The following is a 132,314-nucleotide window of genomic DNA, read 5'->3' on the forward strand; positions in this document are numbered from 1 at the left end:
CTCCTTCTTTCCCACTTTTTTATTAATTCATTTTATGTTCTTCACCTTTTGTTGCTCCAGATAAGTTTTATCATTTTTTTCTAGCTCCGTAAAATCCTGAAAATTATTCGAATCAATTTCATGTCTTTAAATTTCACTTAGATTACATATATACATGTATATATAGATGTGTGTGTGTGTACATGCCCATGTATATACATAACATATTCCTAGGAAAGACATTAAAATTATCATTTTATTAAATGGTATATCTTTAAACTTACCTAATTTAATAAAACCTTCAACTTAAGATTCACATTTTCTAGTACCAGTCTTCAAATTTTCCAAATCTCATGGTACATTTGATTATTTTTTATGCTTTCTAAAAAGCATTTTAGTTGATCTTGACTGAAATGCAGTAAAAATTCTTCAAGAATGTCAATCATTAAACCAAGCTCTTGCAAGAAATTAGTGCTAGCTAATCTCTTTACCAAACCAGAATAAGGAGAAAAATATATATGTTATGCAAGACATCTATACCATATAGCAGTAATGCTTTATAAACTACCTGCTATCCATCTCAGTCCCAATATTTGACCAATTTTAATAATTTCAAGTTCATTAGCTACAATTTCTAGATCAGTTTGATATTATTAGATTGGTGATGGCTAGAGTAAATTTTATACAGAAATATTTTTGAATAATTAATTTGTTTTATTTCAAATATTGAATCAATTGATAATTGCAATCGATGATTTAAACAGTGCTAAATGATATAATTTAATTCACTTTCAAATATTTATTATTATTAAATTAAATATTAATTATTTAATAATCATTTTAAGTAGACAACTGTGTTTTGAAAATACACTCTGCTGTTGTCGACATAAATTCTTTTAAAGCAACATATAATGTTACCCACACAAGAGTTAATTGAACTGCACACTGGCTTTATTTAACAACTGGCTCTCACAATTCTTGAAAATTTAACAATTCTCTCTTGAGAGACAGTAAGTACTATGTGGCTCCAGCACATCACTGTTTGTAGCCCAGAGATCATTCCTCATTGTATGAAAATCAGTGGAGCACATTTTCTGAAAAGCTCTATGTTTGGGTGCAGAGCAGAGCTAGAATAAGGCAATGAGTATTCTGACAGAAGACACAGCTGGGGCCATAGTTTGAGCAAGGAGAAGAAAGCAGTGCCATAATGGGTGAGCCCGTGTTGGTGTTCTGAAACTCAAGAATACAAGCTGAATCTTGACAAACCTGGAGCCAATAAGAAATGATGGAACCTCAGATAGAGAGAAGAGTATAAATATCTATATAATTTAAGGCACTGTGCTAACCCTGAGAGACAATTGCTATTATCATCTAAATTTTATGGATAAGGAAACTGAGACAAACAGTGACTTAACCAGGGTCACTCAGCTAGTAAGATTTTGAGGTGGGATTTGAACTCAGATCTTCCTGACTCCAGGCCAGCACTCTAACCATTGCACTACCTACTGCTAACTCAGAGGAATCAATGAGGCCAAGCAAAGATGGAGAAAAATTGACTCTTTCCCCACCTCATCTGCCCCTCCCACCCCACCACTACATACATACATACACGAGATGATTTTCTCACAACTCAAATGTCAGTTTTCTAGGGAAATTGTGCACTTTTTTATTGTACTGCTTTATTTTTCCCCATTATTTACCTGTATGAAATACATCAATTATTTTATTTAAAGTTTTTCTCTGGTTTAAACTAGAATGCATACTGAAACAGAAGCTTGAGATACATTCACATACTTATGATCACCAAAGTGTCACCCCTAAATCAGAGGTAGCAAGAGGTTCTAGAGTTTAGCGGAACTTGTGCTACATTTGTGGGTTTGTCTGGGATCAATTATGATTATTGAAGAATATTTATGAATGTTGTTAGGTCAAGCTAAGGTTGCTACCTGCATTAGTATTGCTAGATGACGTTTAAATTTATTGTGGTTTTTTTTCCATCCTCAAAATCTAGGCTGCAATTTGGCAGCATTCCCCCCACCCGGGCAAGATTTATTATAAATCAGACAGAAATTTTGAACAAAATAACCAAAATATTTTTTTGAAAGAATAGCAATAGAAATAATAAGGGGGAAAACAAGCTGTAGAATCTCTCTCATCCCACATCCCTGCCTGAAACGCAAGTGAAAAGCTCAGATAGAATGCCATTGCTTCTGACAGGTGCATACAGCTTCCTGGGAAATGAACTTCTAGGAATCTGTCCTAATGAATGGCTTTCATGGTCCCCAAGTATCATCAGAAATGAAGTGAGGGCTTTTTCATATTGGTGCTGCTCATTACATTCTATCTGATTCTTGTTCTCATTTGTGATTTCTTGGTGTTCAAACAGAATAGGAATAATATATTTTTTGTTTTACTTCAGAAAAATGTTAAGGTTATTGTTAGAACTTTAGTTCTTTCTCAGAACAGTGGTCCGGAGCCTGCACATCAATTTTATTTTCAATAAGGCTGTCTAAACCTTTTGAAATTGTCTCAAATCAAGGTCACCCAAACCTGGTACAATCTATCATTTACTAAATGGATCGAGGAATTATACTAGATTTCTGTCAGGATGCTTCCAGTTTAGAAAGCTCAGCAATTGTTTTGTTTGTTTTTGTGGGAGGTAGGGTTGTGTTCCCAAACTTGAGTCCAAGCAGATTCCAGACAAACCTGGAACCAGAAAGATAAATGATGGCACCTCAGAGTTAGGGAAGAGAATAAGCATTTATATAGTAACAGGCACTACGCTCACCTTGAGAGGTAGGAACAAGAGGAGGGCTTTTCCTTTGTTTAAGCTGAACCTAAATTGCCCTTTGAAGAAAATTCTACAGACAATGATCATTTCCTCTTCTTCTGATGTGATTAAAAGGACTAAAAGCGATAGGTTCTACCTTACCCCATCTGGCTCTGCTTAGGAGTCAATGAGGTGGGGAATGACCTGATACTATGCCATTGGTTAGGTATGCTCCAGGGAAGTTCCTTGAGGTACTTAGGAAATGAAGAGATTTATGAAGGCAGGAAATGAATCAAGCAAATTGGTTTATTTAGCACATACTTATGACCAGAAAGAAACAACCCAGTCATGGACTGACATGCCTTCCTCAGGTGAAAAGTGGCCCCAGAAGTTGGCTGTTGTTTTTTTTTTTGGGAGGGAGGGATATAGGGGGAACTTATACAACTGAAACCTGAGGCTCAAAGTCCATTTGCATGGGACTCCCCTCATTGGTGGAGATTACTTGATGCTCCATGCCTGCATGAGGGATGGAATTGTCAGAACTTGAGGGAGATGAGAGATCTTGATCATCTGGCTTCCAACTTCAACAAAGAAGACACAAGGTTCACAGGTTCCTGAAGAAAGAGAAAGACTTTGACTCCATTATGTCCCTTCTCCCTACCTTGCTATACCAGAGACTTTGGGGATTTTCCCCTTAGGCAAGATCTGGGATTCTCTCTCAGTTAAGCTATCTCACTCATAGTAAGAGAGTTCATTCACTCAATATTGTCATCTGGGTACCTTCTCTGACTTCTGTTTTACTATTGACTTGGTTAAATGGGTTTTTTACTATTTAAATGAATGCTACTTACTAATGGTGTTCTTTATGGAACCAACATTAGGTGAGAAGGGAGTCGAGCCTTAGATAAACAACTTGAGAAACTTCTTTGATCAGGAGCTTATCTTGACTCTACTGGGCCATCGCCAATTACCTTGACTACTGTCTTGTCACTGGACTCCAATGACTATGGAGGAGAAAGTGAGGCTAATGACTTTGCACAGCTCTTGCTCACTTCAATCCAATTTACATGCAGGTCAAGACATCAGCCTCATGATGTCATTTGTCCTCTTCAAGAAGGGAGGACAAACCATCTTTGAGTAGTGCTAACTGCCCTCTGGGGACTCAACTGGCCAGTTCAAGTTGGGCAAAACTACTATCATCATCATTTCTTCTTCTTCTTCTTCTTCTTTTCCTCCTCCTCCTCCTCCTCTTCCTCCTCCTCCTTCTTCTTCCTCTTATACATGGGTGCTCTGTCCAGAGAAATATAATTTTTGGTCACTTATATTTTATAAGATATCTTGAGTTGAGACTTGAGTTGTGTTGGAAACTAGATTTTTTTTACTTTACTATTTATTTTACCACTATTATTTTCTGGAACAATTGTACAGTTTTTTATTTATAAAATATTGCTCTGAAAAAAAAAAACAGGCTTTGAAAAAGCCTATTGTGATTCAAATGGAACTACTAGACTATACCTTTAAACCCAAATCACTTTGACTCATTGAACATCCAATAAAAAAGTCCCAGCCCAAGCCTCTCTTGCTCACTGTTGGGGTTTTGATGGCTCAGAGTGATCATAAACAGCAATTATTTTCTGTTCTGGACAGAAACTTTGAAGTTCTTCACCTCCCAGATTGATTCTTTTGTGATGGCAAGCCAGGCCATCCTCTGACTCCATTTTTACCTAGCCCTTAGCCATTGAAAGGGCATTGTTTCAATCAAACTGAGACCTGGGAAAGGTTGTTGCTTATCCTTCATTCTCGAAGAGAATCATGACATCAGGGAGGTGATGTCATGACATACAAGTGAATTGGATTTAAGTGAGGCAGGGCTGTGCAAAGTCATCAGCCTCACTTTCTCTGGAGCCATCTGGGTCCAGTGGCCAGATAAAGATCAGGACAACTGGAGATTGTCCGGGATGCAATGGGGACCTTGGCCTTTTCAAGCGGAGATCTTTAATAGGTCTCAGTTTGACTGAGGCGAGGCTCATTTAGTGATTAAGGCCAAGAATGGCCTTAATTACCTAGTCAAAAAAATAAATAAATAAAATAAAAATTGATCTGGGAGGGGAAGACCCTCAGGGTTTCTGTCCAAAACAGAAACAATTGCTATTTACATTCATTCTGAGCCAGTTGGGGCCCAAACAATGCCCAAATAGGACCTTAGTTTAAAAAGACCAAAGTCACCTACTGCATCCTGTGACATCCCCAGTTGTCTTACCTTTTGCCTTGCCACTAGATTCCAATGACTTTAGAGGAGAGAGTGAGGCTGATGAGTTTACACAGCTCTGGCTCACTTTAATCCAATTCACACACAAGTCAAGACATCAGGCTCATGACATCATTGGTCCTCTTTAGGAACAAAGGACAAACAATAACAACATCTTGACTCTAAAAATGATTTCTTTTAGACTAATGATATTTGGGTGTGGAGTGAGGAGAATAGCCTCAACCTCCTACAATCCTCCTGGCAGGAATCAAAGATTCCCTTGGAGAAGGGTGGGCAGTGATGGCTCTAAAGGTATCTATGCACACCTCTGACCCACATCTAGGCAGACCCATGTGGACAAACGTAACCTCCATGAGCAACAAAACACACCCATATCCCCTTACATAAGGGCTAGAATGGGATCCAGCTGGTCCCTGCTTTCCCTGAACCTCAGTCTTAAACATGGTCAGAATCTAATACCAAATCAGGCCCACTGAGGCAGGGGTGGAGTGGTAACATTGGTCAATGATAAGGGGGTGAGAGGTTCACATACGTTATTTAAGCAACTCTAAGGTGGTAAGGAAAGAGCCCATCAGTAAAGGTATTTGAGGCTTGAGCTATTAGGGACACCCTGCAGGATGCCAGACAGAAGGTGGGACAGAAGGCACTACAATCACATTAGTTTTTTGCTAACATTCGAGAAGTCTTGCACTTTTTATGTCGCTATATTTTGGACTTAAAGCCTTTATTGAAGAATTGGTACTCCATTCACTAAAGAAATATTCCTATAAAGAATAGCAAAGTGGGCTAGTGGATGGAGTCAACCTTAGAGGCAAGAACACCTAGCTTGAAGTACCTCTTCTGAAATTCATTTAATAAATAAAAATATATTAAGCACTTACTAGGAGCCAGGCAATGTGCTAAGAAGTGGGATGCAAAAAGGTGAAAGGCAGTCCCTGCCTTCAAGAAGCTGGCTATGTAATCATAGGCTAGCTACTTTACCTCTCAGTTCCCCTGGGCAATTCTGAGTCTGACTGGAGGATCTGTATTGGTAGAGGCCATTTCTTCCCCAGGAGTTCCCAGGACCAGTGAAATCACAGGTCAAGACCCCTTGGCCTCCCCCCAAAAAGGAAAGAACTATGCCTATAAATGTTTCTTGAGAGAAAGGACTAAGAATATAATGACTTTTCAATAAGTACATGAATTCAATAAGTACTTACTGTGCTTACTCAAACACAGAGTCCACTAGCACCATAATAGGGGCTAAGAAAGATGCAAAAAATCGATATACTAGTCTCTTCACACTGATCTCTACTGGCTTGGAACTTACTATTTAGGCAAGAATGGGAAGAATATGCAAATACACATAGAAAATAACTTCAATAGTTTGACTGTTCAGTGCTCTCTCACCCATGTAGGTCTTCCTGTATATGATGGTGATCACAGCCCATCCACACCTTATCATTCAGGGTAATTCTTACGAGTAAATCCTCCACAGAGATCCCATCAAATGTGCTGGGGGCTTTCTCTTGACAGTTTGTGGATAACCACAGAGTGACAGATGTAAATGACCCCCTTTCCTTTTCTTGTGGTAAATCTCTCTGATGGTGCAAAAGAGAACAACAAAAGGAAAGGTAGAAAATGCTACAAGAAGTCAGAATAAGGATCTTCATTTCTGACTGAGGGAATTAGGGAAGGCTTCAAGGAAGAGGTGCCTCAAGCCAAGTCTTAAAGGATGGCTGGGATTTTCTTAGATGAGGATGAAGGGGAGGGGAAAGGCTGCAGGAGTGGAAGAAGAGGGACTCTAAGGCATGGAAGGCAAGATATAAGAGGCAAGTTGTGATAGACTACAAGGTAGGGAATAGAGTAAAATTATATATATGGGTCCTGCTAGATTGTGGAAAACTTCGAATGCTAGCCAAAGGATATGGGCTTTATTTGAGAAGCATCAAGGAACTATTGACGAATAGAAGTTTTGAACAGACACATCAGCATTTTCCTAACAATAATAAAAGCATGGTGTCTGGGTTCAGAATACTTGGGTTCAAATCCTGGACAAATGATTTAACCTAAATTTCCTCTTCAGCAAAATAAAAGACTAAAGTAAGGCCCCTTCCAGCTTTAAATCCATTTTTTGTTGTTGTTAATATATTCTTTGTCATAACACATATTTGATCTACAAAATACAATGCTTCCTTTAGAAAACTGCATGTTAGAGCTGGAATTGGAAATCGTCTAGACTAACCCCCTCATCTTACAGATAGAGAAACTGAAGCTTAAATAGACTCAATGATTTACCCAATGTCACACAGCTAATGAAAATTTCATCCAAAAATTCTGAGACACTTAACACTTAGTCATTAATACAGTAATTGGGTTCTCCAGGGCCAAAGAAAAACTCATTCTTAGGAAGAAAAATAGATTAAATGTAATGATGGCTCGGTCCTTGTATCTCCTCTGATACCTCATCATGGGGTGAAGGTGACACACAAGTCTCAAAGACTATGCCAACAGCAGGCAAGTTCTGGCAGGTCCTCCCAAGCTGGAAAGGCTTCAAGTACCAGTCCAGAGACGGAATGTATATCTGCCCTCAAAATGTCAGGCTAGCAGGGTATGAGAGAAGGCCCATCACCTTAAGGACACATCAGTGGAATCACATGTCCTTTGTTTTAGCTGAGTTCGGAAGGCTTCATACTAATTATTTTACAGTTATTATCCAATGAAATAATATTGTAAAGCATTTAGCATAATGCCTGGCACACAGTAGGTGGTCTGTAAATACTTGATCCCACCTGTTCCCTTCCCTCTGCTTTAGAAGACTGGGAAAGCAGAGGAAGGGGAGGAAGGTATGCGAAAGATTCGAGGGAAGTTCCTTGAAGACTGAAACTTCATTCCTCTATTTTCCCAGCATTTAGCACAATGCCCAGCATAGTCACAAAGTAGGAGCTTAATAAATGCTTGTTGGCTAATTCACTTTGTATTTGTTTCCCCGGATCCTGGCACGCTTTATGCTCAATAAATTGATTTTAAGTTACCATAAATAGGCTGCCTACTGAGGTGGTAAGCTCCCAACACCAGAAGTATAGAAGCGGAGATCAGACGGTGTCTTGTCAGGTATGTTTTGGATGTAAGTCTATGTTCAGGTACAGGTTGGATTAGATGACTTCTTCTATTCTAATAAAAAGCATTAGGATAGCTGGCTGGCAAGGTCAGGACAGACCTGAATTCAAGTGCTGCCTTAGACACTTAATAGCTGTGCAACCCTGGGCAAATCACTTAACCTGTCTCTTTATCTGTAAAATGGGAATAAGCATAGTACATGTAAAGCGCACTGCAAAACTTAAGGCGCTACATGAATGCTATATTATAAATATTAATTATTAAATGGAAGGCACTGAGAAACATACAGGCAAAGAGCTGAGTAACTGAGGATAGGAAGAACAAAGTGAGGAGACACGTGGGATGACTCGAGGCGGGACTCCGGCGACGGGAAGGGGCGGGGTTGAGCCTCTGAACCGAAAAAGACCGGACGCGAAGAAGACAGGAGGCAGGGTACTGAAGCTAGGTGCCCTCCCCCACTCACTGTCTATAAAGACGTGATTCTCTACCCGGCCAACTCCCATTGGCTATTCAAATAAGTGAAGAACCCGTGGACCAATGAGGGGCGGCCACGGCTTGGCGAGCGTTTTCTCGACATCCCTCTCTCGCTGCTATTGCAGCTCTCCTGCTTCCCTCCCCGCCCCTCCTGGGCGGAGGGAGGGGTTCGCCGGGCCGGCGGGGCCACTGAGGAGAGAGCGGGCGGGTAGCTGAGGGAGCGGGCGAGCGGGGTTGCAGCGGCGGCTCTTATTGCAGCGGTGCCCCCGGGGCGCTCCTCAACATGACCGGCCTAGGGTTCGGTAAGCGCTTGGTTGGCGAGTGAGCGGGCGCGCGCCCGCGCGGAGGCGGCCGTTGGGAAAGCGATGGTGAGGCGGCGTGGGGAGGGGGAGAAGCGCTTGCGGGCTGCCGGCTTCATCCTCCGCCCCCCGACCCCCCGCGGCCATTGTGGCGGCCCAACCGGCCAGTGGAGGGGGTGGGCTCCGGTCGGGGAGCGCCCAGGGCTTGGACACGCCGTCGTGGTGGGGAAGGATGGGAAAGAGCAGCGCGTGAGGATGAGCCGGATTGGGGGGAAAGCGGGGGAGGGGGTCTTGATGGGGGTGGGGGTGGCGGCGGTGCGGGGAGTTTGACAATAAAAGTGAAGGACTTTGGGATCGCGGCGTGGTGGGGGAGGGGTCTTAGCTGGCTTGAGTTTGGCGTACTTGGGGCGGGGGACTGAGGGACCCCGGAGCACCCCGGTGAAGAGTAAGAGCCGGGCTTAAGGAAGAAGGATAAACCCTGAAGGCCACTCCTTTGGGGCGGGGTGCTGCTATCTGTGAGCCGCGTGAGTAGGGGTCAGACTGTGGGCGGGAGATGGTGTGTGTGAGGGGCTGCGCTGGGCGTGGGGGAGAGGGGTGGGACCCACTAGTGAAGAACCCTTGTGGAGGAAGTTCTTCCTGTAGGGGAGGAAATGATGCCGGTGGGGGGCGTCAGTTTGGGGTGGGCCGGGAGGCCTTTCCTTGGCAAAACTTTGAGCGTTCTGTGAATTGGGATGGTGGGGGTGGGGAAAGCTTCACAGAGAATGCAATAGAGAAATAGAAGTTACAGATGCCAGATCATCTGCACACAGATTCTAGGTATTTAGATAATTGAGATATTACTGATGTCTTTCATCAGTGACTAGAAGGATGAAAATAAATTTAGAAACAGTATAGATCAGTTTAGAAATTAAGTTGTTTTGTTTTCTTATTTTTTATAGTGATATGTGGGATTTTTTTTGTTTGGAGGCCTTAAGTTAAGATCTAGGAATTAGCCTATTAAGTTCTCTTATATAACCTTTTAATATTCTGAACTTAGACACCAAAAAACTCTCTCTCTCTCTCTCTCTCTCTCTCTCTCTCTCTCTCTCTCTCTCTACATATATATATATATAGATATATATATATATATATATATATATCAGAGCACAAAAACAAGATCGTATATGCAACTGTGATTCTCCTTTCCACTAGCTTTTTAAAAAGTATAATAAATTACACATTACTTGCAAAACTATTTTCTTCTATTTAAAAAAAAATTTCATAAGTAGTCTCCAAACTTTTGGTTACCTAATTTTAAAAAGAGAGAGAGGAAGACACGGAGAAAGGAGGAAAGTTCTTTATAATAGACGTGGTCAAGGAAAAGGAATCCACACAGTGGCCGTGTACAAAAGCGTATGTCTCTTTTAGCATCACCCCTCTTTCAGGAAGTAACATACTTCATCATAGATCCTCTGGGGAGGCGTGGTTGGTCCTTGCACTGATCTGAATCCTTTGATTTTCACAATTGTTTTTCTTTTACAACATTATTTTATTTGTGAAATTTGTTCTTTCGTTTCTGCTCATTTGAACTTTGTATTAGTTCATAATACCTGGGATTCTTTGAAAGTATCTTTTGTCCTTTTTTATGGCACAGTAAATTCGTATATCATGATTTGTTCAGCCACTGATGGACACCCCCTTAGGTTATAGATATTTTTAACCACACCTTCAGAATCAGAAGGTTTGCTTTACTTTATATTTTCCCTGGTGTTTTTTTACCTTGCCTTCTTCTTATTCCTGTTTGTTTTCTTGTGTTTTTACACCAAACTGTGCGTGGGTTGAACTTATCTCCTTTTCAGGTAAAAGTGAGGTTCTTCTGATACTTGCCCCCTCTCTGCCATTTTTATATGTTCTCCAATTTTGAGAAAGAGCAAATTGCAGCCCTTTCTTCCTCTCTACACTAGTGTATTCCTTTTAGTCTTCATTCTCTTGCCCCATTAAAGCCCTCAGAACAGTCCACCCCCAAATACTGTTTTCTTGTTTAGCTTTCTTAATTACTTTGAAAACTTAAGACTGAAGGAACACTTGTTCCCTCCCTTCCCCTCATCATCAAATAGCCTTTTCCAGTTGTTCAATTAAATTTACCATTTGATCTTTTCTAGAGAAGTGATTGAACATCCTCTCTTCCATTAAAGATCCACTGCCCCCCCATAGGATTATATTTAGCTTCACGGGACATATTATTCTTGATTGTAAGCTTTTATCTTTGTAGTACTCTAAGATCTCAATGTGATCTTAAGTGGTTACTCAGCATTTGAACTCAGAGCTAGACTTCCTGTATTTTTTTTTTGACATGGGAGCTCTTGATTTGGGCTGTGGCAGTTCTGGGACTTTGTCATTTGTGTTTTGAGGCTATGATAAATGGTTTCTTTGTATCTTCATTTTACCCTCTGGTTCTAATAGATCTGGGTTATTATCGTTTATGACTTCGTGAAATTCAGTGGCCAAACTTTTTTTTTAATCATTGTTTTCAGGGAGTCTAATGACTTTTCGATTATTAGTTTTCTTTGGTGTAAGATATCTTGCATTTTTTTTTTCAGTCTTGATTTTGTCCTAATGTTTTGGGCTGTGTCATAGAGTCATTGATGTCTATCCTAGTTTTCAGGGAGTACATTGCTTGGGTAGGGTTCACCACATCATTTTCTAAGCTGTTTATTCTCCTTCCATTTCTTTACCCCAGAGCTTTTGTTTCACTTTTTCTAAGTATTTATGTAGTGCTTGTAAAAAATCATTTTTTTCCTTTGAATTTATGCTTGCCATTGTTATAATTATTCTCCTTTTTGTTCATCTTACCATCTTTCCAGTTTTAGTTCCTTGATTTGAGTTTTGAGCCAGGCTCTGACTTTGCCTCTGCTTTATCTCTCCCTAAATCACACATTCTGGGACCCTCTGAATCTTGAGATTCATAGCATTGACTCTAAGGTCATCAGTAGCATCTCAGAACAGAGTGCTAGGGAACTTGGAGACTGGCCACCTGGACTGTTTTGGTTTTAATGCTGCTTCAACTTCAGGGTCTCCAACCTGGGACTTTAAGGCATAAGGGGCAACTGTTGCTACCTCCAGACACAGACCTGCCAGCTACATGTGTTTCTGGTTGCAATGGAAAGCTACTATCTTGTTTATCTGTATTGGTACTGGTCTTGGCTTTACTGGTGGCCTCCTTTCCTGTTCTTTCCTACTCTTATGGTTGACATTTTGTATAGTTCTGCAGCAGAAGAAGCCATTTGCTATAAGTTTTATTATTGGATTCATTATTCAATCTGGTATGAATTTCAGTTTTTGCTAAAGTAGGTGCATGTTACCTGGTCAGTCTCCATTCAGACAGTGATCTTGGCTAGAAGTCCTTGTGTAGTTTCTAATATGTCATACATAACTCAATTAGTGTAAACTCCATTAGTTTTCAAGAATGTAGGGAACCTCATTTGAAAGAGGAATCAGCAAAATACCATCTAACTATTAAAATAGCTGCTCTCCTGAAATGATACCATTAGTGCCATCATTGAATAGAAAGGCTGGGATGTAGAGCACCTTCAAAAGGATAGGCCGTGCACTATATTCCTGAAGGTATGAGTGGTGAAAAGACCTTCGGTTTTCTACCACCTGCTTAAGCCTAGAGATATTCTTTGAGTGGGGGATATGTCACCATGGCTTCTAATCCAAAGAGTAGATGATTAAGCTTACGTCTAGCTTGAAAATAGAACAGGAGTCCAAAGACGTTTATATATAAAGCGCATCTTGCTTTGAGGTATATTTATCTCAGGAGCTTGATATATTTCAGTGATAGTTTGAGAGGAAGCAACTTTAAGCTAGTGCTGAGATAGAGTTAAGAAAAACTGTTCTCAGCCATTGACTTCGTAACCATCAGGCTTTATATACAAATCCTTGGGAAGCAGCCTAGTTAGGATAAGGTTCAAAGATCACAGTACTGTACGAGTGTGTTGGAGAGATGAAAAACAAAGGTTTCGTGAAGAAAATGGCATTTGAGGTGGACTTCAAGAGGATACCTTTATTAGGGAAATAGGAACCACATACTATGACCTTCATCTTTCTTGTTCCGTACCTCAAAACCCCTCCACATCTTTACCTATTCTGTCTTGAAGAAACAGGGGTCAACCCCTCTCCCCGGCCCCTAGATCCCATCTCCAGGAATTTGTCCTGTGGATCATCTCTCTAATGTATCTGTCAACTCTTTCCACCGCCTGTGTACATGGTCAGATTTATTTCATTCTTTAACCTTCAGTTGACACACTGTCCACTCAAGTTATCCTATATATTTCCTTTTCACTGCTAAAGTCATAGAATTATCAACTCTCCTGTTATCTCTCTTTTCTCATTACCTAGTCTTCAGCCCTTACTGGTCTGGCTTCTAGTCCCGTGCTTCTCTACTGAAATGATCTTTTTGATTACTTAATCTGATGGTCTTTTAATCCTCATCCACTCTGACCTCTCTAGAGCTCATATATACTATTGACTTACCCTTTTTGGATGCTTTTCTTTGGTTGTCTTCCTGTCTGGCTATAGACTTTGATGCATGATCATCATCATCCATCTCTTGCCCTCTTAAGTTAAGTGTTTCCTAGGTCATTGTCTTCTCTTAGATAATTCCTATGTATATGACTCTAAAATCTACATGACCATTGCTAATCCTTGTGCTAGATTCCAGCCACAGTTCTTCCACTGACCTATCAGATATCTCTTCTCAGCCTCAAGGTTTCAGAGGCAGAACTCATCTTCTTTCCACCTAAACTCTACTCTCTTAGGAGCTCTTCCCTTTTTCTGTTGAAAAGTACTGTCATTCTTTTGGTCACCTATACTCAAAACGTCGGAATTATCCTTAACTAATCTTCCTCCCTTACAAATCCAGTCTCTGATTATCACGTTGTCAATCTTTTTTCTACCTCCATGACTTCTCTTTTCATCTGCATCAGTTTCCTTCTCTTGATTCCCAAAGTTCCAATTCTCGTCATCATTGGCCTCTACTACTGTAATATCCTGTTTGTCTCCCTGCTTCTAGTCTTTCCTCTCCAGTGTCTTCTGCACAGCCGACAATATTTCTAATACTTGTGTCTTCCCTTGCTCAAAATTTCCTATGTCATCCATGCCCTCTGCCTACAGGATCATATAGAAATGCCTCACCCTAGTGTTTAAAACTAATATCTGGCTCCATTCTCCTTTCCAGGCTTACTTTATACTACTACCTTTCATTTGCTTTGCGTTCCAGTCATACTGGCAAGTTAGCTATTACTCTGACTTCACACAGTCTCTCACATCTATTCATTCTCAGTCCATTCCAATACCTGGAACACATTGCCTCATCTATGTTCAGAATTCTTCAAGTCTCAACCCAGCTGCTGCTTTCTAGGTTGAAGCTTTCCCTGATTTCTCTCCAACCCCCTCCACCAAGTTGTTCAGTGTTTTCTTTAGATTTAATTTTTATTTTTAATTTTTTCGATATTTTACTTGTATGCCACTAATACCCGGCATTGTACCTTAATATTTTTGTTGAGAGAGATGAAAGGAGGGTATTCGGAGTGAAGCTGATTAGAGGAATGGAAGGAGCTAGATAGATAGCAGGGTGTAGGTAGTGTTGTAGTCAGGAAGACATGAGTTCAGATTTGGCCTCAGACACCTAGCCGTGTGAGTCTGGGCTGTGTAAGTCATGTAACCTCTCTCTGTCTGATTTTGCTTATCTGTAAAATGGGGAATAGTAATAGCAACTATATCCCAGAGTTGTAGCGAGGATAAAGTGAGGTGATGTGTAAAGCCCTAGATAATGCTAGCTGTTGTTATTATATTATTATCTTTATTATAATTTTTTATCTTCCCATGTAAATACTCTTTCCATTTGTACCATTCCCTTTCTCACGATAAAGGCAGCATCATGTAATGGAAAGCACAGAATCAGGCAGGGGCCAGAAGACCTGGATTTTTAACTTGGGTTTTCCATTTACTAGTTGAGTGTCACAACCTTTCTTAGCCTTGATTTTCCCCCTTCTTATGTTGTGATGATATGAGGATCAAATGAGATAACGTATGAACACAGACTGTACATTGTTCAACAATTTGCACAAAAGAAAATGGTGTATAGAGTGACCTTAGCTTCTGAATATGTGTGATCTGAAAGGGCTTTGAAGCCAATTGTTTAGCGCTCGAGTTTTTTGCTATAGAGATTTTTATAAATGGTGGTGTGGTGTTAGATCCCCAAGGTAGCTATCAGGAACGCATTTAGCCCATAACATAGCTGTAAAATTTGTTGCCATTTGTAGTGTTTATCCATGAAAATCCCTTGCAGGGTTATTCTAGAAGTAAGCAGGCAAGGGTCTTCTGTATGGAGCCAACACTAGGGGTGGGATGGGGAGTAGAAGATTAATCCCTCCACATCTTTTTGATAGTGTGGTTGTGCTTTTATCCTAGGACTGATAAGCTGTGCCTTATTTCTGGGTGTGAATGGCTTATATTCCTCCAGTGATGATGTGATAGAACTGACTCCTTCCAATTTCAACCGTGAAGTTATTCAGAGTAACAGTTTGTGGCTTATAGAATTCTATGCTCCATGGTAAGTATGTATGTTGTAGTTGTAAGCACTATGATATCAAAGTATTGATACATGCTCAAGTATAAAACTTGAGGAAATTATTAGTATAATAAAAGAAACTTGATATTGGATTATTTGGTTTCTTACCTAAGGAGAAGCTAGTGGAAGATAATTGGGGGAACTCAGTCAAGTACTTAAATGGTTGGAGATATTGGAAAACATTACGGAGAAAAAGTAGTAAAAATGAGTGTTTATTATAGAGAAAGTTGTTTAAAAAATCAACAATTAGAAAATACTTTGATATTGTGATAATACCTACAGAGGTTGAACTGTGTTGCATAAAAATTAATAATGGTAACTGCATTTATTATGTCCAAATGTTTATGGATAAAATAGAATCAAGAATTATTTTTTCAGTTTCTTTAAGCAAATTGTTTACTGAAATACACCTTCTAGCTACTCGTCTTATTCATCTTAATATATAGTTGGTATAAGTTGAAAGTAACTGGGTCTCAAGGTTTTCATTTTATATAAAAATTGATAATTTACCCAAAACAAAGAACCTCTCCAAGGGAAGTAGAAAACATTTAATTAAAAAATTGTCCTCAGCATTGTAGTGGATAGAGAACTAGCCTCAGAGTGAGGAAGACCTGTATTAAAATTCCATTTCTAATATATATTATGTGTCCAAAGGCAAATCACTTAACCTGTCAGTGTCCCCAGGTAATTCTCTAAGTTGGAGACAGCTGCAGATCTCCAATAGGAGGACCTTCCTTATCAAGGAGTGTTCTGTATTAATGAAATCATCAGTCTAGATGAAAAGGGAAAAAAAGCTTGTGCTAACAAATTCTAGTCACATATGTCCATTTAGTATAACACCATACTAGTTGATAATTTAACTTTTTGAGGGATGGGGGTGTACTTTGTAAAGGGGTTTTTTTTGGAATGTTTGTATTATAAAAGAAAATATCAGTGAATTTAAAAGTAAAAATCTCAAGTTTTTAATATTTATCAATGGAAATGTTAAAAATTGCTTTTCGATGAACTTGTGTAATTAAAAATTTGGTAGGATGGAAACTAGGCATCAGTTGAAATAACTCATGCAAAGTGATTTTATTTAATGAATAGCAACATGGTTGATAGTTACATATAATGTGCATGGATTGCCTTTTTGAAGAATGTGTGTTTTAATAAATGACAACATTAAAACTATTTAGCAATATATTATTTGAGAAAGGAACTCAGTATTCAGTGCTACATAAGGAATATTATTGTTTTACACAAATATAGGGAATCTCTATGATTTCATCTTTAAAGGAACTGTTAGTGTAAAAATTTCCTCCATGGAGTCATTTATGATTGTACAAAAGTCTTAGTGCTGGAGGCAAATAGAAGTTAAGAGATTTACCCAGAATCACTAAGCTATTAAGTGTTAGGTTCTGGAGGTGGGATTTGAACAGAGGTCCTGAAATCTGAGCCTAAGACTAGCCACTCTGCCAAGCTGCCTTTATAATACTGTTGTTAAAATGATCTACCATTCTACACACAAAACATATGTTAATAGAGATTTGAGTAACAATATCAAATTAGAGGTTTTGCTATTTACATACATTGAACATTATAACATCTTGATGTGCACACCTGATATAATCTTAACAGGTAGAGGTACTGTGATCCTGTTTAGACAAAGGTGTTTACATAAATAACACATTATTTTATAAAAATCTGGCCCCTGATGTGACTGAGTTTATATGGCAAAAGTATATTATTTGTTAAGTGTCGTACTCCGTGTCCATCAATAAAGTATAACCTTGTATGTCTGGGTCAGTGATTGCAAATAACTAAAAGATTAGGATTGAAGAACACAGGTGATTCCCAGTATATTATACCATGTTCCCGGGCTGGGGTTTGGTTTTTAAATTTATAACTTTTGAAATTATTACTTGTGTTTCAGGTGAACATCCTATATCATTTTTCTGTTTCAAATATTTTTTGACTAATGTAAATTAATTTTTAAAAGTTTAATCCTCTCACTCTCCCCACCCCCCAAAAGCATGCTAGTTGTAAAATACTAGCCTGAGATATATGGAGTTTCAGCTCTGCTGTTCAGATTTCTAGTTCTTTGATGCTTATTCAAACCATTTAGACAGAATTTAGCATTTTTTAATTGAAGTGTTAACCAAAAATTCCTAAAAGTCTATTTTGTTTCTGTGATTATAAGTAGAGATTTAAGTAATCTAATCATTGGCTTGTGGTAACCTTCTACCCTCTCTTCTCTCCCCTTCCCCTCCCCTCAATAAAGGTGTGGTCATTGCCAAAGGTTAGCACCAGAATGGAAGAAAGCAGCAACTGCCTTAAAAGTAAGTTTCAGCCATTCTCAAAGATACCTGAATTTACTCTCTGTGCTTTTGCACTCAAAAATAAGCAGATTTTGTGGGTTTAATCTGATAAGAAACTTTGTAGTAGCTATGAATTTGGTTTTCATAGTTTCACAGTTTGAATATATTGAACTGTCAAGTCCCTGTGGAATCCTTAGGAATTCTATTTTGTTTTCCATTCTGCCTTTGATTATTGTTGATTTATCCCTCATTTCCTCTTATCTTATAATCCACTTAGTATTAATTCTGCCTCAGTCTTTCATCCTTACCCTCCTTTTCTTTCTTGCCTAGTTTTGCTTCTCAATACCTGTGACTTGGACTTTGACAATATTTTCCTAACCATTTGTCTCTCTTTTTCTATTTTAATTATGTGGTCAGTGTAAATTACTATTCTAGTAATCCATTTCATCCTTTATACTCCTATTAAAGTTATCTTCCTAATGTACAAATTGAATAACTACTTTTTGTGCTTCCCCACTGTCTGCAGGATAAAAAAGAAACTCCTTAATCTAACATCATAAACATCAGCCACCTTTTCAGCTTTATTTCATATTACTGCTCTTCGTGTCATGTTCTCTTATCTTCCAGTTAAACTGGAATACTAGCTTTTCCCTGAGTTTTTGTGTTCTTCCATGTTTGTGCTCAGTGTCCCCAATCCCTGAAGCTTATATGCCCCGTACCTTCCTATACTTGTTAAACATTTTTTTCCTGAGGGTTAGGTGCAGGTGCCACCAATTCTATGAAATTAAACTTTCCTTGATCCTTCCCTCAAGTCCCTCACTTGCCATGAGCTCTGTTACACCTTTGTAAGTCAGATGACCTAGTTAGTATCCTGGCTAGGCTACTTCCTAGCTGTTTGTGACTTTGGGCAAAACACTTTTTCTGAGCTCTAGTTTACTGTTTTCTAAAACAGGGGTCATTGTAATGATTATAACATCTTCAGGGTTTTAGTGAGGAAAGTTCTTCCTAAACCTTAAAGAACTGTCATTGTTATATTTATTTTTGTTCATCTTAACCACTGATAAATCATAAACTTCTTGAGTTCAGGTACTATCATGTTTTAATCCAAGCATATGTATCATTGTACCTTGCATATATTGGGTCTTAAGCTTATTTAACTGAATTGAATTGTATGAACTATAGCATCTCCTATGGCTATGTCATTTAGTTATATCAGGGGAAAAAATGAAAAATTAAAATAATTTCTAGATTTACCTCTGTGGACCTGCTTATATGGTTCCCACAGCTCACTTCTGTTATGCCTACTAATCCATTTTTTTACTCCCTTCCTCATTTACTCAATTGCAGAGATTCCTTTTTGATCAATTCTATTTCCACACTCATGGACTTTTCCACTATTTTTTATTCTTTTTTATCCCCAGAATGGTCCTGATGGGCCAGATCTCCAAATGGGCAGGGAATTTTATACTGTGATTTAAAGTAAACTGATGCAGCCAATCAAGTGCAGAGCATTTGTGATTCTTAGAAATTTGACCAGGCAAAACATATTAATGTTGGGAGTTTTTAATGTTACTATATTTAACTTGGAACCGTGATATCATAACTTTTTTTTATTTAAGCAGTTCTGAAATTTATGTGAAAAACATTCAGTTTTGAACAAGATAGTGAAATCATGCTGTTGACTCTGGCCTAGGAAATCCAGAAGGTCTTTGTGAAGTGTGAGTACAAAATTATGTTTATTTGAATTTCAACAGGATATAGTGAGAGTTGGTGCAGTTGATGCAGATAAACATCAGTCCCTAGGTGGACAATATGGAGTCCAAGGATTTCCCACTATTAAGATCTTTGGATCCAACAAAAATAGACCAGAAGATTACCAGGGTAAGAATTTATTTTCCTGTGTCTCCCTTTTTTTGGCTTTGCTTATTTGTTTCAATTTAAACCACATGTTAAATAATTAAATTATTAATTTTTAAATTGTTTAAGTTGTCATTGGAAAATTTGTGGAATTAGATTGCCAGGTGTTTCCCACTTACTTGCTACTTGAGTCTTTCTCAACATGTAAGATGCACATATCCCTCTACTGATGGCCTCTATATGACAATCTTGTTCCTCCCCCTACTGGGGACAGAAGAAATAGCATATGGATAAAAGGACATCTCATTTCAAAGGCTTAGAGAGCTTATCTCAGTCTACACACACAGACAGGTCTAACATATACAGATATACGTTGATTGTTTGCTTTCTGCCAGGAAAACAATGAAGAATTGAAACATTTCCTGCCTTTTAAGAGCTTGTGTTCTACCAAGTAGAAACAGAGGAATAAATGCAAAATATATGCAGGGTAAGGGGTGGTAAAGGGGACTAGTAATTTCCAAGGGGTTACAGACCTTTGGCAGGAGATGGCACTAAATCTTGTCTGTTTTTGGACCTGACCATTATGGGAATTTGTTCAGCTGAATTGTATGTATTTGTCGCAAGGGTTTTGTTTTCAGATTGAAACAACAGTGCTACTTACTAGTACTATGGGTGTGTAAGACCAATAACACCAGCACATAGAAGGGCTTCTAGCACAGATTCTTTGATCTGCTTTTCTAAGGAAAGCAACTTTAAAGGGTTTACAGTCTCACTTTAATTAAACATACATGTATCAGTTACTTAGTTCAGGGGCGGGGGAAAAGTCAACATCCTCAACTTCCGAGAAAACACAAACAAATTACGAGGAGAAATTATAAAAACAGAGCAAAATAACACAAATCAGCAGACGGGCTTCTAGCCGTCTGTCCAAGACATTGCGTACATAGTTACCAGAGAGAGAAGCACCAACATCTGCGTTTTTCAAGGTGGGGGGATCCTTGATGGCTACCCAGAGTCTCCACACCACGCTCTTCCAATGAGTGGGCCCCCAAAAGCAAAATGCCAACCTCAGAGCATATATACCCTATTTAGGGCCCAGGGGCTTAGCATCTACTTAGCAAAAGGGTATGGGAAAGATCTTTAATCACTAGCACCACATCATATATATTGTTTCCAATCAATGACTCTTGATTGAAACAGCGGCAAAGCTCATCAAAGACACTTGATTGCCTTAGTGCTGAAAAGCACTCTTAAAAAAGACAACAAAACAGTCCCACCCTGCTTGCCATTACACAGATTTGTTTTGTTTTTTTTTTTTAAATCTCCAGTGAGGTGAGGTCAAAGAGGGGAAAATTATTGCTTGATTGCTAAAAAAAAAAAAAATGGAATTAAATTTTGAAACTTTCTGTTCATATTCTTTGGCCATGCATTGTTGAAATGGCTCCTTTCTCCTCCCTTGTGACTATTTTGAAAGGATAGGAAGAAAATAGGGAAAGAACAATACTTTTCTTAGCACTTTTGACACTTTAGATGCTTGGTAGGATTATTATTTTCATTAATAATTTTGTTAGAAATAGGACCTGCAGACTACTGAGCCTTAAAGAATTTAGTGTCTTGTAGTTTTTCTACTTAAGAAAAGTTAGATGAAAATATAAAATCAGATAAAATAAAGGGGAAAAACTAATTGGTATTATTGCTGAACAAAGCATTTTGAAAAGGAACTTAGAAAAGTAAGGGATATGTTCAGCGTTAATTAGTTGAAATAACAGTAAGTACTTTATGAGACAAGAAACTTTTGAGTTATAATCCTTGGTCTCCCAATAACTTTAACTGTGACTCTCAACTCCCTCATTTTTAAAATATGAGGAACTTGGAATTGATGTAAGATTTATTATATTTCCTTACAATCACAAAGATTCAGTGAAACTTTTGTCTTATATTTCTCTAATTGTTCTAGTTTTGAGCTAGCTCTGTCTTTGGGTTTTAGTTGGTATTTTTTTGTTTTTAAATCATCAGTTGGGGCAGCTAGGTGGTACAGTGAATAGAGCACTGGACCTGGAGTCAGGAGGACCTGAGTTCAAATCCAGCCTCAGTCAGTTGACACACTTGGTAGCTGTGTGACCTTAGGCAAGTCACTTAACCCCAATTGCTTTGCCTTCTCTCCTCCAAAAAAAAAAAAGAAAGAAAGAATCATCAGTTTCTGAAAGCAAGATTTACATCACAAGTTATGTTGTACATGACTGGTGGATTAGCTGAGCAGGATCCCAAATGCTCTCTGGACCAAATATATGTGAAGATAGTCTATATCCTCCAAAAGTTGAAAGTATTTTTTTAGGTAACATATCCTTTTAGCATACTGCAACATTAGTAATCCAGTCAACATTTCATAACAGTAATGTTATACATTTAATACATTTCTTTAAATCTTGAATTCCTTGGATTCTTGACTATTCCTTTAACATATAGATATTTGTCATTTGTAGATTGTATTTTGATTAACTATATCTTACAGTAATTGACATAAGGGAAATCCTGATTGCACATGCTTTTGCTTTCACTGTTAAAACTACAAAGACTGCTCCCCCCCCCCAAAAAAAAATGAAGCAATGAGTCATTACTGTATTGAATAAGCAGAATGATTTAAAAATAGGAACTGTATGTACTTTTTCTATTAGAAAGCAACTTAGTCAATTTTTGAGTTGTCAGAAAGATACCAGCTTGTTTTTTGTGACACGTGACCATTAACCATTTTATGTTTGTTTTCCTTTTAGGTGGTAGAACTGGTGAAGCTATAGTAGATGCTGCTCTTAATTCTTTACGACAACTGGTAAAAGAACGCCTTGGTGGAAGAAGTGGTGGATATAGTTCTGTAAGGCTTTCTAGTTATTTTTGATAACTTTAAAAATAGTTTTATTGATGCTATGTTGTTTTTACGTTGGTCACTTCCAGATAGTTATGTCCTCCCTCACTAAACCAACCCCTCCCTCATCCCTTGTTAGTTTTCCTGATTACTTGTATTGACGCTGTATTGCATGAGTAATTTTCTAACTCTTGTTAATACTACTCTTTACAAATTTAGCAGTACTACATGTCAACCAAATCAAACAGTATATTAAATATTCCATACCCATAGTCTCCCATCCCTCCATTAGAAGTTAGAGGTGCATTTCCTCATCTCTGACTCTTAAGATCAGTCAAAATAAGTGTTCAGGATTCCAGGTTTTAGCTTCATTTGTTTCCATGCACGTTGCTGTAGTCGTGTTTGTTTTCCTACTCTCTGCATTTTGGATCACTTCATCCAGGTCTTCTGTGTTTCTATAGATTCCTCATTCCTCACTTCTTAGAGAGAAATTATATCCTACTACATTCATACACCAGTTTTTCTAACCAAAGATGGGTAGCCATTTTAAAATTCTTTGGGGGTTTTTAAATTGTCTTTGTTCCAAGAGTATGAGAGTATTGAAGCTTCAGCTCCTAGTATGTATGAAAGAGTATTATGTGTATACATTTCTAAGATAGTTTCTTTAGTGTGGTTACTTTAGAATTAAGTTTTTAATACACTGGATAACCTTTTGTTTTTTATTCATTTTGCACTGGAATTGCAGAAATTAAACCAAAGCTTTCAGGAGTGTGTGAATATTTCTTAAGTTTAGATACAGAATTATATTCATTGCCCTGAATCTTACTCCTAAGTTATAACTAAGGTTTGGATGTATTTTAATTACAGAGTCGAAGTGAAGGTTCAGGCAAGAAGGATGTGATTGAACTGACAGATGACACTTTTGATAAAAATGTGCTTGACAGTGATGATGTTTGGTTGGTGGAGTTTTATGCTCCTTGGTGTGGACACTGCAAAAAGTAAGTTGGACAGTTTTTACCCTCTCTTTGTTTCGTGTTTATTTTTAATCTATTCAGCTAGCTCAGGTCTAAAGTTTCTTACTCAAATAAGTTTAGAACTATAGTGATAGAGAACTCAGTCTATCATCAGATTTTCAAACATAAGCCAGTAAAATGGATGCGAGGTATATAGGGAGTGGCATGGCACATATTTATAGAATATGGAACTTGAAGGAAAAGGAAAACACTTAATGCACTTTTTATTTTGTATGTCTCATATTTTCTTTCATGGGACTTAGAAAAATAGAGTTTATCTGGGGGAGAAAGTAACTTAAAAAGGTCAAGGTCTGCACGATGTGAATTGTATAAAAAGAGAGTATAATATTATTGCTAATAATTGAGAATGAGGTGTGATCTAAGGGTATTTTATTCCTGTAGCTTAGAACCAGAATGGGCAGCTGCAGCCACAGAAGTAAAGGAACAGACAAAAGGAAAGGTGAAGCTAGCTGCTGTAGATGCTACAGTCAATCAGGCATTGTCTTCCCGATATGGGGTAAGTATGTTTTAAATTTTAATGCTGATAACAAAATCATTAAAGACTAAGAGTTAGAAAGGACCTTTAAAACCATGGAATCCAGATCCTTCATTTTAAGGGTGAAGAAACTGAAACCTAAAGATGCATTGTGTTCCCAGCTACTAAGAGGTGGGACTTGAAATCCAAGTCTTCTAACTCAAGTCTAATACTTTAATCATGCATTCACCTTCACTTTCTGTGTAGCATATTTTCAAATGAAAGATGGAAAATATCTACAAAGGTGATTTGTTTTGTTTGTTTTTAAGTAAATCTTCACTGATAATTTTTGTTTTTACATTACTACATTTCTTTCTGTACTAGAACATTAAAAAGGCCTTTCAGCAAGTTAGGTGGAGGCCCCATGTCTAGTTTGTGGGAAGATGTGAACAAGAGTTGAATGGATGGGTTAATTTGTATTGTTGAAAGGGATATTCATGTTGATAAAATCACAAAGTCATTGATATATTGGAATATTCACTTCCATAAACATTCCCCTCATCCAGACTGGGAGATTTTTTTTCCGGTACTATCACCTATCATTTACAGTGTTTTTATACCAGTAATTGGTGCAAAGAAACCTGCCTTTAGTCTACAACACTTCTTGAATTTCAGGACCTCCTCAGCTTCTTTCTATCCTGTCGCTACGCACAGAATTACAGTATCCCCAACTAGTCATCTAGCCATTGCTTGAAGACCAGCATTGAGGGGGAATTTACTGCGACATGAAGAAGCCCATTTGGTTTTGGGATATCTCTAATGGATATCTCTTTTTTTGTATATTTCACCTAATTTACCTCTTTGAAACTTGTACCCATTGTTCTGAGTTCTCTTAGGCCAAGCAGAACAAATCTAATCTCACCTCCAACAGACAGCCCATAAGAAGATATTTGAAGATAAATATATGTCTCCCCTCTAGGCTGTACACCAAGTTCTTCTAGTCTTCGTGTATCATGAATTTGAAGCTATTCACCATCCTGGCTTCCTTCTTGGATGCTATATAGCTTATTAGTGTCCTTTTTATGTGGCCCAGAATTGAACACAGCACTCTATTTGTGATTTGACCAGGGCAGTCTTGTGAAGACTTAGGTCATCTTCCTGGAAGCCATGCCTCTTTAGTTTTGTTTGGCCAACATGGCATACTATTGACTCATTAAGCTTGCTGTCCAACAAACTGCAAGTCTTTTTATGACAAATTGAGGTCTAACCATGCCTTTTCCACCTTCATCGAGATGGCACAATGCATAGAATGCTGTCCTGGACTCAAGGAGATGTGAGTTCGAATATGACATCAGACTTATTAGCACTGTGACCCTGGGCAAATAACTTAACCATTGCCTGCCTCAGTTTCCTAAACTGTAAAATGAGGATAATAAAAGCACCTTCCTCACAGGGTTGTGAGGATCAAATGAGATAATATCTGTAAAATGCTTACCACAGTGCCTGGCACGTAGTAGGCATTTAATAAATGTTTGTTTCCGTCTGTTTAGCTAACTAATAAAAGTTTATACAGCACAGGGCCCACCAAGCACAGATCCCTAGGGCACTCTACCCATGGCCTCCATCCAACTGATATTGAACAATTATCACTACTCTAGCTGTTCATCAGTTCCGGATCTCTATAATTGTTATGTTATTTAGCCCAATTCTCCTCTGTCCTTTCCATAAGAATTTCATGAGACTTTATCAAAGTAAACACAATGGGTAGCCTGCTGTGAGCTCTGTGTTAATTAGCCTTCAGAAGAAGGATATAAGGTTAGTCTGAAATGCCTTCTGACCCACAAGGAGTTGGAAAATAATGAGGAATTAGAAACTGAAAATTCAGCAGTTAAAATAGGTTAATTAGCCATGTCAGATAGTGTGTCAGCTAAGGTTTCTAACATAATCTTTAGTGGTGGCTCAAGGCCTGACCTGACACATGATTGTCTCTAGACCTAAACTTAGCCACAATCCCATTTTTTGATCTTCTTGCCACCTAACACCCAGCTGTACTCCTAGCCAATTTAGAAGCCTTTTAATTGAATGGCAACGTTGTGGTGCCTCACTCATATTGCTACTCTTAATCACTTAGTTAAAAGGTTATCTTCTGCTCATTTTGGAAAAGGAAACAAAGTTCTATAACATAATAGGATTTTAGAGGTAGAAGGAGTCCTAGAGATCATCTAGTCTAACCACTTCATTATATAGATAAAAAAGATTCAGATGGATCAAATGACTTGACCAAAATCACATTATATAAGGCTTTTGTCACCTCTAAAATCAAAGTGATTTTATCCCACAAAAACTCCCAGAATTAAAAAAAGACACCCTTTTTCCTTATGGAACATTGACTGAAAATTGGGTTAATCTCTCTCTTCCTACCTCTTACTCCCTTCTCTTCCCCTGCACTCTCCTCAAATTTTGAACTAAATAAACTTGCTGCCAGAAAGAGTGGTTAAGTCAAATTGTCCTAGCTAGAGTAGGAAAACGTCAAAGAAACAATTAGCTGCTTGGCAGTGGCGGGGGATGGAGTGAACTTGAGTTTCTTAGCATTTCTCTTCTTTTAAATCTTTGTATTTAGGGAGTTAGACACCTTAAATTATCTCTCTTTGACCTGTTTTCCAGGTCATTTGGGTATCAGATATTCTCTTTTTTTCAGTCTTGATTTTGTCCTAATTAATTCATACTGTCTCATGGAGTCATTGATTTCTGTGTCATGTATTCTAGTTTTCAGGGAGTCCTTTACTTGCATCAGACTTATGCTGTTCTCTTCTAAATTATTTATTCTCCTTCCAAGAATGTTTATTTCATTTTTTACCTTTTTGTTTCACTTTTAGGCTTTCATGTAGTCCTTTTAGAAAAACTTTTTTTTTTAAGTCTCTGCTTGCAGTTGTTACAGTTATTCCTCCTTTTGCAGCACTCTCGATTGCAGTAATTTTTTTATACTGGTCAGCATTTTTATTTGATTTACTCTTTTCTTCAACTGTAGTTACTGAATTGGGCTTTAATGCTAGGAGCAGACTCTGCTGCACTTTTGGGTAGGGTGGTGGACCCTGTTCTCAGTATAGCTTCATTCCTGCACTCTACCTCCTGGGGTTAGGTCCCCCCTTCTTCCCCGCCTGCTGCCCCCCGCCCTCCCCCCCACTGGCTTCAAGGTTCAGAGAACCAGATCTTGAGGGTTTTTGGTATCTCCGGACAGAATGCTAAGGAGTTGGGCTTTCCCCATCTAAGCACTGTAGTACCTCATGCTGGTCACTTCTTTCTCTTGCTCTCTGGCACCCATGCTTGGTCCACACTCTACATCAATATATCAAAGCCCAGGAGCTTTCTCAGGGGACCCCTCAGGTCTTAGCTGCCTTCAGACACATAGCCTTAAAGGCTACATTTGTCCCTGGCCCTTGTCTTGATTGTAGATAGCTGCCCTGTTCTAGCCCTAGTCTTGCTAACAGGGGCCCCTTTTCTGTTTCTGGACGGATTATGTGTGTGTGCACGCACATGTGTGCACACACGTGTGCACAGTTCTGGAATGGAAAAAGTCATTGTCATTTCTCATTGGGTTTTCTTGATCATTGTTCAGTTTGCTGTGAACTTCTGTGTTTTGCTGGATTTAGATATCTAGGGGCAGGGCAGTGTGCTTCTCATTCAAACATTCCTCTTTCCCAGAAGTTCAGTGCTTTTCTATTCTTCCCCACTCTCTGCAGTGGGCAGATTTGGGAAGTGACCCAGGAGCCCCAACACTTTCCATACCTATCTATGGCCACTGGCTTAGAAACTCATAGAATTACCAAAGGAAAAGAAGAAAACTGGAGGATCTAGGCTCTAATGACCTTTACCACTGATTAATATATAATGCTAGGGTGAATCACTATTCTTTAGTCAGAAGTGAAAAACTCAAAGATAGATGAAACTTGTTGAGGGTAAGAATAGAATCAAATATTTAAATCTTCCTTATACATATGAAAATTTACTGGGGAAAAATATAGGCTATATAATAATGGTTAAGCAATATTCATATTTTACCTGATTTCATTATATCGTATTGAAATGGCAAGCAGCCTTAGGACTACTATTACTTTCTAGTTCATCTGTACAGTTTGATGTGAAAGTTGATGAAATCGATGGATGGTTCAGCACAATTAATTGCCAGTATTGACATCCCGAAACTTAAAAAAAAAAATCAGTTGAATTTTTATGTAACAGAGACAGCATATAGCAGATACTAATTTGAATTTGCATTTGAAATACATCTGGTACAAATATCCTAGGATTTTGTTTATGTCTGACTTTTTAGCTGAAGGAATGGAATTCTCATGGAGAGAGTCTTTATTAAAGTCCAGGTACCCTTAACATGAGTGTTAAGATTTGTATAGAGAATATTGGTGATTGCAATCAGCTTTGACTTATACTTAGAAATGACTGTGTTTTGTAGACCTGCTTTATCCCATGCTCCCATTTCCCCAACCTGTGCCTGTAGATGCTTTCAACCACATGGATCAGTAGCTAAGTTTTCAGGACTGTTCTGCATTTAGCTTTAATAACACATTGTAAATTTAATTATTCAGTTATTGAAATTATCATATTCAATTATTATTGAAAATTCCAAAGGAAAAAAAGCTTGGTTGAGCTAAAGGAAGTCATACTAAAGAAAAGAACAATTTAAACTGAATCATAGCAGTATGAGACTTCCAATATGGTGTTTACTTTGTGGATTCTTTGATATAGATACAAAATGAAGGTTAAAAACTGGTTCCTTTTTTCTTTTAGTAAGTTACAAAGCAATTTTAGAAATGGTGAAAAGCAGTTAACTTTTGTCTTACTCTAGTTAAAGAATTAATATTCCCCATTTTATTACAGATTGGAGGATTTCCCACAATCAAGATTTTCCAGAAAGGAGAACCACCAATGGATTATAATGGTGGGAGGACAAGATCTGACATAGTTTCCAGAGCTCTAGATTTATTTTCTGATAATGCCCCGCCACCTGAGCTTCTTGAGGTATATCACTTTTTAAAATATTCTACCTCAGTTTATTAATACAGAATATTTTATACCAACTTCCCTGTTTCCATTGAAGACATCACTATATTCTCTCATTGTTCAAGTTTGCAATTTTGTTCTCAATTTGGCACTTTCCTTCCCCTATATTCGTTTTTTTTTTTTTTTTTTTTTTTTTTTTTTTTTTTTTTTTTTTTTTTGCAAATCTTGTCAATCCTATGTACATAACATCTCCCGTATCCATCCCTTCCTCTCAACTCACAAATCTGCTACCCAAGTTCAGGTACATACCACCTCTTCTGAACTGTTGGAGTAGCCTCCTGATTGATCCACACAGCTGCTAAATTGTTGTTTCTCAAGCATTGTTCTGATGCCATTCTCCTGTTCAGAAAACTGCATTGGTTCCTATTTTTCCAAAATGATTCTACATTACGCCGCCTCAAGCATATTATGTATACTGACCAAACTAGCCTGCTTGCTGCTTGCTATGTGTGACATTTTCCAGGCCTGCCTCCATGGGTTTGTACAGATTATCTCCTATATCTAGAATACTTTCCTTCCTGCCTCTGTCTCATGGAATCCTTAGATTCCTTCAAAGTACAGCTGAAGTACCACCTCCTACCTCCGGCATGCACAAGCTGCTTGCAGCACACCAAAGGATTTCCTCTACATTTTTTGCAAGCGGCCCAAAATCCCTTTGGCATGCCACAACCTGTAAGCAGCCCATGGACTGCAGGTTGGACAGGCCTGTCCTACATGAACTTTTTTTTTTTTAATTTACTCCAGTTGTTAGTGTTTCCTCACACGCTTTGAAATTACTTCTTCATTGACTCTGTTTTCTGTTTTTCTATGTACATGTTGTTGCCCATCAATAGAATATCTCCTTACAAGGACTGTTTTGTTTTCCTCCTAGCACAGTGCCTGGTACATAGTAGGCATTCACATGTTTTCTTGGTAAATTAGAATGTTGAAGGAAGTTGCCATACGAAGTACTTTTGGTGCTGAAGTTTGAGGAATTAACTTCCAATCTGCCATGTGGAGAATATGAAACTGAATGAAGTGTATTTGAGTTATTTCTCTTTTTATTCTAAATTGGCTCTTAGCCTTTTTGACAGACAGCAGTGTTCCACTGTTGTTAGGTACACAGTCTTCTTTGAATGCTTCATTTCACTTTTCTGCAAATAATTGATAAGAGCAAGAATGTACCAGAAGATCACAAATACAACATTTTATTGGGTTTTGTATGCACATCATTGTTAGATATATTCCTTAAAGTGGCAAAAGAACTTAACATATAAAAACAAATGATGGGTTGCCTTTTTGAATAATTTTGTGAAATTCAGAATACTGAATTTTTTCTTTTTATTTTCTTGGCTGTTCATCTTTCAGCTTCCTAAATATTAACTGCCAACTTCCATATTATTATTCACAGATTGTTAATGAAGCCGTGGCAAAAAAAACTTGTGAAGACCACCAGCTCTGTGTAGTTGCTGTATTGCCTCATATCCTTGATACTGGTAAGAGGAACAGAAACTCATCCTTCATCAGCTTTTCTTCTAATACTAACATATCCGGTAAATAGCTTTTAAATAGAGGGAGAAAAACTGCTCCCTCTCTAATTCAAATTTTGTCTGTCTAAAACAGGAGCAGCAGGCAGAAATTCTTACTTAGAAGTTCTACTAAAGTTGGCAGAGAAATACAAAAAGAAATTGTGGGGGTAAGTTATTGAGCATTTTATCTTAGCAATCTTCACATTTCAGAAGGTACAGGACTTCTGGACATTGCCTTCCCATTAGATATCTGGAATAGTTAGGATCTCGTTTCTCATAGTGTTTTCCATCTGTCTTTAGAAGTGCGTACTCTATTGGAATATACTGGAACCTTTTCCAGTAAGTATAGGAGTGAAGCAAGGATGTCCACTCTCCCTACCACTAGACGATTAATAGCTTCAGCAAACTTGCAGGCAACAGAATAAATGAGCAAAAAAATAAAAGATGCATGTGCCATTAAATGACCTTAGGATTAAACAGAACATATATAGGATGATTATTAAATGGAAAAGGTGAAGCTGTCCAGTGGACCCAGGTTTTAAGTTAGGAATAGATTAACAAAAAACATAAAGCTATGTGATTTCTCCTCAGTCCCTAACTCCAGGGAGATCGTGGTAGCGGTTGTCATTAGAGTGCTGAGTGACTCTTCTATAGAGATAGAAAACAATTTATCCATCATGTAATAGAGTTTAAATTGAGAGGGAGGTTGATTGGACTTAAGGAAGAATCTCTTGACTAAGTGAAAAGCTGCTAAAAAAGATCATACAATCTACCTTCTTTAGATCTTTGTGGGACTAGACAAGCTTTATGAGTGATCATCATGTTGTGTTGACATGATCTCCAAAGAGGCAGGATTGTATAGTTGGGAAAGCTTTGCGTTTAAAGTCATTAGAAGGTAAGGGTTGAGTCCTAGTTCTGACATTTAGCAGATACATAACTAGCAGCAAATCAGTTAATGAGTTTAAGCTTCAGTTTTTCATTAAAGTGAGCTTAGGAATACTGATACCACATTTCTTGTCAGCATTGAAGAGATATATAAAGGATTTTTGTAATCCTATAACCATCCATTTTTCTTTATACAGTAATAGCTTGTGTTTACATAGTGCTTTAAATTTTGCAAAGTATATTCTTTGTACCCTATACCCTGTGAGATAAGTAATATTATCACTCGTGTGTAGATACAATCCTTTATCTCTTCCTTTCATGGCTGGTCTCGTTTCTTTCTTCTCACTCTCATAGGCACTGCCAACCTTGTTATTCAACTGAAAATTGCTCTCTCCAAATTACCAATGATCTCATAACTGTGAGATCTAAGGGCCTTTTCTCATTCTTCACCCTTGATCTCTCTGCAACCTTGTATACTGTCAGTTACCTGCTCTGTGATAATATATACTCTATAAAGTTTTCATGGTGCTTCTAGGTCCTGGTTCTCCTAACCTATCTGATTGCTCCTGAAATTTTCAGTCTCCTTCGCTGTATCTTCATCCAGGTCACAGCCTCAAGGCTCTATTCTCATCTTCTCTTCTCCCTCTATATACTTGGTGATCTCATCAGCTCCCATGGATTCAATTATCATTTCTGTGCTGGTGATTTTCAGATCAGTTTTTCCAACTGTAACCCCTTTCCTAACCTATGGTTTCTCAGTTCCCGCTAACAGACATCTCACATTGGAAGTCTTACAGATATCTTTAACTGAACATGTCAAAAACTGAACTCATTATCTTTCCCACCCCACCTTCCCCCCTTGCTAGTTTCTCCTATCTTCAGTCCCTAACCCCATTGCCCATCTGCCATTTATCCCTTTCCAAACTCCACCTTGGATTACTCTTATTATTATCTGTTTTCTCCACTTCTTTTTGAATGCTGCTACTGAAGAAAGGCACACAGTCAGGTTAATTGGGTCACCTACAAATTGGTTATCTGTTCTCCTCTGGGCACTCATTGTTGCATGCCAGTCATTTTATTTATCTCTGATGTCGTGCTTTCTGTTCATTGGGCCACCATTTTTCCAGCTACCCAGGTCCAAAATCTTAAGTGTCATTCTTGATTCTTCATTCTCTCTCACCCCTTAGATCTGTCTGGTAAGTTATCAAGTCTTGTTGATTTCATCCTAACATCTGTCACATCTGTCACCTCCTCTCTACCTGTACCACAGCCTGCCTGTCTTAAGTTTTAATCACCTCTTAACTAGACTATGGCATCAGCCTCCTAACTGCTTTTCTTGTATCCAATCTCTTCTCTTTCCAGAATAACCTCTAAAGCTGTCAAATTGCCGTACCTAATGTGCACTTTGTCACTGGATAAAATACAGACTTCACTCTTGGGCACTTAAAACCCTGCACAGTCTGGCTTTAGGTTGTCTTGTATTAGTGTAAATGATATACTATTTATTCCCCTGCAGACAGACACCACACTCCAGACAAACCATCCTACTTGCAGTTCCCCAAATATGACATTATTCCTCACACTTCTGTGGTTTTGCACAGTCAGGCCCACATACCTGCAATGACCTCCCTTCTTGCTTCTGCCTCTTGAAATCCCTTGTTCCCTTCAAGTTAAGTTCAGGTGCCACTTCTTTGAAGAGACCTTTTCTGATTTCCTCAAGTTTGTATTTATTTTATATATCCTATATTCATTTATCTTTGTATATCTAATATTTTATCTCCTCTTTTGTATGCAGAACTGATATTTTGGGGGTGTGGAGAAACGACCAATCTTTTATTCTTGAGTATAATGAGTGCCCTAAGAAATTACAAAAATACTCTCTTCTAGGTGGCTGTGGACGGAAGCTGGAGCTCAGCATGAGCTTGAAACTGCACTGGGAATTGGAGGTTTTGGGTACCCTGCAATGGCAGCTGTCAATACACGGAAGATGAAATTTGCTCTTTTGAAAGGATCTTTCAGTGAGCAAGGAATCAATGAGTTTCTCAGGTAAATGGGGTGGGGCTGGGAGTGTATAGGAGGCTTGAAGTTAAAATAAGCTTTGAGATAAACCGATTTTGTAGGTGACTGAAATAAACTTTTCAACCCACATTTAAATTAGTTGGTGCTTTAATTTGCTGCATTTTTGATGGCCTTTTCCTCTTAAATAATAATAATGATAGTTCTAAAGTGGTAAATATTAGAGGGGTAGCTAGGTGACACAATGGTATAGTCAGGAAGACCTGAGTTCAAATCCAGCCTCAGACACTAGTTGTGTGATGACGTTGGGCAAGTCACTTAGCCTGTTTGCCTCTTTCCGCCACTGTAAAATGGGTATGATAATGGTGCCTACCTCACTGTTGTGAAGCTTATGAGAGAATATTTGTAAATTGCTTAACACAATGTCTGGCACATAGTAGGCATTACATAAATGCTAACTTTTTATTATCATTTATTATTATTATTAATTATCATTAACAATAATTATATATTATTATACATAATAATTTTTATGTGCTTTGTATTGAATCTTTTCATAGTCTCAGACTTTCTGTTCCTGCCTTGACAACAGGTTTTGTTTTGATTTTATTTTTGTTTCTTAAAGATATTTTTAGCCATAAGCAAAGTCATTATGAACCAGGGACCCAGAAGAGCTAGAGCTGGCTAGTCAAGATTCCACTGTACTTGGCTTCGGACTCTAGTTATTTGAATGTGGGTGTGTCTGACCAGGGAATTCGAAGTTCTTCAATTAACATAATGAATCCACTCTAGGAAGTGTTAAAAAGTTTGCTAGCTTTCCTGTCCTTGTTCTCTGCTCATATCCACGCCTTCCGTACTGTACTGGAGTTTGACATCCCTCATTTTGAGAAAAATTCCCATCCCATAACTCCCAGCCTAAAGAGAAGCAGCCTTCCATATGATTCTGCTTCTGCTTCTCAGTTACACCTTCCCTGAGGTAGGGAAAGTAATTGTCTAATTGAATTAAAACTACCATCTCATCTCCCTTTCTGGGTACAAAGATAATTTAAAGTGGTAACAATCAAAGGACTTCACCTAGCAGCTTACTAATATCCATAAGAAATTGGAAGCAAGATTTTTCCAAATTGTGCATAAGCTGAGCATGGTTAATTTAAGAGTTCACTCTATATCTGAATATGTGAAGAAATCTTTTAGAGTATATGGGATGTTTTCAGACAAATATAGTAAAAATAAATATTCCATAAATTTTTTTAAAAGATGAAATTAAAATTTAGATTGAGCATAAGAATAGACATAGATGGTTAAATCATTGGTTTAGTTATCGTTTAGTAACCAAGAGAAGCAGAGTGTGGCCTTGAGGCTAAAATTTACCTCCACCACATATCTGCTGTGTCACCCTAGGCAAGTCACTTAACCTCTCAGTGTTCTAGACACATCTGTAAGTTAGGGAAAAAATGCTGGTCTCTGTTAGTAGAGGTAGTTTCCTCATCTTGGTGTTCCTATCATATCACTTAGTTAAACAATGCATTACAAAAAAGCTTTCTTTTCATAGTGCCTCCCTGGAAGCCTTTAATGTTCAGAAAATAATTGTTGGGAAAGCTGTACAGCCCACCTGGACCCTAGGGTGTAGGGGGGAAAGCATTATAAAAACCTGATGTAAATTTTTATGCTCCTCAGAAACATTTCAGATTTATGACTTCTTATGGGATTAAAATGCCATGAGTTTTGTGTTTTCAGGGAGCCAAGTTAGTGACATATTCTCATATAGTATATATCTAACATGGCTGCTTTAATGTTATTGCTGTATCTAAAATATGGAAGAAGGATATCAGCTTTCATTTTTCTCTCACTTCTAAACTTTTTACAATCTGGATTCCTGCCTCATCACTCAACTGAAATTGGTCTTTCTTAATTTTGATCCTTTTTTGGCTTCTGCCCTCTGCAACATTTCACACTTTTAGCAGCCATATCTTCCTGGGTACTGCTTTCCTGTGGGTTTTCATGATACTGTTCTTTCTTTGTTCTGCTCCTTCTCAATCTCTTTTACAGTGTCATCGTCCATGGTGCTCCCCAAATAACTATAGGCATGCCCCCGGGGCTCTGTCCTGAACGCTCTTCTCTGAGTACTAATGATCTTTCATGATCCCATTCTCATAAATGGGTTTAATTATCATCTATACTGATGAATCCAGATCCTATATTTCCAGCTGTAGTCTCCTCTTAGTTATAGTCCTAAATCATTAACTGCCTATTAGATGTCCCATAGATGTCACAAACTCTATTTTTTTCCCTGAAATTGCAAGAGGATAATAAAGAATAAAGTCTCTTTAAGGTTTTATGTATCTTAGGTCCCATTTAGCGGTCTGAAGTCTATGGACCCCTCGGGATAATGTTTTGAAATATGAAAGAATTGCTTAATTTCAGTTAGAGGTTAACGAAAATAAAGACTTAATTTTCCCCCATCCAGTTTCACAGGCCTACCTTCTTTCTGACCTCCCCCCCATCCCCTAAAAAAACAAATCTTATCCTTGGACCTTTTTGAGAGTCTCTGGATCCAGATTAAAATCACTACTTCTAAAACAGCAGATTTCCAAGTATGGTTAGCAGACACCTGGGACATCCCAAAAAACTCTTCTGGATGTCTTTGAGGTCAAAAGTTTTTCTTAATGATACTAAGATTTTTTTTTCGTCTATTAAATTCCTAAGAGATTTTGCAAAAAATGTGAAACAATGTACTTTTCTCACTTGTGATATGTAATTGGATTTATTAGTATTTTATAAATTGAAAGTTTTTTTTTAAAGTATCAGTTTTCATTTCTAAGCTTATAACTAACCAACATTAAACAAAAGCTTTTTGGGGTCCTCAGTCATTTTTAACAGTTCTAAAAGAGGTCCTAAAACCGAAAGGTTTGATAACTGCTCATTTAGAGCAGCTTTAGTGCTGTAGGAGCCATAGTAGTATTAACTTTTAAATAGAGAGCTCATCTAGGAAAGAAAATTATTGAACTATGAACCTATCTATTGCATAGTTGTGCTTCTATAATAGTGTAATGGAAAGAGCCCTGAATTTTGAGTTAAGAGAACTAGATCCCAATCTCACCTTAACACTTAATTTGCTTTCCTCGCCTGTAAAATGAGGAGATTCTCTGATTTATGACTCTCTTACCTTGTCATATTTTTGCCAGTAAATACAAAAATTTGATTAGAGCTATGGTTATCTTGGTAGAGATGACTTTGGTAATATCTATTCATGCGTGCATCACCCCTTTTCACCAGTTGAACCATCTAATACTCAATACTTCAGAATACTTTTTTGTGGGGAATGATAGATAAATCGCTATAGTCCATGAAAAGAGGAGAGATACAGTTTCTCACGCAGTAGATGCACGATTAATGCCTAGGACAGGAGCGTGTGATAACAAAAAGTAGATACATGAAAGTCAATTCCCAGCAGATTCTTTTATGATTTGGGTTGTATTTAAATCTGGAATCATTCCCCCAAATGACTAGCTTATAGAGATGGAATAATTAAGGCTAAAATTACAATAACCCGTATTTGACTGGATTAAGTTACATTTCAAAAAACCATGTTAAAGAAATTTAAATGGCTGCAAGTGTTGTCATAGTACACAGTGATTAAAGTAAAGTGATTAAAGCTAGCATTTCCCCAATTGATAAATGGTCAAAGGATATGAACAGGCAGTTTTCAGAGGAAGAAATTAAGGATATCTGTAGTCATGTGAAAAAAAATGCTATTGATTAGAGAAATACAAATCAAAACAACTCTTAGGTGCCACATCTTACCTGTCAGATTGGCTAACATGACAAAACAGGAAAATCATAAATGCTGGAGAGAATGTGGGAATATTGGAACAGTAATGCACTGTCAGTGGAGTTGTGAACTCATCCAATCTTTCCTGAGAGCAATTGGAGCTTTGCCCAAAGGGCTATAAAAATGTGCATACCCTTTGATCCAGCAATACCATTTCTAGGGCTATATCCCAAAGAAATCATACAAGTGGGAAAAGGATCCATATATTCAAAAATATTTATAGCAGCTCTTTTTGTGGTGGCAAAGAATCAAGTTGTGGTATATGAATGCAATGAGATACTATTGTGCTATAAGAAATGAGCAGACAGACTTCATAATAATGTGGAAAGATATATATGATCTGATGCTGAGTGAGGGGAGCAGAACTAGGAGGAACTTATACATGATTACATGATACATGATGACTGTGATAGACTTGGCTCTTCTCAGCAGTGCAAGGTTCTAAGACAACTCCAAAAGACTCATGGTGGAAAAAGCGATTCAAATGCAAAGAAAGAATTACAGAGTCTGGAAGCAGGTTAAAGCCAACTATTTGCTCTCTTTTTCTTTGTTTTTGTTTCTGTTTTGTTTCCTCTTTCTCATGGTTTATTCCATTGATTGTAGTTCTTCTTTGCACCTTGACTATTGTGAAAATATGTTTAGTGTGAAGGTATATGTAGAGCCTGTATCAGATTGCATGCCCGGTGGGGTGAGTAGCAGGGAGGAAAGGGAGAAAAAAAAAAAAGCTAGTGCTCTAAGGTTTGAAAAGTGCTTTAATAATAGTTGACATGTATGTAGCATTTACTGTGTGCCAACAATTTTGAAACACTTCAGAACTATGATTAATTCAGGGATAAATCATGAGTCCAGAGTACTGAAGATGGAATTACACCACCTTTATCCTGGACAGAGAAGCAGTGGACAAAGGCAAGGGAAAGGAATAAGCATTTATAATAGTGCCTACTGTAAGCTTCATTTTACAAATGAGAGACCTGAGACAGAGCTTAAGTGACTTGCCCAAGGTCACACAGTAAAGCTTCTGATGCAAAATTTGAACACAGATCTTCCTGACACCATGTTCAGCACTCTACCCACCCGGTGGGCCACCTAGCTGCTATAAAGTTTACAAAATATTATAACAGATACCACAGGAGTAGTTTAGTATGAAGGTTCCAATTTGAAAAAGGAAAATATTGAAATTTTTTTTTTAATTTTTTAAATTTTTTTTAAATTCAGTTAAAATATTTTGGAAGAGATATGTTTGATAACTTTTTAATAGAAGAGAACATTTGAACTTCAGAGGTTCTGGGTTTGGATCTTCACCCTTGTCACAAGTTTCAGTGTCTGTGTCTCGTTTTCCTTGGGTGGAAAAAGAGGTAGCATTGGTTTAGATTCCTAAAGTTGTCTCCTGCTCTAAATTCTGTGAAGTAACCAAATTTGCAGAATACTCAGGGATTGTCCATGCTTTTACTGAGTGTAAGCTGAAATTCTTCTAAGTAGAAAGTTTCTCTTCCTAGTTGCTATGTGGGTAGAGATGACTTTGGTAATATCTATTCATGCAAAATTCCTTCCTTATGAAGATTAGCAACTGTAACAGTCTTAGAAAGTTGCTTCAGGCAGTTGTGTCAAACTCAGGACTTAAGCTCAGACAGGTTCCCTGGCTTTGGGGTCAGCTCTCCATTCACTATACTACATTGCCGTAAGCTATAAAATTGCTAGTCTCTAGATTTACCTTCTAGTTTGTGCATTTCTTGAAATAATTTTCTTCTGACGGTCTTATTTAGATTTGGGAGCTCCAGGATCCTGGCTGTAATGTACTCTTTTACCTTGAACAGGTCGTTTACCCTTTCTGTGCTCCACTCTTAACCCAAATGAGACAACCTTTCTAGTAGCCTTCTAAGTTGTCTTGGGCTAGAAAACTCTTTTCACTCCAGAATTTATTCTGAGGCATTATTTTAAAGGTATTTGGAGGGGAATCTGAGATAGCTAAGTCCCTGCCTTTTCTTCACTCTCTTGGCTTCACTGCCACTGAGTTGTCTTGGTTTTTTTTGAGTTGTCATGTTGTGGCCCCCTAAAGATAAAGATGTAATTGTATTCACTCCTACATGGCTTAGACACCTACATGGCTAGGGGCCAAAGGGCCAGAGCTAAAATTATAGCCAGCTATGATCCTTGCAATTACTTGTCAAAATGAAATAAAGGGTGGATAACCTGAGAAGAGGGAAGAGGCAATGGAAAATTATAGGAGATTACGTAGGATTTAAGGATTTAGGGAGTGGAAGCCAACTGCTCATTCCATGTGCAGAGTATCTTCTTACTGAGCGTCATATTCTTGAAGTACCAAAGTGGTACAAAAATGATGCATTCACTTGACCCAGACACTTGAACAGAACACCCTGCTATCTACTGGTATACCCTACTGCCCCAGCTAATCTGATGCAGGAAAAAGAGTTTGGTTTTTTTTTTTCCATGAAACATGCCACTGCTTAGTAAGCATGCAACATAACTTACTGATTATGCTTTCTGCTGAAGTATGTTCTATATAGCTCTTCAAAAGTAATTGTGTTGACAAAACTAAGTCACAAATCAAGGTTTTGTTGGTAATCAGTTATTTGAGAAATTAACTGCAGCCCCAAGTTTGAGGGTAAAGTCATTCTTTTCAGAACCACCTTGCTCATGAACTAAAATGAGAAGACCAAATACCTGGACATTTTAAGTGAAAAAAGAATAGGATGGTTTTGTATGTGTTACTGGTTTATAATTGCACTTAAACGTAATCGGGGAGATAGGCTTAAAGATTCTTTAAGAATGTTGAAGTTACGTGCTTGGCTCACCAAATATTCAGAGATTCAGAGATGTTTTAAATCATACAATTTTCCATTTATTTGTTTTACAGAGAGCTTTCTGTTGGCCGTGGCTCCACAGCACCAGTAGGTGGTGGTGTTTTCCCTAAAATAAGCACAGTAGCCCCCTGGGATGGCAAAGATGGTGAGGTAAGCATTTATATAGTGCCTACCTACTCTGTGCCAGACACAGAGCACTTTACAAATATTATTTGATTCTCACAACAACCCTGCAAAGCAGATGCTGTTATTAGCCCTATTTCGCAGTTGAGGAAACTGAGGTTAAGGCTGCTTTCTATCACACACTGGGAGACTTATAATTTACTATGATTTTTTGTATATTTGCATTTACCACAGTGATTCTTTGAATTTTTATTATTAGCCCCATCACGCAAGACTTACTTAGCCACTCCGGAATCTTTTGTTTTTTCATGAGAAATACCATTACTCTCGAACAAAGAGGACCTGGTTTCAAATCCTTCCACCTCTCATATTGACAACTGTTTGTCTTAGACAAGTCACCCAAACTTCCTTAATTCCTCAGTTTACTCATCTCTAAACTAAGGAGATTGAACCACATGACCTTTGAGGTTTGCCTTTCCAGCTGAGATTTTATACATTATGATGGAATATTATGGCTTTGGCAACCCATTGTCTCATTTGTTGTATCATTAGTTAATAAGTCACCCCTTTGGAGTTTAAAAGGGATAAAGCATCTTTGAGTTGTGTGGATCAATGTATTGTTTCTCCATGACTGACATATATTTAAGAAACTATGATAGTGGTCAAATTCTTTTAAGTCTTTTTGTTAGTCATTTGTAATATTTAATCTACTGTTAGATTTAAGCAAATTGAGAGGAAGAGGTTTAAGGGGTGAGATTAAAAAGTATGGGGTATAATAGATATTTAATCTGTCTATAAAGGAAGTTGCATCCTTCCATCATCTAGACGTCTGAACTCTTAAGGAATTACTTTGCCAGCTTCAGTAAAATCCCATTTCACTGTTTCACAGCTTCCCATTGAAGATGATATTGACCTCAGTGACGTAGAACTTGACGACTTAGGAAAAGATGAGTTATGAGCTATGACATATACTTCTTGGGAGCGGATTTTTCCAGCAGTGGTGGAACATCCTTTGCAATCAAATGGATATACCAGTGGCCTTTTAAAAAAACTGAAGCAGCATTGTTTGGTCGTTTGAAACACTGTAACAGTGAACTGTTTGCATCTCAAGAAAAACATTGAAAAATTCTATGAATTGTTGTTAACCAGTGAATTTGATTGTATTCTGTCAAATAATATTTTGAAGATAATTTTTTTGTTGCTGTTAAAAAAAATTTTTCCATCCCAACTATGCTGTTTGTAGGTTCTTTAAGGCTGTTACTTTACTAAGTTTTTAACTGTGATTTTTTCATCATTTGAACACAATGCTTTGTTCCAGTTACAGAATAAAAACAAAGTATTTTTGACAGTGCCTATCATGTATGAAAACAAGTCCACATCACACAAAGTTTAATTCAGGGTTTCAGGCATAAGTCCTCACATGAAAATAACCTTTGGGTTTCTTTCCTCCCTTCTCTAGGTGAATAGTAATAATATATATGTATATATTTCTTTTTGAACATTTGGGAAGATGTAGCTTTCTCTGGCTTCCTTTCCCCTTACCATCTTTTTTTGTTTGTTTTCCCTGGGTCTGTTTTCAAATTTCTCTTAATCATATTATCTTTGTAAACTAAATGCCTACAGTAGTAAGGACCCCTTCCTTGTAGCACTTTTATGGGATATGTATGCTCTTGAGCAGAATTAGGGACAAAGCATTTTGGAAAGCCAGGCAAAACTTGTCACATACTGTTTTTAAAGTGCTCCTTGTGCCTGAAGCAGCCACCTATCTCCTTTGCTTGAGAGTAGGTTTTAATCAATTGCTGGTTCAGGACTTCATTTCCAACCTACTGCGCTTGGTTTTAGGCCCCATCAAATGAATATCAGGGAACAGAACCCAGGTATATAGCTAGGCAATAAGTTTCCAAATGTTTGTTAAATGGCATGATGTACCCCATTTGTAATAGTCTTTTTAAGGCATGGAACTGATACTTAGGCCCTACTTACTTAGGACCTGGACTCTTCAACGTTGGCAAATTGTATTTTAGACTTTGGGGCAGAGAATAGAACTATTAGACTAAGTACAAAACAGTTGTAATTATTTTACATGTTTGTACATATAATGCCTTGAATATGTGTAAAATTATCTTTAGAAAAGGGTGACTAGGTGTTTAGTTTTTAATTATGTGTAAATTGAAGTAAAAAATACTTCATTCAAAGACTATGGGAGCTTTTTATTGTAACTTACAAAAAATAAATACAACCATAACTAATTTTTGTGAGTAATTTTTGTAACATTCTAAATTCTAGGCCTTTTTTTTAAAAAAAAAAGTTTGTTTTTTTTAAGGTTGACCATTTGTAAAAATTCTCGAGCTTAGAGAAGACCAGCATCCTACCATTTAATTTGATTACATAAAGACATGAAGTAAGTTTATTTCTAGAGTTAATAAGGGTTACTGGATTCTTAAAAAACTAGTCAAGAAGACTAAGGTCAATGTGAAAGTAGACATAAGGAAAATAATCTTGATTATTTAGTTGTATTCCAGGAATATCCACAGAAGCCTAGAAAAGGAAAAAAAAATTACATTCTTGAAAGAGCACGGTGTTGGGTTTGTTTTTTATTTTAAGTTTTAACATTGTGCATATTTTCTGTGTTTCTATATTTGAAAACACTGCTCAGCTCTAAATCTAACACTTAACAAGAACTTATCTAGATATTGAAACTGATTCTTTCTTCCCTTCACCCTTCACATTGATTTATTTCCTACACACACAGTTTTATAATGGAAATAAAATACAATTATGTCTTGTCATAGATGATATACATACGTCTAATATACTTGCTGCGGCTACTTCATCCAGGTGTTTGAAGACTGAGTTTAGAACCTCTCTTAAACGTTTTGTGGCCTTCTTGTGGGGTTGTAAAAGCACTGCCTGAAAATTCACGGGTAGTCCGTACCTTTTTCAAATGTATAAAACATTACTGACTCAGAGTGTAAAGATCAAGACCATACACAGTAAGATTAGCATTACTACTAACATTAGACCCAGGTTACCACAGTACTGTTTAATAGACTAAGAGTTAAGTTGCTGACATTGAATATAGTCAGTAGGCCATGAGCATCATTCTAAATGTCAGCCATAATGGAACAGTGCTGAAGGTGAAGGTGCATTTAATGGACTTTTTTTTCAGTCCAACAGCTAGGTGGTGCAATGGATAGAGCACCAGCCCAGGAGTCAGGAGGACCTGAGTTCAGATGTGGTCTCAGACACCAGCTGTATGACCCTGGGCAAGTTACTTAAGCCCAAGAGGCAATTGCCTCTTCTCCCTTCCCCCACCCCCCAGAAAAGAGAGGTGTCAGAATTCTAGAACATGAAGGACTTTGTTTACTCTAAGAAGTAAATGCTAGCTAAAAAACAGTAAACAGTAAAATACCTTTATGGTCATTGGTTTAAAAAAAAATGTTACAGGGCCCAATGGTTCTTGGACTCAAATGTCATTTTTATAGTCATTCTTTTGTCAGTACTGACCGTTAAAAGTATTAATTTTTTTCCCCTTTTTGGCCCATAAATTGTTTTCATCTACCCCTTCCACCAGAGGAAGTCTTCACAGACTTGGGGTAGACACCCCCCCTAACTCATTGACAGGTTTGAGACCCTTTGACCTGGTTTAGCCTGTTGGCCAAAACTGTTTGCTGGGGTGTGGCCACTGTGCATGCCACAGCTTCTTGGAGCCACACATGGAGAGTTAAGTGGATCAGATAGACACCAAAGGTGGAAGGCACCCTTCACATCAGAGGTACTAATCTTCCCTGAACACACCCTACACCCCTTAGAACTAAAAGATTTTACACTGAGACGTTCCAAACCCTATATATAAAATTCTGGAGCAAAAATGAGTTTAGCTATTTATTGATTTGCGTCATTAGGTATTAAAAGCATTGGAGATGAGAACTTCGGGTTTATAAAAAGCATGACTCTAAAGCCCTCATGTTTTTCCTACTCTTCCCGTTGCATATTGGCCATGCTCTCCCTAGTTAGTGATGATTAACTAATTCACATTCTTTGGCTTCTCCCCACCCCAAACAAAAATCACTATATTGTAGCTATTTTTGCGTGTATCCTGCAGATAAAATAGATGGCCCTTGAAGGCAAGGACTGTCGGGGCTTTTTTTTAATCTTGTATCCCTAGTGCCTGGGACACACTGGGTATCTAATAAAAGATTGTTGATTGATTAGTTATGCTAAAGGTTAGAGGTTAGATCTCCATTTGTAGTAGAGATGGGGGACAATTGGGTGCAGAAAACTGCACACACATATAGACTTGGTATGTTATTTCTGAACTGTTTTTTTCCCTTATTCTTTGTTGTAAAGGAAAGTAAAATAATAATTAGCAATGTTTCTTCTAAGAGAAGGCAACATTTCCTTAAATCCCTCCTAATTCCTAAACCACAACTCTTATTAAACAAAGGCCTTCAGCAGAAAATTATTTGTATTTTCTATTACATTGTATCAATTTGTAGGAATTACTACAACATTGTCAGCATCAGAGGTTGATATAAAATCTGCTGGGGTAGCTCTCCAAGAAGTTACTATCTTAGAACATTTCTCAAAATCCTGTTCTCCCTTAAAACCTTGGCAACCTCTGGAAGGTAGAGAGCCACAGGAACATGTTGTTAGCATAGAAGGGAATTGATAGCAAATAGGCACCAACTCCCAACATGTAGAAACTTGGATCTTGAAAGATGTTTTTGTTACCTTTTCATTGAAAGCAAATGGGATCATGGTAGACTTTCCCTCCCTTCTCTCTCTACCCTACACCCTCCCCCTCTCCTCTCTTCTCCTTCCCCACCCTCTCCCCTCTGTGGTGGTCCTTGGTTTCAAAATAGGCTTCCCCTTCATGCAGCACTTTAGCGTTTCCTCCTCCATTGATCTCTTCTGTGGAATGTCTCTAGGAATATTCTGTTTTATCAGCTTTAGTCTTCATCTAGTATTATCCCGTTCTTCACTTCTGTGAAGAGACTGGACAGAAATGTTCTCATTTCTTTTCCAAAAGCCTACCTATCACCAGTGTTTAACAGTCCTACACGTTCTACCCCCTGCCCATGCTCCCACATAACAGAGGTTCGGGAGGCTATCCACATGATACGGGCCTGTATAATTTATTCCACTAGTTACCTTAAAAAATTCTATAAAATCTCAGCCACATAACACTAATATTTCTTTAGTCTTAAAATTTGCAGTTTTCCTTGTGGCCCTAAGAAGAAGATAAGGTAGATATTGTCATCTCCACTTTATAGATGAATAAACTAAGGTTCTAAGCTAAAGTGTAAGTTCTAAGCCTGTGGTCACACAGATAGTGTCAGAGCCGGGACTTGAACCCTAGGTCTTTGGGAGTCCAGGTCCGGTACTTTCCTCACTACTTCACATCATTATCATCATCATAAAGTAAAGAATACTGGTTATACTAATTAATACTACTAAAAATACCAAGTAAAATATTAATTAAGAATAAAATATTAATCAATGGCTAGCATTTATATAGCACCTATAATGTAGCAGGCATTGTGCTAAGTACTTTACAAATACCTCATCTGTCTCCTCTTAACAGCCTTAGGGGGAAGGTGCTATTATACTCATTTTGCAAACAAGTGAAGGGAATTGCCCAGGGTCACAAATTTGAACTGTCTTCTTGATTTTAGACCAAGCACCACTCAGCTGCCTTAAGAAAAATGGTATTTCTAGACACATAGTCTGGGTTCACTTACCTTAGCACAGATTCCACAAATACTCTCAAAGCCTTTAGGTGAATCCAGGCAATGAACGCTTCACTGAAGTTCACCTTGAGCCAGCGCAAAAGGGGACCCTTGAAAAGAAATCAGGTTATCTACCACCTTTCTCTTCTGCCTCCAGACACAACATGGTAAAAGAAACTTTTCATTATGACAAAATACTGATGTTGATAAGAACAAGAAGCTTGCAAAAGCCAAAAAGAAGGTGGAGAAGCCACCCAGGAGTCCACCTTCCAGCAAGAAAAACCAGTCCCAACTATAATATGGGGGCTGATTGACATCAAATTCCAGACTCCATTAAGTAGAGTTGAAGGAAATTAGCAGCTCAGCCACCCAGCACATGCAAACCATCTATACCAATGTCTGGGAAAACTAGGGAGCCCACCTTAAAAGTAAGTTCTGATACCAAGCATATTTCAAGCTTTTGTCTGACAAGAGTTTACAACTTGGGATCCTTTATGGTCTGTCATTACAAGCTATCATGTCAACAGTACTAAGGCCAACAGTGCTCCACCAATATTCCAAGACTACATTTCAGACCAGCTTAAAGACCCAACCCTGCTTGGCAGGGGAAATGTGCAGATTTCGATATTTCTTGATGTAGATAGTGACAAAACTAATGATAGCATAAGCTACAGATTCTTCTCAGGAATCTCAAAGGCACTTAATAGTACAGGAATCCTTCCCAGCACCTCAAGGTATGTTGGTAGGTGGTTGAGTACCACTCTTTTCATTTGTACAGATGGGGAAACCAAGAGAGCATAGATGAGCTGCCCAATATCCAAGTGAGTTAGTGGCAGAACCCGTCATAAAGCCAAGGACTCATGTCTCCCGATCAGCTCCATCCACCTAGAATCCTGGGATAACCTAGCCCACCTGACCAAGAAGCACATTCATTTAGGTATTAGGGGGAAGAGGTAGCAGTTAACAAAAAGTCCTACAGATTAGGAAAAGGCATGATTGGCAAGAGGAGGGTCCCCTTTTTCATCACTTATTTTATTAATTTGAGGTCTAGTGAAAGCCACACTAAATGATGAAAATGGTGGGGAGAGATTCATTTTATCAAAAGTTGCCTCTCAGCCTGGAGAGGGAATAGAAAAGCTCCTCAGGCAGAATTGCTTACCTCACCCTCGCCCTCACTCTCTTTTTCTTTCTCCGTCTGCCCCGGAGTGGGCCTACCAGGGTTCCCTATCGGGGTTACCTTAACCATGTGATCCGGGAAGGTAGATGATCTCTTTTTAAGAGCAACACGTGAAGTTTGCTATAAGCATAGAAATGATTTATTAATCTTTCAACAAACATGCATCAGAACACAAACTAACATTAAATCAATGAAAAGCATCTAAAAGCAAGCAAGTGAATGATGAAATTTAACATTGATCCTAGAGATTAAGTGTACAAGTTGGATCTGTCATCTATCCTGGGGAAACCGAAAATGGCCTATGCCTGACTTAGTGCGTTTCCTTGCTCACAAATCCAGGACCAAAGCCAATCACTGAAAGAGGGATTAAGATCACATAGCACGCTTGGACTGTATATGGCCTCTGCCTCTGTTTTGTGTCTTCCCTCATAGAGCAACACAAAAAGTTAGTGGAATGGTCTAGGCCCTCCGAGTCTTGAAGTCAGGAAAACAGAGGTGAGGGGGCAGAACTTTCCAGTCATGAGACAGCCAGTGTAAAGACATGGAGAGTCCTATCTGAAAAATTGCAAGTAGACCAGCAAAATCATACTGTAGAATGTGTGGAGGAGAATTAAGTGAAAAAAAGACTGGAAGATGATGAAGAGACAGTTGTTGGTACTGAACTGTAGCTCGGGAAAGACCAGGACTGAATTTGTAGATCTGAGATTTCATCTTCTCTGTAAACACAAACTGAAATGAAGGACCGCAGTGAAAGCAGAAATAGTCTTTTTTTGCTCCTTGGTCAAAAATAAAAGAAGGATGAAATTACTAGTTCTTAATGTAAAATGTAATAGATTTAAGATGGGATTAAGACAGAAAATAGGTTCTGACCTATAAACCCAACACTGTACTGTAACACACCCCAAACCCACCCCACCCGTACCTACTTCCACCTAAAGGCTAGTAGGCAGTATGCTACTTTCCCCATATAATGAGAAGGTTGATAGCTATTAAATGTTTAAAAGTTGGATGCCTGTTACAGAGCTCCATTTCCCCTCTTAAAGAAACCTTGGCTACACTCCCCGGGGCAAGGGAGGGGGGAGGATGGGGATGTTCAGAAGTGGAATACCATGTAAAATTCTAGACCAGCAATCTGATAACCCAGATGGCAGGTGTGATGCTCTTATATAACACACTGATAAATGGGGTGGTCTCGGGTTGGCTTGTGTTGATCCAGAGGGTAGGGCCAAGAGCCTCACTTTACCCCTCCTCCTCAGCACAGCCTTCTAAAAAGTTTCTCTGTTCGTTTCTTCTTTCTCATGATCCATTCCATTAGTTATAATTCTTTCCAATTTGACTATTATGTAAATAAGTTTAATGGGAAGGTATATGTAGAACCTATATCAGATTACATGCCACCTTGGACAGGGAGGAGGGAGGTAGGTGGGGAGAGAAAATTTGGAACTCAAAAACTTGCTGAACTGAGTGCTGTAAACTAAAAAATAAAAACTAAATTAAAAAAAAGTTTCTCTGGAAATAAAAATGACTTCTAGATAGTCCAGGGCCTGGAAACCCAATGAAATTCACAGGTAAGGCATTAGGAAAGATAGCTAGTTTCTTAGTCAGGAAGGATGGGGGCGGGGAGGTGGGGGAAAAATGTAGTGCTTTAATTTTTATCCTTTAAAAAACATAGATAAACAGGAATGCTCAGGGAATTAATGGTTCTGGGTAACAAGATTTTCTAGTTAGCTCAAGGTTAACAGAATCATAGTCTTAGCAGTGAAAGGAAACCTCAGAAATCATCTACTCACACTCTTCCCTCTTTCCCAATTTAAAAAAAAAACACAAACCTTGTGTTTTAGCTCTTAGTATTATTTGGAAATGTCCCACTGAGACCTGCCTCAATAAAGGAAAGTCCATTGACCAGAATTGACTTATTCTTTGATAGCTAGGACCCTAGAGAAGCTCAAGGCCATTGTACAGAATAGAACTTCAACTGTCGCTGTTCAAGACAATGTGAACGCTGTGGGTGACTGAACGCCAGACCTAGGCCAGAAGTTTAAAGTTTTTTATGTATGAATGTCTGACATCTTTTTTTTTCTTGTCATATATCTCTTATTGCTAAAAGTAGGAGCACTCACAAAATTCCAGTTAATGGAGGTTCCAGGTAATTTGTTTATGGTAGTGATAGTTTACTATGTTTTTTGCTTTTTTCCTGATACACGTGCAAAAGGGCTATCAAAGTACGAATTGCAGCATATTCAGGATTCTATGGGTTATCTGAACATTTGACATCAAACTTGGGCCAAAACACAGAGCACAGGAGCACAGAGCACAGTGTTAACAAATACCCTTCTATACAAAATAACATTTGTAAAACCTCAACTGTCTTTAGAATACATTTTCCTCACTTCAGCAGTAAGGATGACATACTTTTTTTTTAGTTTGCATAAAATTTGCATTAAAGCCCTTCCCTAAGAAAGCAGAGGGGCTTTCTGGGCTTGCTCCCCATTTTCATGACCAGTCCTGAAATCAGGAGATTCACAGGATCTGAGAACCAGAGCCCTTGGTGGTAAGCATGGTAATAAAAGATTCACCAGACTCTGAGGAAAAGGAGCAATAAATAAAGGACATAGGTCTTCTGGCTCTGAAAACCTATGATTTGAGTATATGTGTTATTGAGCATATATGTTAAGCCCACTTTACAGAGATGCAAACTAAGGTACAGAAAGAAAAAAATGTTTGCCCAAAGGCTATGCAGATCATCTTTAAAAATGGAGTCTGTTCCTTTCATTATATGCTAAGCTAAGCTTCCTTCACATAGTATAAAGCTCACATGATACTGTTGCTGGAGGACACCTTTTTAGGCAGATGCCCTGCTAAAAACATGGGTAGGTAAAGACAAGAGGTAGTTGTTTGGTACATCTGGACATCAAAAACCACTCCCTTGAAACTATGCTGTCCAGAGTGGTCCGACCAGTTTCATTCAGCACAGGTGCGTTATTGCCATCAACACAAGGGCTGTGTTGGTCCCTCTGACCAATGAACCTCTGAATACCACTGGCTTCAGTGTGAGGGTACCCTGAGAACCCTTTCTAGGAGAAACTGAGTTCATGTTCATTATCAATGCCTGTGCCTGGTTTCCTAGAGCACTTGGCACAAAGCTCCTATGAGGTCAGATGGTCCTGCCTGATGGAAGTACATGGGAATTGAGAGAAGACAGGCTTCCCCAAGATCTATCTCTTAGAGAGTTGGGGACCAAATCAGGGAAACTCCAAACTTTCAAACAAAGGGCCTCTTCGAGCTAAGACATCTGCTCTGGTAAAGGGATCACCAAAGGGTGGCACAGCAAAGTTTGGAAATTCAGTAGGAAAGTTCATCAGGCTCGAGTACTTACATACTGTTGCTTCTTTTCAGACAGCAATTTAGTCATCTCTTCCCTTTCAGTTTTAATTTCTTTTTCATCATAGAAAAATTCACGGACAATGAACCTTAAAAGAAGCAATGTGGAAATATTTTACATAACTGGAAATGTATACCCTATATGTGATTGCTTACCATCCCAGGGAGAGGGAAGGGGAAGAAAAGAGGGACAGAATTTGGAACCCAAAACTTTAAAAAAATTTTTTCTTTTTATTGTTTTAACATGTAGCTGGGGAAAAAATAAACATTTTTTTAAATAAGGATTATGTTAGCTAATTATTAAATGTATAGGAAGAAGAAAGTCCTAGCTGACTAGCAAGTCAGGGGAAAAGGGTTCAAATCCTGACTTTGCCATTAACTCAATGGCACGTTTACAGTTAGGATACAGGCACTGCGGAAAGTCACATTTTCAAGCTTTCAGCTTCAAATTTTAAAAAGGAAAAAAATATATAAATTAATAAAAGTAAATAGACAGATAAATAACTGGATGGGTAGATAAGTAAATAAATAAAGCAGCAGCCCCAGATCCTTACTTGTTTTCTTTGGCTTTGGCTTTGAAATCATTGATCACCTTCCGAAACATCGTGACTGTAAAGAGGCCTCCCTCGTTGTCTTCAGCAATCAGTCTGTGGAAGAGAAGAGTCCACTCATGACCGTACTCAGACTAAAAGGCATTGTTCTTCTCCGGGATTTGACATCCTACTGTTCTTTCTTTTTAGCATCTCAGAAGGCTAAAGGTCAAGGATCCATGCATTTGGAAGGTTTAAGAGCTGAGAATACAAGGAATTTCCAAATTCTGACCTTCTAGTCTTCCCTCTACCAGCTTCTAGATTCTCCCAACTAGATTACAGCAGCTAAGAGATTTCAGGGATCGCTAATGACACCTGGAGATACTCCACATGTGGTCAAAAGGTTGGTCCTTTTGAAGGGGAAAGTGTGCTATACTAGGAGTTAGGAGAACTGGATCTGAATCCTGGCTTTGCAACTAACTGGATGAAGGCCCAGATGGTATATCTGCACTTGACAGGAAGTTGGATAGAAGACTTAAGACCCTGGGTGACAGAATTAGGATTCAGCAAGATCTTAACAAACTAGAAGGACAATATTTACTTCTACATTACTTCAGCACCTAAAAGATCAGTGATTTCGTAAGTGTAAATACTTTTCCCACTTGATAAGCCCATTGGGGACAAGCACAATGAACTTAGCTAGTTTAGAACATAGACTATGAACATAGACACCATCACCAGCCCTGCGCCTAAAGCGTTTTCACCTTGGTAAACTTTGCCAGAGCCTTTGAGAACCCAAGATCACCTCCATACCAAGAGGAGTCCTGTGAATTGACACTTTCATAGTTCTGGAGTCAGAATATCTGGGTTTGAATTCGATGTGACCACAGTTGAGTCACTTAACTCCAATGGGCCGTAGTCCTCATCTTTAAAATGAGGGTTTGATTCAATGAAGGCTGAGATGATGATGATACATCTATAGAATACATTGAGGTTTGCAAAACACTTTGCATATATTATCTCATTTTGTCTTCACAATAACACTTGATATCGGTGCTACTGTCTCCATTTTACAGAAGAGGAAACAGAGTCACAGAGGTTTAATCCCAAGGCCACACAGTTCCTAGGTATCTACAGCAGGTTTCAAACTCATCTTCCTGACCCCAGATCCAACGCTTTATCCACTATGCCAAGTAGAACTCGTCTGGCTCTAAATCTAGGATTCTGTGGCTTTCATCCGGAAGTGAACAGCAAGTTCTTAGTTCACAACAAGCAAACAGAAAGTAAATCACTTAACTATGTTTGCTTTCTCATTATGTTACTCATCTTCCAAGGCCCATTTCAAACATCACCTTAATGTGTGGTGCTCAGAATATGCTCTAAGACTGGAGTTAGGAAAACTGTTCTTCTGCCTTATATCACAGGTAAATTTGTCTTTCCCTACCTACAAGACAGATTGTGAGCTCCCGGAGGACAAGGGCCATCCATGTCTTTTTAAAATCTGACTATCCTGGGGCAGCTAGGTGTCGCAGTGAGTAGAGCACTGGCCCTGGAGTCAGGAGGACCTGAGTTCAAATTCGGCCTCAAACGACACACTTACTAGCTGTGTGACCTTAGGCAAGTCACTTAACCCCAATTGCCCTGCCTTCCCCCATCAAAATATAATTTAATTTTTTTTTATCTGACTGTCCTCCCATAATACTTAGAGATGCTTGATCATGATACAGGTTTCACAAAGGCTATGCCAGGAAAGCACACATTAAAAGAGTTTCAAATAACAACAGCCCAGCAACGGACTGCATGCCTGTCACCTAAGGTCCAATTCATCTAAGAACAAAGAGGTTCATCAAGTGAATTATATTCCCCCTTGTCAGAGCAACTCATAATATCATATTCTATCTTCTAGGGTCTGGAGGGACTATGACCAGCACTGGCAGAAAGATTGCCCACACCAAAGAAATTATATATCCTGGAAGTATGGAAGAAATATTTCATACATATGCATCCCATATAGAATCCATTTTTAAATATTATGCATATAATTTCCATTGTCAAAGAGAGCCTGTAGCTCCATGTTGAGTCCCTAGAGTGACTCTTAGTCTTCTAATGAAAAACACTTCCTTCTCTCTGATCTAGTCCAGGCTCCCTCGCATTTTTCAGAGGAGGGAGGCCCAGAGAAGAGGGATGATTTACCTGAGACTGACCAGGAGAAACATTTTACTGTTTAAGGCAGAGATGGGCCTAGGACCAAAGTTCATGACCACCGGTTCAATGCTTCCCTCAGTCCAATACCTTGCCTCTTCGATTCACTACACATTCTGAAATACACAGCCTGCAACAGCCTCTCCGTGCAGAAAATGCTGTTTCTGAATACAAGAGTTGCAAAATCTACTGGAAGCAAACACCCCGACAGGCCAAAGACCTAGTTCAAGACTTTGACTTACTTGGTTGATCGAGGTACCACCATGTCTGAGAGAGATTCATATCTTTTTTGCCACTGTGAATAGTTTGGCCTTCAAGGAACAGGACAGAACTTCAGTTAGCAACAGCAAAAACAACAATAAAGTGCATTGTATTGTTTATTAACGTTCACAAGAGCACTTTCCTCACAAGAATCCTGTGAAGTAAGTTTGTTATTATTTCCATTTGAAAGATGAGGACCCATAGTCTCGAGAGGACAACTGACTTTCCCAAAGCCTTATAACTATTAAGTGTCAGAACCACAACTCTCTCTGGGGGAGCCCATCAGGTCCCTAGGCACCCGGGATGGAAGGCTCCTGCCTGACACAGATCATCTCTGCCAGCACCTTCCTACTGCAGGGATTAAAACTGTCCAACCCACAATAAAAGAGACTGAGGCAGAGCTCTGAGCCAATGGCACTTTATTAAAGGGTCCATGGTCCCCTCTAATGAAGTAGGCCTCAAATCTTTCTCACAATCTGAGATGCTCCCTTCTTCCAGGGCCTTATTTTTATAAGCTTTGACACCAGATTTTATATCTTAACATTCGAAAGAGGCTATACAAAGTACAGAATCCCATTGGTTGATAGATTTTGTTTCATGGGCCAAAAAATGATTCATGAGCAGGGAGAGTCTTGGGTTGGGTGAAGAATGGGGCATTCTCCACCAACGAAGTGGTCACCTGCTCATGCTGGACAAGAGAAAATGGTCCGGAGGTACAAAAATAAGTTGGGGGACTTTCCATGTCATTGAGTCACCTCTGCCACACTGGACTTGGTCACCATAACAAGGAAAAACAAGAGTGGAGGGCCTCTAGTTGACTTCCTATGATTAACCAAACGAACTTACAATCTGCATCTCAAAGCTCTGGGGTCTAATATACAGAACTTATAATCACTACCCCTATGGAATCATATCAAATTGATTAATAATGATTGGAATAGAGTAGGGGTCCAAATGAATTCCTTCTCACACTACCTGCACCTCTCAGATGGCTCTTCAGGTTCAGCTTTACATCCTTGAGACTTGATAGTGGCCAAAGCACTTTCCTTTGGCTCCCTCAGCCCACTGGACAAAGAGAAATCCCCCAAAGGGAAACTGAGGCCACTCAACATTGGAGTCACTTAACAATGCTCTTACTTTGGAACTATCACCAGGAGAGTGATCAGATATTCTGAATCCAACACAAAATCTTCTTTGTTCACAATATCAGCTAATGTCCGAGTGAAGAGATTTCCCCTGAAATGCAAAAGCAAAAAGATGTGAGCTTAGTAGAAAGGCATATCACAGTCCTATGTTAGCTCCTATTCTTTCAGGTAGCCTTTCTGGCACATAGGCATATGTGCCATCTATGTAACACAAACACATTGAAAACAAGAGATCTCAGCTGCAAAATGGTCACATGCAATCAGTTGACGAGCATTACTGAGTGTTTTTCAGAGCACTGTGCCAGGCAGTCTAGGAAACAGTTTAGATCAGGGGTTCTTGATGTGAGATTAACATGTTAATAAATGTTATTTCAATATAACTGGTTTTCTTTACAATTTTCTTTTATGCATTTAGAAACATTATTCCAAAAAGGGGATCCATAGGCTTCACCAAACTGCCAAAGGAATCCATGCCAGAGAACAAGGTTAAGAATTCCTAATTTAGATAAAATATGGTCCTTGACCCCATGAGTTTACCACAAAATATAATATGACACAAACACAGATAACTAAATAATGTTTCATGATGAGTGCTTTAGAGTATTACAAAGGGCTATCTAATATATTACCATGAACAACACTTAGCTGAATGAGGGGATCTGGGAAGCCTCCTTGAAGGAAGTAGCATTTGAGTTGGACTTTATAATTCCACAGACATGTTTGATGTACCTATTTGTACCAAGGCCCACGTTACACGCAGTTTAAATTAGACAGGGTCAATACCATCAAGGAGTTTGCATCCTTTAAATACAAATTTTTAAAAGACACCAAAAAGATTCCCCAAACACATTCTAACATACAGTGAATCATTACACAGATAATTATGTCAGGTTTGATTGCTTTAGTCACATTTTCTAGGGATAAATTCACCTGGATTATATAGGATAAAGTATTAGGGTAAGGATGGGGAACTTTTGGCCTCAAGGACACATGTGGCCCTCTAGGTCCTCAAGTACAGTCCTTTTACTGAATCCAAACTTCACAGAGCAAATCCCCTTAATAAAAGGATTTGTTCTGTAAAACTTGGACTCAGTCAAAAGCCCACACCCAAGGACCTAGGAGGCCACATGTGGCCTTGAGGCCACAGGTTCCCTATCCCTGTATTAGGGTAAAGTTGGGGAAGAAGCAAGACAAGGTTCATAAATCTCAAACTGGATAGAACCCTTAAGAACACCTGGTTGTATCGTCTCATCTTACAAATGAGGGAACTAAGGTCTAAAAACAAATGAGACAAATTGTAAGCTAAAGATTTGAACCCAAGTCCTCTGTCTATAAATCAAGTGATCTTTCCACTTTCTATTCCACTGCCTCCTCCAGAGCAAGTAAAGTTGAGGCACACTGGTGAAGGTCTTCACTGATGGGAGGGTGGGGAGGAGAGTAAGGAAGGCATCATGAATGAGGTACCATTTGAGCTGGGTTTTAAAGGCAAAAATAGGGATGGATATTTCATCCATAAAATATAAAAAGAAGTGTTATTTCTTTTTCTATTTTTTTTAAATCTCCATCATGTAACACAGTGCTTGGCACTGAGGTAAGCACTTAAGAATTGCTTGTTGATTAATTCCAGGCTGTGTTGGTAAACAAAATGGGCTCTTAGCACTTAGTTCAACCAAGTGCCCTTCAAGAGTTTGGCCTTTGTTTCCTTGATTAGTTTGGGAGTCCTTGGTGACCTCCTTGCCTCAGGGGAGGGCCTAGTTTACACATGAGTCTGAGTGACATATTTGGGACATCAGAGGCTTTTAGACCACATGGGTTTAAGTCGCCTCTTTGTGACGATTCTAGGTCACGTGGGTGAGTCGCATGTGTGACTTACCTCTGGCCCTGAAAAAGATATAATACCAGGGGTTGGCTTTCTTTGGAGCTCTTACCCACAGCTGTGGTGACGCACGTGACTTTGGGCGAGCCCTTGTTATGAGCTCTGGGGCTGAACCTAGATGTTGGTAACTATGAATCTGTATTTGGTCTGTCTGTTGATGTTTGTAATTTGTTTATTTTGCTCTGAAGTTCAGAGTGCTGGCTTTTTCCCCTGAACTAAGTGAATGGTATTTGTATGCTGAATTAAAGTAAACTTGTCAACCCCTTAACGCTGCTTTCCTTACTAAAGCAGATCAAAAGAATCTGGGCTTTTGAAGCGTGCTGGTAGCATGCTTGTTGTTGGGATTGTGTTGGTCTTTCACCCCCATAACAGCTGCTAGCCAGATTGTTGAAACAAATGGTGTAGTCATGGTCAGGATCTGCGTTTTAATAGGAAAGCATGGCGTTTTGGGGTACTGGGTTGGTTGAATGTATCCCAGTTTTTGTATTGCTCTTTGTACTTGGGGTGGCTGTGGTTCTCTGGAGCCTCAGGAGCAACAAAGGCCTGAAGGAAAACAGGCTGGTAGAAGTGCTGGGAGTGGTTTTAGGTTTCTTCCGAGGGCTTAAGCCTGGCCCCGGAGAGTGTGCTGCAGATTTGGCAGGAGGGGCTGGTAAGGAGAAAGAAGAAGCAGACAGTGGCTGCTGAAATACTGACCCAGACAGAGCAGAAGACTGCATACATGGGAACTTTGGAAAGCTGAAAGCGCTGAGCTGCCTTGGAGCTGACTCTGGTGAGAAGATCAAAATGGTGGAGAATCACCTACATTCCAGCAGAAGCCAGATGAGGCCACCCAGAGTTGGAACCCAGGAGCTTGGAGTTCAGCCCTGGGGCAAGATGGAAACTTTGTAGCAAGATGCTGAATGTGCTTTTTCCCTGCCTTCCCCAACCAGAGCAGAGAACTTTGAGGTGAGCAAAAAGGTGGAGAATCACCTACATTGCAATTGAGATTCTGGCAGGAGCCAGGAGAGGCCAGCCAGAGCTAGACAACCAGGAGCCTAGGGGCTTGAAATTCAGCCCTGGGGCAAGATGGAAACTTTGCAGCAAGGCACTGAGTCTGCCTTTTTGGTCCCTTCTGCTTGGGCTGCTTGGGATCCAGGAGGAAGGCATGGATTTGTTTTTGTTGGGGTGGGGGAAGTGCCTTGGACCCCCAGGGACCCCACCCTGTTGGCTTTATCACCCAGTCGCCCCTCAGGACTTGGAACCGGGGACTGGAACATAATGGGGAGAACAGACTCCAAAAGAACTTTGTTTGGACTCTTTATTTGAAAGGAAGCCTACAATTGCAGTTTGGGGAGAAGAAAATATCCCCAAGAGAACCCTATTTATTGTTTGTTTGCTTTAGGACTTTACTAACTAAAGCATGCATGTGCCTCAGGGTACTGGGAAAAAGCCTGCAATGGCAGTGTGGTGCTGAAGAAGTACCTTATTTGGATACTCTGTATTAGCTAAAGAGATTAACTTGCTTTGACCTAGAGATGGACATTTGAATTGTAAACAAATATTTGGGAATGTCACTGAATTATATGTTTTGCTTTGTTGTGAATGATATGTTTTAGTTTCCTGAGTAATTGGATCATAATATATGTTCCAGGATCCACGGCTGATTATATTATGTATCCTGGAACAAGGGGTGGAATGTGTTGGTAAGCAAAATGGGCTCTTAGCACTCAGTTCAACCAAGTGCCCTTGAAGAGTTTGGCTTTTGTCTCCTTTGATTAATTCAGTGTATTTCGTTGAGTCTTACTAGGTGCTAAGCCCCCTGCCCAAACCCATATTAGGTGCTAAACCTATGTGGGTGTGGATTGGTAACTAAGGTGTGGCCCAAGGTGGGGCTAAGGGGAGGTGCTAACTCCAGAACCAATCATAGGAACCTAAGTTCTGGTCATTCAGATGACATTTGATGACATCTGAAATGCTTTAAGAAAAGAAGACAGAAAAAAAAAAAGAAAAAGAAAAGAAGACAGAGCCATTTGCACAGGGCTCTCACTTGTGGTGGTGCGCTGATGCAGGAGACTCCGGGCAGCTGTAGCTAAGAGCCCTCCAGCTCATAAACCCAGATGTTGGGACTTTGTTAAATTCTGGTAACTATGAATTGGGATTTGAATCAGACAAGGTCTGTCTGTCGATGTTGAAGCTCAGGGTGCTAGCTTTTTCCCCTGAACTAAGTGAATGGTATTTGTATGCCAAATTAAAGTAAGTTTGTCAACCCCTTAACGTTGCTTTCCTAAAGCAGATCAAAAGAACCTGGGCTTTTATAGCGTGCTGGTAGCATTCTTGTTGTTGGGCTTGTGTTGGTCTTTCACCGTCACAACAGCTGCTAGCCAGACTGTTGAAACACAGACATAGGGGACAGTGTGAGCCAGTGCAGGGACAGAGTTGTCCAGCTGACCTGGACCATGAACTGTGGGGAATGGAATGATTCCGATAAGACTGGAAAAGTAGGGGAAGGGGCCACACCATAGAGAAGGTGCCATGCCACAGCTACAGATTTGGGCATGTACCCTGAGGCTTTGTGGGACAAGGAGAGGGAGAAGTTTTGCCTACTGTTTAGAAAATGTTTCTTATTCATCTTGTTCCCTGGCCATTCACACCTTCTTTCTGCTTCTATTTCCTGGCATCCAGGGCGCCAAAGCTGGCCCTCCGTTCCTTCCCCAGGAGACGTGGCAAACTTGGCTCATTAACCCAATGGTGTTCTCACCAGTCTGCCAAGGTGGCTAAACTCTAGCTGCCTGAATTCCACACCTCAGTGACCTGGGCTCCCCTCCCCACCTCCATTCTTTCCATCTACATTGCTCTGCCAGATTAATCACCCTAATGCATTACTTGGATCATGCTGCTCCTCTGCTCCAAAGCTCAACCCTAGCACACTCCCATTGCCCACTGAGTCAAGTCCAATTTCCTGGCTATTTAAAGCCCTCCAGGATCTGGCCATAACCTACTTTTCTAGTCTTTTTTCTCTCTCATGAAGTGTTTGACTCTTACCTTCCCAATCAGACCTCCTTCTAAAAAAAATTTAATCATTTCGCTAACTGGAATCCCACAAAAATACTCACATTTCTATAGAACACTAGAATTTTTAAAGCATTTTCCAACCAATAACCTTATGAAATGAGTTTTGCAAGTATTAATAGCCCCTGCTTTAAAGATAAAGAAATTGAGTTTAGAAAGGCTTTAATTTATCTAATGTAGCATAGTGCAAGCTCCAGGATGTGAACCCAGTGACTCCAGTAACTTCTACACCATGATGCTTCTCTACACTAAAAGACTGAGAAATCATTTATTTATTATTATCATTATTATTATTAGGAAGAAAGGGAGGGAAGGAAAGAAGGAAGGAAGGAAGGAAGGGAGGGAGGAAGGGAGGGAGGGGAGGAAGAAGGGAAGGGAGGGCCTACTAAGTTCCAGGCACTGCTAAGCATTTTACAAATACTATCTCATTTGATCCTTGTAACAACCCTGGGAAGAAGGTGCTATTATTATTCCCATTTTATAGTTCAAATAAGTAAGGGGGGGCACAAGTCATGTGATAACCTGGGTCACACAACCATTAAGTGTCAGAGGCTTGATTTGAACTTAGGTCTTTCTGAATCTAGGTCCAGTACTGTCTCCTAGCTGCCTCTAGTCAAAAGATGGAGAGCTGAAAGGATCTTAGCAATGTCTGACTTCCTTATTTTATAGAAGATGGTACTAAGACCCAGAGAGTGAAAGTAGCATGTCAAAATCACCATGAAGTCAGTAGCAGTCAGGAATCAAACTCAGAGCCTCTGATTCCAAGCCTGAGGCAGCCTCCCCTAAGCTCTCCATTGAACTGACTGTACCTCTTCTCTTACTCCTATCACCTTCTAGAAGTGAAAGCTGCTTCACAGGGGGTGAGGGAATTCCCTGGGGGCAGGGCTCTTTGCCACTCTGAAGCTCACCACCAGGAGAGAAGGAGGAGGAGCTGGCTCTAGTTACCATGGGGGAGATGGCTCAAGATGAAGCAAAGCTGCCTTTTACAGGGTTTGCAGCTCAAACAATCTAGTTGACACTCACCAGGGGGGAAAAACTTTTAAAAAATTCAAAGAAACCTCATCCTGGATATTAGCATATGGAAAAGGGTGATGGGATTTGCACCACAGCACATTCCCAGTAAGTATATGTTAAGTACTTCTATCCAGAAACAAAAGTTGACATCATAATTAGCTAATGTGCAGTTGGCAGAGCACTTTGCAAATCTTATCTCCTTTGATCCCCATAAATACTATGGGAGGTAGGTGCTTTCATTCTCATTTTTGTTATGCTGATTGAGGTTGAGTCCTGTGCTACTCTTTCTGAACTCATTTTGGGGTTTTCTTGGCAAAGATACTAGAGTGCTTTGCCATTTCCTTCTCCAGATTATTTTACAGATGAGCAAACAGGCCTAAGTGACTTGTTTAAGGCCAGATTTGAACTTATACATATGAGTCTTCCTGACTCCAGAACCAGCCCTCTACTACACCACCTAGCTGCCTCCATTTTACAGATGAGGAAAGTAAGGTTGACAGGATAACCTCTGACTTGCTCATGCTAACACTGTTAATAAGTGTCTGAGGTCAGATTTGAAGTCAGAGCATGAACAACAAGAGAATAGGGCATTTTATCTGAGCCTTGAAGGTTAGGTAGGATTTTATCAGTCAAGAATGGGGATAAAGGATATCATTTTTGATTGAGAAGTTTGCTCCAGAGGGATGGTGGCAGAATGTGGTAGCCAGAGCATTGGATCTGGTGTACAAGACCTGGATTTGAATTCTCTTTTTTTCCTATCGGTGTGACCTTAAGCACTGGACCCCAAGGCTTCTATAAAAGGAAGGGGCTGTAACAGAGAGTATGGAAGGTCCTTTCCTATGCAAGGTCCTATGATCTTGGGGATTTTACTCACTCTGATGTGGGACAGAACAAGAAAACTGAGAAACAGAATGCTAGCAACTTCTTACTTCCTGAATCTTTTGTTTAACAACAAAGACATAAAAGAATAACAATGGTTTACTGCATGTTACTGTTTTTCTGTGTACTCTGCTGTGTTGCCCAATCATGCTTCAGTGACTATATTCTGGGCATAAGCATTTTATTGACAGGCTAAAAATTTTCCAGGAGGAAGATCAGAAGATCTGGGAAACTCAAAACCATGAGAACCAATTAAGGGAGTTGGGAAAGGTTAGGCAAGTGAAGACTATGGTGAAGACAATGCTCAGTGGGTGGGATATCTTTGGGAAATGCTTGAAATTCCCTCCCTCCCTCTCTCTGCCTCTCCTGGCTCTGGGGCCATCACCTGAGAAGCATCCCCTGATATCTCTATTGCATTTGCTCTCTCTCCCTCCTTAAAGCTAGAGAGCTAACCTGGGAGCCAGGAAGGCCTAGGTTCAAATCCACCTGTGACATACTGGCTCTGTGACTTGGGCAAGTCACTGAATTTCTTTGTACCCTAGGCAATTCTAAGATTGTAATTTGCAGAGAAGGTACTGATCTTCATTCCGTCATTGGGAGCTGGCTTTACTAATGAAATCACTGGAATGGCTGAACAAGTTGCGGTATATGAAAGTAATGGGATACTATTGTTCCATAAGAAATGATAAGCAGGCATACTTCAGAAAAACCTCGAAAGACTTGCATGAACTGAGGCTGAAGGAAGTGAGCAGAACCAGAAGAACACTGTATACAGTAAAAGCAACATTGTGTGATAACTAAGTTTGATAGACTTAGCTTCTTCTCAGCAACACAAGGATCTAAGACAACTCCAAAAGACTTATGATGGAAAATGCTATCCACATCCAGAGAAAGAACTAGGGAGTCAAAATTCAGACCAAAGCAGACTATTTGCTCTCCTCTTTGTTTGTTTGTTTCTTCTTTCTCGGGGTTCCTCCCATTGGTTCTAACCCTTCTTTACAACATGACTAATGTGAAAATATGTTCCATATGAATGTTTATGTAGAACATGTATCAGATTGCATGCCATCTTGGGGAAGGGAGAGGCAAGGGAGGGGGAGAAAATTTAGAACTCAAAATCTTATGAAAATGAACATTGAAAACTAAAAATAAATTAACTAATTAAAAAAAAAAGAAAAAGAAAATGAAGGAAAAAAAAACAACAAAAAGAAATCACAGGCCCAGTCCTCATACCTATTGGGGACTGTTAACTTTGCATCTTCTCCACCCAGAAACTTGCCCAGTTTTAATAAGTGTTTGTAGATTTAAATCGAAAATATAATTCTACTAAAAGGTAGATGACACCTTTGTTACTGTTGTTGATAATGATGATGGATGAGATTCAATCGTGTCCAACTCTTCATGACCCTATTTGGGTTTTGTAGGGGTTTTTTGGCAGATACTGGAGTGGTTTGCCATTTCCTTCTCCAGCTCATTTTACAGATGGGGAAACTGAGACAAACAGAGTTAAGTGACTTGTCCCAGGTCACACAGCTAGTAAGTGTCTGAGGCCAGATTTGAATTCAGGAAGATGAGTCTTCACTAAGCCAGGCTCTGTACTCTATCCACTGCACCACCTATAGCTCGGAGTAGCTCTTTTCTCTAAACTCATTCTCCCACTCTCCTCCAAGTCTTCTATACCACTTTTCTTCCAATTTTTTTTCTCCAGGAAAGCCCCAAAGAAGCAAGTGGATGAAGATCAGTTAGGAGGCATAGTCAAAATGTGTGAATTTCATGATTCTAAACTCTGAAATCTAACTGCAATCTGCTGCCTTCCATTTCTCAGCCTCAATTTGCCATCTTCATTGCAATCTCCAGTCCCCCCAACATTCCCTGTTTGTTCAATCCATCATTCCTACTGTGACCTTACTTCAGTCTCCAACCTAAAGTTAACCAAAATATAATTTTAAGCTGCCCCTTTTCAACTTTTCCTTCTACTTGCCAAACCCTTAACTGGGAGATATCTTAGACTTTTCTTCTTTTTTCAATCCTTATATCCAATCATTTACCAATTCCTTTTGGTTCTCCTTCCACATCTGTCTGTCCCCTTTCTTAACACTCACAATGTCACGCTCATTTTAGTTTATCCCCTCTTGCCTGGACTATTTCAATTGCTTCTAATTTGGTCTTCATATTTCCAGTCTCTACAGTCTCCAATCCATCTTCAGTTGCCAAAATAATATTCCTAAGGCACAGAACTGAACATGTAATTTGATGGTTCAAAAACCTTGAGTGCCTCTTTTAGATAAAATACAAACGACCTCTTTCTGCATTTAAGATCCTCCATGATCTCTCCAACCACATTTACTGGACTTATTTTATAACATCCTCCTTCAAGAACACTGTGCTCCAACCTTAAACATTCCATTTGGCACTAGGCATTTGCATAATTCTTCCCAGAAGACTGGACTGCACTATCTCTCTCTTCTCATAGAATCCAGGTCCTCCTTCCATACTCAACCCAGCTGCCATCAAGTGCAGAAGAGGTTTCTTTCACTCCATCCATTCTAGTTGCCATTTATTTACTATCTGTGTATACTGCATTCTTCTTTGGCAAGTGGTAAATTCCCTGAGAAGAGGAATTCTCTATCTCCTTCAGCTGGTCTCCCTCAATATCTCAACCCCACCCTTGCATATCATAGACTATAAACACTAGCTGAATTGAATTGAGGAGGAGGAGAAGTGAGGGAGGTACTGGGGGTTGGGGTAAAGAACTAACTCCTAGTAGGCCTCACAAGAAGCACAAGGTTAGAAATCTATAGAGAAGAATAAACAAAGTTGGGGAATAGGAAGGTGTCAGAGGAGGGAAGGGGTAAAAGGAAGGTGAATGTGTTTCATGGGCAGGGGACCTTCAGCAGAGCCCATAGAAACAGGTCCCATGAATGAGCAAAAGAAAAGATACATACGAGGATTTCTTTTCCAGATTCTCCAGGTTTCCTTTCAGAGTGCTATAGGCAGCTGTTCGAGCTTTCAGGTCTGTTTCTATTTGTGCCAGTTGCTGTGGGTAAAAAGAAAAGTTAACTTTGCACAGTTAACAAGTTAGGATTTCCTACAAATCTGCTTTTATTTGCATACATTAAAGAACCATAAGGACAACCTAGAGGACAAGAAGTTGGGTTTCACCCTGAGGACCTACACAGCAGCCTAATGTGGCAGGAGGCACCTGCATTTGAGTTTAGGGTCCACAACTTACCAGCTTTGTAAATATGGGCAACATCTCCCCACTGTGGGGCTCAATTTCCCCTTCTGTAAAGTGGAGATGATAATCCTTGCACTCCTTTACTAGGCAGTAGAAATCTCACAGGCATGAAAAGAGAGAATGTCAGCGAAGAGCTACTAAAGTCACCATTTGTTTCCTCATTGCTTTGGGAACACATTTCCAGCAAAGCCTAAGCGCCCTGGTAAATCTTACCAAGCAGGAAATAACAACAGCAGCTGCCATTTCAACGTTTCTGATCCTTACAGCAATCTTGTTCCTGGCATTTTTAGCCCCATTTTACTGATGAGAAAACTGATGCTTAGAGAATTTAAATGGCTTGCTTTATGGTCACAAAGCTAGTTAAGTGTCAGTGGCAGGAAAGCCTTTAAGGTCATGTTTGAAACATTTATCATACTGACGACAGCTCTGGACTGGGAGGCAGCAAGAATGGGGTTCGAACACTGCCTCAGGCACCCCAGATCTGTGGCCAAGGGCAAGTCCCATACTCCTCATCCACAAAATGAGGAATATCATCTGAGCAACTTAGCTCAAAGGGTTATTATGAGGCTCAAATGAGACAATGAAAAGTACTTTGTAAACCTAAACACAATGTGAACATCACCTATAATTATCATAACTGTCATTTAGTTAGCTGACCTAAGTCTTTCTTGAAGTCATTTCTTTTTTTTTATCCACCTCATTCTACCTCTTGGAGTAGTAACAAGTTCTATAACGTCTTACCAATGTTAGAACATAACTTATTTGCCCCAAATTGACCACTCTCAAGTTTAAGACTCTTGCCCAAAAGGCTCCTCTAATTTCTTATGGAATCTCCTCGGTCTGCTCAAGGTCCTGAAGGTGGCAGACTGACCTCAGACTAGCCCCTACTTTCCATCTTCACACCGACGCTCCAGACACTGCCACCAACTGGAATTCCCTTCTACCCCTATCTCTGGAACTTATCCTTCTTCAAGGGCCCAATATTTCTCTTGATTTCTCCAGTCAGGTGTATTCCCTCCCTTCTCCAGGGCTTGGTTCCCACCCACCCAAGGTACTTCTAGCCCGAGCTGGCAAAGTCTTATCTCATTTCTTGACCAGAAGTTCTAGGAAGGCTTCTAGCACTTTGTTATCAGTGTCTTATCTCAGCTTTACTAGAGCCCAACTAGTTTTCATGCCTTATCTGTTCAATTAGGTTGCATGCTCCAAGAGGGCAGGGACCTATCCTATTTATCCTTATATGCCCCCATAGCACCCAGCATAGGACCTTAAATTTAGGAATCACTGAATATAAATGCCTTGACAATTCTGTACAATTGGCACAGAATATACAATTCTGTATATTCAACTGGCTTATATCACCAGTGGGCTAGAGAAAGTAGTACCTGGCAGCCTACTTCTAGAATAAATGCCAATTGGTCCGGTCCCTGCCATAGAGATGGTCAATACCTGCTCTAGAAAAGATATACATTCAGACACTGGCTTCAGAGAGGAACTGTGTTACTTACACATCTAAAGCATGCATTGAATTAGATCCTAGAACTTCAGAACTGAATGGGACCTAAAACATTATTTTGAGTCCAATGCATACTAGGGACTAGTAGTCAGGTTAGTTAGAAATTATTTCTTTTTAATGGTCACAAGGCTGTCCTATCAGCAAACAGCAACTGGCTTCTAGATGACTTTGGAAATCTTGATTAGTTCTAGCTCGAGGACAATGTCCCTGTGTCTCTATGTTTATCAAGTAAAGGATCATAGAATTTAGAGCTGGAAGGAGACTCCCTAAAACTATACCTTCATTGTATAGAAAACATAACTAATCATTAGTCAACTTTTCTGGGCAGCACTTCCCTCATCTATAAAACCAAGACAGTTGAACTAGGTGGTCTTTAAGGTTCCAAACAGCTCTGAGTCCTACACACTAGGGCCCAGAGAAGGAATGAGTCTGTGTTAGTGGAGTCATAGGACCCAAGTTTAAATCTTACTGCCTAAGTCACCTTGGCCAAGTCACTTCATTTCTTAGCCTCAGTTTACTCATTATGAATAAGCATTTATATAGCACCTACTACTATGTGCCAGGTACTGTCTTAAGAGCTTTTTTTTTTTAACATAGGGTTGGATTAGGTAAGACCACCTCTAAGGTCCCCTCTGACTGGTCCCTTCTAACCCTGGATGGCAGAGTATGAGTTATGTGGGAGGGAGGAAGGAGGGGAAAAGGCTGAATTGGAGACCTTGGACTGCATACCCCCCCAGGAGAATGACTGCCACCAGTATCAGGGCAGGAACTGAAAGTCCTATCAGGTTTCTCTAATTGCCTGAGGACATCAAGGTTTTGTGATGATTTTAGAGAAGCCCCACCTGGATTCCCAAATGCCCCCAGGCTTCCAAAGGGCCACATATTTATCTAGGGAAAAATGGGTTAGGATCAAATAGCTACTGGTAAGCTAGAGGCCTGAAGGACAGTGTTGACAAAATACTGTGGATTCCATTCTAAGAGCCCTGGAGGTGGGGTCAGGAGCCCTGGGTTTTGATCCTGGACCCTAACACTTCTTAGCTCTGTGACCATGAACTAATCACTTGATCTCTCTGAACTTCAGTTCCGTCACCTATAAAACAGGTATAATAATGCATACACTAAAGTCCCACTCCAAAGCTTCATCTCAATGTGAAGGTAACTTGGGGTTCTGGATGGTACACCAGCACAGAGCAAGTCCAACACTTGCAGAGGTTTCTCTTCCAGCTCCTAGACCTTATAAAAACTATAAAATGACATTAACAGCCCTGTCCCTGCGTCACCTAGGTAGCCAAATACAGTATTTCAATAAATGGCTTATAACAGCACATTACAATCCTCTCCACTGGTTTGCACAGTGAGGACTTCAAAGAGATGGAAAATATGCCAGCCGACCTGTGTTCCTTGGACAGAATGTTCCCCAATTCTCCATGGTGTGGAATACACGCTCTCACTTCTCTTTGGACAGAGATTTCACAATCATTCTCATTCAGAAGTTATTTCTTAGGTTTAGCCAAAACCACAGACAGAACTGTTTGATCAGACCTCAGAGGACATGAGTGGATGAAAATGGACCTATTGGGTGGATGGATGCCAATGAGTCTGCACCCTACCTGACACCTGTTTTTCATGGTAGCTGTATCACAAATTATTTATTTCACACCCATACAAAGGCTTTACCATAAGTAATAATCACTATGCAATGCCTCCTAGGGCTCGTTTATTTCTTAAGAAATGTTGATGGAGTGAGTTGGATTTAATCAGGAAACCCAGGAGCCCGGACTGACACTTCTTGGATGTGAAACAGTAGGCAAGTTACTTCTCTTGGTTTAAATTTCCTCTTTTGCAAAAGAGTGATAACAATGCTTGCCCTCAGGCTTGGCTGGAAGTTCAAGGGCCTGACCCCACTGATTGACACAGGGACTTTGACCTGCTCTGTTTCCAACCTGGGCCAGTTCACCCCTCCTTTGGCAAGCTGGTACCCCCCACTCACCCCGTTTCTAGGGGCTCATCACATTGATGCTGAACTCAGTGAGGATACTTGATGAGTTAAACCCACTGTAACTCAGAACTCTTGAACTCAAGATCTGCCAGCCTCAGCCGCCCCATTAGCAAAATTACAGGTGTGTATCACCACACCTGCCATCTTGGGACTATGGGACAAACATTTTGCACAACTGGAAGCACTACTGAAGTGTGAGTTATTCAATGAGAAGAAGCTCAATAAGGTATTTAATTATAAATATCTACAAATAGCAGTTATCATCACTGTTCATTTATTCCTTTATTCAACAACCCTCAATTAAGTAGCTGGGTATGAAACACTGTAGTGGCCCATCAGATCTATCACTACTAAACTCTCAGTTACTGAATAAGCTTCCCTTTAGGTCCTCCTCTGATGCTTCATCATGGTATGAATGTGAATGTGGGTTCACAAAAGGTCTGCCAGTGAAGTACAAGGTCTACCATGGTCTACTAAGCTAGAAAGGCTTCTAAAATTGGCCAGATAATGACAAGACTGTGTGTTGAACAAGGAATACCTAGCTAAGATCACAGGAGCTAATCACTGGGTTTCAGCAAGAGAAACTCTTAAAGACCATCTATTAGGTTGTGGGGGACTACAGAATCTGCACAGGAAGAGGAGGATACCCCCATTAAGGAAATCACAAGTCCTTGAAGTATTTGAACATAATCAACCTTAGATGTAAATGTTCGAATGTTATAGAAATGTGAATTATTATCATAACTCTATTCTGCTTCCTCAAAAACCTGTTTTGAGAGGGGCAGGCTACACTCCTACAACCAGACTGGCGAGGTAGGTGGGGAGGACAAGTATCTGAGCCCATAGTCTAATGGGAGAGAACAGGGTGGCCCTGACCATGATCACAACAGATCATGACCACAAAAGCCCATGCTATTGGAGAGTAATACAGGTTGGGGAACATACCCACTGCTACCATAAAAAAAAAATATTGAAGAATTGGGGAGGCAGGCAGTTCACTGAAACTCATAGGATTTTGCTTCCTTGTTCCATACTGACTGCCCCGACCTGAACCACCATTCCTGAACATCACATTCTGTTTCCTTCTCAAACCCTTGGAGGTTGAGACTACTCAGAAGACATCCTGGTATCAAAACATGGCTGTTCAGTTTGAGAAGTGGATTTGTACCCTCCCTTTACCCCACTAGCAGCTGCTACCTCTGCCTGTCCTGATTACAGGAAACTCCTTCTCATGAAGAACATGACCGCCAGGGCAAATAAAGAGGCCCTGAGTTAAAGAAAACACAAATCCAAGGGGCAGCTATGTGGTACAGTGAGTAGAGCACTGACCCTGGGGTCAGGAGGACACCGGTTCAAATCCAGCCTCAGACACTTGACACACTTGCTAGCTGTGTGACCTTGGTCAAGTCACTTAACCCCAATTGCCCTGCCTTTCCCCCGGCAAAAAAAAAAGAAAGAAAAGAAAACGCAAATACAGTCATGCATAGAGAAGCATAAACCACAGAATCTGAAGATATTAAGGCAAAAGAGGTGTTTAGAACAGAGAGCATAAAAAGAGTGACTTCATTTTATAGAAGAAGATGACTGAGATGCAGAAGAAATGACTTTTTCAAGGGTAAAGGAACTAGATGAAAAACAGACTTCCTATCCCCCTGTGAACTGTGGAAGCTCTGTAAGTGGGATGGGGGAGGGGAGATGAAAGAATACGGTTCAGAAGGCTCACACACCCTTCCCCTGAGATTCCCCAAAACCCAAAAAGGGGAACTACTGTCAAACATGGTTGTGTCCTTTACCTTTGCTAATGTGTCCACTACAGCCACAAGCGGCTGCTTGGCAGGATACTTGGCCATGTCCCATTCAAAGTGAGTCACAAAAGAAGTTAAGTCAACTGAAAAGACATGAATATAGTCAGTTTAGCAACAAGAAAAGAAAATCCAGCCTTTCAGTATGTACAACATGGGGCAATGAAAGACTGCCACCAGACAGTATAATGATAATAATGAAACACACACACACACACATCTTCTATAGTGCTTTAAAGTTCACAAAACAATTTCTTCCCAACAGCCTTGAAATGGAAGCAATACAGATATTATATCCATTTTACCTACGAGTAAATCAAGTCCTAGAGTGGTTTAAAAAGAGTCTCCTTTGAAGGCTCCTTGTCATTTGAATTCACGCACACGCTCATAGTTTGTTAGATCTAGAAAGGAACTTGGACATCATCTAATCCAGGAGTGGGGAACCTGTGTCCTCGAGGCCACAAGTGCAGTCCTTTGACTGAATCCAAACCTCACAGAACAAATCTCCTTAATAAAAGGATTTGTTCTGTAAAACCTGGATTCAGTCAAAAGGCCACACCAAAGGACACAGAAGATCACATGTGACCTCAAGGCTGCAGGTTCCCCACCCCATCCAAACACTCCATCTTACAGAGGAGACCTGGCGACCAACATGATAAAGTGATTTGTCCAAAGTCACTCATATAAGCGTTAGAGCCAGGACTTAAGCCCCAGTCCCCTGACTTAAGGTTCAATGCTCTCCGCAATATATTAGGTATTTGCATCAGTGTTGCAGCTAATGAAAAACTGTGAGTTATTTAGATGGATCTGCTCTGGGAAAGATAGACACATGCAACATGGGAGTCTAAATACCCCGCATCAATATAATTTATGTTTTAACTGTCACTTGAAAGCAATCTACAGCTGGATGACATAATCAAATGAGTTAACATACACAAAGCACTTTGCAAACCTTAAAGGTCCAAAAAAAAAAAAAATCTTATTTTCATTATGTCAAGCCAGCTGAGAAAGCTTGATCACAGAAATACGTGTTTTGGTCACAGCGATTTGCAGAAAATTGCCATCTTTAAAGTAATAGCTCACATTTCTATGGCCCTTTAGACATATCCAAAATGCTTTCCTCTCAATGACCCAGTGAGCTAGATAATGCTTATTATACCCCTTTTACAGATGAGAAAACTGACGTTCACAGTGGTTAAATAACTCAGGATCATAGCCTCAAAGGAATTACCACCAGAAAGTCCCACCTTCTTATTTTACAGATGAGTTAACTAAGAGAGGTAAAATAAATTATTTAAGACTGAAGAGATTATATATTAGCAGAGGCAAGATTTGAACCAAGATCATGTGACTCCATAAATCAGGTACTTTCACCTCTGTCCCACCCAAATTCCCATAGCTAGCAGTGGACAGATCTAAGATTCCCTTCTAGGTTTCTTCCTTTAATTCTGGTGTTCTCTCTACTCTGATAAAGGACCTGCTGTGCCCTTTGAGCTCTCTAAAGGAGCAAAGCAAAACAGCATGCTTTCACCTTCTTCTGCCAAAACTTACTGATTTTTCAAGGCACATTAAATGCTTCTACCTCCTACCCAGGAAACTTTCTCTGATCTTTCCAAGTAGAAATTGTGTCCGTTTACCCCACACCAAATCTTAAACTTTCACAGGACTTCTTTTGTTCTGCACTTTGGAATGTATTCTTTGTTCCCATGTAATCCCTGCTACTACACAGCAAGTTAATCTTACCTGTATCCTACACAGCACTGAGCACAGGCCTGACATGCATTAGATACTTAAAAAAAAAAAATGTTTAATGAATTAACAAATGTTTCTCGGGATGATGGACAAATAGGATTTAGGGGTAATTTTTTCCCAAGCTCTTATTGTTTCATAGAATCAGGAAATGTCAGAGATGGAAGAAACCTCAAAGCTCATCTAGGTCCAACTTACACCAGGAAAAAAATTTTTCTATAACATCCCCAAAGGGGAAAACCCAGCCTTTGTTTGAATGCTAAAAGCAGCTCATTCCAGTTTGTAACAGGTACTAGGAATTATTACTGTTACTACAATTATTAATACTCTGGGTATGGTCTGACTAGGGCAGAGTATAATGGGATTATTAACATTCCTATTCCTTACTATTTTGCCTCCCTTAATGCAGCCTAAGATTTCATTAGCTTTTCAAGTACCCTACCACACTATTGACTCATGGATCTTATAGTGCACTAAATTCTCCATCTTTTGGGGGGGTGGGGGTTGGGCGGGGGGTGATGCACCAGGCCATCAGGGTTAAGCGACTTGCCCAGGGTCACACATCTAGTAAGTGTCAAGTGTCTGAAGTCACATTTGAACTCGGGTCCTCCTGACTCCAGGGCTCGTGCTCTATGCAATGCACCACATAGTCCATATCTTTTTCAAATGAATTGAAACTATGCCATGCTATCTTCACTAAGTCTGGAACACGTTCTTCCTTAAATACACATAAAGTTCAGAAGGAAATAGTCTCAACCTTTAAAAGCTCATGTGGCAAAAAGGTACATTCCTCATTCCTGCTTACTAGAAGTCCTTTTCTCCATCTTGTCCATCTCACTATATTTTCTTAGGTACGGCATAATTTCTGGAGGACTGCTTATAGAGTCCTGAAGCTCAGTATATCTAGTTTATTCTTTACAATTCCCAGCGTTGACATTGCTGTCAACTACTGATGGTCCAGACACTATAGGACACACGTGTAAAGTCTAAAATCTTCTGACCTTTTGAAGTTCACAAGATCAACCTCAACAACATCATTTCCTTAATCTATCATACTAGCACTACTATTTTAAAAAATAAAGCCCAGTCATGCATGACATATTCTTTACAAAGTCACCCTGGCTCTTGGAGATGACTATGTCCTTTTCTAGATATTCAGTAACCATCCCTTTAATATAGTCCAGAATTTTTCCAGGAATTGAAACAGTGGTCATTGGCCTACAGTTGGCAAACTCTACTATCTTCTCTCTTTTGTAAATCAATTAAATATTTACTGTTAGCCAGTCCTGCTACACCACTCCCCTTCTCTATGATCTTTCAAATATCCCTGATAGCAACTCTGCAATTATATTTGCCAGTACTTTGGGATATGGTTTGTCTGGCCCCAGAAACATGAAGACACCAAGGGCAGCTAGATGCCTTTCTCTTCCTATCTACCTGCTTTTCTTGGGTTTCAATTCCTTATGGGCTCTTTGTGGTCTGTCCTTTCCAGTCTAAAGCCTGTATCTCCTTTCCAGATAAAATAGAGGCAAAATAGAAGTTGAGTAGCTTTGTCTTCTCTCAATTGTCATGATTCTATCCATCTGATGGAACAGTACTATCTCTTCTTAAATCTTCTTTTACCCGGTAAAATAAAATCAACCTTTTAGTTATCTTCAGCATTTCTGACTTAGGCTTAGTTGTAACAACCTTCCCACTATCCTTTCAGAACTGTTATGATCTTCTATTACCTAACCTTGGTTCCAATCTCTTAAATTTTTAATTTTTTTATACTTAACACTAAAAAAAAATTTATTTTCATACATATAGAAGAGAAAAGAATATGGTATATGAAACTGCAGATATCAATTAAGCATAGAATGCTTTTCTTTTAAAATACAATAAATTCAACACATAAGTTTTCAAATCTGTTCTGCTTGTATATACTTCTTTCTGGTCTTTCTCCTATTCTAAAATGTTTCAATCATCCTCTTTTCTTTCTTCTTTTTTTCTTTTATCTCCCCCCACTCCTTCTTTCCCTTGTGCCTTCTAGCCTATTAGGAAAAAAAATTAAATTAATGTCTTGTAACAAAAATGTATAGTCAATAAAATAAGTAATAGCACATGTCATCATGAGTCCTCTGGAACCATGGTTGGTCAGTGCATTGTTTAGAGGTTTCAAGTCTTTCAAGGTTGCTTGTCTTTACAATGTTCTTGTTCTCCTGCTTCTGCCCACTTCACTCTTCTGAATCAGTTCATACAAGTTTCTCTGAAATCCTCTCTTTCATCATTTCATATGGCGCAATAGTATTATGTTACATTTATATTCCACAATTTGTCTAGTCATTCTCCACCTGATGGACACCCTCTTAGTTTCCAGTTCTTTGCCATCAAGAAATGAACTGCTATGAATATTTTTGCTATACATGTCTTTTAAAAGTCTAAATTGCTTGATGAGTGCCTTTTCTTTACTGCTTCCCCTTTTCTTCATCAAAATTATTCTTTGTGGCTTCACAAGTTCATTCTTGAAAGTATCCCTCCTTGACTGATTTCTCATAGCATTCATGTTTTCCCCAAACTAGGATGCATGTCAGATCATACCCAGCTTTCTTCTCCTTCTCTAGCATAGATCTTGAAATGGAGTGGTCACTTCCCCACCAAGGGAGCCTGGATGTCTACTTCAGCAGTCAGTTCTTCCTTTGTTTGGGAGAACCAGGTCCAGAATGGTAGGCCTCTTTAGTTCCTTTAACTTTGTTCAACTCTTCATGACCCCATTTGAGGTTTTCTTGGCAAAGATAATAGAATGAATGGTTTTTGCCATTTTCTTCTCCAGCTCATTTTACAGATGACAAAACTGAGGCAAACAGGGTCAAGTGACTTGTCCAGAATCACACAGCTACTGTTTCAGGCCAGATTTGAACTCAAGGAGATGAGCCTTCCTGACTCCAGACCTGGCACTCTATCCACTGTGTCACCTAGCTGCCCTCTGAAAGATGACCATCTCTATATTTAAGTGAAAAATTAACAATTGATCTGTATTTTTTGGCATAAGGAGAACATAGGTGAGTCTCCATGACAGTGATAAACAACTTTTATGTTTTCTTGTCTCATGCCTCATTTGATAATTAGAACACTTTGTCAAATGATCTTCTATGTCAGCAGCATCATACAATGTGTGGAAAGGACAGAGGACCTAGGTTTGAATCCCAGTTCTGTCACTCACTACCTATATGACAAGAAGGACCGATTTGAAAAGTAATCTATATTTAATAGGTATCTGCTTTTCTGTTCAACTATGTATATGGATATGTAAATCATTTAACCTCTTTGAGCTTCAAATACCTCTATCTAGAAAATAAGGGAGTTAACGAAGTGACCTCATAGATCACTTCAATCTAAATCAATGATCTTGTGATTTATCAAGAAATCTTTTGTGATCATAGCACTTTGATATGATCATGTTGCGTCATTTGATGACAGTGAAGATGGTATTTGCTGTAGAAAATTGCCTGCGAAAGCCTGCCTGTCCATTCCTTCAACAACCCTTCAGAATGTTCATAGAATATATTCTCATAAAACTGTTATAGAGATGAGAAAGTATCTGTATCTGTATTTACCAGTGTATCTGTAGTTACCAGTGTCTTTGGGCTTTATTATAAAAATGATTAACACATAAACGGAGTTTAAAAAATGATTGCATGGGGCAGCTAGGTGGCGCAGTGAGTAGAGCACTGACCTTGGAGTCAGGAAGACCTGAGTTCAAATCCGGCCTCAGACACTTGACAAACTTACTAGCTGTGTGACCTTGGGCAAGTCACTTGACCCCAATTGCCCTGCCTCCGCTCTCCAAAAAAAAAAAAGATTGCAAAGAATTTGTTCTCTGAACCTGAAATCTTGTTTATATCATTGTTATACTCTATAGAAAGAAAAACTTGCTAAGCAGAGGTTCACTTCTACCTCATCAGAAATGCCACAAATCCCAATGGAGTTATAGCCATCAGAACACAGCATTATCTATAGCTCCCAACGGACGGACAAATCAAAGATTTCTGAACTCTGAGCACGTGTATCTCAAGCCCCATGTCTTATGTTAAGAGCAGAAAAAGTCTAGCAAAATTCTAGTTATTTTCCAATGGAAGACTTTTTATCCTTATCACCACTATCAGATGAGAAATCCCATAGGACTAGCCAAGGACCATTGTCTTAAGAAAAGAGCACTGGATTTGGAGTCAAAGCACCTCCTATGTCTTACATTTCGTGTGACCCTGGGCAAGTCACTTCAGTGACTTGGGGCTCCAGCTTTCTCAGATGTCAAATAAAGGGATCAAATTGTATAATCTAAATTACTAAATATCTAAATTAATCTAAATATCAAATTTATCTAAATTAATCCTCTAACAAGTATTTATTAAGGGCCTACTCAAAAGCAGTATTAGGTGCTGGAAATAACTGGAACCAAAAGGAGACAACCTCAGCTCTTGAGAAGTTGTTATTCCTATTAGGGGGAAATAACATGAACATATAGAACTATATTGACAATATATACTATACAAGATAATGGAGGAGGGGAGGTATAAAGGCACTAACAGGTAGGGGCCCTTTCCAGCTCTAAAGTCTCATGTCCCATCTCTTCAGCCTTGTAGAACTTTCTCCCCTTTCCATTGGCAAAGTATGGGCTCTTGCCAATTGCCCTCAATGATGGTGTTTGCCTTGAGTCCGTGCCTATTTGGGGGGGAAGGGATGACAAAATATGAGTGAGGGTGAAGCATGACTACCTTGTTTTGCATTTCTCTCTGTTAGATCAAAAGCATTATTGGCAGAGACTTAAACCAATCAACTCTGTAATCATACCCCATGGGCACTTGAGCTTACGCCATATCCAAGGCATCAAAAACAAGATGACTTTAGGATCACTTATTCACTTGGCTCTAACAAGTGTTTACTCCCTTCCCCCTATATATCCTAAAGCTTGAGTTAGACACCTGCTTTTCAAACAATGTAGGCTGGCCAGTTCTTCCAGCAACCTAATACACACGTTTGTCCAAGTGTGACTATAAAATTGAAATAAATACTAATGCCTATGAGATAAAGCAAAAAAAAAAAAAGTCAAAAATGAAATTAGGTGCTTCTATTACCAAGACAAATTGTGTGGCTGTATAACGCAAGATGTTCTACCCTCATTGAGCAGTTCCCCAGGGCACTTTGAATACATATATGACATCAGAGATGCCCTTTCCCTCTTTCCTTTCCCCTTTAAGGGTGAGATGGAGAATCACAGGGCCTTACCATCTGGCCTTCTGAACCTTCCCAAACTCTTCCAGATGTCACCATCTGCCCAGTATGAAAGTTATCTATTGTCTTCTAGATAATCTGGGTCATTGTTATAAATTTTAATTGTTACACTAATTTATCATTCTCAGGTACTATTAAGCTGCTCAAGAGTTTGCTCTTGCACTAAAGTCTCCAAGCACAGAAATTTACATAAATGCTTTAGTAAAGGAAGCTGAGCCCCAGTTATCCCAGAGCTCTCACTAAAATGGCAAATCAAAATATGTTGTCTATTGTTTCAATAGAAACCTAAGGTTGGACAGCCCTGTACTAAATGATCCCAGGCTTCTATGTTTTCTAAGTTCTGTCATCTACTTCTCATAGCCAGCTGCACCTATAGAATTTATTAGTTCAAACTGTCTATGTACTGGCTGAACTGGTTGTGTACTGGCTCATAGAGATATTTACCACTCACTGAACTATCATATGTATCCCTGAACTCCTCATTACGTGTATCTTAGACTTAGACATATGTATACTCCCTTACATTTATCTTGTCTAACTAGACATTGATGGGAGCAACCTGGATATTTCCCAGTCAGCCCTGAACATTATTTGATTTAGTGATGTTTCAAGCCTAAAAGCACACCTCCCTGTAGCCCCTCTTTGGGCTATTTCCCAGTGAACTCTGGGTAAAATATCTGAGCAGATACCAAAAAGTACATGTTCTTTTAAGAACTGATCACTCTTTAACCATTCCCTAATCCTACCCTGAATCACCTGGTTAGCATATTTAGCACATGTTTTACTATACAATATCCCACATAAACTTTAACTGTACCCCTCTAAGGTTGCAGGTTCCCTAAGAACTCTTGCCCACTGAAAAGCGTAACAATAAATCTTTGCCACCTTGATTTAAAAGAATGCTAGAGACCGTGAATTCATTCCAGACAGCCCCTCCCTGTCAGAACTCCAGTCTTGGGGTTCCTGGACTTCGTCAACCTCCATTCATTTTGAAATGAATGGGTATCCAAATTAGGTTTGCTGTTGGCATGAGAGAGTCCTTAAAAGCTTTCATTTGACTCTGTTTACATTTCAGAGCTACCATCATATTTAAGAGCTCCAGTTCTCAATTCTAAAATATTATAAGTTAATTTTACCAAGAACTTGAGACATTAAAAATCATCATCAAAAGAGTTCAATTTCCTTTTCTGAAGGCTTGAAAGAATATGGTTCTGAGCTGGTTTGATTCCAGTCTTGCCCTGTTTAAAAAGATACTGTGCCTTAGAACTTTGGAACCAGAAGGGATTTGAGAGGTCAATTCACTCCCTTCCTCTCTCCACATACATGTAACACTCATACCTATACCCTTGCAATTTTACAGACAAAGAAACTGAGCTCCAAAACAGGTGAAATAGAAAGGGGTCTTCAAGCTAAGGCCAGATCACCACCTTGTTAAAGTATAAGATAGGGAGATTGTCTCTCTTTTTTTAAATTTTTTAATTTTTATTTTTTTGGGGGGGGGCAGGGGAGGCATTTTATTACGGTCCTCGAGAGAGGGGGTGTAGCGCTTATGGGAACACTCACACTGATACAGCTGCAGGAGCAGGGGTAACCATTCCCTCCACTCCTGCTAGAGTTATGGTTGGTTTACAGTCTTTTTTTTTTACATAGTTTTCCTAGGTTATACAGTTTATATAAATAGGATAATAAGGATACAGAAGCAAAAGTGAAGTTAATTAGATTTTCCTTGTCTTAGTTTAGGATTAAACTATATTCTTTTTACTTCCCCTACTTTCCCTCTTTAACATATGCAAATTATGCAAATCAGTAGGCCTGGATTCTTGACCAAGACCAGACCCTAGATAAGCTTGAACTGGTTCAAGTGGTTTGGCCTCTCTAATTCCCCAGACTGCCTTCTCAAAAAGCATGCACATGCGTACATGCCTCTGACCTCTCACCTGACCGACCTTGAGGCCTGGTTTCTGCTAAAGCTGGGGAGGGAGATTGTTTTTCCACGCACTAGTTAGACAGGATGGCCCCCCAAGGCCCCTTACAACCAACTCTGAAATTTCACAATTCTGTACTTCCTCAGATTCACACAGGTAGTAAAAGCAGGAGAACTGGGATTTTAATTCAGCCCTTCCAACTCCAGGTAATAATAATAGGTAACATTTATATAGTACTTCAAGGCCTGCAAACACTTTACGTGATATCCCTTTGATTCTTACAACAATTGTAAAAGGTATAGATGCCATAATTATCACCATTTTAAAGAGGAAACTGAGTTTGAGAGTGGTTATAAGTGACTTTCCAATGAACACATAGCTAGTGTCTAAGACAGGATTTGAACTCAGGGCTTCCTGACTCTATCTACTATACCACCTCTAGGGCTCTTTCTACCCCGGCTAACTTCAGGGTAAATGGAATGGGCCTTTATGAGTTCACGCACCAATAATATAATTTCTTTTAAGATTGTGTTGATAACCAAAAATGGACTCCTTAGCACTTAGTTCAACAAGTGCCCTTGAATAGTCTTGGCTTTTGTTCCCTTTGAGTAATTCATTGAGCCTTACTAGGTGCTAAGCCCCAGGCCCAAACCCCTATTAGGTGTAAAACCTTAGTGGGTGTGGATTGGCAACTAAGGTAGGGCCCAAGGTGGGGCTAACTCCAGGGAGGGCCTAGTTTACATGTCTGGGACAGCAGAGGCTTTTAGACCACGTGGGTTTAAGTCCACCTCTTTGTGACGATTCTAGGTCACGTGGGTGAGTCGAGTCGCATGTGTGTCTCACCCCTGACACTGAAAAAGATATAAAAACCAGGGGTTGGGTGTCTGTTCTTTGGAGCTCTTTGCCAAAGCAGTGGTGGCAGGTGACTCTGGGCCAGCCCTTGTTCTGAGCTTCCGGGCTGAACCTAGATGTTGGTAACTATGAATTGTATTGGGTCTGTCTGTTGATGTTTGTAATTTGTTTGTATTTTGTTCTGAAGTTCAGGGTGCTGAATTTTCCCCCTGCACTAAGTGAATGCTGTCTGTATGCTGGATTAAAGTAAACTTGTTAACCCCTTTAACATTGCTTTCCTTATTAAAGCAGATCAAAAGAACCTGTGCTTTCCCAGCATGCCGGCAGCTTTCTGGGTGCTGGCTGTGGATGGATCTTACACCCCCACAGAAGCTGCTAGCCGGATTGTGGAAACAGATGCAAAACCAATTCAGTAAAATTCAATCAATCAACAAGCACGTATTAGGCACTTCCTCTGTGCCAGGCACTGCATCGCAGGTACAAATACAGTAAATGCAACAGTCCCTATCTACACAGGGCTTACAGTAATGACAATTGAAGGGCTGTTCTGAGACTTTTCCCCTTAAAACAAGGTTTATCCTAAGGCCAGAAAGATTGGGTCTTTAGCGGGCTAGTTACCTGCCTTCGATGAGGTTAGGGAACTATATGTTGATGTTTTTAGGGGTTTAGTGGTGCTTGGGACCCCAAATGCAGCAAGTACTGTTGGATGAATTCAACTCAAGCCTTCTCATAAAGAAAAACAAAGTTTTTTAAAGATTCACCATAGTAGGCAGACTCTTAGGGAACCTGAGCATTTGTGATACAAATGCCGGCAGGCCAGATTGAGCCTTGAGCCTTTGTAAGCAGGTTAGATACAATCTGAGAGCCTTCATGGAGGCAAGATGAGACTGGTATACAGAAGGATTGTGGGAGGGATAGAGAGGTAGTCAAGTAGTGTGGGGTGACTAGGGGAGGGGTTTAGAGAGGATCTTGAGGAGGAGCCCAAGGAAGATCTTGATGGGACTGGGGTGACTAGAGGTCAGACTCCAGGAACCAAGAGAATGGGATTTTGATGGGATCAAGGGTGGGAAGAAGCCAGAGGCAATTCTGAGGTAACAGACAAGGCAGGGCTAATTTAAGGGTAACAGAGATTTGGGACTATCAATAATGGAAAGCTTATGGCCTCAGGCAAAGGCCAGATCTAGTGGGGGAAGGCTCAAGGAGAGTTCAAGCCGGCTCCCAGAGTCTAAAACCCAACACCTTGGGACCTCTTAGGTTACTGGTGGTTCTAGTCTGATTATCTACCCAGGCAAGAAGAGCTAATCCAACACAAAAGATGACTAAAGCCATCAGATTGGTTTACCAATCTAACAAAAAGGAATTAACAAATAACTTCTTTTAGGGTCCATTAGCAGACAGAAAGTGAGGCTGGTGACCCTGCATAGCTCTCTCCCTCACTCAAATCAAAGTCAACTAGAAGTCATGCCATCTCCCTGATGCCATGGTCCTCTTCCAGAACAAAGAGAAAACACAACCTGTGAGTAGTCTCCTGTCCCTCGTCTTCACCTGAGGGTACTCGGCCCAAAAGAAGGTACATTTTGTTGGCTGAAAACTGCCTCATTAATTTGGGGTTGATCAGCTAGAAAAGACCAAGCCTTAAACCCAATTCACTTTGGAGCTCACAGATTGGATAACAATAGGCTCCAGCCCTCTTAGCACAGAGTAAATGTAAATAGTAAATAGTAACTGTTTCTCTTTTAGCCAGCAACCCTGAGGGTCTTCCTCTCACGATTTGATTTTTTTTATTAAAGGGGCCATCCCTGGACTCACATCTTAAAGAGGCCTATTCACTGAATTCCAACTGTCCAGATGACTATCAGGCCACTGGATCCAGATGGCTCAGGAGGAGAAAGTGAGGCTACTGACCTTGCACAGCCCTCCCTCACTCAAATCAAAGTCAACTGCAATCATCTCCCTGGCATCATGGTCCTCTTCGAGAGCAAAGGACAAACACAACCTAGCAGAGCAACTGTACAAGACAGATTTGGTTCGGAAAGTCTTTTTGATGTATTTAAAAAACCCCTTTAAAAACTACATAGGTAACTAGGTGGTGTCATGGACAGTATTGGACCTGGAGCCAAAAAGACTTGAGTTTGGATCCTGCATCAGACTCTAGCTTTTTGACCCTTTTTAACCTCTGCCTTGCTTTTCTTATCTGTAGAAAGGGGATAATAATAGCACCCCCTGGGGTTGTTGTAAGGTTCATTTTATTGTCTTGCCCAAAATGTATTTGCCCTAGGATTAGCACAGAACTTGGCAGACAGTGCTTAATAAATGTTTCATTCAAATGTCACCTCCTTCTGAAAGCTTTGATCCCTACTCCTCCCCCACTCACTCAGTTAAGAACACCCCCTTATCCCCTTTGTTTGCCCCTCTCAAATGTAATTGTCACACACAGCTTTATAGTTATCTGTGCTTGTGTCTTATCCCTCACTAGACTATAAGTCTGTGGAAAATATTATACTATTTTATATCATTTTTGTAATTTCAATAAGACTCAGGGCCTGAACTACTTAACCAGAAGAAAAGCCTGATCCTAACAGTCTCTTTGTTCTCTTGTATCAACAAATCCAGATGGAGCATTTCTTGCTCTGTCCATGGCCATTAAGGGTGAAAACCTTGATCCCAGACACTATCTTGAATTATGTGACTTTTCCTTATCCTAATATTTTATGGGCATATACTATGTTGTGGAATGTTAATGGCCAATTAAACACAGAGATCCTGGGGCTACAAATCCAATTGACACTTTGACAACTATCTAATTTGTTGTATTTACAATCTATTTCATTAAGGAAAATCCTCTTCTTGTATCATGGTTAAACATACATGGGGGTCATAAAAATGAGGTCATACAGGCTTGCCAGCTCTGCTAAAATAACGTATATAAGTTTTCTCATTGCTTTGTTCAGGCAGCCAGAGTTCATACTCTGACTCCTTGTACGTACAAGTAAGCTAGCTCCGCTATGCTTTAAGGGAAAATAATAAACAACATGGATTTTTCTATCACCTAGCTCTGTTGTTTCCTTCAACCAAATTTTCAGGTTTAACAGTTATGGTGCCGTGACTTTCGGATGGAAATGATGGAAACGGGACAACGCAGCCCAACCTTGCCAACGCTTTTGGGCGCCATAGGATTAATTTTTCCTGGAATTTTGGCCTTGACAAGGTGGGGTAAGTTGTCTCTCTTCCCAGCTTCCAAAAAGAACTCCCACAAAATTGGTTGAAGTCTGGAAATTCCCTTTAAGCTAGCTCTGGGGGCAGGGATCAAATCTGTGGTAAAACACAGATCTGCGGTCAAACGCACATAGATCCCCTGGAAACACTGATTGATCTAGAAAATTAACTATGGATCAGTCAAAAACTAGAATTAGAAGTCCAACTGTTCCTCCACTCCCTCTCTTCCTTCGCTTGGAGGCTCTGGTCCTGGGGAGAAAAACTGCACTTTGCTTTTTCCCTCCCCTTCTGCCTCCCAGGAAGGGCTCTGATCCTGAGAGAGGTAACTCTGTTCTGCTACCGTTGCCTTCTCTTTCCTCCCCCCCACGCCCCTTTCCCTCTTTCCCTTAAGGGCTCTGTTTTTGCCTTCTGCCCTATTCCTGCTTCCTTCCCTTGAAGGCTCTGATTATGGGGAGGATAAATGCATTTTATCCTTACTCCTCGCCTTCCTTTACCTGTCCTAGTCCTCCTCCATCTCCCCTTTCCCCCTTCCTAAAGGATAGGATATGGAGAGTCAGAAAAATCAGGAACGCCAAGGCTTCCCCAAAGACCATAGGGGTGCTAATAGCTAACTCATGAAAGCTTCTAATTCTCTGTTGTTTGAACTCTGAGCTCAGTCTGTATTTGTTCTGTATTTGTTTTGTTAATTGTCTGTTAACTGTCTGTGTGAAAGCGTGTGCTGTGAAATGTCTATACCATGTAAAATCTGAAACGCAGGTAGCCAGAGAATTCTAAGGCTGCAGTTAGGGAAACAGAGACTCTATTTCCTTTTTCAATGTTTGGCCTGGCCAGCCGAACTTGAAGAAAAAAATAGAGCTGAAACATTTTAGCATATTCTGGGATTGATTATTCATTAAAAGTTTGGAAATTGATTAGTTGGAATTTTGGGAGAGAACTCCTGAGACTGTAAAATCCCTCCAGGAGCTCACTCTTGCTAAAACACCCTCCCAATGCTGATCACTTAGGTGAAGTTACTTGAGTTACAATCATTGGGATCTTTCACCATTGTCCTGTCTCTGACCGAGCCAGAGCTGCAGTAAAAGTTAGAGCAGCTAAACAAACTCCTTTCCTCCCAAATCAGATTAGGAGAAGAGAATGCAGGAGAACTGTAGGGAAAACTTAAATCACCTTTCCCCACCTGGCAAAAGGAGGAGAAGGACAGAAATTCACAGACTGACAGTATTCTGACAGTCCTGTGCCCTGGGTACCTTTGTAGCCCATCCTTGTTGGCAAAGTTTGGAATTGTCACCAGGTCCTATGCATTCTGCCCACTCTGTCCCCAGCAGCTGCAAACCGCCCTAGGCTCAGTAACTTTTGCAGTTGTGGGGGAAGGGTGAGGTAGATGGATTTGGACTTCCTGCCTCCCAGAATTGTCACCGCTGGGATACTAGGTAACTTCTCTAGGTAACTTCACACTTCTTGTTCCAACTGCAAAACTGTATTTTAATCTCTGTTTGACCTGTTTCCTGAGTTTTAAAGGGAAAGTAATAATGATGGTTGTTACGGGATCAAAATGATAATGATTATAAAATGCTTAACATAAAGTCTGGTATATGTTAGATACAACGTTATTATTATCTCTCTCTGATATAATGTAATTGTTAACTTTTGAAGTAGGTTTTTAAATACCAAAAGTAATAAGCTGAATAATTTCTATATGTGGTAATCTGGAAATGCAATAGACGTCATTTGAAAATTATTGTTTCTGTGTTTCTAAACTTGCATTGCGTTCCCAAAAATTCTCTTAGATTGTGGAATTTGAGAAGACCATTGTGTGGTAAGAAATGATATTATAGCAATTTTAATCTGATTTTGATATATGTGAATTGGGTTTCCAAAGGGAGGTGATAAAATCTGGAACTGTTATATGTGGTTATAACAAGTAAATAATTAATAATACTGATATTTAACCATGAGAACAGACTTTCTGGGTGAAAAAGTTTTCTATTATGAGAATATATCTGGTGATTTAAAGTTATAGTTTCAAATGATGAGATGAAAGATTCTCTGTGCAAGGAGATTTAGGAATATGTTCACCTAACTGATAAATGGGTTGTTTCAAGTTTTAAAATGCATAATTATGTTTAGGGCGCTGTTACATTTCTAAATTGTATAATTTGACAAACAGATGTATCAGCAATATTGAAAATGTGGTAATCTTTTACAATGCTAAGAGTATTGGGCCTTAGAAATTAAAATGTTACCACCAGTGGTTAGGAATCAGATTTGATTTGCTTATCCAACTCAGTTATGATCACTAGATTGGTAATTAATTGGAATCTGTTTCAAGTCTTAGATACATGATAATTGCTTGTGGTATACTTATCTCTAAGTTAGTTATTATATACAAATTGGTTAACATCGCATTACCTGTGCTGTTAGAGAATAATTTCTCTTATAATCTGGATGTTGTTAGATTAAGAATCGTAGTTAATTAAGAAATTGAGGTTTTTAACTGAAACAAGAACTTTTGAAACCATCTAGTCATGAATTCTTATCAATCTTGTGTGGTTTTCTGTGTAGAGGAATTCTTATGGAAAAAGCTTTTTATTTTTAAAGTCCTGGTAAACTTTGTTATTGTGATAAGGTAAATTTAATTGAGTATGTAATTTATAGAAATTAAGTGTCCTCACATTATAACACTTTTTGACTAAGGAACTTTGTAATATCTAGGAATTCTGGGCAATATTTGAGAATGAGGACATTTGGTACCAACTTAGTTAATGAATTCCAGCATTTAAGGATTAATTTGCTTTAAGGAAAATATTTTTGGAAAATGTTCTGTAAAATCTTTTTGTGTAATTTTGGAAGGCCCGCTGAATTTCCACCTGTAAGCCAATTGGTTGCAGTTCAAACCTATTGTGAGTTCTCGGAGTTTCTGGGTGAGAACCTAATTAGAATTATTAGAATTAATGCTTATCTATAGAAGTGCCCATTCAATGTCTTATTCAAGGTTCTTTTTTGAGTAAGGAGGTTGGAAACGACAGTCTGAATTCCTTATTCCTCCCCGCCCTTAGTTTAGATAAGAAGATTCACCTTAGCCCACCTGTCAGAAGGGAAGGAAAGGGGAGGGGCAACAATTACTGGGATTTGAGTTTTTACTGAAAGAAAGAACAGTAGGGCTCTCAAACCTGGCTTTTTAAAGTCAGCAAAGGTGATGTTTTTAGGATAAGATTAGGTTTCGAGGAGGATACAGTTTTTATTAGTGAAGCTTGCCATCTGATGGGAAAGAACCCACCCTCAGGGGGAGATGATGTGGCAGATCTCTTTAATCAGAAATAAGCAGGTAGTGACAAAAGGGAAATTATCTGCCAGAATCTGTTACCATTGTGAAAGAAGTTGTTTTTTTGAAAAAATGGGAAATTGGATAAATGCAAATATGTAAAATCTTGTTGTTTTAATCAAATGACTGGTTATATTGGTACTCTTGTATAGTCAAATGAAAGAAAATATGGTTTCTAAAGTGTTAATGAGAATAATTAGAAAGGGAAGAGAAGTTTTATGATGTAGGGTTGAATCATTATCCCATGGACTAGGGCTGGGATTTTAAAGTTATACTGTACTTATGTGAAATAGAGTTCTTAGATGTTGTGAAGTGATATAAGAGCAATTAGGTATTGACACAAATAGTGTAATTAATTACTGCGACTAAATCAGAGACATCTTCAGTTTAGGTAAACAATTCTAGAAGTATTTTGGAAAATGTTTTTGTGATTTTAAGCGAGAGTTATTGCTTAACAATGTGTATAAGACTCAATTCCTGAAGTGTTCTTTTTTTTCCCTCCAGAATGAGTTAACAGGGACAAATCCATTGACTTGTGAGGTCAGTCATTAACCTCTTTTGTTTGTTTAAGCAAGCTGGAATGGGATTCCAGTATACACAGTTATGTCAGTAAAAGGTACTAACTTATGAGTTGTTTTGTGTTATGGTTGAAATGTAAAGTGACACTGAGTAATAGGTTGGAAAGGTAAATAAAAACTTGAGGGGATACGAAAGGCAGATGAGAAAGTTAGGGGACAAATGGGAGTTAGCTAAGCCTCCCCTGTCCTGAGAATGATAGTTTCAGATGATTTAGCAAGTTGGAAAAGAGTGTGAGGAAGTATTTAGAAGCTGGAAATGTTATGTAGCTTGACTTGTTAATTATTAGCTCAATGAAATTTGGGACAGTCCTATCTGAAGGATATTTATTTGCTATTTAAGATTTTATGGGACTACAATTTAATATTGTTTTAAGCTCTGATTACAGGTATAGGTCACATGAAGCCAGTAGTGGAATGGCAGGCATTACAGACTGAGAATTCTTAAAGGTGGATGTCTATGCCTGGGAGAAAGTCTTGAAGACGACCTTGGACACAACCTAGGTAGGATCTTCCTGACTCTATTTCCCAGTTCTGCTATTTCCTTTCTGAAAAGGAAAATCCCCACCTGATTACTCCTAAGCCCTGCTTTCAGCATCTAATGGCTATATGATTGGCTAACAGATATGACTCATGCCTGGAATCAAACAGCTAAGGAAGTTCTTTCCTTCTGTTAAGATATATGACATAGTCCCTCGTTTCTTTCATAGCAGACTTATATTATCAGGAAGTTTTGTAAGCACAATGCTAAATCTATTAGGTAATAGATGAATATTGGAATATCTCTGAGTTATTATAGTAGGATACAGGAATGAATAGCTTACAATTTTAACCTATGTTCATGACCAAATAAAGATTAGAAGGAGTATAGAGATAACATCCTCCAAAAGGAGGAAATGATTAGACACAGTAATAAGACAAAGATGTAATGCGATAAATGTCTAATTAAATAGGATAGCAAATTTTGAGAGGAAAAGGCAATAGGACCAAATTGATTCCTCTAAGAATTATATACAGATGTGTGTGATTGGCTCCAAAATTTATCAGTCATGGAAATTCAAGCTAATAAGTGTGTTTATGTAGTAAGATCTTAAATGTGGATTTTTGCACAAGGAAATTGTATAAGATAGTACAAGTGAAATTATATCTCCTTTATTAAGGTATCTGTCTGATGATTTTAAAAGGAAGATGAGTTCAATTTATGGTTGGACCTTTATATTTTAAAGGACTCTTATACCAGGTACAAAATTTAGGTAAGGTTAGAAACAGTAGATGATATATGAACTGAAATACTCTGAAGTTAAAAGAAGGAGAGCCAAATTTAAGTGATTAAGTTATATTAAGTTAGAATTGTCTGAAGATTTCTAGATCTGAACCAGAGAAGCAGAACTCTCTTTTACTATCTAGGAACCAGATAACCACAATCAGGCATCTGAAAAAAAATTTTTTTTTGCTTTAAATGGACATTGGAAATATGTAACTGGGATTTAAAGCTACTTTGTATTTGTACTGTTTGAACTTGGCCCTGAGTAGCTGGGACCTATGTTGTGCTGTTTTTCTCTCAATTATCAAATTACATGTGTTCTGAGAGCTCCTGTCAGATCTGACTACTTCTATAGCTGCCAACTTGTGGATATGGACTCCTTGATCCTTCTATCACATCTGATGATTGCCCGTGCTCCTGAGTGGACATCTGAGCCCATAGGACACCTTGCCCTCCGGTTTCAAAGAGCCTGAAGGGGACAGCATCAGACGCAGGCAACCTTCCCAAGAGCCTGGACCAGAACCTGAACGAAGAACTGCTCTTTCCCTTTCTGAGTCCCTTGCATTCCCAAGACTGTTTACTTGTACCTTTGATATCTTTAGCTTATTTTACTTAGGTGTTCTAGTTTCCCCATTATGCTCCCTACTGATACCCCTTGCAACTTGCTCCCCCTGCTTGTTTACAAGTAGTTTATAATTACTGTGCATCTCTGGGGATGTCCAAACACAGAAAGAGAAAAAAAAACCTGAATCCACCTAGATAAGGATTTTTTTTTTTACAACTTTACCCCTGAGGAAGATAGAGGTTTTTCCATAACTTAATTGGTCTTCAGGTGAAGCTTTCAGCTTACCTTTGACCAAAAGGAGGAAATGTGGAAAATATTATACTATTTTATATCATTTTTGTAATTTCAATAAGACTCAGGGCCTGAACTACTTAACCAGAAGAAAAGCCTGATCCTAACAGTCTCTTTGTTCTCTTGTATCAACAAATCCAGATGGAGCATTTCTTGCTCTGTCCATGGCCATTAAGGGTGAAAACCTTGATCCCAGACACTATCTTGAATTATGTGACTTTTCCTTATCCTAATATTTTATGGGCATATACTATGTTGTGGAATGTTAATGGCCAATTAAACACAGAGATCCTGGGGCTACAAATCCAATTGACACTTTGACAACTATCTAATTTGTTGTATTTACAATCTATTTCATTAAGGAAAATCCTCTTCTTGTATCATGGTTAAACATACATGGGGGTCATAAAAATGAGGTCATACAGGCTTGCCAGCTCTGCTAAAATAACGTATATAAGTTTTCTCATTGCTTTGTTCAGGCAGCCAGAGTTCATACTCTGACTCCTTGTACGTACAAGTAAGCTAGCTCCGCTATGCTTTAAGGGAAAATAATAAACAACATGGATTTTTCTATCACCTAGCTCTGTTGTTTCCTTCAACCAAATTTTCAGGTTTAACAAGTCTAAATCCTGCAAGGGCCTGAACTGTTTTGTATCTAAACTGCACATCTCAGGCAGCCCCTAACCTGGTACCCTGTGCCCAGGAAGGACCTTATAAATGTTTGTTGAATTAAATTGAAAATAGAATTGGATTCACACTGAAGATTACATCTTTAAAGCCATCCAGCCAACCTAGGTGATGACTGAGCTGGTTGGAGAAAAACCAAAGTCTCCTTCTCCCTCATCAAAACCAGATCCAGCATATTTGAACACAAAGGCCCCCAGGTAGAAAACCAGAAAGATATAAAAAAGTAAATGGCCTAAAGATGTGTCAGAGCACTCTTAATGCAAACAAAAACAAAGTATGTAAATTTCTTATGGACAATCTTCCCACAAGTACATCTGGAATAGAGAGCAGGTGAGCAATGCACTGTGACGCATCAGAAAAAAACAATAACAGAGGAAAACAGCACATTGCTGAGCACAGCAATGTACACAGGAAGTCATATACAGCTCAGAAAGAGAAGCAGTGTCCTATAGGGAACAGAAAGCTAGACTTCGGGTCAGAAGACACAGGTATTAACAACGTGGCCCTGGGTGAGTCACTTAACCTCTAGAAGCCTCAATTAAAGGAACTGTAAATAAGATTAATAATACTTGCATAATTAAAACTTGCTTGGAGATGGCTAGGTGGTATAGTAGATAGAACTCAAGAGTCAGAAGACTTGAGCTCAAATCCAACCTCGACACTCACTAGTTGTGTGACCTTGGGTAGTTCAATTAACCTGTTTGCCTCAGTTTCCTCAAATCGTAAAATGAGGAAAATCGTTAACACCTACCTCAGAGTTGTGAGGATCAAATAATACTTATAAAGCACTTAGCATAATGCCTGACACATAGTAGGTGCTATATAAACGCTATCTAATTCTTATTATCATCATCATTATTATCATCACACTGTACATCAGTTTTCTGAACAACCTGGTGATGATTTAGTCAACCACGACAACTTTTTTAAAAGCCTATCCAGCCAACAGAAGTACTCTGATCTTGAGTCAATGAAGGCAGTGGCCACACAAACAAACATCTCAGTTATTTGCACTTATAGGAGTAATGCTCCACCCACTGACCTTGCAAGAGTAGCAGGGAAGAATAAATGAAATAAAGCATACAAAGCCCTTGGTAAGCCTTAAAGCATTATGCAAATGTTAGCAGTAAGCCTCCTTCTAAAGAATTTCCCCTCCTACATGACATATAGATCAGTTATTAGACAAGGAACAAGTAACACGGGAAATGAGACAAAAGTCTAAAACTGCGACCATCTGAGTCATATGGATAGCGTGACCAAGCTACGAGGTGGTTACTTGAGAAATCCATCATAACCTGATCACTGTACCCCTACAACCAGACCAAGATTCCTCCCTCTGGGTAGCATGCACACATCACACGGACCATTAGAACAGCAAACCATGCTCAACCTACTTTTGAGGTATTTCATTTTTTCCTTCAACCCTGCAACATAGGAAGGTGGATTATTATGAGTTACATGAAGGCACTGGAATAGGGCTCAAATCTGGGGGTACAAGGATTTCAAAGTTTCATTCTGAAACGAAACTTGTTTTAAATATGCAAATATGTGTACACACACACACACACACACACGCAATATTTTAATACTTGAGTACTTGGAGATTTGATGGGTGGGGACAGTCTCCTCCGCTGATACAGATCACAACCTATCTACAATTTGATAGATGGTCATCTCAGAGATGCTATGGCTGAGAAAAAGTCAAGCCTTTGGCTGACTTGCTGACAAACTTCCATCTCTCTCAACATACACTAGACAACAGATTCACAGTCAGCCTTCAGACTTGTACTCAAAACTTTGCAACCTGGGAGGCCTTGCCAAAGTACAGTCTTAGGTAGCCTATCGCTACCTCTAAGCTCTGATGTGATGAGGCCATCTATGAGCCTTGAGAGAGAACAAAACATTTTAAATATGTTTTTAAAAATCATTAATCTGAGAAATTGTCAGATCAACATAGACAAAGGCTTTTAATGCGTAAAATCCCATAATTCTGTCATGCAAAGAACATTTTCAAGCTGTTCCAAATATCCATTTTAGATTCTAACAGGTATATTTTGAGCAGCCAGATGTCATACCAGCGGTATGCAGTGTCTTGCAGATTAAGTTCTACTTAGAGGCTGGATCTGCCAAAGACATCTGCAAGCCCCTTCCCCAGCCCTCATCCCCCAAAGCACACTGGGACCTCGCATGTTACCTACCTCCATTGGCCAACAGGTTCTCATGAACTCTGCCCTTAGCGTCTTCCATAACTTCTACTACACACTGAGCCATCTTCTTTATAAGGCTTTGAAGGAAGAGGAGAAAAATATACTTAGTAGCAGAAAAATATCCCAGGAAAGTATATAAACATACCAGGTAATAAGAAACTTGTCATAAAGAAGGTAACAACATGTTACAGCAAAAACACACTGGATTTCATGTTCAAAGAGACTGGGAAGCACAGAAGAAGGCCATTTACCTCTAAGTAAAGCACATAGCCTTCTGCACTCAGCAGGCATCCAGTAATGAGAGGTGGTTTTGTGTAGTGACTAGCATGCTGCCCTCAGAGGCAGGAAGAATTCTTAATGCACTTTTTAATTCACCTTTTATTTATTGGGTTTTTCTGGCATTAAAAAGTAAAGCTTTTTTTTTCATTTCAGGGGTAGGGTGAAAGAGGCAGCTGGTGGTGTGCTCTAGGCCTGAAAACAAGAAAACTTGAATTCAAATTTGGGGTCAGATATTTATTAGCAGTGTGACTCTGGTCTAGTCCCTCAATCTCTGTCTGCCTTCATTTCCACAACTGTAAATGAGGTTCGAATAGAATGCACCTTACAAGGCTGTGGGGATCAAATGGGATTTTTTTTTAAAGTCTCACTCCTGACACTTAATAGCTATGTGACTGAGAAAAATCACTTAAACTTTCTGAGTCTGAGGTTTCTCATCTACAAAATGAGAGGTATAACCAACATAGTTATTATTACATTATGACACTAAAGTTTGCAAAGCACAGTAATATATAATCTCTTTAAGCCTCACACCCCAGGGAAGCAAGTACTATATTTCCCCATTTTTTAGATACAGAAACAGAGGCTTAGGGGAGTGAAGTGATTTCTATGAAGTAACAGGGATGTTACTTCTATGAAGTAACTTATCAGAAATGGAATTCTCACTAGATCTTCCTGAGGTCTACTATACCAATCTATTGCAAGTGTTCTTGCAAACTTTAAAACACCATATTGAAGTCTATATATTAAAGCTTTATTAATAGCTAAGATTTATATAATGCTTTAAAGGTGGCAATCTTTTGACACCATGTCAAAAGATCTAAGGGAAGACCCCAGGCAACTGAGTGGGCCCCCTGTGGTGGAATTGTGGGAGGACAGAACAATAGTAGCCCAGGAGGAGAAATCATGGATGAATTGCTATCTACACCCCTGGAGGGTATAATCTTATGGATGAGACCAGATATCCATTCAAGTATTATTGTTGTTACTATCTAGTGCCAGCAGCACACCCTGGGTACCAATTGCATTTGCTACCATATAGAACATAGAGGTCCGGGTAGAAATTCAGGATGCTAAAGCGTGACACAGGACAGAGCTCTTTTAACCTGTCTTATCATCGGGATTACTCCATTGGCATGGACTGGAGGTTTCTGACTTCATTATAGTTATTAGTGCTGGTTTTCAGTTTTAATTTCAATAGGTCATTTCCATTAGATTCAACAAACATTTAATAAATGCCTACTATTGGTCTTCCCGAGCCTGTATCACTAACTACTTGTTAGATATTTCAAATTGGATATATCCTATAGACATTTCAAACTCAACATTTCTAAAACGTAACTATGGTGGGAATTGAGGAGAAATAAAAAAACACAAAAAGCTTTGAGATACCATAATAACCATATGGAAACCTACATTTGGATTTCTGTTTTGGGGGAGGAGCCAAGATGGCACCTGGAAAGCAGGGACTTGCGTGAACTCCCCACCTGGTCCCTCCAAAAACCCATAAAAAATGGCTCTGAACAAATTCTAGAACTTCAGAACCCAAGAAATAGCAGAGGGAAGCAGGACTCCAGCCCAGGACAGCCTGGATGGTTGCTGGGTAAGGTCTATCACGCATGGAGCTGGGAGCAGAGGGAAGCGGAGCCCAGCGTGGGCCGCAGCAGGACCAACCAGACCAAGAGCCAGGCAGAACAGGCCCTAGCGCCCTGAATCAGTGAGCTGTGGCAGTTACCAGACTTCTCAACCCACAAAAACCAAAGACAACAGAGAGGGTTAGTGGGAAAAGCTAGGGGAACAGAGTGAAAGGAGTTCCCAGTTTGGCCATGGCCCCAGGGGCAGCGGGGGTGGTGCAGCTACAGAACTACAGCTGCAGTTGCTTCCTGCCCCAGGCCCACCTGGTGGGGGGAATTAAGTGGCGGATCAGAGCTGGAGTGCAGAGCCTGCTTAAGAGCTGAGTCAGGCCCAGGTTGGTAGTTCTTGGGGGAGGAGTTGTGCTGGTGTGGCAGAGCTGGCTATACAGAAATACTCAAGGATCAAGTAGTTGGCTGAGAACATAGCCAGGCAGCAAAAATGGACTCAGATTCGGGTCTCAGAATTTGGAATCTTTCTTTGGTGACAAAGTCAAAGAGCCTACATCAAAAGCCTCCAAGAAAAACATGAACTGGTCTCAGGCCATGGAAGACCTCAAAAAGGATTTGGAAAAGCAAGTTAGAGAAGTAGAGGAAAAATTGGGAAGAGAAATGAGAAGGATGCAAGAAAACCATGAAAAACAAGTCAACAACTTGCTAAAGGAGACCCAAAAATACTGAAGAAAATAACACCTTAAAAAATAGACCAACTCAAATGGCAAAAGAGCTCCAAAAAGCCAATGAGGCAAAGAATGCCTTGAAAGGCAGAATTAGCCAAATGGAAAAGGAGGTCCAAAAGACCACTGAAGAAAACACTACCTTAAAAATTAGACTGGAACAAGTGGAAGCTAGTGACTTGATGAGAAATCAAGATATTATAAAACAGAACCAAAGGAATGAAAAAGTGGAAGACAATGTGAAATATCTCATTGGAAAAACCACTGACCTGGAAAATAGATCCAGGAGAGATAATTTTAAAATTATTGGACTACCTGAAAGCCATGATCAAAAAAAGAACCTAGATATCATCTTTCAAGAAATTATCAAGGAGAACTGCCCTGATATTCTAGAGCCAGAGGGTAAAATAGAAATTGAAAGAATCCACCAATCGCCTCCTGAAAAAGATCCGAAAAAGAAAACTCCTAGGAATATTGTCACCAAATCCCAGAGCTCCCAGATCAAGGAGAAAATACTGTAAGCAGCCAGAAAGAAACAATTTGAGTATTGTGGAAACACAATCAGAATTACACAAGATCTAGCAGCTTCCACATTAAGGGATCGAAGGGCTCAGAATACGATATTCCGGAGGTCAATGGAGCTAGGATTAAAACCAAGAATCACCTACCCAGAAAAACTGAGTAATATGCTCCAAGTCAAAATATGGATTTTCAATAAAATAGAGGACTTTCAAGCTTTCTCAGTGAAAAGACCAGAGCTGAATAGAAAATTTGACTTTCAAACACAAGAATCAAGAGAAGCATGAAAAGGTAAACAAGAAAGAGAAATCACAAGGGACTTACTAAAGTTGAACTGTTTTGTTTACATTCCTACATGGAAAGATGATGTATATGATTCATGACACCTTAGTATTAGGGTAGCTGAAGGGAATATACATATACATATATATATAATAACGAGAGAGAGAGACACAGAGAGAGAGAGAGAGACAGAGACAGAGAGAGAGACAGAGGGCACAGGGTGAGTTGAATATGAAGGGATGATATCTAAAAAATAAAATCAAATTAAGAGATGAGAGAGGAATATATTGAGAGAGGGAGAAAGGAAGAGATAGAATGGGGTAAATTATCTCACATAAAAGTGGCAAGAAAAAGCAGTTCTGTAGGAAGGGAAGAGGGGTCAAGTGAGGGGGAATGAGTGAATCTTGCTCTCATCAGATCTGACCTGAAGAGGGAATAACATACACATCCAGTTGGGTATCTTACTCCACAGGAAAGAAGGAAGAAGATTAAAAAAAAGGGGGGGGGGGGAGACACGATAGAAGGGAGGGCAGATGGGGGAGGAGGTAATCAAAAACAAACACTTTCGAAAAGGGACAGGGTCAAGGGAGAAAATTGAATAAAGGAAGGAGCAAAATATAGTTAGTCTTTCACAACATGAGTATTGTGGAAGGGTTTTACATAATGATACATATGTGGCCTATGTTGAGTTGCTTGCCTTCTTAGGTGGGGGTGGGGAGGGAAGTGGGGAGAGAATTCGGAACTCAAAGTTTTAAAAACAGATGTTAAAAAAAAAAGGTTTTTCATGCAACTAGGAAATAAGATACACAGTCAATGAGGCATAGAAATTTATCTTGCCCTACAAGAAAGTAAGGGAAAGGAGGATGGGAGGGGAGTGGGGTGACATAAGGGAGGGCTGACTGGGAAACAGGGCAACCAGAATATATGCCATCTTGGAGTAGGCGGGAGGGCAGAAATGGGGAGAAAATTTGTAATTCAAACTCTTGTGAAAATCAATGCTGAAAACTAAATATATTAAATAAATTAAATTTTAAAAAAAGGAAAAAAAAGAAGTTCTGTTTTGATACTTGGTAGCCATATAACCTTGGGCAAGTCACTTATCTGAACCTCAGTTTCTTAACATGTAAGATGAAGACTATAATTCATATGTTATCTACCTCATAGGGTTATTGTAAAAACTACTGATAAACTTTAAAGTATTCTAGAAATGGGAGTTGTCATGGCTACTATTCAAAAATAGTGACAAATAAGAGGAGGCTCAAAGAAAAATGAGACTCCATTCTTTTCAAGAATTTATAGGTCTAGCAAAGGAGACAACAGATCAATTAAAACTTTGGGACAATTTCATAGCAAAAACTGTGGTTCAGACATACAGGGGCACAGAGGATAAAGCACTGGGCTTGGAATCAGGAAAACATAAGTTCAAATTTAGCCTCAGCTCCTTACTGGCTGTATGACTCTGGGCAAGTCTCTTAACCTCTGTATGCCTAAGTTTCTGTAAAATAGAGATAACAGCCACCTCCCAGGTTTGTCTTGAGGATCTAACGAGATTATAACATTTGTAAAGTGTTATAAATTTGTAAAGCACATACTAAGTGCTTAATATATCATTTTTTTCCTTTTTTCCTTCCTTTTTCCTTCTTCCTTCCTTCCTTGCTTCCCAACATCTCACAAGTAGTAAGTGATACAGGCTATAAACCAGGGGCTCTATCTCCAAATCCAACATTCTTTCCATTGTACCAAACTACTCTTCTCTACTGACATCTTCTTAATCAAATGGTTACTCGTCATACCCTAGTCTGTGAGTAGTTCAAACTGCCTGAATGGTGACCCAGCCAGTTGGGTAAAATCAGCTCATCCTCTCCCTCTCTTCTCCAAAGGTAGGTAAATTTTGATGGCCAAAAGCTGCCTAGTTAGCTTGGGGTTTACTGGCTAGATTCCTTCCTTCCTTCCTTCTCAAAAAAATCAAACCTTAAATCCATTTCACTCTGGAGCTCATAGACTGGCCAACTAATGGCTACATCTTGGGCCCTCCAGGCTCAGAACGAAGGTAAATACCAACAGTTTCTCTTTTAACCAGCAACCCTGAGGGTCTTCCCCACCCAATTTGATTTTTTTTTTTAATTAAAGGGACCATCCCTGGACTCACATCTTAAAGAGGCCTATTCACTGAATTGAATTACCTCACTCAAAAGTGAGAACCTGAAAAGACCTTAGCCTAAAAGGGCCAGGCTCTCCCATTTCATCCCAGGCCATCTCCAATTATCAACATGAATATCTGGCCACTGGACCCAGATGGCTCTGGAGGAGAAAGGGAGGCTGGTGACCTTGCACAGCCCTCCCTCACTCGAATCAAAATCAACTGCAAATCCTGTCATCATCTCTCTGATGTCATGGTCCTCTTTGAGAATGAAGGACAAACACAAAAACAAGCTTGGTAAACCTTAAAAAGCTACAGAAATGAGTCATTTGTACATTTGTAAATGAAAGAGTAAATACAGTCTAAAACCAAATACACTAGGTTTCTCTAAAGCAATCATAAAGTAGCACACCAAGCAATGTGCCATAGTAGAAGCTCTGAAGTCAGAAGACCTGAGTTCCTAGCCTAACTGATCCTTATGTTGTTTGATCTAGGAAATTCCCTTGCCCTCTCAGGGTGACAAACATCTCATCTGTAACATGAAAGGTTTGGATTAGATGCTTCTCTCTCTAAGATCCCTTCCAATTCTAAATCCTGTTAACCATTATGAAATTTCATTAGGTTAATCAGCCAGGCAGTCAACAAGCACTTAATGCTATAGAGAATAGAGACTTCAATATTGCATATTGCAAAGTTAGGAGAAAGGGAGGGATTGGGTGGAGATCATTCTTTGGGGTTAAAGAACATCAGAAGGATCTCAGTTAAAAGTGTAAAGTTGTAACTGGGGCTAGTCCCCATTATCACATTAGGAACTTAATGGACCTCTAGGGAACAGGACAAGTACAGATTTTTAAAAATAATAATAAATGAGAATGGGTAGAGAAAAGGGTTCAGTGTTTTAATTCCTATCCAAATATAGAATTTCCCAGCTAAGGCACCACAAGGCAAGGCAGAATACAATGGAAGGTAGCATAGAGGGCACTTAAAACGGCCCTGAGGAAGGAGCCCCCAAAAGTGATCATTTGATACCACCCCCTTCCTTAATTCATACTCAAGGCCAAAAAGCCCAGGAAATAGAAGGGTCACTGTTCTTAGAAAGGAGTATTTCTCTTCTGGAACAAACACACAGTAACAAACCTAATCTCATAAATGGAAAAGAACTCAAAGGTTATGACATGTATGAACTGATGAAGAATGAAGTAGGAAAAGCCAGGAGAACAGAAGACACAATGACTACAATAATATGAACAGCCCCAACACACAACAGAATTCAGATCAACTGTCATGCCCAATCTTGGCACTAAAGAACAGAGGATTAAACACACCTGTCATCTTAGGACGGAGGTGAAACTGACTACAGGTGTGTATTGTAATATGCCATGTCAGAAGGTCATTGTGTTTGTTGGTTTTGCTTAATTGTTTTTCTTGGTTAGAAGGAATGGTTGGGGGAGGATTGTGATGTAAGATATTCAGAAATGACTATCATGTAAACAAAAGCAATCAATAAAAATTTTAAAAGTTAACATGTACTTTTTAAAAACAAATTATAAATCATTTTGAATTTATAGCTTTATGTATAGGCATGTTTTATTTAGTGCGCATCACTGGAGGGCAAGGAATAGCCTCTCTTTTGTACTTGCAGCATTACCCTAGCTCCTTTTTTGACACCTGGCACACGGCAAGCCTCAACAAATGCTTGGGGATTAAATGATTGATTCGAGCATTTCTTTTGCCAGTGGTTCCCCTGTTTACAACCAGGCTCTTTACACTTATAGCAGGTAGATGGAGCAAACCTCAAACAAACTAGATGACAATACAAGGGCTGCCTTAGATGATTCCCAGGTGAGCTAAGTAAGACACTAGGGGAAGATGGCCTGAGTGTTTCAAAAACTAAAGGTCTGACATTCCTTCCTCTTCATTATAGTAAAGTCTGAAGTGAGATAGTTCGGCCCAGAGGTATAAAAAGCACCAAACAGGGGAGTCTGTTCTGATCCAGGCCCATCAGGTGACTCAATGAACCCCTGGGCAAGCCACCCAGCTTCTTTGTTTTATTGTTTCCTCCTGGCCAATAGGAATAATGGAACCAAACTACCCTGGAGCAAAGCAGCAGGAATAGGAAGGTGTGACTACAAAGGAAGGAGACGGAACTTTTTTTTTAAAGACTATAATGGAATACCCTGTAAAGAAAATATCTGGGTTCAAAATATTTTTAAATCATCTTTCTTACTATTATTAACTTTACTTATATCAATAAACATGAACATTTTCCTGTACAAATAACAGAAAAAGAGGACAGATTATGAAACTATGAATCTCCATTATGTGCAACTTTAAAAAAAAAAAAGCTTATTTCTAATTTCTCATTCAATTTGAGCTCTGCTAGTTACTAGCCCTGTGGCTGTGGGCAAGCCAGCTTCTCTGGGCCTCAGTTTCTTCCTCTGTAAAATGAAGAGATTGGAAAATATTATCCCATCCAAAACTATGTTTTTATTCAAGAGCAGTTAAATCATCTATTCCAATCCATTATTTGTAGAGAGGGGTAAACTGAGGTCCAGAGTAAATTACTCAGTGTTACAAAGGTCAGAAACAGCTGATTGAGGCCTCAAACTCAAGCTTCCCTACGAATCTAAGGTTCCTTCCACTACACCATATGGTATGATCCAACTCAGTTACCTACTTTGTTTGCCAAACTGAATTCTAAATAACTTTTGGCTGTTTCTAAAAGTTACCCAGGGGTAGCGTTGCTATAGACTCTTCAAAGGAGTCTTGCCAATGAATAGTATGTGAATGGTATGTGAATGAATGGTAGTGCGGTGAATAGAGAACCACACCTGGAGTCAGGAGGATTTAAGTTCAAACCCAGCCTCAGACACTAGCTGTGACTTTAGGCAAGTCATTTCACCCTGTTTGCCTCAGTTTCTCCATCTGTAAAATGGGCTGGAGAAGGAAAGGACAAACCAATACAGTATCTTTGCCAAGAAAACCCCAAATGGGATCACGAAGAGTCAAATACGACTGAAAATGACTCAACAATAACAAAAAAATGCTACTTGGCTGACTGCTGAATGGAAGAACTATCTAGTGCAGGAAAAGGAGGGTGGTGATAGTAACTCACATTTCTAAAGTTCGTGAAGGACTACAAAATGCTTTCCTCACAACAACTTTGTGAAGTAGGTAGTCCAAATATTATCCCCATCTTACAGATGAAGAAACAGAGGTTTCCTGCAACTTAAATAACTTGCCCAAGGTCACATAGCTGGTTAAGCATCAAAGCCTTGATCTCCTGACTCCTTCCCAGTACCATATTCTTTCCCTGACATCATGCCACCAACAGTAGTACTTAAAAATGGTTACAGACCTGGAAGTTTGGCTAAGTTGCCCAGTAAGCAGGATCACAAAGCCCAATTGGGCATTCATTGGCAAGACTCCTTTGAAGAGTCTATAGCAACGCTACTGCATATATTAAACAGTAGACCATAGAGTAGGTAGAAGGAAGAAAGTAATGCGGGAAAAGACTGGAAAAACAGGAAGGGGCTAAGTTGTGGAGAGCTTTAAATGTCAAACACAAGAATTTGTATTTGATCCTAGAGGCAGGGGGGAACCACTGGAGTTGGGGAATGCTAGGGGAACTGTGTGACTATCTGGCCAGATCTAGACTTTAGGATAATCAGTCACTGACAACTGTACGAAGGATCACACAATAAGAAGTGATAAGAAAGAGAACTAGGGAGGTGGCTGTGTGAATAGAAAGAAGGCAACCTTTACAAGAGATGCTGTATAGGTGAAAATGATAAGATTTGGCAAATGATTGGATATATGGGGTAAGGGCAATTAAGGAGTAAGGATGATACTGAGGTTACAAATCTATGTGACTAGGAGAATAGTTATATCCTGGGCAGTAGTAGTGAAGGTAGCTAGGTGGTGCAATGGACAGAACACTGGGCTTAGAATCAGAAGATGCATCTTCATGAGTTCAAATCTGGCCTCAGATACTTACTAGCTGTGACCCTAGCTACTGTTTGTGACCCTAGACACTGTTTGCCGCAGTTAAATATAAAATTTTTATTTTTAACTTTTTAGTTAAAAATAACTGAAAGTAACAAGAAAAATAAACCCAATTTAAATACTATGGAGCTATAATCAGAATAACACAAGATCTAACAGCTTCTACATTACAATATTGAAAGACTTGGAACATTATATTTCAAAGAGCAAAGAAGCTTAATTTGAAACCAAGAATAACTTATCTAGCAAAGCTGAACGAAAAAATGAAAAATGAAAAAAAAAATGGACATTTAACGAATTGACAAAAAGACCAGAACTCAATAGGAAATTTGACATCTAAGATCTAGGAGAAAACTAAGGTAAACATTAAAGACCAATTATGGTATAGAGAACTCAAGAAGGTCAAACTGTTTACTTCTTATATGGGAAAATGTCATCTGCACCTTTAAGAATGTTATCATTACTTGGATAGTTCGAAAGAGTGTACATTAGGGTTGAGTTGAGCATAATGGAATGATTTTAAAAAATAAAACTGGGTAGGGAGAAATAAAATGGAGCAATTATCTCATTCAAGCAAAGGGTAAATGGAAGAACTGTTATAGTGGAAGCAAGTGGGAGTAGAGGTGCTGGTTGGTAGGGCCGGGTGCTTGCTGAATTGGGTTTTAGAGAGAATAACATACATCTAGAAAGGTTTGAAAGTCTGCTAAATTTATAAAGAAATAGGAGAGGAGGAGACAGGATAAGGGAGGGACTTTTGGAAAGGTGTACAAATCAAGAAGTAGGAGGCTAGAGGAAAGCATAAGGGAGAGATTCTTAGAAGGATGGGTAGATTAAGAAATAGGAGAATAAGTGAAAAGGACAAGAAAGGGATTCTTTAAAATTATGGATTAGGGAGATAGTAGTTAGAAGTAAATCAGATGTGTGAGGAGACATAGGATAAAAAGAGAGAGTGAGGGGGAAGCTAGGTAGTGCCATGAGTATGGAGCACCGGCCCTGGAGTCAGGAGGACCCAAGTTCAATTCCGACCTCAGACACTTGATATGTGTACTAGCTGTGTGACCTTGGGCAAGTCACTTAACCCCAATTGCCCTGCCTTTCCCCCTCCAAAAACAAAACCAAAAAAAAAAAAAAAGTGAGGGTGAGAACGATAATAGAGAGGAAAAATAGGATGGAGGGAAATAAACAACTAATAATTATAACTTTGAATGCGAATGGCATGATCTCAGCCATAAAATGGAAATGGATAGCAGAATGGATTAAAAATCAGAATCCGACAATATGTTGTTTATAAGAAGCACATTTAAAAATGAAGACTAAACAGAGTTAAAATAAATGGCTGGAGCAGAATTCTACTTCAGCTGAGGTTAAAAAAAAAAAAAAGCAGGGTAGCAATCATGATCCAAGACAAAGCTAAAGCTAAAATAGATTTAATTAAAAGAGATGGGGCCAGTTACATGGTGCAGTGAGTAGAGCACTAGCCCTGGAGTCAGGAGAACCTGAGTTCAAATCCAGCCTCAGACACTTGACACACTTACTAGCTGCGTGACCCTGGGCAAATCACTTAACCCTAATTGCCTTGCCTTCCCCCCTCCAAAAAAAAAAGGTAAACAGGAGAGACTACATTTTCTACCTATATGCAACAAATGCTATAGCAACTAAATTTTTAAAGGAAAAGTTAAATGAATTACAGGTGGAAATAGACAATAATACTACAATAGTGGAGGACTTACACATTCCCTTCTCAGAACTAGATAAATCTAACCAAAAAATAAATAAGAAAGAAGTTCAGGAGGTGAATAGAATCTTAGATAAGCTAGATGTGATATATATCTGTAGAGAACTGAATGAGAATAGAAACAAATACACTTTTTTTCTCAGTGGCACATGACATCTTTACAAAAACTGACCATATATTATGACATAAATACTTCAAAATTGGGAGAAAAATTTTATAGACAGTTTCTCAGATAAAGGTCTAATATCTCAAAAATATAAAGAACTTTGTCAAATTGGTAAGAATATCAGTCATTCCCCAATTGATGAATGGTCAAAGGATATGTATGAAAGGACAGTTTTTTGATGAAGAAAACAAAACTATATATAGTCATATAAAAATGCTCTAAATCCCTACTGATTTAGAAAAATGCAAATTAAAACAGCTTTGAGATATACTCATATACCTACGAGAATGACTAAAATGATAGAAGGGGAAAGTGACAAATATTAGAGGGGATGTGGAAAAATTGGAAATGTGAACTGATCCAACCATTTTGGAAAGCAATCTAAAATTATTCCCAAAGAGTTATAAAACTATGTATACCCTTTGACCCAGCCATACCACTATTAGGTCTGTTTCCCAGGGTGATTAGAGAAAAATGTAAAGACCTTATATGTTCTAAAATATTTATAGCAGCTCTCTTTGTGATGGCAAAGAACTGAAAATTGAGGGGATGCCCATCAACTAGGGAATGGCTAAACAATGTATGATTGTGAAGGAATACTATTGTGCTATATAAATTACGAGCTGGTTGATTTTAGGAAAACATGGAAAGATTTACATGAAATAATGAAGGGCAAAATGAGCAGAACTAAGAGAATGTTGTACACAGTAACAGCAAGATTGTTCCATAAATACTCAAACCATCTGCAAGAATTTATGAAGAAGATGCTATCCACATCCAGAGAAATAAACCGATAAATATAAGTATGTATAGTATGGTTATGTGTGCACATGCACACACATACACGCACACACACACGCACACACACATGCACACACACATATACATTTTTGTATCTAATGGTAGCCTTCTCCAGGGCAATGTGAGGAGAGAGAAAAAAACTGCAGAGGAAAACAAAAGAAAACTTAAAAGGAAGTACATAAAAGCAAGATAGCTTTGAAAATGACATATAGTATTTATTACACAGTCTTCCTCAAAAAAGTAAATAATGTGAAATAGAAATTCATGTTTTTATACTGAATCCTCTTTTTATGTTGTGCTGTGTATATGGAAATGTTGGGTTGTTTGCCTTTTATATTTAAGTTAAAAATGAATTTAAAAAAAAAAAGGGGGAAAATGTTTATTGCCTGACTTACTATGTATAAAGCACTGGGAATGCAAGGATGAAATAGGATATTATAGACCAGGATTGGGGAACTTGTGGCCTCCAGGCCACATGTGGCCCTGTAAGTCCTCAAGTGCAGTTCTTTGACAGAACACAAAGACCACAGACTTGATCAATGGGCTGCACTAGAGGACCTTGAGGGCCACATGTGGCCTCAAGGCTGCAGGTTCCCCACCCCTGGTATAGATCCTGCCCTCAAGGAAGTTATCTTCATAATAGAAACTATATAATAGTCACTAAACAAAAACATATAATATATCCTAGTGGTATACTTTGAATGAAATAATCTGGCAATTTTTATATAAAAATAAAACATTAATGCTATTCAACAATCATTTTTAATATCTGCTTAGTAGTAGTGATTCAAAGAAAAATAATAGTCCCTACCCTCAAGGAGTGTACATTCTGCTGCAGATTAGTTGTGATTATAATTGAAGTCACAGACTGTTAAATCATTTTTTGTTGTTTCCTTTGATTTATTTCCTTGATTTTCGGTTTGCAACTGTATAGCCTCTGGCAAATCTGGGCCTCAGTTTCTTCATTGGTAAAATGAGGTGGTTAAACAAGATGATCTCAAAAGTACTTTCTAGTTTTAAAATCTTTATCCTAAATTAAACAATTTTTTCTACTGTTAAATTCAACCCAGACCATTCAGAGCTTTTTAAACACAAGAAACATACAATGAAAAATTATGGATTTCTACCCTCTGAAATTCTCTTTTGCCATTATTCCTCCTCTTACGTTGTAACCCTCTGAGGGTAGGGACCATGTGGCTTTTCACCTCCCTGTCATAATGCATCATTTAATAAACACTTGTATTAAACAGAATTCTCAAATTCTCCCACAATACACCTGTTCCATCACATACACTACTACAATGCTGTTCGCTGGGGATTCTGCCTTATGCTCATCTTTTTTACTTTTCTAATTGATCGCTCATTCCCTTTCTCACTTCTTCACTACTTATCTCTTCCTTCTCCAATCCATCCTTCACACAGCTGCCAAAGTAAAAACTTCTAAAACTCAGCTCTAACCATGTCTTTGTCCTGCCTCTAAACTAAAACATAAACTCCTTCCTGTACAAGGCAGCATTTGAGCTAAGGCTGGAAGACTTGGTTTGATGATTTAAAGTCTTTCACAATCCAGCTCTTCAGCAGAACTTTGCAGGCATTATACTTGACTCCCTTGCATACGGTCTACAATGCGGCCTGCAACTGATCTACCTGCTGGGGCTCACATACAACATTCCATCTCAAGTTTTTATGCCCTGGCACAAGCTGTGCCATCCCCCACATCTGAAATGCCCTCCTCTCTCCTTTACTTCTTAGACTCTTGCTTCTTTTGAAGCTCATCCCAAGTACTACCTCCTACATGAGGCCTTTGTTGCTCCCTCCCAATTTCCCCCACCCAGGTTCTAATGTTCCCCTCAGCTCCAAAATTGCCTTAAGTTTATTATCTTATTATACTTGTATTTTATAATACTTGAACCTTATCTGCATAATAACACAGAATAGTAGATAGAGAACTCACCTCTAAGATAGGTAGTTCACGTCCCACCTGGGACACCCTGGCTGTGTAACCCTAGGCAAATCACGTGGCCTCTCAGAGCTCTAGGCAACTGGCTAAGACTACAAGTTGCAAGAAGGTATAGACTTGCATTGACAGAGGCAGCTTCCCCTTGTAGCAGCTCTCTACACCAATGAAATCACAGATCCAGGCCATATCCTCCAAAGTGTATACCCAGAGATACCAAGGCAGCTAGATGGCTCAGTGGATAGAGCGCTGGGCCTGGAGTCAAGAAGAGCCAAGTTCAAATCTGACCTCAGACACGTACTAGCTGTGTGACCCTGGGCAAGTCACTTAACTTCTGTTTGTCACTGGAGAAGGAAATGGCAAACCACTCTAGTATCTTTGCCAAGAAAACTTCACGGATAATATTGGTGTGCTATGGTCTATCATGTGGAGATGGGAAATGCAATGTTGCATGTAAGGAACAGCAAGTATGTCAGTTCGGCTAGACAATAAAGTACATGAAATGGACTAATGTATAAGAGGCCTGGGAAGTAGGCTGGAGCTAGTTTGTAAAGAGCTTTAAATGCCAAAGTACCCCATGCACTCTATCTACAATCTCACACTCAGATTCAGCTCAGCCTCACCTCCAGCACCCTGGAACCCAAATAAGGAATAGAAGAAGGGAGCCAATGTTAGACAAGGAACCAAAAGGCCTCAGAGTCCAAGATTTGTTTGTTTTAAGTTGTGTAACCTTGGAAAATCAGTTCCTCTTTTTGGGCCTCAGTTTCCTCAATTATACAATAAAGGGGCTAGACTAGATGAATCTCTAAACTCCTCCCTCTAAGATTTTCTTCAGTCATGAATAATCCATTCATGGATAATTGAGAATTTGATTGTGAGTCATGCAGTGTGGGTGGGTCACTTCTACTTAGCTAAATTTGGGGACTTTGGATTTCTTGCCTATAAAATGAGGAGGTTAAATCCTAAAGTCTTCAAATGCTATCTTCTTGGTGGTGGATTTTATTAGTTTATAAAAGAGTATCTGTGAATGAGGCCTTAACTAGATCCTATGCAAATAATGTTTGTGTTGTCCCTTCTTTGTTCTCCTTCATTAATTCAAGTTATGTCCTTAAGAAACATGTGATGTTTCCACCAGCAATTGTTAACCTGATTAAGATCACTTAAAGGGCTCGAATACTCAGAAAAGGAAGGCATGTGCTACTCTCTGAGACAAAAGTATTGATTCCTCAGATGTCAATGCATCAAACAAAAATAATTAGCAGATCCCCCAATAGAACTGCTGGGGAATAAATCAAAAATAGATGAAAAGCTCTGGGAGCCAAAAGTTGCCTTACAGCAACATGGAAAAACACTCAGGGTAGCCGAGTAAATAAATAATAAAAGAATATGGAAACAATACACCCTGAAAACTCTTGTACCTTCTCCACTCTCCTGATCAGAGGCAGTGCTGACAGGTTTGTGCTGCCTAGGTTACAAGCACAGCTAGTATTTATTTATCTAATAACACTTAAGCACTTTTCAGAGAATCTAGTAATCCTTTTCAAAGAACCGAAGCTGGGTATGGGCAGTTTCTTTGAATACTCTATTCCTTATAAGCGTTCTCTACATTATTTATTCCCACTGTGTGGGCAGGGGTAGCTGGCACATTAGCCACCCTTTGGCTATACCACTGTTGAGCTTGAACTAACTTTATGGAGAGGTCAAAAGAGATCATGCCTATCTTATGGAAGCAATGGCATTCAAGGAAAAGAGTCCCAGATTTACAGACAGGAGACCTGGGTTTGAATCCTGTTAACACTTACCAGCTATATTACTTTAGAAAGCTATGTAACAAATCTGGGACAGCTTTCTCACCTGTAACAGTGAGGGGTAGGGGGATAGAGTTGGCCTAGTTGATCTTTAGGGCTCTTTCCAACTCAAATCTCAATTTTCTTCTCTGATCATGGGCCTTGACACAGTATCTACTCATTGTTTCTGTTCTGGTCAGAAACCCTGAGGGTCTTCCCCTCCCGGATTGATTTTGTTTTTTTTTTTTCTTGACCAGGTAAAAGAGGCCACTCTTTGCCTCATTTTTACCTAGGCTTCATCATCGAATGGGCATTGCTTCAGATAAACTGAGGCCTGGGAAAGACCTTAGCTTAAAAAGGCCAAGGCCTCCCACTGCATTGAAGTCATCTCCAGTCGCCCTGATCTATATCTTGCCAATGGACCCAGATAGCTCTGGTGGAGAGAGTGAGACCAGTGACTTTACACAGCCCTGCCTGACTTCAGTCCAATTTCACTTGCAAGTCATGACATCTCCTTCCTGATGGCATGGTCCTCTTCAAGAACGAAGGACAAACAACAGCTAGTACTGAAAATTAAGACATGTCACATGATTTATTTTCTTTTGGATCTCTCTACTTCCATAAATCAGGAATGATTTGTATTGACTGCTACAAAGGGTCAGTTCTAGCTGCTACCTTGTGTAGCCAGATGATTAGCATGCCAATTGCACTTATTTTCTTTTTTATGAATTTTTTTGACCCTGAATGTAGGATATGATGGAAAGACAATCACAAACTCTAAAACTCAAAGGGACCTTAGAGGTAATAACAGTGTTTTAAAGTATGTTATCTCATATGATCCTCACCACAAACCTGAGAGATAAGTTCTAAAATAGGCATTATACTCATTTACAAATGGGGAAGCTGAGGCTGAGAAAAGTAGAGTGATTGCCCATGGCTAGTTAACATATAAGTGATGATTTGAACCCAGGCCTTCTTGATTCCATATCCCACATTTTATCCCCTATGCCATGCTGTCTTCTCTTTTTGATTTCTGAGATCAGTTTGTTAGAGAGGGTGGGGGCAGAGCAAGAATCAAAATCCAAGCGTCCTGACTTCCCAAATCCAGTGTTCCTTCTACTACACTACAAAGGCTGCTGCTTTTTGGTGAACTAACCTCTTATACCCAGACTCTAGTCGGTATACCTGACTGCTGCCGGTAATTCAGTGGGTGGCCTTGGGCAAGCCATCTACCTCACAGGGTCCCAATTTCTTTACTTTAAAATGAAGGAGATTAACTAACCAGCTCTCTATAGCTCTTTCAAACTCTTAACAATCTGCAATTCTAATTATATTATACAGTGTATAGAATACACACACACACACACACACACACTCACATGCCTCTCTCTAGGTAGGTCTTATTAATATTAATATGTTTGCACATTTCCTTCCTAATATCAAAAGCAACCTAGATGACAAACTCATACACACAAGAAACTTTATAGTAAGATGCAGACAACAAAATAATACCTCATTGGTACATTGAACATACTACTCAGAATTACAGTCAATTGCTACAGCAATATCTAAATTATTAGAACATCTTAAGGTAACAGTACCTATCAACCATTAGGCAGTATAATATAGTAAAAACAGCACAGATGACAATCAAATGACCTCAATCAAATGACCTCAGTTTGAATTTCAGTTCTGTTACTTTAAATGAATAAATGGATGGATGAATGGACTAATGAATGAATAACATTTATTAAGCATTTACTGCACATAACCTTCTCATCTCAAAATGAGTCGGCTATATTAAATCATTTCTATGGTCCCGTCCACCCACAAATAAATAGAAGGTCTTCCAGAGCAGGGACTGTTTCATTTTCGTCTCTGTATCTCCAGTTGTGTGACATAGTGGATCTCGAACCAGCCTTCAAGCCAGGAAGACCTAGGTCACATTAGTTGTGTGACTGTGGGCAAATGACTCAACCTCTCAGTGTTCTAGATGACTCTGAGTTGCAGAGGTGTCCACCTGAATTGATAGGTGGGGCTTCTTCACCAGAATTTCTCCATATTGATGACATTACAGCCCTATCCCCAGCACCTAGCACGGTGACTCAAACATAAAATGTATTTAATGTTTGCTTAATTGAATTTAATTCTGGCTTTAAATCCTATGAACTGTTCTAGGGAATCATTCTGCCCCTGCCCAAATTATGGAAAATGCTGATCATTTCTCCTTAGAATTTCCCAAAGCATATACCCTGATCTTATCACCTCGCCTTCACAATATCTCACTAAACAGACCAGAAGCTAAATTATATCCCACAATTTTACAGATAAGCAAAATGCAAAACATTTAATTCATTCAATCATTCATTCCATAAACAATTCTCTGTGCAAAGCAATTTTTTCCCAGGTTTCATAAATTGTGAAATCCCTCAACATTAGGGCTATTTTATATATGTGTATATATATATACATATATGTTATATAGTACATCCCACAACCAGCAAACAGGTAAATATTACTTACTACCATTGTTACAAATAACAATACTATTAGGCAATTGGCAGGGAGGTAGAGGGATTTCCCAATGCGTGTCATATAATAGCAACCATTATCAATCGTACTTCAACTATGTTCCCTGGAACCCCAAGATTTTCATATTTCAAAGCTTGCATCCACAGTCCTCCCTCTTAGACTATAGCTCAACGCAGCATTTGGGGACAGAATTCTGTGCCCTACAAGAAATGCAGGAGGTTTCGCAACCTCAAAAAGTAGGAAAACTACAGCTCTAAACAATGCTCCAGGCAATTTCTGGAAGGAAAGAAAACTTCTTGATTCCCAGAGCTTAATACTGAGAGTCCTACTTTTTTTTCAGGATAATTGCTTTGAATATCATGGTCTTCTTTAGCAGCATGCTTATCTAAGCAAGTGACTACCACGATGACCCTGCAGCCCTTAGCAAAAGGTTAAGCATTCTCCATCCACCATGATGATGTACTACCACCAGGTTTAGACAGGTATGGATTCAGTTAGTGCAAGAACACTGTGTCCTCTAAAAACAAAGTCAGATTCTCATTTGTATGTAGTAAATAAGGACTAGTTTACCTTTCAGTGAAGCTATCAAGTTTCCCCAACTCATCTGAGAGACCAACAAGAGAATCCAAGGTCCCCACCTGTAAAGAGCATAAATTAATTAATTGTACAAAAGCTTTATGGGAAAGATGATTTATGAATTTTTTTTTTTAACAGAACAGCTTCCAGTGGGAAACTATGGTAGCCTGTTTGAGAGCCATTCATTGTTAGATAGGTTAATCCAGAGTTTAGGAACTTGGTTAAATTCTTTAATAAGGGAAACTTGGGCCCTTAGGTTCTCCCCACTGTCATATTTTTCCCATAGGAAAGACTGCATGTTATCTTGTGGTAGGTCCTAGTTCTCATTTTCTTTACTGAATAGAAAATAGCAATCTGGCAATTTGTATGATTTCAGCAAGAGATATCTGTGGAAGCAAACTTGAAAATTAAGTAGAATGTCAACTCCTTGCAGGGATTATTTCTATTTTTGTCTTTGTAAGTCAGAAACTAGTCTAGTGCCTTATACACAGTAGGCACTCATTGTTTATCAAATTGACCGAATCAAATTGAGAAGTTAAATTTTAAAAAGCATTTCTATTTCAAGAGATTTCAACCCACACCTTCTTGAGTTGTCTTGGCTGTTACAGATAAAGGATCTGGTTTGGGTAGGGCTCCTTTAGGGTCACCCTTGGGACAGCCATATTCTTAGATGTTCTAAATGTTTACAAACATTCCTTGGGCTCACCTAAGGGATTAGAGAAGGAATACAAGTATGCTAGAATAGAAGACAATGCCCAGTTACATCTGATGAAATTAAAGATGTGGCTTCTCTTCCCCTAGGGTCCTCCCTCTTCACTCCCCCAAGACACTAATGTTTTCAACTTCTATTAAAAAAGACAGCCAGGTAGATCAGAAAGAGCCCTGAATCAAGGGTTTGAACTCTGGGCTTCTTCTACTAGTGTGACTTCAGGTGCTTAGTCACTTAATATCTCTGGGAGGAATATTGGACTAGGGACCTCCAAGGTCTTAAACCTAAGCTCTTCATCTGTAAAATGGGATTAATAGTTTATGAAGGGATTTCCTGTGCTTATCCCTATTTTTGAAATAAAGGAAGATTGAGGTCTGGCAGAAGTTAAAACAAGGGTACTTAACCTAAGGTCCTGGAACCTTTTCAATATGTTGAAGAAAACGTAGTTTGGTATAATTAAGTCTCTTTTGTGATTCTATATATTTTATCTTATGCAGTAAAGCTGTATTCCGAGGCACCCATAAGCTTCACTAGACTACCAAAGGGATCCATGATATACAAATAAAAAAAAATTAAAGAACGCTTGATCTAAGAGCAGTCGGTGTACACATCATTCTCTTAAACATCTGGATCATTCCTCCTACAAAAAGTCTTTCTTCTTCTACCTGCCAGTGGCCTGCCTCTCAAAACTACACTGTTTTTATTTTGTATGTAATTATACATATATACACACATAGATTAACGTACGTACATGTAAGCTCACATAGTAAGTGCTTAATGTTTACTGATTGAGGCAAGAACTGTTTTCCTTTTTTCTTTCTATTCCACAGTACCTAACCTCCATTAGGCACTTAATTAACGTTTGCTTGGTTGATTCCAGATGTCTGTTTATGACTTCTCAAGCACCCATAGCTCCTATTTCTATGGTGTTTTTTTTCCCTGACAATGAAATCCTGTGAGGTAAGGAACATAATCACACTAAATGTGGATATCCTGTCCCCAGTAGTCTGCCTTCTAAGGCAGTATGACATACAAATAGACCTGCTTTCAAGATAAAACGATTGTAATCATATATATTAATCTTAAGGTTTCTTTGTGATGTGATATAGTGGAAAGGGTGCTGTCCTTTCTGTTGGGAAAGAACAGGGATCAAATCCTGGCTTTGATATTCATTAGCTGTGTAACACTAGGCAGGGACTTACATAGAGTGAGGTACCGCCCATTCAGTGAATAGGCCTCTTTTAAAAGTGAAGGGATTTGGGATTGCCCCTTTAATTAGAAAAAGAAAAAGAAAAAAAAGAAATCAAGCTGGGAGGGGAAGACCCTCAGGGTTGCTGTTCCAAAGAGAAAGGTTACCCTAGACATACACTCCAAGACTGGAGGACGCAAAATACAGGCTTTAAGTGGAGCTTGGGCAGGGTCCAATCCATGAACTGCAGAGTGAACTTTTAGACAGAAAGCTTTGTAAACCTTAACAGCACTATATAAATGGGAGTTTTTATTTTCCATTGCAAGTGACTCCAATCTCTCAGTTCTCACTTTCATCCTGGGAAGGGATACACACATACCTAGTCAGTATAAAAAGTTAGTTCAAGGAGGTGAGGGAATTAATTAATTTTGTAAAATTATTTCTGCCAGGCCAGGATGACACACACTTTGTACCACTGAAGAGGTTGAGGCTGGTGGATCACTTGAGCTCTGAAGTTCTGAGCCAGAATAGGGCTAAAGCCAGTGTCTGTGCTAAGTCAGACACCAGTATGGTGAACCCCAAGGAGCACAAGAGTCCCCAGACTGCCTAAGGAGTCAGGGTCAGAAACAGAACAGGTCAAAGCTTCAGAACTGGTCAGCAGTGGGCCTGTGAGTGGCCTCTGTACTTACAGCCTGGGTGTGATATGGAGAGACCTGGTCTCAAAAAAAAAAAAAGTCTTATGCAACTAAGCATTGTGAATTCAAGAATGTTTCTCTTTTCATATTGAATAAGAGGTATGGAAAAGTTTACTCAATGCCAAGGCATATGGGAACTGAAAAGTGATCTTGGACATGAACACTGAATTTCTTTCCCTTCATGCCTTCCCTAAAGTGGGTCAAAAGTACACTTAAAGATGGAGACAAACAAGGCAAATTCCAAACTATAGCATATTGTTAGTCCTTACCAGAAGGCATTAGAATGGAAATTTAAGATAAGACCAAGAGTTTAACTCTTGAGGGCCAGTCAGCAGACTTTCCTGGAAAACTTTCAAGAGGGAAAAAACAAGTGTTTTTAAACAAAGATGGAGCTAGCTAGTTCCATCTTTAATGGAACCCACCCACAATTGGAAGATACTGTTCTCTCCTTATCCAAAAGTTTGTTAGTTATTGTGCAGAAATAGTTTCTCTGATCTCTCTGTTATCCATCCTTTCCCATGATACCACAATTAATTTGAAGACTCCTCCTCTCATGTTCCTAGTTCTGTAAACTCAGACATTTCTACCACCCAATCTTGACCTATGTGATATAGGAGAAAATTTGCTGATTCTGGGTTGAAATCTGATGCATACTACCTGTGCATTTAAACTCTTTTGGGCCTCTGTTTACTCATCTACAAAAGCAAGGTGGTTAGTCAGTGGCCCCTGAGGTCCATTGTGGCTTAAGATCTAGAATCCTATGGCCATTTGCTCTTGATGGCCATTTTCTACTTTTCATTAGCCTTCACAGTACCACCTTACTTTTTATAGGATCATAGGTTTAGAGTGGGAAGGGACCAGAAAGTCATCTAAGTCTAACCTCATTTTACAGATGAGGAAACTGAGGCAGTTATGTTAAATGACTTGCCTAAATAATAACTCAGATCCTCTTGCACTATAATACAGCACGATTTCCAAAAAAAGAAATTAACCCTTTCCTTCCAGGATGCTAAAATGAGCAGCAGCCTTTCTCTTTCCTCTTCTTAATTATTGATTTTTTCTTTCCTCCCTCCCAACCCTCCCTAGACTCTCCTATTTCTAGGCCTTTACCTTGAAGTCAGGAATGGCAAATTTGGTGTTGTGGGACAGATTCGACTTGGAAGTTACAGTGTTCATCCGTTCCAGAGCCTGCAAATTCTCCTTATCTCCAGGGGCAGAAATTAACCAAAATTCCGACGACATGCTTGAAGTCTTCCCTTTTAGTCAAGGTTACTGAGCAAACACATAAAAAAGAAAACCAACATATAAAAGTAAAGAGTGTAAGGACCTTCCTACTTGCTTTTTTTCCTCTTTCTAGTACCAGATCTATAGGATTGAGGATAGGGACTGGACCTGCCACAGGTAGATATGGTGTCATGCATAGAGAAACAGCCTCAGATTGGATTTGGATTCAAATCTTTGGAGTCAGCCAGGGTTAGAATCATTGCTATGACTTCAGGCAAGTCATTTTCTCTCTCTGGGCCTCAGGTCTCACCACTGTAAAATGACAGAGTTGGACTATAGTTTAGTATTGACTTTGATAAGCTGGAAAGAGTCCAAAGGAGAACAGAACAACCAAGATGGTGAAAAGCCATTGAGTTCAAGTCATATATTTTGGTTGAAGGAAATAAGAATATTTAGCTCAGAGAACAGAAGACTCAGGAGAACAAAATAACAAATAATTGAAACCTTTAGCACAGAGCCTGGCACGCAGCAGGTACTTACTAAATGTTTATTAATTGATTTACTGACTGATGTGGAATTTTCCGGTGAATTAAACTTGTTCGGTTTGGCTCCAAAGGGCAGAACCAGGAACAATGGATGGAAGTTGTAAAGAGTCAAATTTGAGCTTGCTATAAGAAAAAACCTGCAAGCAATTAAAAATGCTCAAGAGTATAATCAGCTGTCTCGAGAGATGACTGGCTCCCCCTCCTGAGAGGTCTTCGAGCAGAGGCTGGGTGACCACTTTTCAGGCATATTGTAGTAGGTATTGCTCTTTGGCATGAATTGAACTAGATGGCCACTGAGGTCCCTTTCACCTCTAAAATTTTGCAATCTTGAAAACTCTTTTCCACTTTAAATTCTATGGTCCTAAAGCAGTCCATTTACTTAAAGATGGGAAGTACCTAGTCCCAAGGGATGTGAGCCCTGGATGGAGCTTGGCCTCCTGCATATCAAAGAAAGGCTTTAGCATTGCCTTCTTTCTCAGGGTTGTTCCAACTGGTTCCTGAGGAGAAGGAAGAGGAGTAGGTGGCGGTGGAGGTGGAAGAGCCGAAGGTTTTCCATTTCCTTTCCCTCCACCCTATTCCAGTGACAAATCCCCATATGACCTCATAAAAACCTGTAATAATCAGGAGGCCTAGCTTGGGAACTTGATGATCCTTTATACTACGATATCCACCTTTTGAATGGACTACATGGGTTTCCTGAAAAACTGATTTTGGGGAGGGAAGGGTGCGATATCAAGGTGGGGAGAGAAGAGGAGTAATAGAGATGGGATTTCCCTTCTTTGGGAAAGAAAAACCTCGGTGGCATAATTATTGGATTTGGAGTCAAAAAGCCTAGGTTTGAATTCTGACTCTGCCATTTAGTAATTTTTTTTTTGTTTTACTTTGAGCAAGTCATTTTCCCTCTGTGCTTCAATTTCCATAATCTTCTATGTATCCTTGCAGTTCTAACATCAAATATTAACTACAGATCCACAAAACTGAACAAGCCTTTGTTAACAAAGTCTCTTCTGAAAAACTCATAAAATCTGGTCTACAGAGGATGGGGCATGGCTTCCTTTCAGAGAAGTAGCTTATAGCCAGCCTGGTTTCTTACTCCTGGTACCTAAGAATTTCTACCCAACAGTTCTTACCACTAAAACCTATTAGTTCTGCTTTTTCGAACACAAATACACCCACACACATTTCTTCTTTTCATTGTCTCCCCTCCCTCTAGGTGTTTCTGTCTTTCCTTCCTCTCAAGTACCTCCTCCCTTTAATACCTGCTTAGATGACCAAAGTAGGAGGTAAGAAGGCAATGTGAACTAAAAAAATAAACTAACCCTGAATTTTACTAAAAGAAACTGATATCTAATTCTTGGAGGCAGTTTTAAGTCAGCGGAACCCCAATTGCTTTTAAATCCATTAAAAACAGCAAAAATTTCATTCTGTCTTTATTGCAAAGAATCTAGGGATGGATTGCCTCTATTCTCAGGGGGCTGAAGAGGTGCCCCTGCAAACTGCCTAGTGTTGATGTGACAACTCAAAAGACTGTCAGCTGGAAAGAACTTAAAAGTTGCCTCATAGTTCCCTACAAGAGGCAGCGAGATGTACTGGTCTTGGTTCACAGACCCGGTTCCAGTTTGAACTCTGACCCTTACCAGTCTTGTGACCTTCACCTCTGAACTTAAGTTTCCCCGCCTGTCAAAAACGGATAATACTACCTGTGCTCCCTGCCTCGCGGGAGTGTAGTGAGGAAGGCGACTGCTAAACCTGAAAAAGCTGTAAAAATGTGAGCTACCTGGATCCTGGGCTTCCCATTCAGAAACGACGGAGAACGAGTCCCCAGAGTAAAACTGAAGCCAATATAAATGTGGGTGGAAGTTTCCTTTCCTCCTTCTCCCTGTCTCTGGATCGCGAATGGTCTGGGTTCTCCCGACTCGCAGGATCCCTTCTTCACCCACCCTCTCTCGGTAACACTTTCCCAATTTTCTTCCGGCTCTTACCTGGCGTAGAGTGAAGGGGGCTCGCATGCCAGGGTGCGTGGGAAGAGCTGAGGGCAGAGAGACTGGAGGCGGGAGGCGGACGAGAGCTCCAGTTCGGGACGATGCGTTCGATCCGCCTGGGCAGCCCTGGGGTAGGGGAACCTCCCGCCCTTCGGGGAGTTGCTTTGGGTACCGCTGCGGGGGAGGGGGACTGGGGCGTGCTGGGCTGCCTCCCGCAACTGGCTGCCGGGGTCGCTAGAGGGCAGGTGCTACCCCCTTTGCCCAGATCTGTCCCCGGTGCGCGCGAGCCCCGGCTCCCAGGCGGTTGCGGCTCCAGCTGCACCCGCCGGCCCCGCCCCGAAAGCCTGGCGTTTTATCCCCGAGCAGCCGCTGAGGAGGTGGCTCAACTGCCCCCACCTGCTTGCGGATTTGCATAAGGTACCAGGTCCCCTGGCGCAGGGCCCCTGCTGGCTCTCTCCGACTCACCTGGCCTCCCCCCCCCTTCCATCTTAGGCCACAGGGCATCATCAGAGTAACAGCAGCTGACATTTATATAGCTAGTGAAGATTTGCAAAGTGTTTTCCATACGACTAGCTCATTTGAATGTCACAACTCCTCGGTGCAGTAAATCCTAAAGATATCATTGCCCCTTATTTTACAAGTGACGAAACTGAGGCCAAGAAAAGTTAAGTGACTTACTCAGGGTCACACAGCGCGCGCGCGCGCGCGCACACACACACTCCACCAAAAGGAATCATGATGATGATGATACCATGGGATTTTGTTGTTGTTCAGTCATGTGCGACTCGTCGAGACCCCTTTGGGGTTTTCTTGGCAAAGATACTGGAGTGATTTGCCATTTCCCTCTTCAGCTCGTTTTATAGACGAGGAAACTGAGGCAAACAGAGTTAAGTGACTTGCCCAGGGTCACACAGCTAGGAAGTATCTGCAGCTGGATTTGAATTCAGGTCTTCCTTATTCCAAGCCCAGTGCTCTATCCAGTGTTCCACCTAGCTTCCCCAGCATGGAATTTACATGGGACTTGAATGTTCTGTAAGAACTGAAGGGGTCATCCCATCAAGTTCCTTCATTTCATAAATGATGAAATAACCTTGTCGGAACAGGTTTGGAACACAGGTCCAGAGACTCCAAATGATTCTTTTTACTGAACCCAGCCCTACCCTGCCCTCAAAGCGCTTTGCACTCATTATTTTTTTTTAAATTGTTAACTTTAGTTTTAGCATCAACTTCGTTTCTGAATATGGAAGTCAATACGCATTTATTAAGCTTATTATTTGCCAGGCCCTGTGCTAAGTACTGGGGATTCAAATAAAGGTAAAAACCAAAAACAAGCAGACCCATTCCTCAAGAAGCTCATGTACTAATGAGACAACATGCAAACAATTATGTTGAGACAAGATATATACAGATTAAACTGGAGGTAAACTCAAAGGGAAAGCTAGCTTTTGGGGGGGGGGCAGGGCGGGACAAAAATGAAATTAGAAGGGGCTGGATTATAGGAAAATGCTTTTAGCCCTAGGTAGGATTTGACCTGTCTTGAAGGAAGGCCAGGAAGCCAGAAGGCGGGGCCAAGAGGTTAGAACATTCCAAGCATAACGAGCTATCCCATTTGATTGGGGGGGCGGGGCACAGACAGACACAGACACAGAGACAGAAACTAACACAGAGACAGAGGAGAGAAACAGAGACTGACAGAGAAATTTAGCCCAGCAAAACTAACCAACTGTCAACATAGCACTTTATATTTAGTGATCCTCACAACTGTGTGAGGTCACAGGGATTATTTCCTCCTATTTTGGAGATGAGAAAACTAAAGCCTGGAGAGGTGTCCATCTTCACATGTAAGGGTCACATGTGGGATTCCAATCTGGAAAGTCTCTATTCCAAGAGTCTCATTGTGTCCTACTAAACCTGAATAAAGTTCCCCTAAATCCTGCTTGCATTAGCTATTTTGCAGTTTAATTCAGCTTAAATCAATCCAACAAATAATTATTAAATGCCTATTCTTGGGGGAGTTAGGAAGATGAGACAAAAAACTGATAACTATAATTCACAATGTAACTAAAACAACTGAATGATTCATTCAGTAAACATTTACTAAGTACCTACGGTGTGCAAAACACAAAATTCAGTGATAGGGAACTTGTTTAAAGAATCATAGAATCTCAGATTTAGAAAGGACCTCAGAGGTCATCTGGTCCACCTCCAACCTGACCAGGAATCCCTCTACATCTTCAGCAGATACTCATTCTTTCATACCTAGAATAATTATAGTGAGGAGGAACTCAGTACCCCCTAAGGCATCACATTCCACTTCGTGATAGTTCTAATTGTTAGAACATTTTTCCTTAGATCAAACCTAAATCTATCTTTTGGCACCTTTGACCCCTTGCTTCCAGGTCTGCCTTCTGGAACCAAGAATAACAATCATTTTCTAATGCTTATGCTTGCCTGGCCTTGGGCCAGACACTTAAACTCCATGGGATAGAGTTTCCTCATCTATAAAATCAGAGGGTTGGTCTAGATGACCTCAAAAGTCTCTTCCAAGCCTAGATCTATGATTCCATAATCCTGTCTAATCATGCCCCTTCCAAATATTTAAGATGGCTAATAGTCTTCAGTCTCTTTACCCAATCCTCATAGGGTGTTGATTCTAATCCCTTCCCCATCCTGATTACCCTCTGAACAACATTCTCTGAAAGTCCCCTTCTTTAGCTTATCAATATCCTTTCCAAAATGTGGCACCCAGAACTGAACACAGTACTCCAGGTATGGTCTAATCAGGGCAGGGTACAATGAGACTGCCACCCCCTGTTTTCTGGACACTATGACTAATGCAGCTTAAAATGGCATTAACTTTTGACTACCATAATTCACTGCCAACTCATGTTGAATTTGCAGTCTACTAACAAAATTCATCTTTTTTCATATGGGTTGCTATTTAGCCATGCCTCCCCCAGATAAAATATTGCACCTTACACATATAGGCCCTTAAGAAATTCCATAAAATCCTAGGATTCCCCCTAAAAGATTAATTTACATTCTTGTCACAAGGAGAATTACACAGAATATAAAATAGTTTGTGGATCTCTCTGTCTCTGTCTCTGCTTCTCTCTCTCTCTCTCTCTCTCTCTCTCTCTCTCTCTCTCTCTCTCTCTCTCTCTCTCTCTCTCTCTTTTGTTCATTTAGGGCCTAGGAAGAGAAATAACAAACACAACATGTAGGGGAAGAGGGTAAAGAACCGTGATGTGTGTTTCCATTTTTTGGACTCATTTGGGCTCAGCAACAGACCATCACCTGAACAACATTCAAGCTAGTGGAATTCAGAAAGGCATATCAAACCAAAGAGTTGATCACCTGGTCTAGAATGTTTTTGGACATCACAATTCATGAAGATTACCTGTTAAAATGTAGAGAGATTGAGAGCTCCATCTTAGGAGGGAATAATGGATCCTTGAAGTCTTAAAAACATTTTTGCCTGCAACATTTTCATTGCCAGTATTAGAGTTCATGGTACTGAAAGAAAGTATCTTGAAGAGATACATAAATTAACCTCACATCCTCCTGCAATTCAAAAGGCTTACAAAGTACAAATCATAGCTAGTCTCCTGGGGAGTTGTCTAAAGCACATTGAGTTTGATTGACTTGTCCAGGTCACACAGCTATTAAAATGTTTGAAGCAGAATTTGAATCCAACTCTTCCTGATTCTAAGGCTGATCTCCTATCGCTATGCCCAGCTGCCTACCTGTATATTAAAATAGTATACTTACACATCTATTAAAATATCACTGACTAATGATAACGGCTAACACTTAGATACTGTCATACAGTTCATGTGATCCTTTAGGTACAATTTTCAAGTCCACTCTACCTATTTTATTGTCTACAAGTAAACATATATAAACAAAAATAAATTTGCTATCCTGAAGGAAGGATATTTGCTGTGTTGATGTGGTTTCTGAGTTTATTTCTAGTTCATCGAGAGCAGGGCTTCTTCACCATTTTTGTCTCATGTATTCCTTTGCAGTCTGGTGAAGCCTATGTACCCCTTCTCAGAATATTGTTTTTAAATGCATAAAAAATGCGTAGCATCACAAAGGAAGGCAATTACATTGAAATACTAATACTGAAATATTTTTTAAAAAACAAGTTCACAGTCCCCAGGTATATTTCTAAAAGGTTTCATAGCCATGTTCCCTAACCCCACATCTACCCTTTTGTAGTTTCTGGCCTTTGATGACTCTTTTCTCTCATGCCTTTCCTGAAGGGTGAACTCAGGTGCCACCTCTTTCAAGAAATCTTCCCTGGAAGACTTCTTTCTCCCCTAAGAGAAGGTTATTTCTCTGCCTCAAAATTTTTCATAGCACTTTATCTGGATTTCTCTTTTGAACTTAACACATTCTATTTTATATCATATTTCTACCTTGTACATATTTTTCCTTTCTATTAGATTGTAAACTCCTTTAGAGCACAGGGATGTATCATATCTTTTTTGTATCTTCAGTCATAGAATAATGTATTGCATATAGTAGGACCTTTAAAGCTGTTTATTAAAAAAATTCTATTACTTGCATTTTGATTAATTCTTTGTAATTTGCTCACTGTCAAGCATATTCAAAAGCCAAACAGACCATCTCAGGAACATTCCCAGCTATTGCTTAGGAAAAAAAGTAGAAATCATAGATAATGCATTTTCTCCAGAGTAATCTCAGGAACCTAAGAGAACCAATAAGTACCAGTGTTTCACACTGGGGGAAGTATTTTCATTGCTTTTACGGGGTGGGGGAGCGGGGCGGGGGGGGGGGGGGGGAGACAGAACAAGAGAGGCTTCAGACTATATTTGACACTTTACTGAAGACAGACACCCCTTGAAAATAAAAAAAGCTGCTTTTCAGAGTTATCCAGTTTTCAAAGCCCTCTGAAGGTAGGAGGGGTTAAGTACATAGTTTTGGAGAAAGTGCCCCAGACTTGGAATCAGAAAGCTTGGGTTCTCACCCTGACAGGACTACTTACTAGCTGTCTGACCTGTTGTATAATCTCTCTATATCTCCATTTCTTTTGTGGTACAATGGAAGATTTGGACTGTGGCATCTTTCATTCTGACATTGCACGTTCTAAGATCCATTCTAGTTTTGATATTGTCTATGTCCTACAGCTGCCAAAATGTCTTTTCAAAGGCACAGTCCTGACCATGTTGGTCTACTACTGAAAAAATCTCTAATGCCTCACCATAGTCTGCAGGATAAAATGCAAACTCCCTCCACTGACATTTAAGGTCCTCCATAGCTTGGTTCTTGCCGACCTCTCCAGACATTTCAAATGAATCCTTTTTATAAAGCAGCTCAGAGAAGCTAGCTGCCTTAGCACTGAACTCAGGAAGACCTAAGCTCAAATTTAACTTCAGATACTTATTAGCTGTATGATCCTGGACAAGTCACCTAACTTCCCTCAGACTCAGTTTCCCTATGTGTCAAAAGGGAGTTATAATAGCACCTATCTCCCGGGGTTGTTGTGAGAAGAAAATGAGATATTTGTAAAGTACCTTGAAAACTTTAAGGTGTTATGTAAATGCTAGTTATTTTTATTAATATTAATAATTTTTCAAACTACATTTCAATTAAAAGGTACTACAAATTGTTTCCTGAACATGAGACTCCATCTGCCCCTTTTGTATATTTCCACAAATCATACCCCAACACCTAGAATTTGCTCCCTCTTCATTCCAGGACTCATTATCCTTTTCTTTCAAAGCTCTATTCAAATGCTACCTCTACCATGAAGCTTTTCTTTATTTCATCCCTTCTCCCTCTATTTTTTTAGTACTGTACTTATTTTGCATACTTTTTATTATCTCTCAGTTGAATGAAAGCTCCTTCTAGGCAGAGACTCTTTTAAAAATTCATTCATTCATTCATTTTTAGTTTTCAAAAATTGCTTTTATAAGATTTTGAGTTCTAAGTTCCCCCTCTTACCCTCCCCCTCCCTAAAACAGCATGCAATCTGATATAAGTTATACATGTACAATCATATTAAATATATTCCCACATTAGTCATGTTGTGAAAGAAGAATCAGGACAAAAGGGAAAAGCCATGCAGAAAAACAGCAACAACAAAAAAGAGAAAATAGTCTGCTTCGATCTTCATTCAGACTCCATAGTTCTTTCCTTTGATGTGGGTAGCATTTTCCATCAAGAATCTTTTGGAATTGTCTTAGATCATTGCATTGCTGAGAAAAGCTAAGTATCATAGTTGGTCATAGCATAATGTTGCAGTTACTGTGTACAATGTTCTTCTGGTTCTGCTCACTTCACTCAGCATCAGTTCATGTAAGTCTTTCCAGGTTTTTCTGAAATCCACCTGAAATCCATCATTTCTTATGGAACAATAGTATTCCATTATATTCATACACCACAACTTGTTCATCCATTCCCCAATTGATGGGCTTCCCCTCAATTTCCAATTCTTGGCCACCACAAAAAGAGTTACTATAAATATTTTTGTACATATGAGTCCTTTCCCCCTTTTTTAATGATCTCTTTGGGATACAGAACTAGTAGTGGTATTGCTGGATCAAAGGGTATGCACAGTTTTATAGCCTTTTGGGCATAGTTCCAAATTGCTCTCCAGAATGGTTGAATCAGCACATCTCCACCAACAATGCATTAGTGTTCCAATTTTCCCACATCTTCTCCAACATTTATCATTTTCCTGTTTTGTCATGTTAGTCAATCTGATAGGTGTGATGTGGTACCTCCCTCAGAGTTGTTTTAATTTACATTTCTCTAATCAATAGAGATTTAGAGCATTTGTTCATAAGACTATAGAGAGCTTTAATCTCTTACTCTGAAAACTGCCTGTTCATATCCTCTGACTATTTATCAATTGGGGAATGACTTGTATTCTTATAATTTAACTCAATTCTCCATATATTTTAGAAATGAGGCCTTTATCAGAGACACTAGCTGTAAAAATTGTTTCCCAGCCTTCTACTTCCCTTGACAGGGACTCTTGTTTCTATATTTCTAACTTCACCACCCAGCAAAGTGCTTTACATAAAGTGAGTGCTTAAAATGTATTTGCTTAATTGAATAAAATTCTAACTCTGTAACATTCTGTTTCTAGAATTGAAGCTACTAATATGGAGTGGAGATATGCTCCATTTTCAGTTTCAGTCTGGACTTGGTTGCTTAATTTGACTGTGCCTCAATTATTCTACTCTTAAAAGAAGCTATGATACATAATAATTCTTCCTTTCCCTCAATATTATTCTTAGTTTTCCTTAGGTGACAGATCTGTATAATGCAAGTTCTATGTAATGCTGAATGAAATTCTTCCCACTTGGGACAGAGAGAGAATGTAAGGCACACTGAGAGCTGAGAGGGAGCTTTTCGTTCACACTCGTCATTATATTATGAAGCCATTCATGGGTTCTGGATTGCCATAGTAGAAGGGATATTCCCAGCACCTGCACTCTTTGCATCATTATTATTGAGACACTAACTAATTTGGATTAGTCAGTTCTTGCAACATCTTCATGAGGGAGGACACCCTGAAACTTAGAGATGAGGAAACCAAGGTACAAAAAGAGGATAAGTGGCTTCCAGGATCACCCAGAAATAGTGATATGACTGTACTTATTTGGTCTCCTAATCCCATGCTTTGCCCAGCCACCCGTAGTAGAACTAAAGGACTGTGACATCATTCAGAAGGGATCATGTGTTTCCCTCTTAGTTTCAGGTGTGGACTCATTTTGCCCAATTTTCTTTCCATTTTTTTCCCCTCAGTTAGCAAGCAATGTGTTTAGAAGTGATTCCCCATATACTTGTTGCCCCATTCTACTGACACCATGACTTCCTTTAAACTAGTTTGTTTTAACATTATAAAAGCAGAATCAGGCACAAATTACTTAATTGTAATATATAATTAAAGAAATGACGGAAGCATCAGGGAGAGGTGATGTCCCCTTCCCTATCAAGGAACAACACCCAAGACTTTGCAGTGGGGGTGTGGGTGAGGTAGTCCTTCTGGCATGTAAAAAAGGAATGCAATGTTTGAGAACTTTGGGGGTTCAACTGGCAATGAGTTACACTAATCTTTGTGTGGCAAGTAGCTATAGGTTAGCAATCTCTATATGTGTATGTGTGAGTGGAGTGCCAGGACCAGGTGGGTGTTGGGGTGACTTCTCCTTGGGCTGGGAGTGTGGTACTGATTATAAACCTACCAATGGGCTGAACCTGGGGAACTGTAAGCTGGGTGGAACCAAGGCCCTTGGCCCAGCCTCCTGAAATGGTTACTAGTCCTGGTCTAGGAACCCACTAGGGTTGGGCATACCAGTAAAGAGAGAAACTATGTTATGACATAGTGAAAAGAGTACTGAATTTAGAGCCAAAAGACCCAGGCTCTTATGTCTACCAATTACTACCCGTGTAACCCTGGGCAAGTCATTTCCTTCTCTGGCTCTATTAAAATAAGTGCATTAGTCTGGATTAACTCTCATGTCCCTTTTAGCTTTAAATCTCTGATCCAAACATGAAGGCATCTGACCTATGCCAGGGATGTAGCCAGGGAAAGGCTACTTTAGAATGAGAAAGCCTTAGTGATATCTAGCTATTCAGTGGTAATTTATTAGCATTCTCATAAATCTCTGTATAATTTTTGAGTTTTCAGTCCTTTCCTCATCAAAAAATATGACTGCATGGAATCTCAAAGTACCTTGTAATTTGGCAAAAAAAAAAAAAAAAAAAAGGAAGGAAGGAAGAAAAGGAAGGAAGGAAGGAAGAAAGAAAGAAAGAAGAATGGAAGTTCTAGAGGCCTGCCAGGTTTTGCTGGAAGCACAGACTAGGAAGATTAGAGAGCTCATACCTTTTTGTGCAAATAATAACACTGAGGGAAGGGAAGAATTATTAAGTATCATAGCTTCTTTTGAGAGTGGAATAACTGAGGTACAGTTAAGTTAAGCAACCTTTCCAACCAAGTCAAGATTGAAACTGAAAGTGGAGCATAGCTCCACTCATTAACAGTTTCAATTCCAGAAACATAGAATGTTACAGAATTGGAATTTTATTCAATTAAACAAATACATTTTAAGTACCCACTCTATGCAAAGCACATTGCTAGGTGGTGAGGTTAGAAAGATAAACGGAAAAAAGTCCCAGCCCATTTCTTTCAACTGAGAGATTACAAAACATATCCAAAATTAAAAGTACAATGCTGAAAAAAAAAATGGGAAGGGATGAAATAAAGGAAAGCTTCATGGTAGAGCTGACATCTGAATAGAGCTTTGAAAGAAAAGGATTATGAGTCCTGGTGACGAAGAGGGAGTGAATTCTAGGTATTGGGGTATGGTTTGTGGAAGTATGCAAAAGTGGGAGATGTTCAGAAATTCTAGCTCACACCTTTTTGTGTTGTTAGAGATGATCACAGTATTTCATAAGACCATATGTAGGTCCATGGGTCTAGAACTGGAAGAGAAAGCAAAGAACATCAAGTCTAACTTCCTTTTTTCCCAGATGAGGAAACTCAGGCTCAATAGCTTAATTGACTTCCCCAAAATCACACAGGTTCACCTGTAAGGCAGTAGACAGGTGAGCTAAAGAAGGTAAGTAGCAGAGTGTAGTGAAAAGAACACTGGACTAGAGGACCCAGATTTGATTTCTGGCTTTCTGACTTACTAAGTGATTGGTCAAGTCATTTAACCTTCCTAAGCCTCAGTTTCCTCATTTATAAAATGAGGGGAAGGACTAGATGAGAGCCTCTTCTTGCTCTCAAGAGTTCTATAATTTGTTCTGTTTTCATGATCTATGGACCCGCTTTGGTCAGGTTGGGAGAAACAGCACAGAGTTTCATGCAGAAATCTATCACAGACCTAGGATGACTTTCCTGTAAGCATATCTATTTTATAGCAATTAATAACAGCTACACAGATGATATGATTGCATATAAAAGAGCCAAAGTAATTAGTGTCTGAATAGAAATACCTCTTGTAGATAAAGATTCAAACAAAGGCAAGAAATGATTTCTCAAAGCTCAGGCCTTGAGTAACTTCATTTACTCTTAAAAATAAATAAAGTATAATATTATTGTACATGTATAGCCTGTATCAGATTGCTTGCCATCTTGTGGAGGGGAAGGGAGGGAGAAAAAAATTTGGATCTCAAAATCTTATAAAAGTGAATATTGAAAACTATCTTTATTTGTAATTGGAAAAAAATAAAATACTATTAAGTGGGGAAAAATTAATCTTGATAAACTTATCTGGATCAAGCATTGGTAAAAAAAAAATAAACAAAAACAATATGAACTCCTCTAAAGGATTTAAACCTCCTTTCCTGTCCTGTGTCAGTTATACTAAGGTACTTTACCCCACCCCCACCCCCACCCCTACCCCATTCAACCAGCATGGTAATGGAATCAGGTCAAAGGACCTGGATTCGAACCCTGCTACTTATACTACCAGTGTGACTTTGGGCATTTAAGTTCCCTAGGCCTCAGTTTCCTCACCTATAGAATGGATGGATTGGACTAGATGGCCTCTAAGATCCCTCCCAGCTCTATATCTATGATCCTACTATATTCTGGGCACTGGGAATACAAAGACCAAAACAAAATAGTCCCTACCCTAAAGAAACACATATTCTATTTGGGTTAAAGAATGTACTGTATACAAAAATAAATATCAAAATATTTGTTTTCAAATATTAGTTAGTCTCCCTGAACTCTTTTGTTTGTTTCTCTTTTTAATTCTTGGTTATAAGAGATGGCCCTCTGAGGAGGAACTTTATTAGAAAATGGAGATGGTATAAAAACAAAAGATGCCCACAAATAGATAAAAAGACAGGCACAGGTGGAAGGATAGAAAGGTAGATAGATAGATAGATAGATAGATATAGATATAGATAGATGGATGGATGGATGGATAGTTGGTTAGTGATATGGCTGTGGAGGGGGCAAGAGAACCAGTTCATTTCCTATGGGGAAATGGGGAAGTATCATGGTAGTCATGAGTCCTGCCCAGCTCTATGGTAGCCTCAGGGGGTGGTGGCCACACTCCAGTCTCCGCCCCCACCCTTCAAATAAGACAGAATATTTTTCCTGCCTGTTTCAAACATCTTCCAAAGCAGTCTGCCAGCAGAGGAGAAGAACCTCTCCAACATTAAGTGGCACTGCTTTTAATCATACCTTAAAGACATAGTCACATTATTTAGTTTACATTAAGTAGAGCTCTGTATGTGTATGTATGTGTGTGTATGTGTTTGAACAGATTTCACCTAAATCCCTCAAATACCTTCTTTTGAAACAACCCTTCCTCCTGAGGAGGAAAGGCAGACCACCTTTTCCCGAAGGGAAATCAGGGCTAGTGAGAAGATGCCAATAGCCTTTTATTATTATCAATGTGGTTGCAAATACTGCCTTGGCCAGATGTCCCAGAATTGCATGTGTAGTTGGCACCGGCCATGCATTCCCTTTAGAGAGATGGCATAGGGCCAGCAAAAATCTATGCAAGATCGAACTGTCCCATCTGGTTTGAGAACTAGAACAACGAGGCTAGGCTAGTCAGTGTGTTGTTCTTCAACCGCTCCCAGGTGGTTTATTTTCCGGACCTCTTTAACTATTACTTCATAGAGACAAACCTTCAGGCATCAGTAGGACTCCTTCTCCAGATTAGCACAAGAGCCCGACTAAAGCTAGAATTGGATGAAGATGATTGCTTTCCCCCACCAAGTCTTGCTAGAAAGTCACCAGATAAGTCTTTCTTAGTGGGACACCTAGGAGAGAAGGGTGCATAGGAACTAGCACCTTTATCTAGCTTAGAAGTTCTCTGGGGGTTGCCACTCCTCAAATTTTCACCTGGATCACCCGAACAGCTTCCACATCATAATGTACCTTTAAAGCATGAATGTGGTACATAGGGACAGTACTCACATTTTTGTAACATTTTAAGGCTTGTAAAGTACTTTCCTTATAACAACTCTGTGAGGGAAGTAGGAAAAGTGTTATTACTCCCATGCTACAGACAGGAGAACTAAGACTTTGAGAAGCTAAACCACTTGCTCACAGGGTTAGCAAATATGTGAAGTTGGATCTGACTGATCTGGGGGCAGCTAGATGGTGTAGTGGATAGAGTTCCAGGCCTGAGATCAGGAAGACTAATTTGAATTCAAAACTAGCCTCAGACACTTACCAGCTGTGTGACTCTGGGCAAGTCACTTAACCTTTTTGCCTCAGTTTCCTCATCTGTAGAATGAGCTTGAGAAGGAAATGGCAAACTGCTCCAGCATCTTTGCCAAGAAAAGCCCAAATGCAGTCATGAAGAGTCAGACACGGCTGAAAAAATGACTGAACAACGATGAAGTCGAATCTGACCTCTAGTTTCTTGGACCTGCATACAAAGCCTGCTTGGGACACTCCTTAGCTGTGTGACTGAGGCAGGCACTTAAAAGCTACTATCATACTTTAAGGTTTGCAAAGCATGTTACATGCTTGTTATTTGATCCTCACAACAGCCCTTCGAGATCAGTACTGCCATCCCAGTTTTACAGATGATGCCAAGAATGTTTAAATAACTTGCCCAAGGACACATAGTATCTGAGGCAAGATTAAAATCAGTTCTTCCTGACTCTAAGACTCTTTCCACTGAGCCACCTCGCTGCCTCACTTAAATTCCCTGGGCCTGTACTCATCTATAAAATGATAAAGTTTGGATTCAGTGCCCTCTGAAGTCTCTTTCAGTTTTAAATCAATGATCCTACAAAAACCAAGTCTGGTACCCTAGCCACTATGCTATTCTGCCTTTCATCAGCTCCAGGTAATTTAAATGTGGCATCTCTTTGATCTAGTCAATACCCTTATGATTTAAGAACAAATATTCTCCTCATTTTATATTCAGCAAAGATAAACTAAAACGGAGTGCTTTCCTCCTTAATTTACCCAGTATCTTCAATAAGTCCCCTTTGAGCGGCTAAGCAACATAGTGGATAGAACACTGGGCCTGGAGCCAGTAAAACTTAAATTCAAATTTGTCTTCATTATTATGATATTAACTGTGTGATCCTGGGCAAGTCGCTTAACTTCTATTTGCCTCAGTTTCCTCAAGTGCAAAAATGGGGAATATACTAGCACCTACTTGCCAGGGTTGTTGGAAGGATCAAATGAGATAATATTTGTAATGTGCTTAGCACAGTTCCTGGCACATGGTAGGTGCCATATAAATACATATTCCCTTTCCCTCCCTCCCCACTCCCCCACTTTTAATTCATTCATTTATCATGCCTAGAGCTGGAACTTTCCTCTGCTGCCATGTCTACCTTAAAAGCCAATAAGTATAATAGAAAGAGGATTATTTTTGGAGTCAGAAAATCAAGGTTCAAGTCTCACCTCTGCCACTTACTAGCTTTGTGACTTTGGGCAAGTTGCTTTATTTTTCTAGCTTCAGTTTACTTAGCTGTTAAATGAAAGAGTTGGTTGATCAAAGATTCTCACTGTTTTTGAGTTTAAGGACTGATTTTTTATTTAAAACAATTTTGAGCATCCTCCCCCATATAATAGTACATATACTATTAGTATGCATTGACTAAGAAAATACATATGGACAAAAAGCTACTTTGATTCAGTAACACTTTTAAATGAGTTTGTTTTTATTAATCCTGATAGCTTACATTCAAACAATGTAGTGCATAAATAGTAATAGTAATATATGAATAATATAGAAATGTGTGTATTTACATATATGTTTAAGGGATATCATTTATGTGGTATATATACAGAAGGTATGTTTGCCTATTCCTTGTAATGACTCCTTAAATGACATGGCCCCTCTGCAATAGCACCACCACCCTGCAAGGGGTCCAAGGTCAAGAGGTCCAGAACTACCATGGCTGGATTAGATGATTTCTGAGATCCTTTTTAGCTCTAAGCACTTCCTTTCCTTTGAGGTCCAACTCAGGAATCAGCACCTCAATGAAACCTTCATTGATCACCTTTCCCTACCCCACCCCCCAAGTGATAATCAATTAATTAATTAGCAAGCCTTCATTAAGCCACTATAACATGCCAGGAACATAACAGAAACAAAAATGAAATAGCTTCTACCTTTAGGGAGCTTACTATCAAGGGAAACATGATAATAGCCAACATTAATATAATGACTTAAGGTTTGTAAAGTGATTTACATAAGTTATTTCATTTGATTTTCATAACAGCCCAGTGAAGTAAGGATGGAGATATTGTTATACCTATTATGCAGATGGAGAGAGCTAGGCTTAGAGAGGTTACGTAATCTACTAATGAGCACCTAAAATTCAAAAAGCACAAGTTAAACTCAAGTTTCTCTTGGTTCACAAGACAGTGTTCTCATGACACCAGAGTGAACTTGCCTCACTTTCATCACAACACATTGTCCTGACTTCACCTTTGCCTCTACCCCACTCTCTCTCATAGCATAATTATCATTGTAGCTATTATTTCTACCCTAGTAGATTGGGGGGGGAGGGCAATTGGGGTTAAGTGACTTGCCCAAGGTCACACAGCTAGTACATTTGTCAAGTGTCTGAGACCGAATTTGAACTCAAGTCCTCCTGACTCCAGGGCCAATGCTCTACTCACTGCGCCACCTAGCTGCCCCTACCCTAGTAGATTTTAAGCCCCATAAGAGCAGGGACTGTCTTGTACTAATTTGTGTACCCACAATGCCAAAAATTATGCCTTGAATATAGCAGGCACCTAAAAATATTTGTAGAATGTATTTGGCATTTATTTAAGAAATCTTTATTGAGTGGGAAAGATACTCTGCTGTGAATTGTGGGAACACAAGGACAAATAAGATGTGGTCCCTGTTCTCAGAAGCTAGTCAATTAAGGGAAGAAAAATAGGTCCACAAATAATAATATCTAGTATTT

General features: G+C 39.4%; 2 protein-coding genes across 3 annotated transcripts; one reads left to right on the forward strand and one right to left on the reverse strand.

Annotated features, from left to right (window-relative positions):
* The first annotated feature begins 8,659 nt into the window (after window positions 1-8,659).
* PDIA6 (protein disulfide isomerase family A member 6) lies at window positions 8,660-42,519 on the forward strand. Its single transcript, XM_036749495.1, has 13 exons — window positions 8,660-8,893; window positions 15,344-15,485; window positions 17,767-17,824; window positions 19,558-19,684; window positions 22,432-22,529; window positions 23,388-23,518; window positions 23,936-24,050; window positions 28,902-29,042; window positions 30,475-30,559; window positions 30,687-30,759; window positions 33,365-33,523; window positions 40,201-40,297; window positions 41,160-42,519. Exons 1-13 carry the CDS (start codon window positions 8,875-8,877, stop codon window positions 41,226-41,228), a joined length of 1,314 nt encoding a protein of 437 aa, XP_036605390.1. The 5' UTR covers window positions 8,660-8,874; the 3' UTR covers window positions 41,229-42,519.
* Window positions 42,520-42,718: 199 nt separating this feature from the next.
* ATP6V1C2 (ATPase H+ transporting V1 subunit C2) lies at window positions 42,719-114,910 on the reverse strand. 2 transcript variants are annotated; one of them, XM_036749496.1, is made up of 13 exons: window positions 114,779-114,910; window positions 111,070-111,137; window positions 91,983-92,068; window positions 70,059-70,153; window positions 64,461-64,552; window positions 54,691-54,789; window positions 53,535-53,603; window positions 51,115-51,207; window positions 50,556-50,649; window positions 47,162-47,299; window positions 46,015-46,112; window positions 43,076-43,205; window positions 42,719-42,808 (listed from the first exon to the last, which is right to left on the reverse strand). In XM_036749496.1, exons 1-13 carry the CDS (start codon window positions 114,908-114,910, stop codon window positions 42,719-42,721), a joined length of 1,284 nt encoding a protein of 427 aa, XP_036605391.1. The 2 variants fall into 2 exon arrangements, with proteins under 2 accessions (XP_036605391.1, XP_036605392.1); XM_036749497.1 differs by lacking the exon at window positions 47,162-47,299.
* Window positions 114,911-132,314: the final 17,404 nt, after the last annotated feature.

The sequence above is a fragment of the Trichosurus vulpecula genome, chromosome 3 (genome assembly GCF_011100635.1).
Source record: "Trichosurus vulpecula isolate mTriVul1 chromosome 3, mTriVul1.pri, whole genome shotgun sequence".
Taxonomy (NCBI): Eukaryota; Metazoa; Chordata; class Mammalia; order Diprotodontia; family Phalangeridae; genus Trichosurus; species Trichosurus vulpecula.

What these genes read in the sequence shown, in the direction of transcription:
- PDIA6 (XM_036749495.1), top strand. An exon ending in TAGACCAGAAGATTACCAGG is followed by an intron (nt 19,685 to 22,431) that starts GTAAGAATTTAT and finishes TTTTCCTTTTAG; the next exon opens with GTGGTAGAACTGGTGAAGCT. An exon ending in CGCCACCTGAGCTTCTTGAG is followed by an intron (nt 29,043 to 30,474) that starts GTATATCACTTT and finishes TATTATTCACAG; the next exon opens with ATTGTTAATGAAGCCGTGGC.
- ATP6V1C2 (XM_036749496.1), bottom strand. Translation starts at nt 114,910, where the DNA reads ATGTCGTCGGAATTTTGGTTAATTTCTGCCCCTGGAGATAAGGAGAAT. An exon ending in CTTGATAGCTTCACTGAAAG is followed by an intron (nt 92,069 to 111,069) that starts GTAAACTAGTCC and finishes CTTCCTTCAAAG; the next exon opens with CCTTATAAAGAAGATGGCTC. An exon ending in AGAGTGAGGGCGAGGGTGAG is followed by an intron (nt 46,113 to 47,161) that starts GTAAGCAATTCT and finishes TTTCTTTTCAAG; the next exon opens with GGTCCCCTTTTGCGCTGGCT.